General features: G+C 37.4%; 2 protein-coding genes across 7 annotated transcripts; both read left to right on the top strand.

The window, feature by feature from the left end:
- The first annotated feature begins 31620 nt into the window (after positions 1-31620).
- LOC127420851 (zinc finger protein 40-like) lies at positions 31621-120257 on the top strand. Of its 6 annotated transcripts, none has more exons than XM_051663414.1 (9): positions 31621-32523; positions 36126-36288; positions 98504-98557; positions 102217-107936; positions 108075-108202; positions 108299-108474; positions 112104-112205; positions 113962-114506; positions 117865-120257. In XM_051663414.1, exons 2-9 carry the CDS (start codon positions 36249-36251, stop codon positions 119017-119019), a joined length of 7920 nt encoding a protein of 2639 aa, XP_051519374.1. In that variant the 5' UTR covers positions 31621-32523; positions 36126-36248; the 3' UTR covers positions 119020-120257. The 6 variants fall into 6 exon arrangements, with proteins under 6 accessions (XP_051519374.1, XP_051519376.1, XP_051519373.1 ...); XM_051663416.1 differs by having other exon boundaries at positions 31621-32871; XM_051663413.1 differs by lacking the exons at positions 31621-32523; positions 36126-36288 and adding an exon at positions 79682-79760 and having other exon boundaries at positions 117868-120257.
- Positions 120258-122635: 2378 nt separating this feature from the next.
- Positions 122636-127323, top strand: edn1 (endothelin 1). Its single transcript, XM_051663504.1, has 5 exons — positions 122636-123485; positions 123960-124110; positions 124403-124546; positions 124821-124925; positions 126372-127323. The coding sequence occupies exons 1-5, from the start codon at positions 123425-123427 to the stop codon at positions 126508-126510; spliced, it is 600 nt and encodes a 199-aa protein (XP_051519464.1). The 5' UTR covers positions 122636-123424; the 3' UTR covers positions 126511-127323.
- Positions 127324-144179: the final 16856 nt, after the last annotated feature.

Genomic DNA, 144179 nt, shown 5'->3' with positions numbered 1-144179 from the left:
TCTGTGGATGCATCAGTAAATGGTGTTTACTGACAAAGGAAGTATTCCCAAGCCCATGTCATGATATCCATTACAGACGAATGCCGGTTTTTAAGACAGTGACGTCTGATGGATCAGAGATCACGTGCATTCAAAAGTGGTTTTCCAGCAGGACAGCGCCAAACCACCTACTGCCCAGACTACAAGTGCATGGTTGCTTAAGCAGAGAGTGCGGGTGCTAGATTGGCCTGCCTGCAGTCCTGATCTATCTTCAATTGAGAACGTGTGAAACATCATGAAGTGCAAAATACGGTAACGAAGTACAATTGCGCAGCTGAAGACCTGCATATTGGATGAATGGGGGAAGATTCTGCTTGCTAAACTTAAAAAAAACTTGTGTTTTTAGTGTCCAAATGCTTAATAAGAATGAGAAGAACTGGTGATGTTACACAGTGGTAAAAACTCTACTCTCCCAACTTTTTTTCCAGCATGTTGCAATCATCTGATTTAAAATGAGTGCATATTAAAAAATAAATAAATAAACTCACGAGGCAAAACATCAAATAATGTGCTGTGGTAGTGCTTTCAATACATCACAGGGTGAACAGAATTTACAAGTGACCCCTTTTTGTTTTTTTTAGGATTTTCCGTACTGTCTCAACTTTTTTGGAATTGGCGTTGTAGAAAGGAATAATTGTAGCAAAATCAATGCGTTTTCAAAGAAAAATTTATTCGTGGACATATGGCACATTCACGTCATATTGGAATTACAGTAAATGTGATTCATGTCTTCATGAAACATTCATGTCTTCGTAGAACATGTAATTACAAGTTGTAAAAGATCCAACTTGAGTGTTGTGACGTCATGAAACCAACCAAAATTGCAGCAGCCTCAACAGTTAAAGCTGGTTTATATATATATATATATATATATATATATATATATATATATATATATATATATATGTCTTTATGGACCTTGCTTTGTGCACTGGTGCGCAGTCATGTTGGAAGAGGAAGGGGCCATCCCCAAACTGTTCCCACAAAGTTGGGAGCATGGAATTGTCCAAAATCTCTTGGTATGCTGAAGCATTCAGAGTTCCTTTCACTGGAACTAAGGGGCCAAGCCCAGCACCTGAAAAACAACCCCACACCATAATCCCCCTCCACCAAACTTCACAGTTGGCACAATGCAGTCAGACAAGTACCGTTCTCCTGGCAACCGCCAAACCCAGACTCGTCCATCAGATTGCCAGATGGAGAAGCGTGATTCGTCACTCCAGAGAACGCGTCTCCACTGCTCTAGAGTCCAGTGGCGGCGTGCTTTACACCACTGCATCCGACGCTTTGCATTGACTTGGTGATTTATGGCTTGGATGCAGCTGCTCGGCCATGGAAACCCATTCCATGAAGCTCTCTACGCACTGTTCTTGAGCTAATCTGAAGGCCACATGAACTTTGGAGGTCTGTAGCGATTGACTCTGCAGAAAGTTGGCGACCTCTGCGCACTATGCGCCTCAGCATCCGCTGACCCCGCTCTGTCATTTTACGTGGCCTACCACTTCGTGGCTGAGTTGCTGTCATTCCCAATCGCTTCCGCTTTGTTATAATACCACTGACAGTTGACTGTGGAATATTTAGTAGCGAGGAAATTTCACGACTGGACTTGTTGCACAGGTGGCATCCTATCACAGTACCATGCTGGAATTCACTGAGCTCCTGAGAGCGGCCCATTCTTTCACAAATGTTTGTAGAAGCAGTCTGCATGCCTAGGTGCTTCATTTTATACACCTGTGGCCATGGAAGTGATTGGAACACCTGAATTCAATTATTTGGATGGGTGAGCGAATACTTTTGGCAATATAGTGTGTATATATATATATATATATATATATATATATATATATATATATATATATATATGGAATAAAATTTTATAATGACCACTATTACTGGAACACTTTCTTTGTTCTTAAATGTTTTACAAGTACATACAGAGATGAATTAATTTTGTGCTTATATAATTTGCTGTAATCAATAACAAAGCCACACATGGATTTATTTTGGTATTATAAGTATTGCCATTGAAACGAAAACTTTCCAAGGCCCAAGGACTTAAACTTGGAGCACAGTCTCTTTAGAGTTGTCATCTCGTAATTACAGTAATTCTGTCACGATGTGAATGCCGTATTACCATCTCTATGAAAGATATAAGCGATGCTATCTTTGAATTTGGCCAAACTTATCTTTAAGAATAGCCTTCGTGTTGGAGGTGCACCTACAGTATGATTACTTAAAATTATTACTAGGTAGGCAGCACACTAGATTTTGGAACAGATCCTCTGACCAACAAATCTTTTTTAAGCAAACTGATGTAGCTGAACAATTAATCATTTTCAGACAGATTCAAAAAGTCAAACATAAAACAAAATGTCAGCTAAATGCCCAACAACTGGGTCATTTTGTCTAAACCAGCCAAGTCACTCTCAGGCACTATTTTGGCCATGTGAGCACATCAAAGCACCCCAAAAATGAAAGTCCGCTAAAAACGGCCCAGGGTAAAGTATCCTGTGTTGTAGCCTCTACCCCGTTTGGATGCTCAGACCTTGTAAGACCTTTTAAGTGAGCACAATGCTCATTACTTTAACAGCAGAGCTACGGAAGTGCAACAAGATGGTACAATAGAGTCACACCAGAGGAATTTAATCAGCTAGTCTGGGAGTCAAAGTTCCCTGCTGGTTATCGCTCTGTTTTGTTATTGGGTTATTTTATTCCAGGATATTGTTGTACATTGTGCTGTACGGCTCTGCTGCATTCCAAATGCCTTTTGAATAAAGCATGTTTTTTTACTCATTCAAGATTGGTTGGATGGAGTCAGATAAGACGGTAGAGTGTTTCTAAGCAACATGCATGAAAACTGATACAGGAAGTGTTTCATAAGAGTTCTGCATGAAATCTAAGGTGATATTCTTTTATTGCACAGATATTGCTCTTTGATATCGCAGGAGACTTGGAGATTTCAGTTGTTGCATTGAAGTATAAACTTTGTGTCATATTTTTCTTTTAAATTTAAAAATGATTGACATACAGCAAGAGAAGCTAGAGAATTACTGTGGAAAGCATAGCTCAGATAATTAGTTTTTTGAAGAAATGTTTCATAGGTCTTCTTGAGGTTTCTGAGCACAGTTTGGGACATTGAGATCTCTTCCCAGATAGCACTGATCTTTTCTTCTGGAAAACATCAGCATCTAATTAACATCTGCTGAACATCTTACAAAGATCAGATTTACATACAATCAAAGTCATAGACGTCTTAAAGACATCTGCTGAATGTCTTATTGACATTCGAGACATACTTATTGACATACAGTACTGTGCAAAAGTTTTAGGCACTTGTGAAAAATGTTGCAGAGTGAGGATGTCTTCAAAAATAATGACATAAATAGTTTTCATTTATCAGTTAACATCATACAAAGTCCAGTAAACATAAAAAAGCTAAATCAATATTCGGTGTGACCACCTTTGCCTTCAAAACAGCCCCAATTCTCCTAGGTACACCTGGACACAGTTTTTCTTGGTTGTTGGCAGATAGGATGTTCCAAGCTTCTTGGAGAATTCATCACAGTTCTTCTATCAAGACCCAGTTAGGCTGTCTAAACTTCTTCAGTCTCTTCATGTAATCCCAGACTGACTCAATATTCAGTGGGGTGCTTTGTGGAGACCATGCTATCTGTTGCAGGGCTCCCTGTTCTTCTATTCTATTCTATTCTATTTGCAAAAGGAATGTTCGGGAGTTTAAAATGTTTATTTCCTATTGACACACTAAAGCTGAAGATATATATAACTATCTTAAGACAAATGTTTTTGTGAAGCATCTTATGTGCCAAAGACTTTTGCACAGTACTGTATGTCTTATGGTCATATTGCAGATGAGCAAACAACGTAATAAGTACGTCTTCCAAATGTAAACATGCACATCAAATAGATGTCTGGGTGAAGTCCGTGTTCTATCAGGGTTCTGAAATCTGATGAGCAGGAGACTCAAGCAAAATCACCATTAATCTAATTTCTTCAAGGTAAAACAATCAAGATATTTTTCCCTACAATATATGGGCCCATTCCTGTTTTTTTGTTGTTGTTCTTTTTTTGTGCTTAAATGAGTTCATTTGTCATTTATTATTCAGTGACATAGTAAACAAGTCTGGCATCTACAGCATATCCTGTTTTGTCCCCGTAGTCCGTTATTTCTGTATCTTCGGCAGAAATGCCAGTCTGTCATATTTGTGTATGTGTTTGACCTGGAAATGTTGGGAACAGCAGGAAATATCTGTAACGTGATCCACTTAAGAAAAGACAGTTTCCTTCAACCCCTCTGGAATTTCAAGAATTGAACAGTGGGTCAGAAAAACAGATATTTTATCAAGGAGCAACAGTAAAGTGAATGATTTCATATCAAAACAAAAACAAGACATGACTCTCTCTGGACAGCTTCTGAGTGCTGAACCAGTATATTCTGGTATGTCACATACACAATGTGCTGATAGTGGACAGGAGATGCTTTACTTTGACCAGTTTAAACCAGTTCACTTTATTTCACTATTTGTTAGTGTCATTAAAAGAAGATAATTAAAATAGAACATTTGAAAATTTGAAACAGCAAGCTATTTTCGTTGTTTGCTCAATACAAATAAAGTATCTTATGCCATATGCAGTGTCTGTTGCTGTCAGTGGATTTTATTAAGTTTGAAATCCATCCAACTACCTTCAAATAACATTAAGTAGATAATAAACCAGCAATAGTCTCAGATTCTTTCAAGTCATTAGATTTCCAAGATGACTTCATTGTTTAAGAAAGGTAAACCACACATGAAACAAGGTGAAAGACATGCCATGTAGAACAAATAACTGACTCGTTGTTTTAAAGGAGGAAAATATGCACAGAATATTGGGAGTGTGACTACTGTTTTCTATCATAATATGTTGTAGCCTAATAACTGCTAATATTTCCAAATCAATTGTATTCATTCTAAGCACTGCTGTTTTGCATGTGATGCAATATAGGATGTGTGTATATATATATATATATATATATATATATATATATATATATATATATATATATATACATATACACACACACACACACACACACACACACAGTTGTGCTCAAAAGTTTGCATACCCTGGCAGAAATTGTGAAATTTTGGCATTGATTTTGAAAATATGACTGATCATGCAAAAACAAACCTGTCTTTTATTTAAGGATAGTGATCATATGAAGCCATTTATCATCACATAGTTGTTTGGCTCCTTTTTAAATCATAATGAGAACAGAAATCACCCAAATGGCCCTGATCAAAAGTTTACATACCCTTGAATGTTTGGCCTTGTTACAGACACACAAGGTGACACACACAGGTTTAAATGGCAATTAAAGGTTAATTTCCCACACCTGTGGCTTTTTAAATTGCAATTAGTGTCTGTGTATAAATAGTCAGTGAGTTTGTTAGCTCTCACGTGGATGCACTGAGCAGACTAGATACTGAGCCATGGGGAGCAGAAAAGAACTGTCAAAAGACCTGCGTAACAAGGTAATGGAACTTTATAAAGATGGAAAAGGATATAAAAAGATATCCAAAGCCTTGAAAATGCCAGTCAACACTGTTCAATCACTTATTAAGAAGTGGAAAATTCAGGGATCTCTCGATACCAAGTCAAGGTCAGGTAGACCAAGAAAGATTTCAGCCACAACTGCCAGAAGAATTGTTCGGGATACAAAGAAAAACCCACAGGAAACCTCAGGAGAAATACAGGCTGCTCTGGAAAAAGACGGTGTGGTTGTTTCAAGGAGCACAATATGATGATACTTGAACAAAAATTAGCTGCATGTTCGAGTTGCCACAAAAAAAGCCTGGATACAATATGCCCGACAACACCTTGACACGCCTCACAGCTTCTGGCACACTGTAATTTGGAGTGACGAGACCAAAATAGAGCTTTATGGTCACAACCATAAGCGCTATGTTTGGAGAGGGGTCAACGAGGCCTATAGTGAAAAGAATACCATCCCCACTGTGAAGCATGGTGGTGGCTCACTGATGTTTTGGGGGTGTGTGAGCTCTAAAGGCACGGGGAATCTTGTGAAAATTGATGGCAAGATGAATGCAGCTTGTTATCAGAAAATACTGGCAGACAATTTGCATTCTTCTGCACGAAAGCTGTGCACGGGATGCTCTTGGACTTTCCAGCACGACAGTGACCCTAAGCACAAGGCCAAGTTGACCCTCCAGTGGTTACAGCAGAAAAAGGTGAAGGTTCTGGAGTGGCCATCACAGTCTCCTAACCTTAATATCATCGAGCCACTCTGGGGAGATCTCAAACGTGCGGTTCATGAAGACGACCAAAGATTTTGCATGACCTGGAGGCATTTTGCCAAGACGAATGGGCAGCTATACCACCTGCAAGAATTTGGGGCCTTATAGACAACTATTACAAAAGACTGCACGCTGTCATTGATGCTAAAGGGGGCAATACACAGTATTACGGACTAAGGGTATGCAGACTTTTGAACAGGGGTCATTTAATTTTTTTCTTTGTTGCCATGTTTTGTTTTATGATTGTGCCATTCTGTTATAACCTACAGTTGAATATAAATCCCATAAGAAATAAAAGAAACGTGTTTTGCCTGCTCACTCATGTTTTCTTTAAAAATGGTACATATATTACCAATTCTCCAAGGGTATGCAAACTTTTGAGCACAACTGTGTGTGTGTATATATATAACATTTAGAAACTCTGAATTTTCATATACATAATCATGTTCAATAAATAGAATCATAATTAATAAATAGATGGTTTTCTAAAGAACTACAGAATAAAAACTTAATAAAAAGAGAACGGACTTGCATTCTTATGAAGACCAGTCTTGTCAAGCTACCTTGAGAGAATGAACTCGGAAGGACAGGAGGACATAGAATGCATATATTGTGAGCTTTGAGATCTGCTGCGATCTTCCTGTTGCGCAATTAACCGTCACAGCACAACTGAATCCAGTGAGTACTACTGGCATTATCACACCAGTGAAGTTTTGACTAATGACACGTTGAAAGAAAAAAGTCTGGTAACACTCGTTTCCTCCATGTGTTTATTACTTTATTAAAATGATGCCCAAAAAAACAACAAATGTTGACTGGTATAATGACTCTCATGAGCCATCAGACTTTCGTGAGCTTACAGCAGGAAACTCTCGAGGGAAAACGCAATGATAAATGTCTTTCGTCTGCCACCGTAGTACTGGGTTCTTGCCCACAAGTCACCATCCAATGCATCCTCGATATTCGGTCTGATCAAGAACACATCTGGGTAATTTCCTGCGTTCTCATTACTTTAGTTATTGATGACTGGAATCAAAATTTCAGTCCTCATCGTGGACGAGAACGTAAGAACACAAAAGAACGCACATTAAGAAACAGCCATTATTACTTCTGTAGCCCCACCCAGCAGCAGTGAGGAATGAGATGGCAAGGAGAGAGCAGGTCAGTCAAGAGCAGAGAGCCAATCAGAACTGTGGGCGTTTACTGTCTTTAAGTCTTAAAGGAGAAGCAGCACCAAAACCAAGTGTTTCTGAGGGTCAGAATGAGGGTGGAAAATGATCATGTTTTACAAATGTATTACTGTTTTTTTGTGCAGAAAAACTACTAATATTATAAGTGAACCTCAAAGGAACATATTCAAATAATAAAAAAGGCAATTCATGACCCCTTTAATATTATTGTCCCATCTATTATAACCAGGGGTTAGATTGGGATTTTGAAGGTGAGGGAACCCTAAAATCGGGGGGTGATTCTGGTGCTGCCCACCCCCACCATCCCATTACCTCCCCCCCCCCACCACACCTTGTTTACATTGTAAACAGAGAGCCTGGACTGTAAAATAATGTATGTGATTGTAATTTCAGAGGCAGACTCTGATTTAGAAAAACACTGACCAGCAAATTTGGATGTCTTGCGCTGAAAAACTAATTTGAGAGCACACAAATTGGTCCCATTTTCATTCGTAATATGTGCTTTCGTGTCTTGAAAGCATCTAGGCCAAAGAGCTTCCTGCATACTTGAACTTGGGATTTTTTTTTTTTTAAGGAAACAATGTCTGCAACCACACCTGATCCCAACAGCTCCTACGATGATCTTTACTGATGAATCCCACCCTGGAATCTTTGAGTTCCATGTCTCTAGACAGAGGTATGCTACAGATCTGAAACGCAAGCGCCTGCAGACTGCAAAAGTCCACAGATCTGTCTGACTTCTGCCCCTCCCAATCGTACAATGCACTGGGAGTTTATGATGGTCAGTGTATCAAACTATTTTTAGCAAGCCTTCAATAATGGACTCGCTCCCTAGCACCATTGTTTCGTAGCGTGCTGTCGCCGGCCAAACACAAACAATTGAGTATCCTCGCCCCCTCAGCAGGCGCCGAACAAGGTGCCTCTCCTTTGTTCAACTCTCCAGGGGACTGAGTGGAGGAGACAACAGCGGGCAGTCGCGTGTGATGACAGGGGAGCTGTCATCTGCTGTCCCGGCGCCAGCTCTGACCTCTGACAGGAGAGCCATGGACACGTGTTTGAAGAAGAAGTTTTGGGGGCAAAGGGTGTTTGTGAGACAATTACAACTAGATAGTTAAAGTTTGTCTAGACAAACTTTGATGGCTTGCAAAGCCTGGTCTGAAAGTTTTAAAAAGTTTAAAAAGCCTTAAAGTTAGACAGGAGGACAGATGGACATACAGAAAGACAGAACAGACAGAGTAACCACAGGTGTAGGTCAGCACACTGACTATGAAAATTTTCCACGAACGTCTAACAGCCACAAAGTGAAATACTTTTTTGAACAATATATTTTCCACAAATATCCACAAGGGGGCGACTCTCTCTTTCTATGGATGTTAAAAAGAAAGAAAAGGGGTGATCACAGAGGTATTTTAGTGAGAAATTCTGTTTTAAAATGCAGTTTTTGAAGATGATGATTTTTAAAGCAAGTTTCTGTAAGATTTTAAACATTCTATCAGACAAAGTGTCTTTAAGTGTTAGTAAATTGCATTGTGCCATCTCAAGCTACATTTATTTTATTTATTTTTAATATATGTTGGGATATAGCTATGCCTTTCAAAAAGTAGCAGAGTTCAAGGTAACAGGGTTGACAGTTTTACAGTTATTTATACATTACTAGATTTATGCTCAAAGGTGTTTTTTAGAAAGAGAATTTCTACAAATAATATATATACTGTATATGTGTGTGTGTGTGTGTCCACTAAGACTTTAAAAAAAAAAAAAATAATAATATATTATTTTTATTATTATTATTATTATTATTTTTTTTTAAGTCTTAGTGGACACACACACACACACATATATATATATATATATAAATACTAGTTTTTACTAGAATTTGGAAACAGAGCTAGGGGCAGGCCATAGGCATCCCCATAAGAAAGATGGTGAAAAGTAACCCACTAGAAATAAAAGTAACTGGATTTTTGCTGATGTGTTAAGAAAATTACCTATAATAATACATTGTAAAAGTTGACATCAGCTATTCATTATTAAAGTCATTGTTTACACATACTATATGTTAACGAGGAACACAAAAGTCACAGATTTTGCAGAATGAGCCTGGAGGTCTTTGGCTGACACGGGCACAGCCAAGAACCACTTACACTTTCTTAAAGGAATAATTCACCCAAAAATGTAAATTCTCTCATCATTTACTCACCCTTATGCCATCACAGATGTGTATGACTTTCTATCATCTGCTGAATTCAAATGAAGATTTTTAGAAGAATTTCTCAGCTCTTTTGGTCCATACAGTGCAAGTGAATGGGTGCCAACATTTTTAAGCTCCAAAAATCAGATAGGTCAGCATAAAAGTAATCCATAAGACTCCAGTGGTTAAATCAATGTCTTCAGAAGTGATATGATAGGTGTGGGTGAGAAACAGATTCTCCTCCTTGCTCAGTCAATCTCCACTTTAACTTTCACATTGTTCGTCTTGTGTTTTTGGTGATTCGCATTCTTCATGCATATCTCCCCCTATCGGGCAGGGAGAACAATTTCTAGCAAAAAAAGGACTTAAATATTGATCTGTTTCTCACCCACACCTATCATATTACTTTTGAAGATATGGATTAAAACACTGGAGTTGAATGGATTACTTTTATGATGCCTTTGTGCTTTTTGGAGCATAAAAATTTTGGCACCCATTCACTTGCATTCTATGGAACAAAAGAGCAGAGATATTCTTCTAAAAATCTTAATTTGTGTTCTGAAGAATAAAGAAACTCATACACATCTGACCTCAGTAAATTTCACATACCGATGGGGGTCCTGGTGCATTTCAGTCATACCCTTTCGCGGCCCCCCCCCCAGTCCTCAGTGTGGCACACACCCTGCACTGCCTGTAGTTATGCCACTGCGCCTGCTAGAAATTCAGAATGTATTTCAATTGAAAACATTTTAAGTGCATTTTCTTTTAGATTGGTTGGTGCTTTCTCTCCAAAGTAACTTACAAGAAAGTGATGTTTTTGAGAAATAATGTTATTCTGTTCTTCTAGCATTTCTGTCTCAAAGGACTCTGTTCATGACCACATTATCAGCCTCTGAACTTCACGTCCTCATCAATTCTTAAAACACCAATCAGCCTTGACTTTTCCCCATGATTCTGTCCAACAGTTATGCAACCTTTTTAGTTCTCACAGAGCTTGTGAAATGCCAGACGTATGTTGGGCTGCAGCAGCTGCATTTTGCAAGGTTCAGGTCCCCAAACTCTCACAATGGGCCCGGCTCTATCAAGCCTCCCCAGACATCAGCCCATGGATCCCACCTTCCTGTTTGACCAGGCCCTGACATTTTGATTGAGCATTCAGGCTGTGCTAATGAGCTGTCAGCAACATTTCTCTGCAGGTTTGCCGTCTCTGCCACCCCTTTACTCCATGCCACAGAGGTGCCGTTTTTATCTAAGACATTCCGAGCAGTTCCACTAACCTTTCCAAGGCTGAGCCTTTGCAAAAGCCCTGATTAGCTGTGTTTTTTTTTCTTATGGAAGAATGGATCAGCATAACTGAGATTACATAAGATAGATGTGCCAGCCAAAGACCTCCATCACTTTGATATGAAATACAGGAAATCTAACAAAAATGCATCTGCAATCAGATTTTATTGTGTTGTCGACAAGATTTTTACAACTTCTGATTAAAAATGTGGGCCGCTACAATGCTTGGGTGTTGTTGTTGATCATCAGAGCATTGCTATGGTTAATGTGTTCAGAGTGGTTTAACTAACGAAAGTTTAACTAACTTCAACTAACTTGCTGAGCAAGATTCTCTTTGAACATGACAGTAATAAAAAACTGACTGTAGAAGAAAACAGTTTACACGAATATTGCTATAGCGCCTCTTGTGGTAATGCTAAGAATGCAGCACATACTTTGAAATGTCCTTTAAAATGCATTCTGAAACACATCGCACAAACTTTATCTTGCGTAGTTAGAAGTGTTTGCGTTCTTCGGGCCTTAGGCCACGTCATGTCATATGTTTTTGTCCGAAAGTGTACTGACTTTGCTACGTTTACGCCCATCATCCACACTAAATGGCATTTTCCACCACCGATAATTTTGAAAACGTTCTCCATTACCACAGGCTTTGGAAAACAATGGCGCAAGGAAGCAAAGTTTTTTATTTGTTTTTAAAAAAAATGTATTATTGAGGATGTTGGCCTTATGGTTAGGGGGTTGTTTGACTCTCTAACTCCAAGGCCACGTCCAAATAAATCAGATTTCACTTGAAAACTCAAAAATCCAAAGTGTGCAGTACAAGAGAGAGAAATTTGAAAATGTTTAATTGTCATTTGGGTTTTGAAAATGCAATTTTGCTACGTTTAAGGCATTTTCTTTCAACGAAAACAGAGTGTCTTGAATACACTCTCCATTACCGCATATTTGGAAAATGATGATGTTAGGAAACTAGAAACTGTATTTTCAAACGAAAACTGATTAGCGTGGATGTGGCCCAAGTATAAGCAATAGTAATTCCAAGCACCACTAACTGTCTATAAAACTATTGCTTTCAATACAATTGAAGTGTCAAAAGACTGATATGATTAAATATCATAGTCATTATCTTAGTTTTTACTGTATATCATATGGCTGGGTGTGGCTGTATTAGCCAGCGAGGCAGATGAGAAAGGAAACGGGGTGTCAACACGCTATGAGTAAACATGAAATAGAATTCACGTTTTGTCTAAAAATGATTTCACTGCATGGAGATGTCTAAACCAGCATTTCAAGTGTCTGTTCTTTGCTGTATCAAGCAGGATGAAAGCAAAGTAACAGGGTGTGAGTCACCAAAACATACCCTCAATCACCCCCGGCTGGGTAAAATACACACATGCTCACACTATGAGGTGCACATCTGGCACGGTTATTACCGAACACCAGGAGTGGGTGGCAGACGACCGCCATGTTTAATCCATCAATGCTGAATTAAATCAAGTGAAAACTTAAACCACTACACTTTCATTCCTTACACTGCATCTTTTGTTCTTTGCCAGGATCTACCTGTCATCCAGTTTTTTTCCCCTCAATAAAATATTAATCGTGTTTCCCATCAGTTTTTATGAACGAAAAATAATTTAAGTTCAATTTAATGCTGCGAGTTCAATTCTGTGCAAATGCTTTTTTTTATTTTTTATGAGAGCCCGATTTATTACAGATACGATTTTTGCAGTGAATTAAAATAAAATAAACATTACTGCAATATGCATTAAAACTGCACGGTTGCATGTTATGTAAAACTCTTTATTAATAATAAAAATGATATGACTGACAATAATCCATTATTAGATAAAATATTAAAGGCGCTATATGACTGACAACAAGTGTTTGAAATGGGTACTGCTTGGTATGAGTGGTGGTGGTGTAGCGGGCTAAAGCACATAACTGGTAATCCCCACAGCCGCTCACCATTGTGTCCTTGAGCAAGGCACTTAACTCCAGGTTGCTCTGGGGGGATTGTCCCTGTAATAAGTGCACTGTAAGTTGCTTTGGATAAAAGCGTCTGCCAAATGCATAAATGTATTGAAGAGTTGTCTGCCCTGCCCCAGACTCTAAGCTCATGCGGGTTGCCAGAATGAGGACACGCAACAGGAACAAGTGAAACTGAAAATGTTAAGTGACAAGCTTTACACTGTAAGTTGATAAGCTAATGTATATGTTTGCAATGTTTTTATTGTTTGCACATTATAAACAAGCTCGTGTGGATTTTTTTCGTGATCCAGCTCGTTTGCTGGCTTCCATGGCTGCTGTTGTTTTCCTGCAAACTTGTTCAAATCTGGCAACCCAGTGGTGTCGAAATACTATTGATGAATGGGCAGTGGGCGGGATCACACAGGCCAAAACATAAACAGAAATTCCGTCCCGGAATGGAAACTTCAAAGTAGAATATACCGGCTGTAGCATTGTTATCGGAGAAGCCAGTATTTCAACTTCTGTAATGACATATTATGGTCATTTTATGATTTAGTACAGTAAAAATATTACATATAGCACCTTTAAAGGAAAAATACAAGTATAGATATAATATGCAATAATCGTGTACAATAAAAGGAAGGAAGAAAAAATATCTTAGGTTATTTCACCAGATATTACGCTGATTTCCTTTAAATACAGACCGTACTGAACTGTAATGCTGCATCTGAACCGGGGTTGTAAACTCATGTGCAGTTCCATCGAATATACACAAGCTTATTTTACTTTAAGCCCACAGGGGCGCCAGAGCACAAACAAAGTGAAAAAGTGCTTGGGCAAGATGTTCATGACCTAGCAGTTTATCATTACCAATACATGCGATATTGAAATAGCATATTTGAACAGTTGCTGCTTTCTTTTGACAATCTGTGCTACATGTTTTGTGTGTCAGGAACACTGTAAAAAGTGGAAACCTGCAAGAGTTTAATAATGTACTTGGGTTGATTCAATGATATAAAATATTATTTTTGACTTGAATTAAACCAGTAATTTTAGATGTTGCCACATGAAACACATTTTTAGGTATACGTTTTTTTCAGTGCGTGATCATTGATTGATTTTTTTGACTTCCATATGTTTAAGCTAATCACATAATAAAGCAGTTTCAATTTTATGACTGTCTGAGTTTCTGTTTCAGTGTTATAATTGTTGTTGATATGAAGACTTTGGTTTCTCTTTTTTATCATGGTGGGATAAACTATAATCAAGATATCAAAGTTTACAAATCAGTTTTGTTGGCTAACTTCATAAACTGTTTCTTTGTGACTGTTCAATTGACAGTATATGTGCATCCCAAACCGCACACTTCTGCACTATTCAGCATAATTTTGTAGTGTAAATATTGTGTGTAGTATGTTAACCCTGTAAATGCAACTAAAAGAAGTGTACTATAAGTACCCGGATGATGCAATTCTTCAACCATCTAAACAGGGCTGGGAATCGATTCCAAAAATAATCGATTCAGAGGCGTTGGAAACTGAGAATCGACTCGAAATGTTGGAATCGACTCCAAAGCTGGAGTCGATTCCTTTCGGGACAACCAGTTGATATTTTCAGACTGTGTTTATTTCCTTGACCACTGAACTACTACACATATCAGAAGCCTAATACAATTTACAAAAGTCTTATAAAATGACTGCATCTTGAGTCTTTTGTAGTCTGCCAGCATCTGTAAATCTGCTCCGTTTGTTCATCTGTATGAAGCAATCACAGAAGCCCTTCAACACTTCTGCTTTCCAATATAGTCTGCCGGTATTTTCCTTTGGATTAAACTTATAATAAATTAACAAATTTGTGACAGTAAATTGGCATACGATAGCAACTTCCCCGATGTTACTACACAAGTCTGCAACAAGGAGATGGCAGAGTTCAGTTAGTGTCCTAGTTCACATTAATAAATAGGTAGATTAAATAGGTAGGTTAAAGTTTAAATGATCAATGTGCTGCACTTATAAAATCAATAATTTAATGCTTCCCTACTCGTTCTCAACATTTTTACAGTGTTTTAAAACCATATATATATATATATATATACACACACTGTATATACACAGATCAGCCACAACATTAAAACCACCTGCTTAATATTGTGTAGGTCCCCCTCGTGCCACCAAAACAGCACCCGCATCTCAGAATAGCATTCTGAGACGATATTCTTCTCACCGCAATTGTACAGAGTGGTTATCTGAGTTACCGTAGACTTTCTCAGTTTGAACCAGTCTGGCTATTCTCTGTTGACCTCTCTCATCAACAAGACATTTCCATCCACAGAACTGCCGCTCACTGGATGTTTTTGTTTTTGGCACCATTCGGAGTAAATTCTAGAGACTGTTGTGTGTGAAAATCCCAGGAGATCAGCAGTTACAGAAATACTCAAACCAGCCCATCTGACACCAATAATCATGGCACACTCCAAATCACTGAGATTTTTTCCCCATTCTGGTGGTTGATGTGAACATAAACTGAAGCTCCTGACCCGTACCGGCATGATTTTATGCACTGCACTGCTGCCACATGGTTGGCATTAGATAATTAGATAATCGCACAACACTTCATGCACTCTGTGCTCACGGTTTGTGGTATGTAGTGGGAGGGGAGGAGTTGCTAGTCTGACAAAACAATTGTAAATAATGGAGTATGTAGCAACTAGCGAAACTTCAGTGAAGACGAACCTTACAAGTTGATTGCTTTACCATCACCCTCACTGTGTGAATAGTTACATTGTTTGAGATACAAGTGTTGAAATGAAGTTGGCTAACGTGCAAACGCTAGTGTCCTCACATCGAATCCGTTTGAAACGTCACTTCTGTCAACTGTTAAACGGCGAATGCTTCCGTGTAGTAAGAAACCATTAAGTGTTCCAGTTGGATTGATACTGCACTTTGAATATTCATATATACACTACATGGCTGAGTGCATAGTGTATATTGTAAGTGCATAGTGTACAGTGTGTCATTTGGGACAGCTAGAGTGATGATTTCTAGATAGATGAGAGCAGATTAGGGTCAATTCTCATCAACATCAATATATTCTCTATTTTTGCTGTAATCCACTGTCATTTCCTACCCAGTTTTTCCCATTACCTTCAAGGCTCAGATACAGCACTTCTTGCTTACCATAAAAGCACCTTCATCGATTGGCATTGTGCTTCCAGTGGGGGTGTTTCACAGACAGTTGCCCAGAGATGATGCCCTTTCTTCAGGTATGTGGCAGCACTCTAGTCCCTTGAGCTGTAGAGCTAGAGGAGGATTATTACAGAAGGGGTGTGAAACATACATCATCTGATCCATGATCCACCGTTGCTCCTGAACCTGGATTCTCAATCTCTCAGCCCGACCTGAGACACACACCCACAAAAGTGCAGATAGGTTGGCTAATCTAATACACTGAGGTTTTCTTCCTCTAGCTGCCAGACTTTCAGCACAATTCCAATTTAATTTTGGTGATTTAAAAGAATACAATTAGTAGTACCTATTAAACGGAATGCTTAATGGGTTTCTTATGATTGAAGCAATATTGAGGAAGTTTTTCTTAAAGCTGATGTGGGCAATTTTTATTTCAAAAGTCTTTCTTGTATCCTAGCTTAATATGGTATAAGTAAGCCATTTGTAGGTTGATTTCACTTAAAAGCAGGGCTGAGTTGAGGGGGAATGTGAAGGGATGCCATCCTCCTTATTGCAAGAAATACCAAAAAGCATCACCCTTGTAAAACCACCATCCCCCTTACCATCCCATTAGAAATATTCATACATGTACAATATTTAATTGTCTACGTTTGATAAATAACAGACTATAAATAAGGGTGATTATTCGGTCAGAATTAGATTTCGACATGTGTGAGGTTGCCAGATTTCAATAGGTGAAATCCCCCAATTAAATCTTGACATTTGGACAGTTTGGAAATATTCTGCCAGGGTGATGCTTTAGTCACGCAATCTGGCAACCTTGAGCACACAAGCTCTCTTTCCACTACAAAAGGTGCCGGTTTTCTGAAAACACCGGCAAACAGGTATGTCGGACTTGGAGTTTAGTGATGGGTTGACCTGCCCTTCCTAGAGTTCACATGAAATTGATGCCACTTAAGGTAATGCAAGTTTTTAAAATTTCAAACACTATAAAAAATGGCCAAGAGAACAGTTCAAAGAATTCTTTTGTCTTTCTTTAAAAAAAAAAAAAAAACAAAAAGAGAACAAAAAGGTAAAATATTGCTATGATGAGTGTAATGTTTTTAATTCAAACAATTTTCAGGGTTTCGCCCATTAAACGCTTTTGTGTGTAGAACAACTTTTTTACACCACTGTTTAAGCATTCTTCATAGAAACAGCCCAAACTTCCTTTACTAGTTCAGTTATTGGAGTAGAATAAAATGTGTGTCTGTGACAGTGGGCGAATGATCTAGAGATAAAACCTTTTTCATGATCATAATGTGGATTCTTTTCACAGAATTAATCATAAAATACAATAACAGAGGGTAACAGGTGCATATTATGGCCATGTGTCCTAAGGGTCAGTGAAGTGATGCTCATTTTTGTCCATATCTATTAAATTAAAAATACATTAAAAAATAAATAAAATAAAAATAAATTACTGAAAAAAAGAAATGTTGACATGACTAGTGCAGAATAATCTTTTATTGTTATTTCTTAAAAAACAGTGAAACAATTGTGTTCTAAAATATAATTCATATTTAAAAACACATTTGTCCACCAAATCAAAGTCACTGGGTGAAATCAACATGGTGGCCATTTTGTTGTTTATGTTGACCATAAAAACCATTAAACAGATTGTTTTGCATGAACCAAAAGACTGAGTGTGAAGTTTTAAAAAACATCTGATATTCATTCTGACATTTTTATGAAAAGGCACATTTTGTTCAATTCATATGGTGTAACCCTGAAAAAACTTCTTGATATTCTTGACTCAGAAATTCATAATATTTATAAAAAAAAATATATATATTTTTTTTTTTACCTTGAAAAATGTTTTTGAAAACTTTTTTGGAAATTAATGAAGAAGTTGTTTTTACTCTCATGTATTCAAGGTGCAAAAAAGGTATTATTATACTTTTTACTTGATGGTTACGTCACACATTAATTTTTTTGTAGAAAAAGTTTTTCAACCATGAAATCATGAAACTAAATTTGACACAAAGATTACATTTCTGAGAATATGACAAGTGTTTGAAACTAGATTTTTTTTTCATTTTTTTTTTTTTCACTTTAACACCTTGGACAACCTTGTCAATGACCCATAAGTATTAGGACCCCCCCAAAAAACAAACAAACAAATACAAACAAACATCCCCTTGATTTTTTTTTTTTTTTACAAATTGACCACTGTGTGTGTGTGTGTGTGTGTGTCCCATCCCTCACACACAGGGATGGGAGCGTTACTTTTGAAATGCATTCCACTACAGAATACATGCTGTTAAATGTAATTTGTAACGTATTCTAAATACTTTGGATTACTTTTAGATTTTTTCATTTGTTTTGACTATAAAAACTCTGCCAGTACAGTAAGACAAAATACACATGTTAAAAATACATTCTCTGAAAAACCTAAATATCTTATGCAGTGTTGTTTCTAAAACAAGATAAATTAAACTGATCTTGTTTTAAGGATTTTTAGATATATTTACAGTAAAACAATACAAAAATTATCAAGAATAAGATTTTTTTCTCAAATATCAAAGGTCTTACTAGAAAAAAGAAATGATGATCCAATGTGAATTTCTTGATAAAGAAATATGATTATGCCTGGTAACATGTGCATGTAAAAGCTGACAATTTACACAAGGTTTATTTTTTCTATTTCTTCTGCTCCAAACTTACTTCAAATTTACTTCTCTGTCTGCTCGTATGAATGTAACATCATAAGAAAGTGTTTCACTGCTGTTCAAATGCACTTTGGATCACATCATTTATATGTATAAATGTTTTCCATCTGAAAGGACTAAATATTAAATGAAACTAATAACAATAAAATGCAAAGTAATCTCTTCAGTAATCAAAATACTTTTTGAATGTAACTGTATTCTAAATACCAGTGATTTAAATTGTAACTGTAGTGGAATACAGTTACTTATATTTTGTATTTTAAATATGTAATCCCATTACATGTATTCTGTTAGTTCTCAACCCATTTATATATATATATATATATATATATATATATACATACACAGTTGTGCTCAAATGTTTGCATACCCTTGGAGAATTGGTAATCTATGTACCATTTTTAAAGAAAACATGAGTGATCAGGCAAAACACATTTCTTTTATTTCTTATGGGATTCATATTCAACTGTAGGTTATAACAGAATGGCACAATCATAAAACAAAACATGGCAACAAAGAAAAAAATTAAATGACCCCTGTTCAAAATACCCTTAGTTCTTAATACTGTGTATTGCCCCCTTTAGCATCAATGACAGCGTGCAGGCTTTTGCAATAGTTGTCTATGAGGCCCCAAATTCTTGCAGGTGGTATAGCTGCCCATTCGTCTTGGCAAAATGCCTCCAGGTCATGCAAAGTCTTTGGTCGTCTTGCATGAACCACACGTTTGAGATGCGCAGCTTTCGTGCAGAAGAATGCAAATTGTCTGCCAGTATTTTCTGATAATATGCTGCATTCATCTTGCCATCAATTTTCACAAGATTCCCCATGCCTTTAGAGCTCACACACCCCCAAAACATCAGTGAGCCACCACCATGCTTCACAGTGGGGATGCTATTCTTTTCACTATAGGCCTTGTTGACCCCTCTCCAAACATAGCGCTTATGGTTGTGACCATAAAGCTCTATTTTGGTCTCATCACTCCAAATAACTGTGTGCCAGAAGCTTTGAGGTGTGTCAAGGTGTTGTCAGGCATACTGCAACCAGGCTTTTTTGTGGCATTGGCAACTCAACCATGCAGCTCATTTTTGTTCAAGTATCATCATATTGTGCTCCTTGAAACAACCACACCATCTTTTTCCAGAGCAGCCTGTATTTCTCCTGAGGTTACCTGTGGGTTTTTCTTTGTATCCCGAACAATTCTCCTGGCAGTTGTGGCTGAAATCTTTCTTGGTCTACCTGACCTTGGCTTGGTATCAAGAGATCCCCAAATTTTCCACTTCTTAATAAGTGATTGAACAGTACTGACTGGCATTTTCAAGGCTTTGGATGTCTTTTTATATCCTTTTCCATCTTTATAAAATTCCATTACCTTGTTACGCAGGTCTTTTGACAGTTCTTTTCTGCTCCCCATGGCTCAGTATCTAGCCTGTTCTGTGCATCCATGTGAGAGCTAACAAACTCATTGACTATTTATACACAGACACTAATTGCAATTTAAAAAGCCACAGGTGTGGGAAACTAATCTTTAATTGCCATTTAAACCTGTGTGTGTCACCTTGTGTGTCTGTAACAAGGCCAAACATTCAAGGGTATGTAAACTTTTGATCAGGGCCATTTGGGTGATTTCTGTTCTCATTATGATTTAAAAAGGAGCCAAACAACTATGTGATAATAAATGGCTTCATATGATCACTACCCTTAAATAATAAACAGTTTTTTGCATGATAAGTCATATTTTCAAAATCAATGCTAAAATGTCACAATTACTTCCAGAGTATTCAAATTTTTGAGCAGAACTGTATATGAGTGAATGGTTAAGTGCTCTTGGAAAAGATGTGTTTTTAGCTGTTTTTTGACGACAGAGAGTGAGTCTGCTTCACAGATGGAGTTGGAAAGTTCATTCCACCAACGTGGTACAGTGAAACCGAAAGTCCAGGAAAGTGTTTTGTTGCCTCTTTGTGCAGGCTTCTGGTGGGAACGTAACTCTGCAGAAATCATTTTAGGTATGCTGGAGCAGACCCAGTGACTGTTCTGTATGCCAGCATCAGAGCCTTGAATTGATAAGTGCATCAAATGGCAGCCAGTGAAGGGAGACAAGGAGGGGTGTAACACGCGCTCTCTTTGGTTCATTAAAGACTAGACGTGCTGCTGCATTCTGGATCATTTGATGTTGTGTATATATAGAAGAGAAGCCCAAGCACTGAGCCCTGAGGTACCCCAATAAATAGCTGATGTGACCTGGGCACCTCACCTCTCCAGGCTACCTTGAAGGACCTACAGGTACCTGAGAGATAGGAATTAAACCAGTCAAGCACAGTTCCTGTGATGCCCAGAGTAGAGAGGGTGGAGAATAGGATCTGATGGTTGACTGTGTCAAAGGCTGCAGAAAGGTCCAGTAGTATCAGGACGGATTATCTGGATCCAGCTCTCGCCTGTCTCAGTGACTCAGACGGGCAGTCTCAGTGGAGTGTCCAATTTTAAAGCCTGACTGATTGTCACCCAGCAGCTTGTTCGGCGAGAGATAGGCAGAGATCTGATTGAAACTTGCCCTTTCAAGTGTTTTCGCCATGTATTAGATGAGAGAGACTGGTCTGTATTGTTCTACTTGTGTGGGGTTAAGTGCAAGTTTTTTAAGCAGCGGGGTTACTCGAGCCTGCTTAATTGTAGTGGGAAAAATGCCTGTAAGTAGAGATGTGTTATTTTGTGTGTGTGAGTGCCGGTAGGGTGGACGGAGAGATGGCTTGGAGAAGGTGGGAAGGAATGGGGGTCATGATACGTTCATGAGATAATGTCATATGTAATATCATTATACACAGTCGGTGTGTTATATCTGTTCACCACAGAACTGCAGTTCAGCATGTTTGAGTCAGTTTGCAACACATATAAGATTTTCTCTCCACTCCATTCTCCTAAAATCTTATATTATAGTCTGATTTAACAAAGTCAGCTTTAAAAAAAAAAATTCTGTAATTCTAAATTGATTCAAAATAATCATGATTTTAGAACTTCAAATCGAATTTAGAACACCTGGAATTTCAAAATGGTCAAATTCTAGAATTGTTTGATTTTTAGAACTCCAAAACTTAAATGTGGACTAAGGCCACTTTCACACTGATACATTTTCATGTAACTTTACTGCATTTATGCCTCTCATACACTAGAGCGCGTTTTCCTTCACTGAAAACGAAGCGTTTCGAAAACGTTCTTCACTGTTGCATACTTTGGAAAATTAAAAAACACTTCTACTGTTAAAAACACATCTCGTGACACCTGAATTCTACTCTATTCATAGCATTTTTTAGCGCAAGGACACTGTTGTTGTGAACAGCTCCTATACAAATTGTCTGTTGCATGAAATAACCGGATGACCAGACCTACTGCATTTGCCTACTGCATTTGCCAAAATGTACAGTATACGCATCTGGCATGTTTTATAGCCACTTTTATGGTACTTTGGTGCTTTATTTTTTTTGGTCCATTTTTGAGCTTGACAGATGTGGTCACAGTAAACTGTTGTGTTCCTTTTGTGTTCCACAGAAGAAAAAAATTCATACTGGTTTTCAAACCACATAAGGGTGAGTTAATAATAAAATAATTTTCATATTATTGTGAACTCATTTACAGGCAACCTTCCCATGTGAGCAAATTCCAAAACACTCTCTCATAAAAGACATCAGAAATGCAATATTCCAATATGGAAATACACCGGTTCCAACCTGAACAACCTATGAGTCATGGTGTGAATCATTTTTTTCATAGTCACCTGTGGGCTACCTCAACAAATAGACTATAACACAAGTCAGACTGATGTCCGTAAAGGTGAAGAAGGGGCAATCAAGACTAATAAAAAAAAAAGTACACAGCTAAATAAAAAAAGACAGGTTAAATTGAACTTAATTGATTGAGTCCATATGGAAAGTTGCATGCATTTGGAACATCTGCACTCAGTCGTCCACTGTTAAATCTCGCTTAATGTAACAGTCCAGCAGATGGCTGAGAAACAGAGGTCAAATGCCAGATGAATGAAGTAGGCAGGAAATACTGCTGTCTGAAAAAGCACTTAGCACTGTTGCTTTCGGTCACATTACAGAGTGATGACAGACAAGGAAGGACCCCAGAGATCCAGGAGAGGACAGAAGATTTGAGGAGGAGGAAAGAGGACAGGAAAGTTAAATGACTTTGGCACAGTAATCAAAGCGAGGATTACTCAGCCACAAGATCATAAAAAGATTCACAGTGTTGTTATTGATGTCATAACATATCTTATTTGTACCCCGTACAGAAAAATACCATGGTACTACCAAGGTTTATATATATATATTTTTTTACATGGTACTGGTACCATTGTGATGGTAACACTTAAGTCAAAGTTTTATTTGTGTACAGTAGTACGTTAAAATATGAAGTAACATTTGAATATTACATTTATATTTAAATAGAAATAATAATATTTATATATGATAAAACATTTTTTTTTAAATAAATTATATGAAAGAAATATAGAAGTTGTAATACTTAAGTAAAATGTAAATATTACATTTATTTTTAAATAGGAATAATAAGATATGATAATAATAGTCAAACACAGCATGCAAGGAGTGCTACTTGGGTGTTTAATAATTCCTACTGGTGCTCTTTGGATAAGAGATATTCTGTTCAGATTCTCTAGTGGTCCAAGGCACTCAGTAGGGTTTAAATTTTTAAAAAGCCTTTATTAAGTCATGGTTATTGGATTAAAACATACCACAAACGGATGCTTTGCGGCTTACAAAGCCTTCATCAGGGTACTGTGTTTGACTATTGTTATCATATCATATTATTCCTATTTAAAAACTCAGAGTTTGTCCTGATTTAGGAAATCAGTTCCTACAGTCCCTGTACAAGCGGCTCATTGTTCCTAACAATGCAACATGCAGATGCAGTCCTTTTCTCAACACTATCCAAGTTATTAATAGATTAAACCTCTCTACAACCAGTGTGTAAGTTCTTGTGTACAATGTCCTGTATAAAGGGTAAAATACAGTGACAATGTTTCAGGCATTACAGGAAGAGATTTTTGTGCCTGTTTATTTTACAGTTCACTACTATATCATTAAATGATGTAGTGTTAATATATCAACTGACCTGGAACAACAAAAATCTGCTTTGTACTTTTGAATGGACTGTAACCACATTTGTAACACAGGTGGTAAATCAAAAGGCCACATATTGACTAAAATTGCTATATATATATATATATAATTAAACTTACCAGACCATGTGTCCTATTGTTGTCCAACATGAGCAGGAAGTGGGAAAGAGGTCCTCAGAGTTATAGCTGACCATAACATTGCCTGATTTATTCAGGATTATAAAAAAATGATGCAAAGTGAGGACACAACTTTGACAGGCATTTTTTTTTTTTTTTTTTATGGAAAATATAATTTAAAGTTTACTTTATGTATTGTTTGATATCTTTCAGTTTAACAGTTTAACATTGTTACCTCTTTGCTGAGGACAGGTTAAGCTACACGTGCTTCCGGGTATAGAACATGCATTTAAAAAAAATTCTAATGATTTTATTCAAATATTCAAATGCCCTGAATATACAATTTAGATTGAACATTTTCAGTGTTTTTATTATTATTATTAATTTCTTGATTTTTAACATAAAGAGGATTTTTGTATCTAGAGCATGTTTCGTCGCTTATCTCAAGAATCAGTAAACTATAAGGTAAGTTATCCTTTTTATTTCTAAGAAACATGCACATTTTACAGTAAAATTATATGTATTGTCTTATTAATAAAATGTTAAATTAAGTTATTAAATTTTACATGGAGTGGTGGTGGCGTAGTGGTCTAAAGCACAGACCTGGTAAGCAGAAGGTTGCTGGTTCAATCCCCAAAGCCTCTACCATTGTGTCTTTAAGAAAGGCACTTAACTCCAGGTTGCTCTGGGGGGATTGCCCCTGTAATAAATGTACTGTAAGTCACTTTGGATAAAAGCATCTGCTAAATGTAATTACCAGTTACTATTAACAGTTTTTCTTTTTCTGTGGCACTTTTACATTCTTTATCCTTTACATTTTTTTTTTTGATAACTGTGTAATAACTATGAGGTTAAGAACGTCACAAGGTTAAAGGTATATTTGCTTCCTTTACACACATTCTTGGTCTTATTAATTTTAATTTAATAATTAATTTTTTTAATTAAATTTATTTGTCACATGTTATACATTTGCACATATACAGTGAAACTCTTTTTCTTTCACATATCCCAGCTAAGCTGGGGTCAGAGTGCAGGGTCAGCCATGATACAGCACCCCTGGAGCAGATAAGGTCAAGGGCCTTGCTCAAGGGCCCAACAGTGGCATCTTGGTGGTGCTGGGGCTTGAATCCCCAATCTTCTGATCAGTAACCCAGAGCCTTAACCACTGAACCACCACTATTATTAATGGTATTATTCTTATAATTCATCTGTGCACATTATTCTAAAGATAAAATTCTTCTTTTCTCTTCGTAAGTCTTTCATCAAAATATAAAGATTTACTCTGCTTCCAAACCAGCTTTCCTTTTTTGTTGATGTAACTCTTATTTTTCAAACCCTTCACTTCAACCACCTTGCTCCATTCTCGTATGGACGTAAGTCCCACCCTAAATTTTTTTATCATTGAATATCCTGTTTTACTCAGAATTACGTCACATTATGGAAGTAAAATGTGTAGTGATTGCATTTCACATTGACATTATTATGCTTGTGTGACCTGCTATTACCACAGTCAATCATTTTGACTTGTCCCTCAGTCTGTACTAATCAACTGAACATGAAATACATGTAGGCCTACAGTCATAGACTTACAGTAAAAGAAACCTAGCTAGCATGCATGAGTGCAGCCCCGGTTACAGTTGTTTATATGTAATTTGGGAAATGGAAATTAGAAATAAATCATATGAATTAGAATGTCAGCTCCTTATTTTAATAATATTCTACCAACAGGCTATACACCAGTGTCACATGCAGCCCTGCTAGCTTCCACTGGTTAGCAAACGGTTAATTAGTTTATAATAACAGTCTAATTTAAGGATAGCCAATGTAAAGACAGTCCAAAGCTGTCATGCGGTTTTACAGTATGTTCTGTGAGCATTAGAATATTTAAATGGTGTGTAAGATGATACTGATTTCTATCTGTGACTGGATGAAGTGCTAGCTAGCATATGCAAATAGCTTATTATTTTTTATGTGGCATGGTTGAAATACGATTGCTCCCAAAGGAAGACTGTATAAACTCTAAAATGTGCAGAGGATCAGACTGCATGTCACGAAAGCAACAGCGCATTCGTTGAATGCTGTCAAACTCTAAGTTTGCATATACATGCAATTACTGAAGTCAGATGGTATCCATATGTTGATATGACAGATAATAAAGAAATAGCACTATCAATGTACTGCCTAGCCTTACAGCTAATCACTTTTATGTAGCGCAACAGTGCCCGCCTACTTTCCAGTCTTGGTTCCAGAAGTGTTTTTCCCCATTCATTTTTCCCATAGGGATTTTAATAAAAGCCTTCATAAAAAAGCTTTAAGCCGTAGACCAAACCAACCAGCTCCGAGGTGAATCACAACATTACAAACTTTGATTTTAAGCAAAAAGGTATTTGAAAATCGAACAAAAAGACAGGTAAAAGACTGTGTACTTAACGTCTTTAATGAGTGAATGAACTACAATCCCTTTGCGAATGACATAATCGAAATAAAAACTATGCAGATAACACTGTTTATTTTAAGATATTGATTATAAGCTTAGAATCAGCATATTTTAGTTTTATTGCCAAATACTCATATACAGTATTCAGAAATAAATCAGTAGTTTGAGAGTGTAGAAAGACCGACTGGTTCTGTCATTCAATGTGTCATGGGAGCTAGTGGTCACTCCAGAACTCTTTTGCTGTGGTTTGTTTCTCAGCGACTCTGTGATTGGTGGATTTCCCCACTTAGGATCATGGGTAGTGTAGTACTTCACCGGGAATTCTGCTATTAAACATTCTTTTATTTTTTTAAATGAAGTTGAAATAACACAGACTGATGACTTTAACAGGAGCATATACTATCAATAAACAACACTCAGAGCTTACGGTAGGTCTGTCTTTAAATGTTTATAAGTTATCGTTAATAATCAGTTCCCATTTGGTGCAAACTAATCGAATTGTATCTTGAGGAACAAGACTCTTTTGCTCAAAAGACACCAATGTTCAAGAAATAATTAATGTTAAATAAATTATCATTAAGATTAGTTTAAAATTAGTGTTAACTATTGGCAAGATTTTAGAAAGGCTGTATTACCTGCAACAGTAGCCTAAAGAAATTAAATTGCTAATTAGTTACTGGTTAACATTAACCAATAGCCCGCACTGCCTTAGTTATATCATCTTTAAAAGGAAAGACGTTTCAGAAGTGGAACAAGTTCGAACGATTTTGACGTAACATTTTAAAGAATGAATTGCACTGATGAATCGTGCACAGTAAGACCATGAATGTTTATTAAAAAATGTACGTTTATGTTGACTTTAAGGATTTGTGCAAGAGCTATAGACAAGGAGACACTTTGAACAACACAAAACATACCCAAAACAAATTCTAACCACTTTAGCTAGCTAATGATCTCACAAACAGGTTAACAAAAAGTTTGGAACCATGTTACAACATTTTCAGGCAAACTTATTTGAGAGAAGCAGCAGAGGCAGAAGATGATAGATGTCATTTTATGGCGGTTCAAAGTGAGTGAGTCACCCTGTCAAAATACGGAGAGTGTGCGGGCGGCATGCTGTCACTGATGCGTCTTTGAATTGAACATCACCCCTTTAAACTCAGACGGGTGCTGATTGCACAGGGACCTCAACGTGCAATATGACGTGCCTTTTGAAACAATTTGTACAGTTTGTTCTACCCTACAGAAATTAAACATTGAAATATACAGTGGATTCCACAGGTCTGAGACCGCTAGTGAAAATGCTGCTAATTTGCATTTTTTAATATTTTTTATTTAATACAAAATATTTACACTTCAAATGATATTATGATTTGTGCTTCAATGGCATTAAGAAAATCTGACCTTTTTTGCAAAAGAGTCGATGTCCATGTCTGGGCCCACCCAAATTAGACCCGGGCCCACCCAGGATATTAGAGATTATTCTTTGACTTCAAATATATATTTATAAAATAGTTTAAAAACGGCATGAATTCTGATTTCTGAAAATGTGAAAAAACTGTTTGAATGTGCCGCCTTTCTGTTGTTAAGGAAATTATGGTAAAAAAATAAATAAATAAATTGGGGTGAAAATTTGGCCCATCCATTTTTAATGAGGCCCACCCAAATGTAATTTCCTGGCTACGCCCTTACTTAGAAGTGCTTCTATAGCTTTTTAATAGGGCTAACATTTTCTGAAACACCACTATAGCCTATATATTTATAGAAAGAAAGAGAGAGAGAGAGAGAGAGAGAGAGAGAGAGAGAGAGAGAGAGAGAGAGAACAAATATATATAGCCTGAGTGGATAAATCTCTTGCATGATCCTATTCGCCCCCTATTCTTCGTCACCAGCACACGCATGCATCTCCCTGTGGGCTTGTTTCTGAAGGAAGCACAGAACAGATAGTCACCTCTTCCACCTTCATTTAAGAGCTTTTTCTATTCACATGGCTGAAATACCCCGACCTTTCTCATTAAGTGATGTGTCATTTGTGAACACAAACACCCGTTGACATATTGCGAGATGCTTTGGATGTGGGTTAAAAATAGCCAAGCAGCACTTTATGTGCTCATGGTTTGTTTGGTGATGTCTGGTAATGTGGCTTAACATGAATGTTGTAGGATGTTTGGTATCCTAAGAAATCGTGTATGTATGTATGCTGAACACTGATACTAAGTTGTTGCCAATCGTTTACATGTTCAAAGTAAATAATGACATTGAATATTGGTGCATAAATCAAAACATCAATCAATAAATCAGTTTCGTTTTTACAAGAACTTTGACAAAAGTTGTTTTTAATTTGATTCTTATTATTTTTCTATTTCTGTTGTTAATAATAGTCTTCTGTGTTGGAAAGATATTTTTAAGTTGTTTTGCTTTGGGCAGCGACAAGGGTCATTCCCTTTGGATTGACAACCGTATGGTTATGACAGAATGAACTGCAACTATAAATGACTAAGCAATACAAAGTTTAGTGATGATTAATTCATATAAGCATTATAGTATTTGCATATTAATCATATTGTTTACACACTGTATTGATATTATATTCACTGTCTTCTGCATTATTGTATGTGCTTCAAAAAAGGGTAAATGTCAGCACACTGATGTTATTGTTAATGCTCCAATTTTTTTTTTCAAAAACTTAAACGTGTCACAGGCCTTAATCAGCATGCCATTTTTTGTCAAGTGGCATGAAAACCATGAAACAGGAAATTATTTTACAGAGGACTCACTTGGAACCTTAATCACTGTGTGTTCAATCCAAAAAGTCTGTAAAATTTCAGATAATTTGATATTTTTTGACACGGCAAGGCTCGTTCAGGTTCACATGCCAACTATAAACTTAGAATATTCATGAAACATTGTAAAAAATATATTTTTATTTTATTTTTATTTTTTTATTCTGATTTAGTTGTTTCCAATCCAAGTATGTAAAGAAAATAGATTTTTACTTTTGATTTTATGGTTACACTTTATATCAGAGTAATTAAATTAAAACTTTTGTTGCAAATGTTATGAAGGTTTCTAAAAAAAAAAAAAAAAAAAAATTTAAAACAAAGATGAAAACAGATTGCATTTTAAGCTTACATTTATGCATTTGGCAGATGCTTTTATCCAAAGTGACTTACAGTGCAATTATCACAGGGACAATCTCCCTGGAGCAACCTGGAGTTAAGTGCCTTGCACAAGGACACAATGGTGTTGGCTGTGGGGATTGAACCAGCAACCTTCTGATTATCAGTTTTGTGCTTTAGTCCACTACACCACCACCACTCCATATGGTGTGCATATTTAAATATTTAGATTTCCCTTACATAAATGTGAAACATGTTATTTTTGCAAATAGTTGTTTTATGTGATGTCACCATTAGGTTGATAAGTGTCCCCTTTGGTCATGTTGGACCCTGATAACACTATCTCAGTTCTCCTTGTTCATGTGCAACTGGAGTACAGACATTCAGTGGAGAATTAAGGTTTTTTTAGTGATTGACCTAAAAGCAGTTGTTCATTATTTAAGCTCTGTTATTGTGTGACCTAACTTTGAGTCCATTAAATTAAAATTATTAAGTTGAAACAAAAACATTTAAATAGCAAATATGAGTTAAGTCTACTTGCAGTTGCAATCTAGTTACCGTATCTGAAAAAGTTAAGTGAAATTAATTACACAAGTTTTGGAGATGGTATTTCTCAATTCAATTGAATAAAGTCAACTTGTTAGGGTTTTTAATGGATGTGTGTGTTTATGTATCCACTTGTGGCCAAATGTTTGGAATAATGTCAGATTTTGCTCTTATGGAAAGATATTGGTACTTTTATTCACCAAAGTGGCATTCAACTGATCACAATGTATAGTCAGAACATTAATAACGTGAAAAATTAATATTGCAATTTGAATTTTTTTTTTTTTTAGAACTTCTTGAACTGCAAAGATTTCTCATCAAAAAATCCTCCACGTGCAGCAATGACAGCTTTGCAGATCCTTGGCATTCTAGCTGTCAGTTTGTCCAGATACTCAGGTGACATTTCACCCCACACTTCCTGTAGCACTTGCCATAGATGTGGCTGTCTTGTCTGGCACTTCTCACGCACCTTACAGTCTAGCTGATCCCACAGAAAACTCAATGGGGTTAAGATCCATAACACTCTTTTCCAATTATCTGTTGTTCAATGTCTGTGTTTCTTTGCCCACTCGAACCTTTTCTTTTTGTTTTTCTGTTTCAAAAGTGGCTTTTTCTTTGCAATTCTTCCCATAAGGCCTGCACCCCTGAGTCTTCTCTTTACTGTTGTACATGAAACTGGTGTTGAGCGGGTAGAATTCAATGAAGCTGTCAGCTGAGAACATGTGAGGTGTCTATTTCTCAAACTAGAGACTCTCTCTCTCTCTCTCTCTCTCTCTCTCTATATATATATACATACTGTATATGCAGTACATATGTACTGTATAGATATATACATATACAGTTATAGTTTATATATGTAGACATACTGTATATGTAAATATCTCAAATCCCACTCTTTGTTTGAGACATATTTTATAAAGTAAATGTGCAAACATGAACCACAGAACATCACATATACAATCAAATAAGTATATGCACAAATTCATGTTGTCTACATAATTGAGCAGGGACACCATTCACACCACATTAAAATTTGACAACATAACAGATCACAAAATACCTACATGATGTTAACCTCTTGTAAGGGTTCTGAAACTACATGAATATGCATAAGAGTAAGAGGTAAAGAAATAACGCCTCTATTTCAATCAATGACATGGCATTTTTTATAGTGTCATACCACTTAGATAATATTGTTCATATTCCTTGTTCAAAGTACACAGATATTTTCTGCAACATCTTAGTAAAAAAATAAATAAATAATAATAATAATAATAATAATAATAATTAATAATATATATATATATATATATATATATATATATATATATATATAATATTTTTATTATTAAAAGATTCTTATTTGTTATTTAGTTGACCATTATTCAAAACCCAAATGTTTTACAATTTACTGCAATTCACAAACAATCAACTGGCAAAGTAACAGTTACTGTACTTGAAAACATAAGAAAAACATGTACTTGGATTTTTTTTTCTCACTTCAATCACTTTCAAAATTCGCCTGCCTTTACACTGCAACAGCCCTCACATATATGTTAGAAAACAAGAGAATATAATGCAGTATGTGAGGGTACACAGTTTTAATATTATTCATTTACAACATACTGTCAAAAGGTCTAAGTGACAGTGACATTTATACACATTGTTTCGTAGAAACTTAAGTTCTAAAGCGCGCGCAATAAAATGCTTTCAGTCTTGCATGATTTTCAAAACATTCCATTCCGTGCATATTTGTTTAAAACCATTTTGCGCATAATGACACTACAAACACACGCTGTGCGCAGCATTCTCCCATTGTTCGCCTGGATCAGTGTGGGAAAGCCCAGCGCTGGTTGAGGGGCACAACGTGACCTAACAAACAAGGAACCTCCGGGAACACCGTCAATCCTGAACTATGCGCACACGGGGCCCCATCTGAGGGGTTCAACGATGAGCGGCGCTTTTGAAATGACGCACAAACGCGGTTTTTCGTATTCCGCTCGCGTAAACCGCACCAATCACATATGCATATAATTCCAGAACGCATTTCATGTAAAATGATAGTAATTCAAATTATGCTTAACACATTTTATTTAAGCGTATCATCGGCCGTCGCGACACTCCCTGAGCGCGTTGGCTCTGGATTGGGAGGCGGAGACGGGACCCCCGTTGACGTCAGTGGGCCTGTCTGTTTCCTGCAATAGAAAGTGAGAGAAGAGAGCGAGAGGAAAAAACAGACCTCAGACCGTTACAAGTTGAAACCCTTGACAACAGTTCACACAGCACCTGTAAGTAGCCTACTAAAAGCTGCGCGTTGAAGACGCGTTTCTCCATCAATAAGTGTTTTGGACGCATGTAGTAAAGCGTTATAATGCGTAAACGCATCTCCAAGTGCTGTTGTTTTGGAACCCAATGTTGCAAGCGAGATGTTAATGTGTTGATGAAACTTGCGAGCACGTCTGTGTGAGTTTTACGCTGATTTTAACGGGTGTCGGTCGGGTTTGTACCGAGCCGGCCCATGTTTTGTAAGTTGCCGAGAGCGCACGTCTCCAGAATCCTAATAAGCGGGGTGTAAATGTTTACCAAGCCCGCAACACTGCTGGAGAGAGTCGCTGAAGCCGCGATCGCTACGGCAGGTAAGCGTAAAACACCCACGGGATGCAAACGGTCGCGTTTTTATTTGGATGTGCTTTGCGTCTTCGGCTGGTTTAAAGCGCATTTTGGTGTCGAATCAAGGAAGTGTGACTTGCTGTGTCCTGTTGCAGAGGACTCACAGGGGTTTTCCCCGGCTCCGCCCTCTTCATGTGTTTTTTAAGGGCATTAATGCGCCATTCATCCGGTGCGCACCTGGATTTGCCACTGAAATGTGCCATAAAAGCGCAGCGGCTTTAGCCGCAGGCAAATGCGGTGGTGTTGTGCCAGTTAGGTTTGGACACATTGTGACTCATCGCATGCTGATCATAGCTGCCTATACAGCCTACTAATAGTAGAGGCTGTCAGATTGGTAATCTACGTATGTGACGCATGTGTGTACAGTGGTTTCAGTTGGCTCTGTTCAGGTTAGTTTCGGGGTGTATTGCGTGATTAAAAGAGTGTTACAGTCTGGGAGCATTCTGCATTCAAAGCATGCATTGTATCAGTATGTGTGTGTTCCATGAGAATCGAAACCATGACCTTGGTTTTACAAGTGCCATGCAGTACGCTGAACTAAAGTGACAGATTTGGCATAAATTGCACGCTTCTGCAGTAACATTATTGCGAGGGGAATGTTCACACACACACACACACACACACACACACACACACACACACACACACACACACACACACACACACACACACACACACACACACACACACACACACACACACACACAAAAACATCCTAGGAGAATATGAGACCTGGTGCATGCGCCGTGTGTGTGTGTGCTCGAATCGTCGGGGAGGTGATGTCATTGCCGTAGAGCTGCACACGGTGAGAAATCATACACACTCGTAGTAAGTGTTATGTAATGTAGTGTGTGTGTGGATACATGCGGGGATGCATGGGCGAGGCATGGCAGATTTGCGTTTGCATGTGGAACAATGGAGCTGAAAAATGTTTACAGAAAACAAAACCTTCTGAACATTGAAACAAAGAGCATCTTGAGTAAAAGGCGGGGGTTATTAGCTTGCACCGCCTATTTGTGCAATGCCAATAAATTCAACATTTCTATCTTGAGAGATGTTGTTTTAAAAGGTTGAAGTCTGGTGATATGTATCATAACCTGACAACATCATCTGCCTTGTGTGCATTGCATTAAACTGTTAGGAGCCATCATGCACCCCAACACCATGAAGAAAGCTTTAGTGTTTAATATAAACATTGATGGACAAATATGGCATCCACTTCCATTACTTAATCAGTTTAGGTTTCCAGCTATTGAATTGTCACCACCATTGAACAGAATATGTGATGGTGCTGACAAAATCATTATATTTTGCTTATCACAGATAAAGGATAAGTTCACCCCAAAATAAAAATTCTGTCATTATTTACTCACCCACATGTTTTTCAAACCCGTTTGACTTTCTTCTAGAATTAAGGCAGAATGACAGGCTTAGTCACTATTCAATTTCATTGCATCTTTTGTTTATACAATGAAAGTGAGTTTTAATTTTTGCATGAATTCTCCCTTTAACACAAAAGTACCATTTCATTTTATATACTCTTTATTTTGTGAAAATTACTATGCTACATTTACATGTACTACCCTAAACTCAATATTTAATACAGACAGAAATATATATTAAACTTAAATAAAAACATGCATCTTTAAAATAAACATTTATGATATTCGGACAGAAAATGTTAAAGAAAAAAATATGTCTCTTTGATAGAAAAATGATATAGAAATTGTTTGGGATTTTGAGATAATATTTCTTTGTGTTAAGTAGATCTTATTACTATCTGCAACACCAAACGGTTACTGCATTTAAAGGGATAGTTCATCCAAAAATTAAAACTTTATCATTTACTCACCCTCGTGTTGTTCCGAACCTGTATGACTTTCTTTATTCCATGGAACACAAAAGAAGTTAGAGAGTATGTTAGCCTCAGTCACTATTCACTTTATTGCATCTTTTTTCCATGCAAGAAAATGAAAGGTTACTGAGGCTGTCATTCTGCCTTTACCTCCGGGAAGAAAAAGTCAGATAGGTTTGAAACAGCATGAGTGTGAGTAAATGATGACAGAAATTTCATTTTTGGGTGAACTTTCCCTTTAAACACAGTTACCGTTTTGTGGTACATTTAATACAAACAAATATAAAAAAATCCCAAACATTTGCTTTACAATGGATTTGACATAGTATAGTTGTGAAACCGAAAATAGAAGTACATTTAGCTAAAATTATTCATAAATAAATAAATAAAAAAACTATAAATCTGGCTGACATTAATGTTTTCAGATTCATTTAAACATTTTCATAAATTTTCTGACAGTGTTGACAAAAAGTATTATTAAAACATTATAAAAGAGGTGTGTTTTTAAATTAACCCTTTTTGCAGAACATAATAGTAAATGTTTCTTTTAAAGATACATGTTTTTATTTCTGTTCTTCTTGTATAGCCTAATATATGTGAATTGCTCCATCATTTTGAGTCATTTTGACCCCCAAAACACATTGAAAAACATTTAAGCACAAGGCCTAGGTTAGAAAATAAAGTCTAAAAAGTCTAAGCTTTCCAGTAATTTAATTATCATGTTTCCACTCCAAACCATTGTCGAGATATAATAATTTTACTAAAATGTGTATCTGGGACAAAGTCGCTCTATTTTCAAAACTAAATGGCATGCAAAAACCGTAGGTCATGTTTTGTATTGTTCCATTTCTCAAGAATAAGTGCTTTGCAAACTTATCATTTGTCAGACCCCAGTAGCACCTTTGAAAGTCACCTGCAGGGTTTGCTATACAGTAGGAACGACGGTGTATTGTCATTCCTCTGTGTTTCCCACCAGATAGAGCAGCAGGTGTGCGTATCAAAACAGTGCACATCAATCATTCAGTGCAATGAGAACAACAGACCATTCAGATCAAAACTGCGATTATGGCACCACACCTCATTATCTATGTCAATCCACCTAAAACGGATAAGTTCTTGGGTGTTTTTTCAAGTATGGACACTTTTGGCCTGCTTTTAAACTCTAAACCTTTCACAGTCTCAATAGTTTAATTCGTGTATAACAGTGGATTCAGGCTACATGCATATATCCATTCATACTGACAGCACTAGTGACAATAAAAGTGCTAGAGAGGCACTTTGCAGGTGTTTCCAGCAGGTGAAATGGATTTTCTCCATTTCATATTCTGGTTTGCTTTTGGACTGTGTGTCTTTTCTCTGTTTCAGATGTGCCGAAGGTGTCCTTCCTGTGTGGAATAGTAGATCGCCTTTCCTCTATGTGATCGCCTGCATTCCATCCATCATCTTTCCAGACGGTGTTTCAATGAGCACGCAAATTAACCTCTGAAAATGCCACGTACGAAGCAGAACAACCCCAAAAACCTGAAAGGTAAGCTTGTCTTTCCTTTCTGTTTGACCAACAGCCTCATAATGTCCTGATAGTTTGAACTGATGAATCACGAGCCAAAATATATTTTGTTTTGCTCGTGGTGTTTGTTTATTTGGTCATGCTTTTCACATCGTTGCAAATTAAGTCTGTTGTTTTGGACTGAATTTAAGCTGTTTATACATCTCACCGTGTTTGCAAAGTGTCTCCGATTTTACACATTTCTTTGGAGTTTTTAGAAAATATTTGAACAAAAAATATTTTAGCCAATTGAAATGTGTAGGGTTCCCAGACAAACTAGTACATTTTTTTACGTGACCTGGAATGTTTTTAAAGTCTCTGTGTGTGTGTGTGTGTGTGTGTGTGTGTGTTAAATGATGCTATTATCTTTATTTTTTTCTACAAATTAGTCATTGGTCAAAAGACTCATATGACTGAACATGCTATGGTTTCAATTCGACATGTCTTTCAAAAGTGTTTCAATATTAAAGACCCCATGAAATGACTTGGCGAGCACAGTTTTCATTCCTGTGTTGACGTTTTTCTGTTGAAGCAGGAAGTTGGGGCTAGTCGTAGCATATTAATTGGACAAAAACTTGTATAACACAGTCATTCATATTTTTGGTCCGTTTTCTCAGAAGATGTAGAAGCTGTACATTTTAAATGCATAGGCTATATCTGCTGAAAGTTCATTTTGTAACCTTTTAGGAGTACACCAGCATATAGATGGCCTCAAAGCTAATGCAAATAGATATAAACTCCAATTTTGATTTCATGATATCTCTATGGAAAACACTGCAGTGGTTTTTGACACAATAGTTACAGCTTCTGTTACACTGCAGATAACAATTTGGTCAAAATGTGTCATCTATGTAGTTCAATTGATATTTATCACTTTCTTAGAATTAAAAAATGAACTTTTTATGAAGCAACCTAGATTTTTGAGTGTTTGTTTTTATTGAAGGTCCTTTGCGCAGTGTTTGCTTTCAGCATGCTTGGCCAAACACCATTAATTATTTAGTTTGATTACAGAACAGTACCCACTAGAGATATGCTGTGACTTTTTCCAATATTAGGATTATTAAATTATAACCGCAGTGAGAGTGACAAAAATAACACTTTAAGAAACGTGTTAACAAAGCAAAGTAGATTGTATAAGAGAAAACAAATGATTCTTTACTGGGCAAAAGTGACTTTATGACACACTGTTGGTTTTCTTCTCCAAAATACATCTGTTTTATTTGTTTATATAGGGCCATCTCTGTGGTCACGGTAAGACAGGAAATGTAGTAGGTATGGTGGGGCACGCCAGAATAGCACTTCCATGCGTGACGTTTCTGTGGAATCCCAGACGTTTCCTTTTTACGTAAACATCTCCACCCCAGAACACACCCACTCAAATTATTCATGCCGTTTCATTTCATTTAAGTTGACGGAGATGAAGATTCATACAGAACCTAAGTGTTATTGGGTAAATCTCATGAAACCTGTCATGTCCAGGTCATATTTCACCCCAAAATCAAAAGAAAGAAATAAGAAAATAGAGGAAAGTAAAGCTCCGCTGGGGTTCTAAATACAATTATTATTTACCTAGTTACTTATTTATTTTATACACAATTTACAAACAAATAAAAATGACTTAACTTGACTTAAAGCGTGTTTCAGGACCACTAAGATTTTTTGCATTGTAACATTATTTTCATGGCAATTAAGCACCCCCCCCATTCATGTGAAAGACCTTCATGTGAAAAAAAATAACAATATTCTGTATAACTTCAGTTGTTAAGTATTTATACATCATGCCAAAAATTTGTTGTTCTGCCTATAATTACTGCTGGTTTAAATAAAAAAATAAAAATAAAAATAATAATGAAAAATGCTGTATTACATAGAATCATAATTGAGAATAATGGGAATTACAAAAAAATACAAATCAGTAAAAAAAGTTAAATGTCAAGACAAATTACAGTATTGAGAATTGTGTGTGTGGGGGGGGGGTGCTTAATAGTTACGAAAAAATTATGTCACTATGCATAAAATCTTAATGGTCTGAAAACAGGCTTTTATTTGATTTGATTTTAATTTATTAATATACAGTACTTTGGGGTGAAATATGACCTGGACATGTTTTTGTGTAAAGGATAAAAAATATGTATCCTAATTAGCATGTGAAATGAAAATATAGTCAAATTTATATTTACTTTTGGATTTGATAGTCTGGTATAATGTGGCCTTGGGGAATGTGAATGAAACAGTTGTACAGTGTTTTGAAGGAAAACAAAATGCTGATAGACAAAGAAAAATACCAGAACAAGGAACTGACGATTCCTGGGTCGCAGTGTTTTTGATGCCATGGATACAGAATCGACCTCTGTCTATCAGCAGGACACACGCCCTACATAAAACATGTCATAATCCTGACAGACGGTCAGAGATTCAAAGCAGAAAGGTTTTATTATCTTCTGAGCATACCAGGTTACCAGGGTGTTAGGTAACGTGTTGAGTTTATTGCTATGTGAAAACTCGGTTAAGACGACAGCTCAGATTTTGTGTGTGTGTCTGTTGTTTGGCCATCTCGTGACTTCAGTTCGTGAGCTGTGCAGGAATGCTTTGGTGACGCAGTTTGTGGGTAAACGCTCAGGAAATGAGGAAAGTCTTCCCCCCCGTTGGGCTCAATTTTTACTTTTCTGAAACAGCTGGTTTCCAAGCACATGCTACCACTAGCATTACATTGCTGTCAACCCTTATGCCACCCATTTTATGTAAATATAATTTACATAATTATAAACAATTAAGGAACAGTTTCATAGATACTAATCAGGACACAAACACAAACATTTTTGTTTTGCATGTATTGCATTTAAATGTTAAGGTCTTCCTTCTTTACATGAGCTTAGACATGTTTCAGCAACAATTTACCATTGTACATTGGACTATTTACTGATAAATTAAAAGTGTACTATATATAAAACGTTAACGGAAGCCTTGTTTGAGTTGGAATATTTTCCTTTTTAAGAGTAGGATATATTGTTAAGTGTGTGTGTGTGTGTGTATATATATATATAATATGTATATATAAATTTGTGGAAAATCTGTATAGTAGTGAGTTTTTTGCTAGGAAACATACTGTGAAAGGAACACAAGGTGTTACATTTGCCTTTTCATAGATTGTGCCTTATTCACAAAAGTTAGAGCTATTTGTCTGCTGCAATTAATGTTGCACAGTTCGATATATTTTTGAGTGGAACTTTTGTTATTTTCTAGTGATCACTGTAGTAGTTCATCAAATGATGGAGAAGAGCATTATAACTGGGAATGTAATCAGATGTGCAAGGTAGTCGCAGACTGATCTTACTGTGAATTCGACGACAGTAGGTTGAAAGTTCTTCAGTTGAAATTGGTCTGTGCTCACTGAAATTTGAATCACTGCCCCCAGTGGCCGAAGCTAGAAGTGTTTTTAACATATTGGCACGCGTAAGCTCCATTTTCCTTGTGAAATGTCCTAGTGTGGCACCAAAAGCAAGTTGTAAGCTGAGTGGTTTTTAGTTGTAAATTATGTAATGAAGTGAAGAGGAATGCATATTTTATTAGCTCTGCCCCCAAACCCCAACCTGAAACCTCACAGTCAGTTAAAAAATGTATTTTAGTGAGAAAATGCAACCTTTGAATCGCACTCATTGATTATGTGAACACGATTACTTCCTGGTTTCCATACGGGAACAGAACCTGTGTCTCTGAGGCTGCTCTTGCAATGATCTATCAGTCAACACCACAGGAGAAGGTAAACACATTTGACTTCATGCAGAAACGTCTGATGGGAAATGCTGCTTGTCAGTAACTCGGCAGAATGGGGTCGATGTCAGGTTACTGGAACATTTGCTTTGTAAAAATCAACACGACCACACGGTAAGTCGACATTTTCTAGTGATCATGGTATGGCAGCAGTAATTCATCGAATGATGTAGATGAGTGTTATAACTGGTTACATAACCACATGCGCAACGTAGTCGAGCGATTCAAAACATGTGGTGATGCTGTGCAGTCCCAGTAAAGTATGCCAGATCGTGGTAGTCTGCTGGATCCTCTGCAACACTGTTCAAATTGCATTCAGCACATATTGTTTTGAATTGGGTGCTAAAACAGCACAGGAAAAACCTTGTAAAATATTGAATCAACATGCTCTCAGACTAATACTCTTCGCCCACGTGCAGGTGGTGCGGTGCGCTAACTGTGTCAGACTAGAAGCTTCTGCATTGTGGGAAATGAACACTCAAACAGAAAAGTCCTTTTTAGTGCAGCACAAGCGCTTTAATCATGCAAGACAGATGCTGATGTTTTATTGTCCTTTTGAAGCTGCAGGTGTAAATGTTTACCCAGAATGATTGTCTTGACTTTGTGACCCAGGAATCCTGTTAATAATCTACTCCTGGGTGTGTTGGCTGACCTCCCAAGAGTACAGGCTTGTGCAGGGTGGAATTGTGTAACCCGGACCGGCGCTAATAATCTCAGGTGACACATAGTTGACTTCTCACGGCCAGTGATGGATGGGCCCAAAGAGTCAGGGCTGTCACATTAAATTGTTTTTGTGGCAAAAAATCTAGTCCAGGCTGAATAATAATGATTGACTCCAAACAGGTTTCCCGAACATGTTTATTGCTTCTTCAACCCTTTATGTTATTTATTTATTTTATTTTGGTCTAGTGTTTCCCCAGTGCTGTAGTGGTCTGCCCTATCCCTCCTCAGCATCAGCGGTCAAAGGTCAGGCTGGGGTTAAGCGGGGGTCACAAACTCACTGTAGCCATTGCCCTTTGGTTGCTTATTGATGGCATAAAGATAACCCTTTCTTTTATTTATTTATTTTATTTTGGTCTAGTGTTATCCCAGTGCTGTAGTGGTCTGCCCTATCCCTCCTCAGCATCATAGGTCAAAAGGTCAGGCTGGGGTTAAGCGGGGGTCACAAACTCACTGTAGCCATTGCCCTTTGGTTGCTTATTTCAGCATGAATTCTATTCTCAGATCCTAGAGATTGACCCATAAATATCTCAAAAGTCTTACTGTCCCCCAGTCAAACAGTTGTCACATCTCTGTTCTTATGCATGTAATTGAGTAAATGTAACTTATTGTAGCTTTTAATGCCAAATGGCAAATATGCACTGAGAGGAAGACTGGAATGCATTATTGTCAGTGATATGGAATTTCTGGGCCAACACAATAACTGAGAATTCACAGCTCATTGTGGCCAATACTGATATTCTACAGTTTTGACCGCTTCAATATGGAACATGGATCCCCTCGAGTGTTTCGCTTCCCATGAGGGACGTCTTCATTTTAGCCAAAATAAAAAAAATCCTGGATTGTATGGGACAGTTGGAAATTCTAGATTGCCCCTAAGTAGCATACATATGTTTTTTGTTGCATTTTCGATTAAATTCTTCACAAAACATTACCAGAATATGTGAAATGGCATATCATTACTTACAGCAGATGATCCTGATTAAAATGAGTCCCAACGCAATGCAACATAGATGTTGAAATTGGCCTCACAGAGCAACATGAGGGCATGCGTACTTGGCACAAATAAACCGTAACAAATTATCGGTGGAAAAATCAGTGGTTATTGACCCTTTGCTAAACTCCGCCCCACTTGGCTATCATTGCTCTGACAAGCTCTGCAGAACTCCCCATTGGAATGAATGGGAGATTGCTGTGAATGGCCCAGTATTTGTCAAAATGTTCTCATAAACAGAATGGATGATATTATTATGTGGCCTGGAATGAAGAGTGACATTGTAAAGCATATTTATCTGACATTTTCTGTGAAACAAATTGTTAAATTACACAGTAATTTGATTGTAAACTGTGGAGACTGTGAATCAGAATTGAGGCAAACCATCATCACTTAAAGAGAAAAGTGTCACTTGATAGCGATTACAAACCTCATAACATTGGTGTAAGTGAAAAGAACTGCTTATAATTAAGCAATATCACACAAGCAAGAGTGCGATATGGCCCTACATCAGCACTGCTGTGATTTGTAGGTATTCACAGCAGTGCTGATTTAGGGCCATATAGCACGATTGCGAGTGTGATATTGCTTATATACAACAGTTCAATGAACAAGTAAATAAAAAAGTGAAAACAATAGGAAAAACTGAGTACTGTCATAAAAAAAACGTTGTAAAATACATTAATCGAAAAGATTCATTCCTATAAATGTATTCATGCAGTGGATGAAAATTCAGAAATGACAATGCAAGTTTTTTTTTTTTTTGGTCAGTTTTAAAGCCTTATATTCAGAGCTTTGTCCTTCGTTTCCATTCTTCTTCTCTGTGGTTTATGGCAAATGGCAAATTGCCAGCTAAAAAGAGCACTGCGCCACCTAGAGTACTGGGGATTATTTAGGGTTAGTGAATTGAACAACATAGACTTAAACATAGACTTAAAAAATTAACTCTGTAAAGATTTGGACTCTATGCATTTACAGATTCTGTGATAACAAAGATGAACTCTGTTAAGATGTGACTTTAGATTAAAATTATCTCTAAAGCTGTGATGGAGTTTTGTTGCTGATTCCAAGATGGCTCTGATTTTTACCTGTTGTGTCATGCTTATGAGGACAAACCAGTATTTCCGCACTCTACAGTTATGTGAAACCAATTCTGTTCTTTCTCTCCCTCATTCTTCCTTCCCTGCAGCTGGGATCACCCTCCGTTTTAGCAACAGTAACTAAAAACAGTAACTGCTCAGCAACAGGTTTAGCCATGCCTGTTTGGCTCCCTGCTAACTTAGTAGAAAACTTTTTAGAGAGAGAGAGACAGCAAAATAAATAAATAAATACAAATAATTAATGGGAGAGGTTGATTTCCTTTTTCAATGTAGTGACATACAGAACATTTGTGAATATGTATGTTTTCAAAACCCCAGTAACCCTTTCTCTAATCAACGAGGCTTCTAAAATAGTCAGAACATGTTTGTATAATGAGGAAAAAAGGTATAATTCTGCTTGTCTTTTTTTCTTGATGGAATGATTATTTTCCCTCATCCATGGAAACACTGACTGTTTCCAGTAATTAAGCTATAAATTTAACAGTTTTGCTTTTAAAATGTGTATTTTTTCCTGCCTGGGAAGAAAGGGGGTCTAGCACATGTTCGTTTTAGGTTGCAGAGCATGTTTCTTTGTTTGTTCGCTGTGGGCTTTTCCAGGCATGAAAACATCAGACGGGCCCTGTACACTCATTGGTCAACAACTTTGCTTGTGTTACATTCATCTACTTTGCAAGCGAGTGACGTGACGCAATGGAAATAGATTGCTACCATCATAATTATCAAGCTTTTGATGTTAGGCACTGTGCAGTGTACACAGTTTTTCATTATAATTGGAGCAAACAAATTTCATTACATCATTCTGTAATGCACTGAAAATAGTGATGGAAATGTGCATACTTTTAGGTATTTGTTGCATACTGTTGTCGCTTGGTAGTAATCATCAGCAATTTGGCTGAATCCATTTACTTAATTCATTATTACTTCTGCATAACACTTACTTTATGTCTACGTAAATTGAGCGTCATCCATGAAACACGAACGGGACTCATTTTTGTGTAAATCGTTGGTAAAGCCATTTTAATACAAATTCTTGCATTCATGAAAGTTTTCATATTTTCAAAATGTTACAACGAAATTTAAACTTGCTCCTGACCGTGTGTAAATTATGACTAAAAGACATCCGAATGTGTTGTGTTCTTTCAGGCAAACTAAAATAATTCAAAAAAATACCAAATCATTGATTGAGTGAATGTAACCTTATTATTTGTGATTAATTGTAAATGAGCATGCACATGCACCCTATTTACGAATGTTTGGGTTTCACTAACATACGGACCACTAACTAAGAAATTTGCGTCATACGCAGTGTTTATGAATCTGACGGAAAGTTTTCATTAAGGTCCATTTTATGCCCAATTACTCCCAGTTTACACATATATTTGCAAAAGTTTAATGAATTAGGCCCATTGTTTGTAAAAATGTTCTTATGTAAAATGTTGTATTAAATTCTACGTGACAGTTCATGTAACAATTTGTGTTAATTGTTCGTAAACCATTCTTATGTACATTTTGCATCAAATCTAATGCAATATTTTATGTAAGGATTTTAGCATAAATCATTCTTAAAACCATTCGTACATACAGTAAATTGTCACATAGAATCAAATGCGACAATTTATGTAAGAATGGTCAAACAATGGCATTTCGGCAGAAACTACAGTTACCATGGTAATTATTTTGAAAGGAAAGTTAACCTCACTTCTGAGTGTTTGTCCAGTTCTGTGAGGCTTGAAGCCATCTTGCAAACCCTCACATTGTTTCCTCTCACAAGGGGTTCGTTTCTAAAAACAGCCAGTGTAAAATTCATGCTCTCTGCCCCCTTCATTCCACCCCCTCAGCGTGCCTGGACACTTTCATTCTTTTTTTGAGATATCAGAAAAGATATGCGCAAAAGATATCAAACCCTGATGGCATACCAGCTGGAAACCCTTATAAGGGTGTTGCATGGAGCATGCATGTGTGTGCGTGTGTGTGTGTGTGTGTGTGTGTGTGTGTGTGTGTGAGACTACACTGGCAAAGCCTAATGGTTTACACAAGTGAGGCTCGATCTAGTTGTTGCTAAGGCAACAGGAGCAGCATGAGTCTGTGTGTGCAGGTGCCGTTTCTTGTGTCTGACTGCTAGAGGAAGGAGGGGGAGAGAGAGAGACATGCTTTTTCTTTTTTTAAGAAGGTGGATTGACTCGAACGATTGATTATCTGCGGGAGAGAGGATGATGAGAGAGGATAAGAAAAGGTTGAGAGAGAGAGGCAGAAGGGTCGTTTGATAGAGAGGCAGCCTTGAACGGGACCCAGCGGGAGTCAGGTAACCCGGATGACTTTCACACAGAGAGAGAAAGGCAAGAAAGAAAGACATAGACAAAAAGACAAAAAAACAAAACAAAAAAAAAGAGGTAAGAATGCAATAATACAGTTATTATATAAATAATAAAATTAGCCAAAGAAATGCAGAGGTGTGTAGACGCAATCCCTTAAAGGGATAGTTTACCCTAAAAAGAACATTTCTTTGCTTACTCTCACGTCATTCCAAACACGAATGACCGTCTTTGTTACTTGAAGCATAATCTGTACGATGAAATGAATGAAAGGAAACTGGATCTGTTCAGCTCCAAATGCAATAAAAAAACACCATAAAAAGTATCCTAAAGGTAGTGCATACTACTTGTGTGCCGAATTCCAAGTCTTCTTAAGCCATTCAGTCACTTTGTGAAAGACAGACTGAAACTTTTATGGTGTTTTTTTTTTTTTTTTTTTTGGAGCTCGACAGCATCTATCCACATTCAAAAGCATAACGTCTCCTTTTGAGTTCTATGGAAGATAGAAAGTGAGATAGGCTTGGAACAACATGCATTGGTATATTTGTCTGAACTACACCATTAAGGGCTTAATTATATGTGTGTGTGCTTATGTTTGTGTGTGTGTGTGTGCTAAGATCTCTCAGCCAGAAAATTTGAAAAACTGTCCTTCCTGGTTCTCTCTTATGTATGTGTGTGTGTTTGTGTATTTTGATGGAGCATGTTTTTAAAGGCATACAAAAGCAGATTCCCGGGCCAGCACAACATCAGATTCACCCGGTTCATTTTGGAAATTCCTGCTGTTGTGATGGGAATCTGGCTTTCTTTCTCCATCCAGATGTCTGCAGTCCCTCATGTCCTTCCAGAGCTCATTCCAGACAGTTCAAAGACTGTCTCAAGCATGCCAAGAAACGGGCTAGGTGTATTTCAGAATAACAATAATATCTTACGACATCAAAGCACTTACTATAGATCTTATTCATGCTAGCGCCATCTTTGATTTTTAATGGGAATAACAACACGGCTGTGAGGGATAGACTTACAGTCTCTTCAATGGGCTGTACTGCAGTTTAAAGTGTTTTTGGATCATTCTGTGGACAAAACATTGAAAACATATCTTTCTGAGAACATTCAGTTGACAAAAAACTCCAGACAACATGAATTGTGGAAAATCAGATGTGTTCTAGGAGCTTTATACAGCTTTATACCGTGCGTGTCATTGAAGAGATGGGAAGTCTATCCCTAACAGCCTCATTGTCATTCCCATTAAAAATCAAAGATAGTGCTACCGTGAATATGGTCTATAGCGCACTACTTGTAAGGCGATACATTTTAACATTTGCATTACATAACCAACTGCATTTACAAGTTTGTTTGAGTGTGATCAAATTATGTGTTCGGTTATTTTATTTGAAAGCCACATTTAATCTGCAAAGTTTAAAACTGTAGCTTTAGCGCAGTGAATGATTGACAGGTGAGAGGGCGGTCCTTCACTGCTGTCCGGGACACATCAGGACGGATTAGAGTTTACACCTCAAATGAGATGTGGTCACATGCAGTTTCACTACTTCAAAAGTGGTTTTAGTGATCCGATCACAAAACGTTTTTTTTTTTTAGCATTGATCACATGTGATTTGCTCACCCAGAGACCGATCTTAATACTAGGTGTAAACGGGGTATAAAACATGAGTCTTTCCCTTTAAAACTGATTCACACAGAGCAACCCTTGACCTCCGTTACAATCTGTCCACCAGCAGGAAACCTCTCTCTCTCTCTCTCCCATTTTCTGCATCTCTCTCTCTCAGCCTTGGCTCTGTCCTTGTCCTTGAAAGCTTCGAGAGCTTTCTAGCATTTGCTTTCACTCACATCAGCTCAGAATCCTACAGAAGAGCTCAGATACTTTCACTGACTGATTCAGAAACATGCAGCTTTTTTCATTTGTATAAATATGAAAGTGTCTCTGCAACAGAATGATAAAAATATGAATAGATGCACGTTTTTAACACTGTTATCACCACACATCTTTCCTTCTTTCTTACACACACATACATAGGCAATGATTTTTAGTAATAATAAAAATAGGCGTTATGATGTTTTAGATATGTTTTTGCATTGTCAGACTGTGGGCCTTATCTGGAAATAGTGAGAGGGTGGAAACTTGTCCATTCATAAGGAAACTGCCCTTTCTATGAGCTTGAGGCTTTAAATCAAAACATTGCATTACTATGGGCTGCTGCACACTAGGTACAAAAGTTCACACAGCGACAATGCACTGTTTTTGTTGTTCTTGTGTAGGATAATTCTTTGTTTCTATAGGTTTATTATGTTGGGTCATGTAACTTAAATCAACATGCTACATAGATGGCTAGCTTTATTTATTGTTATTTATCTTTATGTTTAACAAAATGGGATGTATTTAGAGACTTTTTCACACCAAGAGTGACATGGAAAAGTGTAATGAATCGTCAATGTACATTTTTTATTTTATTGTTTTATTTTATTTTATTTTATTGTTTATCTTTGCCAGTTTGGGACACTGCATTGCTCTTGGTGTGAATTGGCCTTTACTTTTAGGACATGATGAACTGTAGTCTGTTTGCCTAAAGAAACCCTTTTAAAGGTGCTGTCAGCAATTTCAGTTTTGTTAACTAGACCGCATCATGCCTTCAACCCCATGCATTCTCTCCAAATCCTGCCCCCGTTTTGTTTTTTTGTTTTTTTGATTTCCGGTGATAAAATTGGTAACATTATCTATTAAACATCATAATTAAAGCCTTTTTTTATAGGCCTAAAATGCAAATGATCAAACATCTACTTTAATATTTATACCAATACTGATACCTCTATTAATGTTTATTTATTTTTAATTTTTTTTGGCAATTTCTGAGTTTAAAATTGGTAACATTATACATTTAACATTTATATTTAAAGCCATAGGCCTAAAATGCAAATGATCAGACATCTACTTTTTGTTTATAATTTATTAACAACAGAACATTTTCAATCTTTTTACAGCTTTACAGTTTGTTACAAATGAGCGCTGTGACTGAGCGCTGTCTACATGCATCGTTCAGTATTTCTGCATGTTAAGATGAATGGAAGAAGAAATCAGTCTAATTATATACAACTATTTGCTTGTATAGCTCATTTTTGTGCCACGTTGAACTTTATGAAATGCAATAATTTTCAAGGTAAATTAAAAAAAAATCTCTAAATAATGAAAACCTTTAGTATCAATATTTTAACGCGAGTATTGATCCTCTCCATTATTATCGATACTTTGGAATCGACCCCACCAATCAGACACGACTGCCTAAACACCTGATCTTAGGTCAGTATGATCACTTTAGATCCACCGTATGGGTGTTTGCATCATGAAGGAGAAATCTCAGAACATAAAGAGCCGCAGCGATCAAAACGTAGTAGAGAAAAGCCAAATAATCAAAAGAATGAGTGACTGAATGAGCCATTGGATTTGTGAAGTGCTTTTCAGACATGTGACACACTTTACATGTCAATGAGTTTCATTATTATGCAACGGAAGCCTCTGCCAGCAAGACCTCGTCCAATTAAACGACATCAACCGTCAATGAGGAGTCAAATGTTTAAGGGGGTAATGTTAGTATTGACTGTGTCACTGTATAGTGCATGGCTACACCACTTGTTAAAGTGTATTGTGGCATATTTCAGAGTGAAACTGAATGTTCAGAGGGAAACAATGTAAGTCAGGCCCAGTTAAATCTAATAATAATTTTCACAATATTGTAAAATCAAAAGATATCATCTGACTTGGCTCATTCGAAAAGGTTAACTTTTCGTGCATGACTACTGTGTGCATTTTCCATTTCCCATTTTGATTTGTAACTAGTAGCACCTAATAAACAAGCCAAAAAAATAAATAAATAAATTCTAGAGCAAATAGAAACTGATTTTTCTTTTCCTAAAAATTGATGTCCACATATGTGGACAGTGGGACTAAGTTGTTAATTTTAAGTAATAAGTAATTTTTTTCTTCAAATAGTTTATTATGTGTCCAGGTGTTGGTTATTCATGTTTTTGAGACGTTATAGACATTACAGCTGATTTTCTATAAAGCTGAATTAATCATTCTGATTTAAAGTTATGGCCAGCATCATCCAATCACTGCCAACCATGTTAAAATAAAATGTGCATTATAAAATTCTGAATCTATGTACTGATTATCATTGTCCCATGTCAACCAAACATGTTGAGTGGTCCAAACATCATCTGCAGCCTGAAACTGAGGCTACATCTACATTAATCCGGATACATTTGAAAACGGCATTTTCGTTTCAAAACGCTCTCCGTCCACACTAGCGTTTTCAAGCGTTTTCCAAAAGTTGCTCATCCACACTGAAATGTCTGAAAACGCTTACGTCCCTGTACTGCGCATGAGTAAAACGTAAGACGCTTCGACATGCATCATTTCCGTCAGGCGTTTATTTACTTTCCGCCTCTTTGAAACGTCGCGGCAATGTACGGTCTGAAACGCAACTGTCCTCGCGTTCCGCCGCTGAACAACAACTGCGAGTAAACATCCCGTCTCCTTTGAAGAAATGTAAGCTGAAGTATGTACAAACTGACATTAATCTTTAACAACGCAATCAAACTGGAGAGTAGCCAAAACAACTGCGATACAACGTCGTCCACCATCTTGTTTTGGACTGAATGGGTCACATGACTGCATCACATGACTAAAAATGCATCATCGTTTTCAAAAGCATCCGTTTTCACAGTCCACACTACAACGCGAAACGGCGTTTTCAAAGCTCGGTTTTCGCAGACAAAAACGTCGTCTCAGTGTGGACGGAAAGCCAAAACGGAGAGAAAAAGATGCATTTTCAAAAGAAAACGTATTAGTGCGGACAAGGCCTGAACTTTTGGTCGGATTTTAGGAGTGAATGCACTTAGCTGCATAGAAAGCTATAAGATGCTTCCTTGCTCCCTATATAGTGAATGACTTAACCTCCAGTGTGCTGTCTGTCTGCACTGGTCTGAGAACAGTTCGAAATTCCATATAAAGCCTCTGAAAGCAAAAGTTTTCAGCTTTTGGATGAATACATTTATTCTCGATGTTAAAATACATAGTAAATATATAGGAATGCATTTACTAATGTTAATGACTAGAACAGTATTGTATAGTGATAACAAAATAAAATATAACAAAATTTGTATGGAATTTTTTAAAGCGGCATATCAAACGAAACTAGTGACGCTACTTAAAACAACTTAGAGGTTTCTTACCAGAGGCACTTTTGTTGGCTCTGTGCCCTTAGGAGCGCTCCACAAAAATCAACGTCATGCTGTTGTGTCACGTGACGAGATGCGCCAGAAGTTTAACCCTTAAATGATAGTGTAGAGTCTTGTGAACCGCAATCAGTCTGTTTTAATTTATTTAAATTATGCGTTGTGTCGCACAAGGTTAAGAAAGGAGATGTCCGTGAATACATTTGGTTACTCATTCTACATTTAATTATGCAATAAAAAAGACTGATGTACAGTACGTCACTAACCTGTAATACACTTCCCTTGTCTCGTTTCAAAAGTTTTCTTTGTTCTGTGGTAGACTAAAGTTATTTTAGTATTAAAGTCATTGGGTTAGGTTAAAGGTTTGAGTAAGGGGCTAGATTTTGTGGTTAAATTTAGTTTTGGGTCGGGGATAAAACATAGGAAAAATCGTAATAATTCCGTTGTTTGTTGGTTTGTTTATTTTTCTCTATGGGAATAAGTCATATGCTTTTGTATGAGCTAATTCGTACGATTTCTTACGATTTCACCATCTCGTACTATTAATATGACTTGAAGTGAGACCGGTTTGGACGGGGCTTCATTTTAAAGTGGGGGCGGATATTATTGGTTAATATTATTTTCCACACCCACTCGGCTTTGATTACAGATTATCAGCAGAAGAAAGAAGTATTTTCAGAGGCAGAGAATGTTATTGCATTTTGATGAAAGATTATGAAAAAAAGGAATTTTTTTTCCTCCAGAATAATGTGTGTTGACGAATTGTGTGCTATATTCCATAGTTCCTTCATTCATTGAAAATCAGAAAGTATCAGGGAATTGTAAAATTTTGATTTCCAAGCCTGAAAAATTAGTCACATTTCTGTAGTGAATATACATTTTCTAGTTATGCTCAGCTCTAAAATATTCCATTGTCTTGAAACTGCTCTTTGTGAATGCAATTTATATGAAATTATTTAAAAAATCCTTTAAGCATAAACAACTGGAAATATAATTGAAAATTCATTAGTTACAAAGTGGAAATCCCAACGTTTTAACAGAGAAGCAGGGTTGTGATGTGTGTGAGGATTACATCATATAATTGAGCTTTTTTATAATGAAAAATTTGTGATTTGAGAGGAACAGATGATTTAGATCAAAGAGGTTGTGAAAAAGTATTGATTTTCTGCAGAGAAACTGACCGACAGGACGTGCTTGGCAATAACTCTCATTCAGGGATGAAATGATTCATAAAGCGCAGAATGAAGAGAGATTGATTGGTTAACGAGTTATGAAGAGGGATGAGATGATGTGAGTGTAGAATGAGAAACGAGAAAAAGAGAGCAGAAAATGTATATATTAACAGTAGGAATGTGTTAAACTGTTCTGCCATGAACATACACCGAGAGAGAGAGAGAGAGAGAGAGAGAGAGCGCGAGTTCTGATGAATGAAAATATGAACAAATAAAAGACAGGCAAAGGAAATGATTGGCAGAGAGGGATAATTGCAGAAGAGCTGAAGTGGGAGACGTGACTGCGGTGTGTGTGTTCTCATTTACCTTCTGGATGAGCTTCATCATCTTGTGTAACATGTGGGCTGCTTCTTCAGCAGCTGTTTCCATGGGAATTCTGCGAGAGGGAGGGATGACGGGATATCGAGCATTCCTACGAATCTCCTCTCCGAGTCTTCCCTCCATTTCCACTTTCATAGATGCAAATTAGTAAATAAGATTTCAAAGAAACCAATTAGCCTGAAACCAAGCTTTTCCACACTGAAACGTCTGAAAACGCTTACGTCCCTGTACTGCGCATGAGTAAAACGTAAGACGCTTCGACATGCGTCATTTCCGTCAGGCGTTTATTTACTTTCCGCCTCTTTGAAACGTCGCGGCAATGTACGGTCTGAAACGCAACTGTCCTCGCGTTCCGCCACTGAACAACAACTGCGAGTAAACATTCCGTCTCCTTTTGAAGAAATGTAAGCTGAAGTATGTACAAACTGACATTAATCTTTAACAACACAATCAAACTGGAGAGTAGCCAAAACAACTGCGATACAACGTCGTCCACCATCTTGTTTTGGACTGAATGGGTCACATGACTGTGTCACATGACTAAAAATGCATCATCGTTTTCAAAAGCATCCCTTTTCACAGTTCACACTACAATGCGAAACGGCGTTTTCAAATGTATCCACTTTGGAGTGCGTTTTCAAAAAGCTCGGTTTTCGCAGACAAAACAGCCGAAAAAGTACGTCGAAATAAGTCGAAAGTATCACAGACGCACCACAAAATGTTGTGGTTGCTTCAGTAGTCACATATTTGCTTTTATGACACTATTGTTAAGGTTTAAGGTAGGGAGGTCGGTTTTGTTGATTTAAAACTCACTAAAGCATTAGCCTTAAAAACCTCATTTGTTTTGGAGAAAGTTTTGAAGAACTCGCTTTTAGCGCCACTCAGTGGACATTTCACCTCGAAACTGCCGCGATACGTGTAAGGCACCGCATAATGTAATTTTTTGTGATATTGTCGCCGCAGTCACCTAATTGTAATCATGTGTTCCTTATTAAATGCATGTATAATTTAACGAGTGCTAGTAGGTTGTCGTTTCGGAAATGTGGTTATTAAAATATATTTGTATACTGCACGATTGTATACAAAGTCATTCAGGTATACCACATATTAAATTTACATACTGTGCTAAAAATACACAATGCATGCTGCAAAATTTTATGAGTAGTACGGCAGTATGGCATTCCAAATATTCCCTATTTTCCACATTGGCATCAATAGTATTTTTGTAAAAAAAAAAAAAAAAAAAAAAATTAAACAGTCAAAATAGTCTCTTCAAAGCAGAGATGAGGACACTGGCCCAGAGACAAAGCCAAAGCAGTGGGGTGTGAGAGATATTTTCTATCAAAAGATTAGGGTAATATATTTCATAGTTCATTAGTCGAGGGCACTTGGATATTAATATTACAAGATAAGATCAACATTTGTTTCCAACCTGGGTAACAGCAGTCCAGTTTTTGTGTTCAAATAGTTTTACATTCAGATACCCATGTAGGGGACATAGGAGTACTTTTGTCTGAGAAAATATAGTTTGCTGTATGGGGGTTCAGGGGTAACCCCTAAGAGAACATTTAGAAAATGTAAAAGTCTGAATGGACCATTTTTATATTTTCCTAAAGTGAGAATCTAATAACAATAATCTAACAATTTACATCTTAAAAATACTGTTTGCTGAAGTTAAGTAGAAATGGGCTGACTATGAAATAATGGGAACGCTCTCCCCAGAAGCAGAGAACTCTGCTATCCAAGCTAGCGAATCATTTTTATTCATTATAACTAAGAATCAGAGATGATGATATCTCTGATTAATTTTCACAAAAATAAAACAAAAAAAACGTTTGTCATGAAAGGCACGTAACATGCTGATTAATAAAGCTAAATTTACACGAAAAAAGACATTAGTCTAAAAGGGTGACACGTGAACATGTCCTGCCACAAACCTGCTTTAGCTGAGTTGTCCGAGTTATTTATCAAACAGATGAAGATAGTTTTACTTGGCTTAGTTCTCATTTTCTGCAGTGTGTTAGCAAAAGATGCCTATCTCCATTTACATTGCTGCTCACCGTGTCTCCGCTGCTGGAACTCTATGTAGCCTTACCAGGCTTTATGCGATGCCTCGTGTATATCGCGAGGGAGAGGCAACATGCACAGAGCAGGAAATGAAGCGTGTTAGTATGGAGACAATATGATGCCTTATATATTTGCAAAAAAAAAAAAAGTATTGCAAAAGACAAAGCTGTGCTTAATTGCAAAAAACTTTGTATGTTAAAAACGAAACCCAAGAATTGAGATCTTTTTTTTTTTTTTTTAAATAGAAGCTTATAAAAAACCTAGTTAAGATGAAAATAGCAGACTGTAACATCAAACCACACATGCCAGTGATATTAGATAAACATCTACATGAAGCACAAATGCACTGTAACCAAGGTTTGCACCCTAAAAATTAGCTTTTTTTTCAGCTTTTAACATTAAGTGATATTATTCTTGGTTAGAAATGAGAGAAAACGAGACAAACATTAAATCACAGTGACATTTTTCTGCTGATCCGTCCGCTTGTTTTGAAGTTAGCAGTCATCATGGTGCATGTAAACTGCTCATGCTCCTTGACCTTGTGAATAAGCTACACCCCACGTGATGACGTCAGACACGAAACTCTGCCCCATGTCAAAACAGTGCCACATAGTGAAGTGCAAAGGGAAAGAGGTACCGCAAACATTAAAAGGAGCATCGCAGGGGCCTGGGTAGCTCAGCGAGTAAAGACGGTGACTACCACCCCTGGAGTCGCAAGTTCGATTCCAAGGTGTGCTGAGTGACTCCAGTCAGGTCTCCTAAGCAACCAAATTGGCCCGGTAGCTAGGGAGGGTAGAGTCACATGGGGTAACCTCCTCGTGGTTGCGATTAGTGGTTCTCGCTCTCACTGTGGTGTGTGGTAAGTTGTGCGTAGATCATGGAGAGTAGCATGAGCCTCCCGTGCTGTGAGTCTCCGCGGTGTCATGCACAATGAGCCATGTGATAAGATGCACAGATTGACTGTCTCAGACGTGGAGGCAACTGAGACTTGTCCTCCACCACCCGAATAAAGGTAAGTAACCGCACCACCACGAGGACCTACAAACTGGGGAGAAAAGGGGATACAAAATACATTAAAAAAAGGAGCATCACAAAGAAAAAAATATTTTCCGCAAAGTGAAACAAGAAAAAGATGTATGCCAAAAGTCTGTTGCAGATTAAAAAAAGAGATCTCAATTCTTGGGTTTCATTTACAACATACATTGTTTTTTGCAACTAAACACTACTTTGTTTTTTCGCAAATATATAAGGCATCATATTGACTCCATATGTTCGGCGCTTGAGAAAAAGATGATATAGCGCTGATCGCCTCTGAGTGCTTGTGGTGTGTATAGCTCCGTTGTTTTGACACACTGCTCACTAAAACTGTAGACACATTAAGATAGGACAACCGTTGTCATATCTCGCCATCCGGATGGATCCAAGCTGCGGTCAGATAATTTGTGACTGCTGGTCTTTAGTGAATATGTGAGTTCTTGTTTATAAGAATACGGTTGTGAAAGTGTGTGTGCTCTAAGCGTGGGAACTGCTGGCCTTAGACTAAACTACGCCTGAGGTGTGTGTGTGTGTGTGTGTGTGTGTGTGTGTATTCAATGAAAATGGGACAGTCGTCCTCTCTGTGTGAGTGTGTGGATGGTTTTCTTAGCTATTGTTTGGTGACAAAACCTCCCTTTTTCACGATTAATAGAAACATGCTTTTTTTTTTATTCTAAAAATGAATGTTTTCTTTCATGGTAGAGGTTTCATATAGGGATAGTAATTATAAATAACTTTATATGTGTGTGGGTTACGCAACAGGAGAACAGGGCAACATGTGATGATCATTACTGATCATGTGACAGACAGTTTGTCTGTGGATTTGTTTTGTGTTTGTTTGTTTTTTCCAAGAAAAAAAAAATATATAACAATATTCCTGTGTTTGTGTTTTATGTTGTGCAAGATTTGTGGCCTGCCAATTATCGGATTTCAAATGGCAGATGCCGATATCTACATAGTATGGCCGAAATTACGCCGATAAATATTTTTCATATTAACTACAATTTAACTATAGCAAATGAGACATGAAGTGTTGAAAATAAATGGATGCTTATTTAACACAATATTTAGTCAAAATTCTCATCCAGAATCTGAATGTGAATAAAAACATATTTGTCGATTAATCGGAAATTTGGCAATGTCGATGATTTCAAAATGTCAAAACAGAAATCAAAAATTTTGGTCAAATTTTATTTTATTTTTATATTTATAAAAAATTTATAAAATTTGTATGTAAATTACGAAATATCTGCAGATTAATGGGATATCAGCTGATGTTGCTAATCTCAAAATGTCAACACATTATTTTATGGAATAAAACACATATATCTTCTGGGTTCAATACAAGTTAAGATCAGTCAAAAGCATTTGTGGCATAATGCTGATTACAAAAAATAAAATAAAATTAGACTTGCCCCTTGTTTGTTAAAAAATATTGTTCCCACTTACCACCACGAGTTCGCAAGTTCGAATCCCAGGGCATGCTGAGTGACTCCAGCCAGGTCTCCTAAGCAACCAAATTGGCCTGGTTGCTAGGGAGGGAGGGTAGAGTCACATGGGGTAACCTCCTCGTGGTCGCTCTCGGTGGGGCGCATAGTGAGTTGTGCGTGGATGGCGTGAAGCCACCACATGCACTATGTCTCCGCGGTAACGCGTTCAACAAGCCACGTGATAAAATGCGCGGGTTGACGGTCTCAGATGCGGAGGCAACTGAGATTCGTCCTCCGCCACCCGGATTGAGGCGAGTCACTACGCCACCAAGAGGATTTAGAGCGCATTGGGAATTGGGCATTCCAAATTGGGGAGAAAAAGGGGAGAAAAAAAGAAAAAGAAAAAAGAAAAGAAAAGTGAATGTGGCCAATCCATAAACATTAAAATACACAAATTAAAATAACATTAATACACACTGTTTTATATATATATATATATATATATATTACACCCTGTAATCCAAATACAGGGTTGTAATATTGGTTATATCTTTACACAGAGAAGGTTAGTGAGTGATTTTATCACACTAAAAATATGTTAACATGTATAATATTTAGGTCTCATGGCTATACTTTTTCCTTCTTTTTCAAAATTAGGCTACTTCTTGTGAAAATCAACATTATGCCACAAATGCTGTTAATTGAGCTTAATTTGTATTGAACCAGGAATGTTACTTTAAGATTATCGGCCAAAAACCAATTAAATGGTCAATGTCAATAATATTAAAATGAAAAGGCTGTCATCACCACAACTTTGCTGGGCTTTATTTGTTTTTGTACGTTTAAGAGCAAGTTTATGTTTTAATATTTTTGTGTGGGCGGCCGTGCCATGTATTAATTGGTGTGTGTGGCAGTAATGTGGGCGGCAGCTTTCGGCAAGTGGGTTAGGAGCTAATTTGATGCTGACAAATTCTCGGCTTCCACCGCTGTGTGTTGGCTCGGCGCACTCAGCCGAAGGAATTAAGCAGCCAGCTTTTTATAGACCTTCCGTCGTGCTTTGTGTCTCGCTCTCTCATTCGCTAAGAGGGGAAGTCCGTGTGGTGGTAGCCAGGGCTTTCTCAGATTTAGCACAGGGATTAAAAACACTGAAAAAGTAGTTGGCAATAAAAGCATAGAAGGAGGAGACAAGAGAGATAGAGAAAGAGAGAGAGAGGGAAGGTGGGAATGAACAAGGGAGGCAGGATTGTAAACGGCAGCTTTTGCACAAGCGAGTGAGATATCAGCACACAGCTGGCTTTTCAGACAGACTGAAAGCGAAAGAGAAAGAAGAGTTTCTAGGTGAGGTGTGTCTGCTGTGTTGTGGTTGGAGGTTGTGTGGTTATTGTGTATGTGTTTGAGAGAGGACACACTCTGAGTGGACGTCCAGGTGTTCCCCTGCAGCATTTCTCAACGCTTCAGGGAAATCTGGCTCATCTGTTGTCCTGAAACAGACTGCTCAGGTTCTGTGTGCAGGTGTGTGATCTATTTCTAAATGTATTCACATGTTGACTTCTTTTCTTCTTCTGTTTTTATAAGAACTGAAAGTCTTCTAGGCTAGAATACTTTGAGATTTTTAGTGTTGCACCGATTGGTCAGCTGTTCGCTTGTCTTGTACGATTGGCCAGCTTGTGTATTTTTGAATGTTTTGTACAGTTGGTCAGTTGTACGTGTGTGTGTGTGTGTGTGTGTGTGTATATATATATATATATATATATATATATATATATATATACACACACACACTACCAGTCAAAATGTTTGAAACACTTACTCATTCTTTATTATAATTTATTTTCACATTTTAGAATAATAGTAAAGTCATGAAAACTATGAACCAACATAAATGGAACTATGGGAATTATGTTGTGACTAAACAAAATCCAAAATAAATCATAACTGTGTTATATTTTAGCATCTTCAAAGTAGTCACCCTTTGCCTAGAATTTGCAGACATGTACTCTTGACATTTTCTCAACCAACTTCTTGAGGTATCACCCTGGGATGCTTTTTAAACAGTATTGAAGGAGTTCCCATCTATGTTGGGTACATATTGGCTGCTTTTCTTTATTGTTTGGTCCAAGTCATATTTTTTTTAAATTACATTTTAGTTTTGTAATTAAATAAATTAATATGGTGGCACAATTATATTTTTGTCTACAAAACTAATTTCAAACATTTAAGCATACGCCTTCAGATCAAAAGATTTTTAAGATCATGAAAAACATTTCAGTCGTGTTTCAAAACTTTTGACCGGTAGTATGTGTGTGTGTGTGTGTGTGTGTGTGTGTGTGTGTGTGTGTGTGTGTGTATATATATATATATATATATATATAATACACACACACACATTAGCCTACCTGATTGGCCAGCTATACGTTTACATTAATAAAAGCATTGCACAGTTGGTCAGCTTTATTTTCTACTTATTATTATTCTACTTATAACTTATTTTTTTACATGATTTACTGGCTTTACATTGGTATCTTTGAATGTGTTGTTTGATTGGCCATTTTAATATATTCATCTGTATTTATTGAAAATGTTGTCTAATTGGCCAGCTTTACATGTCTCTTTGCTCTTTTTTTAAAGTTTTGTGCAATTAACCAGCTTTACAAATTTATTTGAAATTTTGAAATTGTAGTGCGTTAGGCTAGCCTTACAGATTTATTGGTATTTTTTTAACGTTTTTGCGCAATTGGCTAGCTTAAATGTTGCCTGATTGGCCAGCTTTATGAATTAATTTGTTTATTTATTTTTTTATGTAGTGCAATTGGCTAGTAATGTATGTTTTTTTTTAAATTTTGTGTGATTGGCTAGCTTTATGTTTGTATTCATAAAAGTGTTGCCTGATTGTATGTACTGGGGGCCAAAAATGTTGAATAATGTACAGATTTTGCTTTTTCAGAAGGAAATTGGTACTTTAATTCACCAAAATGGCATTCAACTGATCACAAAGTATAGTCAGGACATTACTGATGTAGAAAACAGCACCATCACTATTTGAAAGAAGTCATTTTTGACCAAATCTAGACAGGCCCCATTTCCAGCAGCCATCACTCCAACACCTTATCCTTGAGTAATCACGATAAATTGCTAATTTGGTACTAGAAAATCACTTGCCATTATATCAAACAGTTGAAAGCTATTTGGTTTGTTAAATGAAGCTTAACGTTGTCTTTGTGTTTGTTTTTGAGTTGCCACAGTATGCAATAGACTGGCATGTCTTAAGGTCAATATTAGGTCAAAAATGGCAAAAAAAATATAGTAGAGGTACACCGATATATTAGTTTTACAGATTAAATGGTGCTGATAGTTGCTTTTTGGAACTATTGTTATCAACAAAAATCTATGGCGATAGTTTCCAATAGTTTTTTCATCATTTAAATTTTTTTTAAATAAGAGTCCACGGTGTGTTTTGGGCTTTGTAAGGGGGTTCAGTGGAAAGGAGGAGGCGAGAACCGGCTAACAACTTAATAATTTATTAACCAAAAACCCAACCAAAAACACACAACTAAAAACACAGCACAGCTGTCTGTAATTCTCTCTCTCCCGAACTGTCGTCCCCGGCCGCCTTTGTCCCTCGCGCACCCCATCAGGCTGATTGGGGACCGGGTGTGTCTCATTCCAGCCCGGCCCCGCCCTCCTCAGCTCTACACTCCTCCCGGCGTTGCCTCAGGCCGGGGAGCCCCCGGCATGACGTACATCCCCCCCCACCCTTCCTCTCCGGGTGGGGGTGGGGGGGCGTGCCTTATGCCCCGACTGCCGGCGGGTCCTCCCCGCCTTCCTCGACCTGGGAGGAGACAGGAGGGGAAAAAAAACAACACAAAATGGCGAGGGAAAGGCCAACACGGAGCGGCAGAGAGAGAGAGAGAGGAGAGAGAGAAAAAGAAACTCACCGGTTCTCTGATGCGCCGTCGCATGGTCCTCGATCACTACTCCACCCTCTCAGGCGGACTGCAGCCGCTCTTTCCCGGGCGGACCGGAGTCAGACCTCCGACCCCCAGCGGACAGAACTCCCTTCTGCGTTCCCGGCGTCCCGTGGGGACTCTCCTCTGCCCCTGGCAGCGGCCCTACCACTCCAGGCGGTCGGGGAGTCGCTTCCCTCCTCCCCCCGTGGACGGCGGTCTTCTCTCGACCCCTCTGCGTTCCCGGGGGACGGCAGGGCACTCCTCCGCCCCTGGCAGCGGCTCCCTCGCTCCAGGCGGTCGGGGAGTCCCGTCCCCACTCGCCTCGCGGACGGTGGCCGTTCCCCACGTCCGGGTAGTCGGGCCACTCCGTGCCCCGTCGGACGGCAGCGGCGCTCCCCTGGGTGGACGGCAGTGTCGAGGACTCTGCGACGGGAATCCCTCCTCCTTCCCGGGTTTCGGCACCAGTGTAAGGGGGTTCAGTGGAAAGGAGGAGGCGAGAACTGGCTAACAACTTAAATAATAATTTATTAACCAAAAACCCAACCAAAAACACACAACTAAAAACACAGCACAGCTGTCTGTAATTCTCTCTCTCCCGAACTGTCGTCCCTGGCCGCCTTTATCCCTCGCGCGCCCCATCAGGCTGATTGGGGACCGGGTGTGTCTCATTCCAGCCCGGCCCCGCCCTCCTCAGCTCTACAGGCTTGTTTACACTTAAAAGTCCCACGTTATGCACCAAATCTTAATTTTTCTGGTTATTTTGGGGATTTTGGTTGAACATTTAAATTGATCTGGTATTTTATTCATTTAGGACTCTTTGTCTGTGTCCATCATAGTAAGGAAAATAAGACATGTTTTTGACATTATATGAATCAGTTTTAAAAACTATTGACTGATTAATCGGTTATCGGCATTTACACCGCCTTAGTTATCGGTATTGGCAAAATCCACTATCGGTCGACCTCTAATATATTGCTAGATTGGCCAGCTTTACGTTTGCAATTTTGAAAGCAATGCACAATTAGTCTGCTTGTAAGTTTGAATTTTTAGAAGTCTTGTCCAGTTGGCCAGTTTTCCTTTCATATTTTTTAATTGTTATACTTTTTAACCACTAGTCAGTAGAGTTGTACAATCACTTCCATATTTTTAAAAGTGTTTTTATTTTTTTAATGTGTTGCATGATTGGCCAGAAGAACATTCGATTTTTATAAAAGTGTTGCATGATTGTGGCAGTGTATTTATTGTGAATGTCAGTCAAGATGTTGTGATTACTGTAGGTCAGCTTATGGTTGATTAGCACTGCAAGGTCATCAATCTCTCCTGTCTGGTCTTATGGTTAAGAGTCTTAATAAGACGGCCTACTTTACCACTGATCAGTGCCTGTATAACGCTCTTTTTCTTTTTTTCTTTTTTTTTTACTGTATTTTTGTGAATACCACATCAGTTTTTCTCATTTTCCAGACTCATGATAACCTTTAGCGGTTAGGAATTTCACCTCGGTCAGATTTGAAGTTTTCGAGGGGGTCGCAGGGGGTGATTCTTACGTTCTTTGGGCAGGCAGGGTTGCAGCCCTCTCTCCTCTCCTGCCCCCTGTGGGCTGCATAACTGATGAATTGGGTGGAGAGAATCCACCCAGAATGGATGAGCCCACAGCGGTTATGTAACAGGCAGAGTCAGGCATGGAGGTAATGCTAAACACACACAGACACAGACACACACACAAACATACACACACACACAAGGAACGAACCTGGCTTGACAGTTCTGCTTTACGTTAACACTAGAAAGACAAATTACCCCCATTAGCGGGTGAGAGTATTGTTAACACTGTCGCAAGACATTTCACGCATGTGTGAATGTTTGTGAGTACAAGAGATTGTTTATGGACTGGGAGGTCGATGGCGATGTATTCTGATGGGCCGTAGCCAAAGCAGTGAGACAGATTTATTTAATATCATCATATGGATAAATCAGAGGCAGAAACAGAGTGCAGACAGACAGAGAGAGAGACAGAGCTCTGAGCATGAATAAAGTTAATCAAGTAGTATTTGTTTGAGAGGAAGACAGAGAGACAAAAAGAACATTTTCAGAGAGAAAACATATACCTTAGCCTTTAGAAATATGATCTGGTCACATGCATATCTGACTGCCTCCAAAACATTTTTGACCTTGTTCACACCTGTATTTAGCGCTGCTTGTGATCGGATCTTGCAAGATGGAGCGTAATACTAGGTGCACAGGGCTAATAAAACTGAGAAATTGAAAAAGAAGTATAGAAAATGGAGAGAGAGAGAGAGAGAGAGAGAGAGAGAGAGAGAGAGAGAGAGAGAGAGAGAGAGAAACTGATACAATGAGGGCACAGAAGAGAGAAAAATAATGTGAAATGAAAAGATGGAGGTAAAGATGGAGAACAGTTTTTGTAGATTTTCTGTATCGCTTGTCTCACAGTGTGTTTTGCTGCTTTAGATTATATAATGCTGCCTCCTGCCAGGCTGTAATCGGCACTGGAAAACACAGAAAACAGCTCACACACATATACAAGACTAAGGCCCCTGCACACTTCCTACCAAACTGAAGAGCGAATGGGTGCGATGTCATTTAGTGACATCACAAAATTTCGCCAAAACGAAAAACTTTGTACCGACTGCTAAACACCTTCTTACTGCCATTGGTCCATGTCATCAGTAGGTGTGACCTGGAACTCCACCTACTTTGAGGCTGACCGATAATTCCCTTTCAGTTAGTTAAGATCAGTCAACACGAACACACCGGCGTGCAGAGTTATTAGCGAGCTGGTGTAAACTTACCTAAATCGGTACAATCATTTGTGTAGAGACATTTTCCAAAAACATTAGGGATGGAACGATACCATTTTTTCTCTTCCGATACCTGAAATGTGAGCGCAGCATAGTTCTAGCGGGAAGACTAGCAGCTGTACATCATCGCACCATTAGCTAGGTAACTCCTAGCCAATCACATGTAAACCATTGCTTTATAAGTCTGCTCACAATCTATCACATTGCTGCTTCAGTGTGCTAACACGGCAACCTCCACCACCCCACCACCACCAGTTGAGTCCCGTCCTGTACGGGGGTAGGCTCCTCGCCCCTGCCTCTATCTGTGGCAGGATATGACGTTTCTGAGTACAACTTCTTCGGACCGCCAGACGGGGCTTACGCCAAAGAGAGACGTTACATTTCTGCTTTATATTCATCAAATAAATGTCATCTTAAATTTCACTCAAATCTGTGAGTCTTCCTGATCGGCCGATACCGATCCCGATCCGATACCAGTGTTGTTTTTTTCTTAATGAGTTTAGACCATCTATAATTCACTGTGGAACTGATTGGTACTCTTTGTGTGAATAAACAAAAACCTCTAACAATACATTATTTCATTATAAAATAGGAAAAACAAAAAGACAACTACATAAGAGCATGTGCAAACTTTATGTTTAACTAGTCTGCAGGATGCAGAAGCAAAAATAACAGTAATTCCAGTGAAAGTCTTCAGTAGAAAAGAAGTCAGTTCTCTTTACACATTTTAACTTGTATCTGGACTTGTAAATGATTTCAGATCTCTCTCTATTTATTTATTTATTTCATTTTAGTTTTATTAGTATATCTATTCATTTTTCAATCATACAGTAATTTTTGTCCGGTGCCATTCTCAATACATGTTATAGTCGGACCGAACTATTGGTCATCTACATCTGAGATGGAGTTTGTGTGGAGCGACCACATATTGCGCTGAGCAGCGCATCACAAGCCTCTTTGCGTGTTTATGTGTATGTGTCAGCAGAGCGGCGCTTGTTCAGTAAAGCGTGGTGCCAGAGACTACTTAGCTGTGCATGTTGACAATTCTGTAAGAGCTGTGAGAGCCTGTATAAAATGCACAAATTATATGGACTACTTTAATGGTGATTTGAAGGTTATTTATGTCATTCTTTGAGCTTGACAGTAACGTCATTGACCAACATGTGGTATCGGATTTGGATAGGGCTTATCAGCCCGATACCCGATCTGGGTAAAAACGTCAGTATTGGACCCGATACCAATCCAGGTATCGGATCAGTTCCATCCCTAAAAAACATGTCATGTGATTTATTGTTTAATTAGCCTACAAAAACAAAATCAAAATCTACTCAAATTCTCTTAAGTGCCCATTCACTCTTTTGTTTTTTTATATGCTGCTTCACTCATGTGCCATCTGCAGCCCAAAAGCGTCATTCCACACATCGGCTGAAAATAAGATATACAGTATATCATAATTCTTTTGTCTGTATTCTACTCATTAATACTCAGTGGTATCAGTGTCATCATAAATTACAATAGTAGAGTGTAATCAGCACCTATTATGGCTGTGTATAGCATGTTAGTGCCATAAAAGCACAAGGTAAACATTACAAATTACACTGTCTACTGCATAAACTTAACTGTATAAGGCTTATTACTTTAAATCATCATCGAGGGGTTAAAACAGTGTATTCATGTGTATTCTACTCTTAGAATGAGACATGAAGGCATTGATAACACATTTTAATGATGTAGTTTTCAGCGGCCTCATATTTACTGTAAATGTAGGCCTTAATGCCTTGCACAGCAGCGTGGCGGGTGTCTGTGGTGAATTTTTCATATTTCAGTTGTAAGATTTATTTTTTTAACTTGCTCTGCCTCTGAAACAACTTTCTTTTTCAGCTGATGTCACAAATCCCTCCTATGGTGCTAACCCTATCCCTCCCCTCCAACCACCTGGCTGTATTCTGGAATGTAACGCCCACTTTTCACAATCCAGTCAATTCACTAATGATAAAATCTAGTCCTGCCCTACATTTTTCTTCATTAAATATACAGTTTAACTCAGAAATATGTCACATTGCAGAAGAAAAGTGAATCGAGAAAGGCGTTTCATGTGAACTTAAATGTAATTAATTTAGCTAGATGCAAATGCTTATAAGCAAAACGCAAACTATGTGGAACAAAAGGGTTTATTAGTAATTAGTAATTTATTAGTGATTAATATTCTAATGTATACTATCTTAACATATGTATTGAAAATATGTACTTTTCCAACACCAGCAAAGTAAGATTGTCCAACTTTGCATTTTTATTTTTTGTAGGGTTGAACAATTGGTATTTTTTTTAATTGTTATCCAATTTACCAGCTTTACGCTTGTATTTTTGCAAATGTTGCTGGATTGACCAGCTTTACAGTATGTGTTTCTCTGTTCTTTTTAAAGTGTTGCACGATTGGATGGCTTTACATATTTAATTTACATGTTTTTGAAACCACCTTACATTATTCCTCATTGAATATCCTGATGGGTCACATTACAGAAGTAAAATGTGTCACAAAAGACATTTCATGTTGACTTTAAGGTAATGAATTTAGCTAGATGCTAATGCTTATAAGCAAAACGCAACGATGCAGTTTTAATTGTAATTAGTAATTTATTAGTGATTAATATATATTAATATACTCTTTTAACATGCTTATTGAAAAGTATATTCTTTCCCATCACCAGCGAAGAAAGATTAGCCAGTATACAGTTTGTATTTTTTAAAATGTTGCCTGATTGGCTAGCTTCATGTACGTTTCGTATGTTTAAAGTGCAGCACGGTTGACGATTTTAAATGTATTTAAAAACCATTGTAAAATTTTGTCTGATTGGCCAGTTTTACATTTGCAGTTTTAAAATCATGCAAAAAATTTTTGCACAGTATAAATGTTTTTTTTTTTTTTTTTTTTTTTTTTTTTTCATTTTTCCTCATAGAACATCCTGATGGGTCACATTATGGAAGTAAAATGGGTCGTGAAATGCATTTCATTTTGACTTTAAGATAACGAATTTTGCTAGATGCTAATGCTTATCACCAAAATGCAAACTATGTACAACCAAGGGATAAGGGTCCATCAAGATGCAGTTTTATATTTAATTATTATATAATGCATACCAATATATACTAAAATAAAATATCTACATATTGAAAAGTAAGTACTTTGCCATGACCAGCAAAATACGTATGTGCAAAGTAAGTTATGCAAAATGAGGACATTGTCAAAAACATAAAGTGAATTTATGTGATCAAGTTCCTCGTGTATTATATGTTAAACCAAAAATAAATAAATAAATAAATAAATCACATGATTACATTCCATAACATTCCATTTTTTATTTTATTTTTTTTATTTTTTTTATTATTAAAATTGTGGTTTGACCAAAACACAGGTGTCCTCATTAGAGCAGTGTCAGGAGACAACAGGAACTGAACCCAGGTCAGTATGAAGGTGATGATAGTGTGTACAGCTCTGGGGATTCTCTGAATCACAGGATAGATGAAACTTCAGATGAACTTGCCAGATGGACTCTTGCTTATTCACAAACAGACAGGAAGAGCCCAGAGGGGCAGAGAAACACCTGTCACTTTTCTCCTGAGGCACACACTTAAACACTTTTACAGGAAGTCAGATTATTAGCATTCTTTACTATTTTAACCAAGAGGCAAACAACAATATTACTATTGCTCCTACATGCAATTTCCCATACTTTTTTTTTAAATTATCTTTCCATTTTTTTGGTCCTCTATAAGCTTCATACTTAAAAAAAAAAAAAAAAAAAAAAAAAAAAAACACATTTGCACTGTACATAACAGATTCGTATTTGCACTGTACATAACAGATTTGTATTTGCACTGTACATAACAGATTCGTATTTGCACTGTACATAACAGATTGTATTAGATTTGCACTACCCATGTGTATGTGTGTGTCTGTGTGTGTCTGTATGTATGTGTTTAATTAGTTTTATTTTGTATTATTATCTATGTCTTGCTGCTGTTTTGTATTGTTTTTGTATTGTTGTACACTGGAAGCTCCTGTCACCAAGACAAATTCCTAAGCTTATGTGTAAGCATACTTGGCAATAAAGCTGATTCTGATTCTGATTCTGAAGAAATTTAACATGAAAGTTTAGATATTGGTCATTTTAATTCTAACCACTGGTAGCGTCTTGTTATATAGAATTTTAATTGATCTTGTCTACCAGTCTATTTATTTATTGAACTATAGTGCATATTACAGTCTTTTTTTCTCTTTTTCAACTCAAAGTGTTTAAATTAAATTATATTTATAAAAGTTGTTATCCCAAATATAGAAATATAGACTTTATCTATATTTTTGAACTTTTCAAACTAGCATTTTATTTAAAACTTCAACGCTGCGGTTTTTGCTGTCTTGCACTATTTTCCTTCAACTACTTTGAAACATATGAGCTAATCAAATAATTTGGCTATGGGCATGCTAGCTACACACAGTGGCATAGACAAGGGTGGGCTGGAAATTAGACAGAGGCCAAATTAGACCATTCTTTCAAATTAGACAGTTCTTTCAGAAGTGTGAAAGAACTGTTTGAATGCTCCACTCTGTTGTTAAGAAAAATTTGGTGTATAAAAAATGTGCTAAGATGTGGCTCATCCTGGCTATGCCTTGACTATGCTGCTACAACCAGCATCTTAAAATGGTCACAATGGTTTTCATATAAATATTGCCTTTAAGAAATTTTTGCATAAATTACTTACTGTATCTTAGCTTTGTCTGCATATCAAACTGATTACTTCCCTTTTCTAGCATTTCGGTATTTCATAACATATGAAATCCAGGTGATCCAGCTGCACTTAAGACAGTGAGTTGATTCATTACATGAATGAATGCTAAAGTCACATCCTAATGAGCTCTGAGGGATTAGCATGTTCTCCCAAAACATGACTCATGTTGAATCCCCTCACTGTGCCCTCAGTTGCTCTATAACACACGGTGTTCCCTGCCATTTTAGCGCTCTTGGAATGCCGTGTTATAATTCCCCTGCTGTTGACTTGCCTAAATCTATTTAGCAGGGAAATCACAAATTCCCATTCACATTAGTGGTCGTTTGTGTGGGCTGGCATCATCGATGGGCACTATGTGGAGAGATGAATGTATTTTATGAGGGAGGAGGTGTTGGATGTGAACCTTAACACTAACCCTCACTTGCTTTGTTTATACAGATTTGAATATAGAGCCAAAATGGAAACAATACTTTAGGAGCAACTCTCCTGAATTACCAGGAATTTTCTGAAGGCAAAATTCTCGAGAATTTGGGAGCATGTGTTTGCAGTTCATGACTAAAATACTGTGGGTTATGTCAGTAATTTTTAAGGGGTGTAGCATCGCTGCTAAACAGAATGTCAGAACATTCTATAGGAAGATGCAGTGTTTGGAAAGCACTTCAAAACTGTAGCATGCCAAGCTTCAAGCTGGTCACAATTTGAACTGATTAAACAACAGTCAAGCTAGCTTTTTAGCTACAATACAAACTGCTAACAAAAAGTAGCTAACTATTAGATGGCTTTTTATGTACACTTCTAGCTTCTAACAAAAAGTAGATAACTACAGGCTAGCTTAGCTGCACTTCAAGCACTAACAAAGTAGCTAAGTATAAGCTAGCTTTTTAGCTACACTACAAGCTGTTAACAAAATATAGCTAACAACAAACTTTGTTTGTTTGGTCTACAATTCTTATATTTTTTTGTCTTGGATGTTGTCTGCCTTATTGTCTACGATAGACAAACACTTTTGGACATTGGTTCTGCAACACCAAAAACCGAACTTTAAATACCTCAATGCCGACCCGCTGAAAAAGAAGCTGACTACAGCAATGCCTGGCCACAGAAATGTAGCCGGAAAAGGGGAAGGAGAGCCGGCGTTCTCGTCAGACTTAGACGTCACGCAAATCGACCCCCGCTACCCAGCATTCTACTGGCAAATGTTCAGTCTCTAGACAACAAGATCTGCGAACTGAGAGAGCGGATCTCTTTCCAACGAGAGACGAGAGACTGCTGCATTATCTGCCTTACAGAAACTTGGATGACTGCGGAGATGACCAAAACAATATGGATATCCTAACCAGAAACCATGGATTGATAGCGATGTTTGTGCGTCACTTAATGCGCGGACCTCCGCTTTTAATTCCGGGAACGCGGATGAGCATAAAAAAGCCAGTTATGCCCTCTGGCAAAACTATCAGAGCAGCCAAACGCCAGTACAGGGACAAGAATGAAGGACAGTTCAACACTGACTCTAGAAGCATGTGGCAGGGAATTAATATCATCACAGACTTCAAAGGGAATAAAAACTCTGCCATGAACACCGCTGCCTCTCTCCTGGATGAGCTTAATACATTTTATGCTCGTTTTTAGGGAAATAACACCGCCCTCGCAAAGAGAGCTCTCACGGCCGAAGCTACAGAGGTTAGTTCACTCTCCATCACTGTAGCGGATGGGACCCGATCCTTCTGACGGGTGAATATCTGTAAAGCCACGGGTCCAGACGGTATTCCAGGCCACAGCATCAGAGCATGCGCGAACCAACTGGCTGGTGTTTTTACCTACATTTTCAACCTTTTCCTCTTCTTGTCTGTGGTCCCAACATGCTTTAAAATGTCCACCATTGTACGAAAGCAATCCAAAATCACTTGCTTAAATGACTGGTGTCCTGTTGCTCTGACCCTCATCATCAGCAAATGTTTTGAGAGAATAATCAGAGATTACATCTGCTCTGTGCTGCCTGCCTCACTGGACTCACTGCAGTTTGCTTACCGCAACAATCGCTCCACTGATGATGTCGTTGCACTTACCCTACACACTGCTCTCTCCCACCTGGAAAAAAGGAACACATATGTGAGAATGCTGTTTGTAGACTACAGCTCAGCATTCAACACCATAGTGCCCTCCAAGCTTGATGAGAAACTCCGGGCTCTGGGCTTAAACAGCTCACTGTGCAGCTGGATTCTGGACTTCCTGCCAAGCAGACGCCAGGTGGTTAGAATGGGCAGCAACATCTCCTCATCACTGACCCTCAACACTGGAGCCCCGTAGGGCTGTGTTCTCAGCCCACTCCTGTATTCCCTATACACACATGACTGTGGCAACACATAGCTCCAGTGCCATCATTAAGTTTGCTGATGATACGACGGTGGTAGGTCTGATCAATGACAATGATGAAACAGCCTACAGAGAGGAGGTGCACACTCTGACATGCTGGCGTCAGGACCACAAACTCTCCCTCAACGTCAGTAAGACCAAGGAGCTTGTGGTGGACTTCATGAGAAAAGACAGAGAACACAGCCCCATCGCCATCAATTGAGCACCAGTGGAGTGAGTCAGCAGCTCCTCAAGTTCCTCAGTGTCCACATTACTGAGGAACTCACATGGTCCATCCACACTGAGGCCATTGTGAAGAAGGCTCACCAGCGCCTCTTCTTCCTGAGACGGCTGAGGAAATTTGGAATGAACCACCTCACCCTCACATGGTTCTACACCAGCACTGTAGAGAGCATCCTGACTGGCTGCATCACCGCCTGGTATGGCAACAGCACCGCCCTCAACCGCAAAGCCCTGCAAAGGGTGGTGCGAACTGCCAGACACAAACACTGCTAGGGGTACAGTGTATTTTTATTGAATACAGTCTTCTTATTTTGTGTATACTGTATATTGTATATTATTAGGTGTATATTGTGTTGTGTAACAAGATGTGTAAACTGTGTTATGTGTAAATCAGATGTTTATTGTAACTGTCATGATTGCTATGTTGCTTGGAACTGCACCCAAGACTTTCACCCACTGTTGCACTTGTGTATATGGTTGAGTGACAATAAAGGGATTTGGTTTATTAGGTAAACTGCGAACTACTAACAAAAAGTATCTAACTATAAGCTAGCTTTTTAGCTACACCAGAGACTGTTTAGTAGAGATGGGCCACATCTATTAAAATGAATGGGAGAAATTGGAATGCCCAACAGTCAATGGATGTAGAAAAGTCGAAGTCAAGCCTTACAAGTTAAAGAGCCAATCACATTTTAGAAACAGACATTGCCTAACAATCAACTCGATAACGCTCATGCGCATTAGCTATACAAACTGGGAAAATGGTGTTATTTTGTAATCTGAGGTAAAGAAGCACAATTTATGATACCACTGTTGTCAGATTTTACTGCTGATTTGAAATATGTTCTTTGATTGTAATCTTGACCAACCATTTCGGAGATTCCGGTCTTTCCCCATTCAAGTAGACATGAACTGAACTTGTATGCCACTTGTTTACATAGAAAAATAGCTGCCCAACCTGCCCGAGAGCACTCCAAAGATGGTTGCCGAGTGACGTACCTGCTAAAAATACTTAGCTACATCACAAGCTACTAACAAAAAGTAGCTAACTACAAACTATTTTTTTAGCTACACTACAAATTACTAACAAAAAGTTGAAATAACGAGCTAGCTTTTTAGTTACACTAAAAAGAAGCTGACTACATTAATGCTATTCAGTGGGCAATATCTGTTTAAATATTATTAGACATTGTATTTCATTATTTAATCAGAGCATTTTATCTCTGTTTCAAAAACAGCAAGGGTTTTTGAATGAATGAATTTCAAAGAGGCTGACGGCATAAAACTTGAACAAATAAATTAAAGTGATGAACAGCAAGGTTTATATTTTTCCAGAAAAAGACATAAGAGACTCATGTTTTTGCTACTGAAAAATAGTTTTAAATTTTTAGTGTTGTTGCTCCCAACATTTGAAAATTAGTATTACTTCTGTGAACAAAAGGAATGGACTGTGGCTGTATACTTAATTCTCTGGAACATGTCAAGTTTTACAATTTGAATCTTTGTTGGAGCCGTGGTTTAGTGGTTAGTGCGAGTGCTCTAGGCACGTTGAATCTTGGTGTTCATACGGGAGACATAAGCTGCTTTTCCACCATCGGGCCGAACAGTTCTCATCGCAAAAACATACTGTTCTGTGCCAATCTGGGCCAGCTGGCACGTTAAGTTTTCTTTTTCCACTGTGGTATGTAACAGATCTGTCTATTGGCAATGCCGGTGAGAGGTAAACATTGGAGAGAATGTGGCACACTATGGAGAATGATCGCATATTCCAGTTTTTACGACTGCTGTTTTCCCTGGTTTTACTCTGCTAACCAACAGCTAAGACAAGGACCATTTCGCAAAAAGAAAAGTAAAGAGAAAAGGTGCAAGGTTTACAATAATTTGCTGAGGGCTTGTGTTTACCACCGGAGCGAACATGCAGAAAGGTTAAATTTCCCAGACTAGCTAAAAAGGATAGTATTATATGATCAGAATCAGAATTAGCTTTATTGCCAAGTATGCTTACACATACAAGAAATTTGTCTTGGTGACAGGTACGTGGTAATAGTATATGAGAATATATTGATGTAATTGGAGTTTAAATGAGCTAGTAATCTACTTCCCTGAAGAAAAAGGCGTGTAGAAAAATAAATGTAGGCTACAAAACTAGTTAAACCATCATAATAAAATCATGAAGGTACACTAAACGAGTCACCACGTACTAAACCCATTCTACCAGCACGGTTGAGCATGGTTTAGTACGGTTGGCTAACTGTGTCAAAGATTCCAGGCCGAGAATGCTTTATAATCGTGCCGTGCCAAACCGTGCTTAATTTGGAGTACTATTGCAACCGTTCCATACCGCGCTCAGAACCGTTCGACCCAATGGTGGAAAAGTGGATTTAGGTTCGATTCCAGCCTACATCGTGCCCTGATCCCATTCTACTGTTTGTCAATAAAAGTGGTAAAAGACAAAATCATAAAATAAAACTGAAAAGGATTCTGTAGTGAAAGCCATTGTATGTGTATTCATGGTGTTAAACAGTCTGTCTGAGACATTCAGTTTAGGTAAATGGCAACCCAGCTCTCAAAAGAATGCATTGCCCTTTTCTTCCTTTCATACGGTAATATTAATTTTTGATGAGAGCTGGATTCTTTTGCTTTGCTGGAAGTATGGTTGAAAAAAAAAAAAAAACTCAGCGGCATAAAGGGACGGAATTGAATGTGCTTTTGTGTTGGTGTAATACAGTCGCAATGACCGCTGCATTCGAGACGAATTCTACGATTCTCTCGCAGAGCAGCTTTGAAATGAAACTGTGATAGAAGAGAGTTTTGTGCCTCCAATGTGAGGTCTTTTCTTTTTCTTATTATTCAAACTGTCCTTTTGTCACATTCAGATCGGTTTCAGATTCATATGCAAAGAGACTCTTAAAACCAGGCTGAGTTCAGTCGGAGTATGTGTGAGTGAGAGAGATCTTGATTTACTTTCAAAGGGTTTCAGAGTGTAAAACAGGTGTGCAAAATGAAATGTATCTCTTTTTTTGTCATTTCTGCTGTTATCAAACTTTTATGAAGCTCTATTGACTTTGCAAATTACCCTTGCTAAGGCAAGAATCATTATTACTAGTGTTCATAATTTTTTTAAACCACAGTCACTTCAACAAATGCATTATGTCTTTAATCGTACAGGTTTGATATATGTTTATGAAGGCCCTCTATTGTTAAAGATTTGCTTTCGTGACATTTAAGGTGTTGGTTCACAACATCTAACAGTGACTACCTAACGCCTATGTGACTTTTACAGGATTTTTAACTAACCAATGAGGGTCTTTGGTTAAACTGCCAAAATTCCCCTGATACAAAAACATTAGCAGCTTATAAAATGAGAACATGGGGGATTTCCTAGTGTGTATGTTTTTTTTTTTTCGTGACTTTAAATTCAGTCACATGTAGATAAAATACACTTGTGTGGTTTAAATAATAATGATATTTATATGAATATGAACTCTTAAAAAATTATTCAATGGTTCTTTGAAGGATTTTAGGTTGAGAAAATAACCTTTTTAGCTTGATAGGGTTCTCGAGTTTTCTAACGTAAAGTTTCTGCTATGGTATCGGGTTGTAAAAAGCATTTCTAACTGTAATCTTTGTTTTTAGGTGTTTATAAACGTGCACATACATGCACAAATGTTTCCAGCACAATCATGGCTGAGTTTCTTGTTTCCAAAACCAAACTACAATCTGCAATCTTGTTATCATGACTTTTTAGATCTCAGATTAGGCTGTGTCGTTTTCCAAACCATACACTGATTGAAGTGACACTTATTTCCTTTGGCAGGCGTTGTGGAGTTTCATCAGTGCTGTCCAGCGCTGAATACCGTTCACGAAAGCTCCATAAAGATGACATTTTGTGTCACTGGAGTGGTTGTTTTTTTTATCATTTATCTTTAAATCTGAAAGTTCCTGGTTGAATCTCATGGAACTTTTCAAAAGCATATTTCTTGGTCATATTTCACCCCAGTCTCAAAAGAAAGAAATAAGAAATTATATTTTGTTTAAAGAAAATAAAGCCTATTTTAAGACCATTTAGCATTTATTTTTAGTTTTTTTCAGTGTGACTATTTTAATGACAATTAAATGTGCTTTAAATCATTTTATTTTTCTAAATCAGCATCTAATTCAGTGTATAATTTTCGCAGAAGATTGCAAATCAGCTGCAATTGTTTATAGCAGCCACTTAGCACAGGCCTCCCCCAATATCAATACTGTAATGCGAAAAAAATAATTATCTTATTTAAATGTGAAAAATATTTATACATCATGGAATCATTTTTTTATACTGCCTTTATTTATAAATTATCATTTATAATGTATGATAAAATTATGTTGAAAAAAATTATTACAGTATTACAGTAATTTGACTAATAAGAATCACCATTGATGTCCGGACACATTACGGTAATATGATTTCAGGGGGTGAATGTGCATAATTGTGCAAATTTAAAGAAAATTCCCAATTCAACACAAGTTAAGCTCAATCAGCAGCATTTGTGGCATAGTGTTGATTGTCGCAGAATTAATTTCAATTCATCCTTTGTTTATAAAAAAAAAAAACTGCAGTTACCGTAAGACACGTTAAAACACAGACTTTTTCAAAAGTATACTAATCAAGTCAAGTAAAGTCAAGTGAGCTTTATTGTCATTCCTCTATTTGTAGAGACATACAAGGGAACAAAATGTCATGCCTCACAGGACCACAGTGCTACATATATAAACATTACACACAGACCTATCTAACTTATATACTTTACACATACTTTAGATAAACTTTCAACATGTACTTTACAGACAATGAACACATAGTGCAGCAGTACAGAAAACAGTGCAAAGAAAATATTCAGGCCAAACAGTACAGGACATTAAGGGCATGAGGACTTTAATATATAATATACACAGGAAATGTATATAGATGTAAACATATGGGTTTCCCTGGTGAGTCTGGGTAGCAGCGAAGATGTTAAAGTGACCAGTGTGTATAAAACTGAGAGAGAGAGAGAGGAGAACACCCTCACAGTATTGCACATAAGAATTGTAAACAGTCCTTAAAAAAGGAACAGTCCTTGTAGAAGAATAGCAGCAAGAGGTTACATGTCTATTGAAGTGAGGTGGGGGTGTTGAAATGTTTCTGATTCAAGACAACCAAACCCTGTAATCCCGGCATTGGATATAGCTTTACACAGAAAAGGTAAAAGCGATTTTGTCACACTAAAATCATGTTAACACATATTGTTTACGTGTTGTGGCTATACTTTGAAGCAGTGTATATTTGAATGTTTATGTTCTGTCTTACTGTAACTGCAATTTTTGCTTTTTAGAAGGACAAGTAGAATTATTATTATTATTTTTTTTTTTTTTGGTAATCAACATTATGCTAGAAATGCTGTTGATTGAGCTTAACATGGATTGAATCCAGAAAATGTCTTTTGTGGTAAAAAAAAAATAATAATAAAAGAATAATAATAATAATAATAATAATAATATATATAATTTTTTTTTTTTTTTTTTACAGTAAAATCTAACTTCATGTTGCTACTTTTGATTTTGGAGAGAAATATGACCCTCCAGTCCTTTTCAAGCGCATTTTGTATCACAATATTTTATATGACTGGGAGTCATCTGTCGAATTCCTCTTTTAAATAATGTTTTCATTGAAATCCTAATGATGATTAGTATTTTAGTCATGAGAATTCCTCGCAGTAGGATCAGCCCAGGGCTTAGAGGGTTAAACCCGCCCGAGAGAAAGAGAAAGCTCAAGAGCAGAAGTCCATGAGAGAGGAATTCATAAAAGAGGGATTGTGTGGGATCGCAAGAGGCAGAATAGAACAGGATCGGCCACACTGAGCCCGAGCACTTATCATGACATCATCTGTTTGTTTGGTCAGGAATGGCTTGGCCTGCCTTGACAGGGATTCCCCGCTCACTCCATAGAGACACCATGTGACTGTGTGTGTGTGTGTGTGTGTGTGTGTGTGTGTGTGTGTGTGTCTGTGTCTGTTTGGGAGAATGCCTGCAGTGCACTGTTACATTTATACAAATGCCTCCTGTTTTGTGGAGTAAAGGGTGTGGTTGGTTTAACTAGGGAAGCAAGAGTGTATTTAGAGGAAGAAAACGCACACACTCGGAAGTTGGGTGAATCTCATGAAACCTGCCAAAAACATGTCCAGGTCATGTTCCACGCCAAATTCAAAATAAAGCAATAAGAAGTTCTATTTTGCGTAAAGAAAATAAAAGCTATATTTAAAGAAACGTTTCAGGTTTAATACAAGTTAAGCTTAATTGACAGAATTTGTGGCATAATGTTGATAACCACAAATTACAGGTTACCATCCCTTGTTTATTAAAACAATTAAAAACTTTGTCACAGTAAGGCGCTAAAGATTAAAATACACACTGTTTCAAAAGTGTAGCCACAAGAAGTAAACATGTTTTGTTTACATGTTAACATGATTTTAGTGATAAAATCGCTAAGTAACCTTATCTGTGAACAGTTTTATCCAATATTAAAAATGTGTTGCCCTGACAACACAGCCCCGGTGTAGATGATGTCCTATATGCAATTTTATCACACTAAAATTATTTAGAACAGAGATTTTGTGACACTAAAATCATGTTAACAAGTATAACCCTTATGTTGTGATTGTTTTTTTTTGTTTTGTTTTTTTTCCTTAATCCAATTGGAATAAAATTTATTGACTTTGTTCAAATATAGTATCTGAAAACATAAAATATTGGACCATTTTATTAACATTTTTCTGGTTTTATTTCACTTTATTACACTTTTCGTGTTCACGGTCAAAAATGACCGGCCATTGGAAATGAATGGATTAGTCTACAAAATACACAAATATTAAGTGCTCTGGAGCATCCCAATCCTTTAGATGAGCACACACGTGGATATGTGTTTGCACATACAAAGTCCTCGGATATGTGCACACAAACAACACTCTCTCTCTCTCTCTCTCTCTCTCACACACACACACACACACACACACACACACACACACACACACACACACACACACGTTAGTGCGGTTATCCTTATGAGGACTCTCCATAGACATAATGATTTTTATACTGTACGAACTATAGATTCTATCCCCTAATGTTGTGAGCACCCTTTTGTGCATCGTCTTTCTATGTCCACTCTGAGGAATATTTCAAGATCAACTTATCATATTATGTTGCATTTGACCTCGTTTGAACCTGGATAGTCTGTTGTAAGTTATGATATGTCATTATCTATGTAATATGTAAGTTTCAGGAATTAATAAAGAAAAAAAGTGACAAAAAGCCACTCCTGTTATTGTATTTATATGTGTCAGTGGGGATTTCATTCAGTAATTCTCACTGCAGTTTGGCCTCTGAGGAAACAAATTTGCTCATTGTATTTTACTAATTGAGACCTTTCCAATGATATATAACACATGGCTATCTCATCCTTTTTATGGTTTTACCAACTACCAAGCAAGAATATAATTGTTGTGATAACAAATTTGCAAATGATGAGAACGAAACAGTTCTTATATGTCAGCAAATTAAAAAGCATTATTTATGAACTGGTAGGATCAGCTATATGCATTATGAAGTCCAGCTTCTAAGCTTTAAAATGACACCTATTTTGTTCAGATCAAGCAAGTCATTATTAATTTATTATATGCAGGGAGTGCCCCAAATTGGCCCAGTATAAGCTCAGTACAATTAATCCTTCTATCAATATATATATATATATATATATATATATATATATATATATATATATATATATATAATTTGAAATATGTTTAAAAATTGAGTACATAATTACTAAAAAAAGAAGTTGATCTAATGCAATATCTTGTGATAATATATGCAATATGAGAGATTTATAAACAATCTTAGTGGGCAGGTCGTTTTTGACTGGGAACAAAAAATGTATTCGCACAAAATGAACACAACACAAGGATTAATGTTTACATCTTGTGGCTTTTGAAACAGTGTGTATTTTTCATTTGTGGGCTGGCACCTTTCACTTCCACTGCAAGTGTCTTACCGTAACCGTGATTTTTGCTTTTGCGAATGATGAGGTTTTTTTTTTTTTGTGGTAATCAACAATATGCTACAAATGCTGTCGATTCAGCTTAACTTGTATTGAACCAGAACATTCCTTTAAAACCATTATGATTTTTTTGCATTATGTTCATGACAATTAAAGAAATTTCACGCAAAATTCTCATTACCGTAAGGCAAAAAAAAAAAAAAACTAATTACTGTAATGCGAACATAATGATATCTGTACTAATATCTGTAATTAATTTGTACTTTGTACTTATAATTATTTACAAAATTAATACATCATGGTACTTTGTTATATTTCCTTTCATGTATGCTGATATAAATAATAATAAAAAATCATTATATTACAGTAATTTCCTACTTTAAAACAGTGTAAAAAAAAAATTGAAATTTTATTGGGGAAAAGGTTACCTTTGTCAACAACTGGCTACATACATGTGTCTTTTTTAACATCCATGGGTTAAATACAAAGTAAGGAGAATCTAATGGGAGTCATCATTGAGAATAATGGGAATTACAAAAAACTTAAAAGTAAAACGTCAGGATATATCACCATAATGAGAATTTGGTGGGAAATGTGTTTTAACAAAAACACAAACACAGAACGTCATGTACAAAATATTAGCACAGGACAAAAAGAAATAGTGAACATTGTGTCCTCAATGAACAGAGACATGGCTGTGTGTGTGTGTGCGTGCGTGCGTGCGTGCTTGCATGTGTGCTGCCTGCTGTTAAGTGCCAAAGTGCAATGGGTGAATGTGATGTTATGGGAGGTGACAGGGAACAGCTATTCTGCTGTCAGTCAGACAGACGGCTGCCCCAACTGTAAATGGACAGCTACACACACACACACACACACACACACAGATGCACGCTGTTCCAGATTGCTCTGGATACGATTTATTATTGTGACACAATGAGGAAATGAATACTCACTTCACTGAAATGTCACACATTCAGACATGTCAGCTGTGGCCAAAGAGAACAGGTTTGTCAACCTTTAGTCTCTCTCTCTCTTTTTTTTTTTAATTCTTAAACTTATCAAAGGGTTGCATTAGTGATATTCTTAATTGCAAACCATATTTATTTAGAAAATATTTATTATCATCTGAATACATTTCCACCAGATACAGTTTTAAAACACTTCTCTTAAGTTGTTTTCCTTTTTGTGGGTTTGGCAGAAGATATACTGTGTGTGTGTGTGTATATACATATATATACATATATATATACACACACACACTACCGGTCAAAAGTTTTGAAACACTTACTCATTCTTTATTATAATTTATTTTTCACATTATAGAATAATAGTAAAGTCATCAAAACTATGGAATAACATAAATGGATCTATGGGAATTATGTTGTGACTAAACAAAATCCAAAATAAATTAAACTGTGTTATATTTTAGCATCTTCAAAGTAGTCACCCTTTGCCTAGAATTTGCAGACATGTACTCTTGACAATTTCTCAACCAACTTCTTGAGGTATCACCCTGGGATGCTTTTTAAACAGTATTGAAGGAGTTCCCATCTATGTTGGGCACTTATTGGCTGCTTTTCTTTATTGTTTGGTCCAAGTCATCAATTTCAATGATTTTTTTTAAAATAATTTTATTTTATAATGTGACCAATTTGATCATATTTATATACAGTAGGAATATGATATAATAATAATAATTATGATGATGATAATAATAATAATAATAATAAAATATTGCAATATTAACAGTCAAAATGAGAATAGGTCAAAATGTTAAAATACAGTATTCTTAATATTTTAATATCTATGTAATATTTTTCTTGTGCACCAATCACTTTTAGATTTAGATTTACTCATTGAACACACACTTTTAAGGACCTTACAGATTATGCCAAAACATTATTTGCTGGGTCTCAGCAGGACATTGCTAAAACAAAAATTATCCTTGTTGAAGTTTGGGATTTTGGTGCAGATATTTGGTTTGTAAATGTATTGTATTATGGCCCTTTGGAACCTTATTTTATAGAAGTTCAGCTTCGTCCATCTTCTCTATTTCTTTAAAAACAGTCCTTTAGATGGGAACTCAGTGGTGTGAGACTCTAATGCACTGGTTTGTTTCGTTTCCTCTTTTTGGGAGGTGAAAACTTTGAGCACACACATTTTGCGCAAAGACGCTCGACGGCCGAGGCTTCCCGTCTCCAGTGGCGTGATGATTTCTTGCACAAGAGCATTGGTGAACTTTTCAGAATTGATTTGAGACATGCAACACACAAACCGTCATCTGTAGTATATATCCTCATTTGCAACTGAGGGAATCCACTAGGCAACAGAGCAAGTTTAAAGACCTGTCTGTGTTTGCGTAAAGATGCACAATGCATAAAAGTGACTCTAGCGTCTTCTGTGGTCCCTCTGTTAAGACTGTTTAGCATTAGTGTTCATTAATTATTTAACACAACAATTCTCTCAGGTAGTTCAGCCATTGATGTATAATTAAAGCTGTGAATGAGGTTTGTGTGTGTGAGAGAGAGAGGGGGAGGGGGAGGGGGAGAGGGAGGGGGAGAGTGCACATGAATCACTCCACCCAGCTGGATCCAGCGGGAACGTTCATTGAGAAAAAAACGCAGGGAAATTTATGAAGGGAATCGGTGTAAAAAATTTCAGCATGATGCTGAGTGAACTATCCTCCAAGCAATGACAGAGCGAAAGATTTATTCATATTCAGTCTGTTATCAAAGGCTTTTGAAAACACACAATTATTTTGCCTTTATAAGAATTTTATTATGGCTCATTATTCCATAATAACTAATAAATTAACATAATAACTAACTAAAAAAGGCCTAAGAAATGATAATCATAATAATAATTAATGTGCATAACAAATAATAATAGTAATAATAAATATTAAAATGTTATATAATTTATTATTATTATTATTAATAATAATAATAAATACTTTTTATTATATTTTTGTTGTTGATTCTTAAAATATGTGATATAATAATAATAATAATAATAATAATACATATAATTATTTTTCTCATATTATGGCTCATTATTGTACATAATAACTAACAAATAATAATAATAAGAAAATGCAAAATAATTTTTAATTTAATAATGATAATTATAGTAATAAAAAAATACAGAAAATAATAGTTTAAATTAATTGTTGCTGTTGTTGTTTATTCTTAAATATTTAATATAATAATAATAATAAAAATGACTTTCATTGGTTTTGTATCATAATTGTTATGCACAATTATTATTGTGTTTATTATGGCTCATTTTCTCTACATAAATAATAGGCCTTAGAAATGATAATTAATATTTGTTATGCTTAATAATAATAATAATAATAATAATAATAATAAATATTAAAATGTTATATAATTTATTATTATTATTAATAATAAATAATTTATTATAATTTTTGTTGTTGATTCTTAAAATATGTGATATAATAATAATAATAATAATAATAATAATACATATGATTATTTTTCTCATATTACGGCTCATTATTGTACATAATAACTAACAAATAATAATAATAAGCAAATGCAAAATAATTGTAATTTAATAATGATAATTATAGTAATAATAAAATACAGAAAATAATAGTTTAAGTTAATTGTTGTTGCTGTTGTTGTTTATTCTTAAATATTTAATATAATAATAATAATAATAAAAATGACTTTCATTGGTTTTGTATCATAATTGTTATGCACAATTATTATTGTTTATGGCTCATTTTCTCTACATAACTAATAGGCCTTAGAAATGATAATTAATATTTGTTAAGCTTAATAATAATAATAATAAAATACACAAATAATTTTAATTAATATTAATAATTGTATTATTATTATTATTATTATTACTATTATTGTTGTTGATGATGAGGATTAAAGTATGTAAAAATACTAATTATTATTATTCTTTTAATAATATTTTATTATTACTATTATTAGGCATAATTATTATTATATGTGTCTCATTACTAAGGCAAGCATCACTTTTGCTTACACTTGGGGTTATGGTTTTGTTCAAATCTCTATACGCCTATAGTGTTCAAATTCAGCATGCAGCTTGTTTTGCACCATTTGTGCAATGGACACACAAATTCGGCAACGAGTTTCGCATGTCACATTTTCTGAAGAAAAAGTACAAATCTAGTTAAATATCATGTGCTTTGCTATCTGATAGTCACACTGTGTGCATTCTTGGATTATAGGAGAACAAATATAACTGTAGTCTAGGAGGCGTGTGCTTGTTTGTCCTGGAGATGTACTGGATCAATTTTTCACCAACGTGCCCACGCAGACTTCACCATCAGCATCAGCTCTGTCTTTTGCTGCATCCACCCACCCACCAGTTCCTGTGGGGGCAGTCTTGCACCACACGTGTGTGTATGTGTGTATGTGTTTGAGGAGCAGAAAACAAATATTACTGATCTGAAAGCGTTCTTGTTGGGTAAGAAATATAAGGTGATTTGCACACTGTTTCAAGTGAACAACAGTGATCTGATGCACAGGATCATGGTTTGTGATGTGTGGTTGGGCCATTCAGGTCATGATCCATAAATGAGTTGATTAATTTTCCTTTGCACCTTTAGAAGTGCCATCACCACTGCACATGGTTTTTGTTCTTATTTTAAAAGCCTAGTAAACAATTAGTTCACCCAAAACTGAAAATCCTGTAATTTGCTCACCCTCATGTTGTTCCAAAGCCTTTTTACTTTACTTGCTCGATTTACACTTCCTAGTGAAAACCTACAAATTATATTTCCTCACCCGCAAAAATAAGGACTTTGCTAATTCTGTTGCATTGTGCTTCACGGAAACTTGGCTGAATGAAGCCATTCCGGACAGCGCATTACATCTACCGGGCTTCCAGCTGTTCAGAGCGGATCGCACCACGAAGTTAATGGGGAAAAAGTGAGGTGGTGGAATGTATTTTTACATCAACGAAGGTTGGTGTACAGATGTAATAACGCTAAAGAAGATGTGCTGTCCTAATTTAGAGGCGAACTTCAGAAACAGTAATTCAAGGGAGTTTTCCTTGTGTATTCTTGTAAGCGCAGCGCTGCAACAGCTGGCTGATCACATCACAGACACAGAGCAACAATACCCGGGCTCACTTATTATTATTCTTGGAGATTTTAACAAGGCAAATCTCACACGTGAATTCCCAAATACAGACATGCCCCACCAGAGACAGAAATACACTGGATCATTACTACACAACAATAAAGGATGGATTTCGCTCTGTCCCTCGAGCAGCTTTGGGACTCTCTGATCACTATCTGGTTCATCTTCTTCCGATCTACAGGCAAAAACTAAAATCATTTAAACCTGTAGTAATGACTGTACAGAGATGGACCAATGAGGCAGAGCTGGAACTACAAGCCTGCTTTGACTGCACTGATTGGAGTGTTTTTGAGGCTGCAGCCACAGACCTGGATGAGCTCACAGGTACTGTGACATCATATATCAGTTTCTGTGAGGATATGTGCATACTTATTTAACATACAACAAAGACAAACCATGGTTTACAGCAAAACTCAGGCAGCTTCATCAGGCCAAAGAGGATGCTTCCAGAAATGGGGATAAAATCTTCTACAATCAGGCCAAAAACAGACTGACAAAGGAGATTAGAGTGGCTAAAAGAAGCTATTCTGAAAAGCTGTAAAAACAGTTTTGAGCTAACAACTCTGCAACAGTGTGGAGAGGCCTGAAAGACTGTACCAACTATAAGACACCATCCCCCAACACTGTAGGGAATCAACAACTGGCTGATGACCTGAATGTGCTTTACTGTAGATTTGAAAAGCCCAGTCACACACCGCACACCCGCTCCAACCTTCACATCACACAAACATTTACACCTCCTGCAACCACCCTCCTCCCCTCTCCTGCTACTCAACCTGCACTTAAGATCTGTGAAGAGGATGTGTGCCGGGTCTTCTGGAAACAGAAGACAAGAAAAGCACAGGGCCAAGACAGTGTTTCACCTACTTGTCTAAAATCCTGTGCTGACCAGCTGGCTCCCATCTTCACACAGATCTTCCACAGATCACTGGAGAAGTGTGAAGTACCCTGCTGCTTCAAATGCTCCACAATCATCCGTCCCAAAGAAACCCAAAATCACAGGACTTAATGACTACAGACCCATCGCTCTGACGTCTGTGGTCATGAAGTAATTTGAGAGACTGGTGTTGGACCACCTGAAGGACATCACTAAGCCCTTCCTGGATTGAGCAAACAGGTCTGTGGATTATGCAGTCAATATGGGACTGCATTACATATTTCAACATCTAGACAGACCAGGGACTTATGCAAGGATGCTATTTGTTGACTTCAGTTCGGCTTTTAACACCATCAACCTCGCTCTCCTATGGACTAAATTAACCCAGCTCTCTGTTCCTGCCTCTATCTGTCAGTGGATCACCAGCTTTTTGACGGACAGGCAGCAGCTAGTGAGAATGAGGAAATTCACCTCCAGCACATGTACAATCAGCACTGGTGCCCCCCAGGGATGTATGCTCTCTGTACACAAATGACTGCACTGCCAAGGACCCCTCTGTCAAGCTCCTGAAGTTCGCAGACGGCACTACAGTCATCGGCCTCATCCAAGATGACGATGAGTCTGCATACAGAAGTTGAACAGCTGGACTTAAAGTGGGAGACCCACATAGACTCGATTTTGAAAAAGGCCCAACAGAGGTTGTACTTCCTTCGTCAGCTGAGGAAGTTCAACCTGCCACAGATGCTGCTGATACAGTTCTACTCAGCAGTCATTAAGTTTGTCCTCTGCACTTCTATAACTGTCTGGTTTGGTCCAGCTACCAAGTCAGACATCAGAAGACTTCAAAGGATAGTTCGGACTGCTGAGAGGATTATTGGCGCTCTCCTTCACACCCTGCTAGAACTGTACACATCCAGAGTGATGAAAAGGGATGTTAAAATCACTCTTGACCTCATTCACCCAGCACAATTCCTTTAGCTCTGCATTTTAAACCGTTTGAAACTGTTTCTTTTTATGTTTCTCTCCTTCTCCGTCTCTCTCCCTCTTTTTGATTCCAGCCATCTCTTCATTGCCATGCATTATTAAGAACATCCTCAGGCTCAGAATAATACTGCTTATCAATAGTGTGCTGTTCTCCACCACTGACTGAAGAATCATCAACACACACTCACAATAACTCATCATTCCTCCCTAAAAGTGCTGCTGTTATTAGGAGAAAACACCTAGAAAGATAACCTTTTAAAAGGTTTTTGGAGCACACATGCAAAGTGAGTTTTAGGGGTTGTTGACTCTTTAAAATTAATTTTCATTATTTTTTACAGGGAGCAGTCTGTTGAGGTTCGTCTCACGCAACATAAGTTGCCATTTGGCATGACTATCACAGCTAAACGTAAATTATCTAAAACACTTTTTAAACAAAACACTTCTACTTTTTTGTATCAAAATCTGTATCAATACCCAGCCCTAGTTGCCATGGTCACCTCTTAAGGCAAACGCGACTTCTGTGCGCTAGCGTCTATTTGGCAGCTGGAAAATATGTTTACTGAACTGTTTGCAAATACAGTTGAAATGAGGAGGAAAGGTTACTAATTATAAAACAGTGAAAAAAAGAGGAGGTTTGGACAGTAACTTATGATACAGCTAGTAAAGATTGAAGATTGTGTAAGTGACTCTCAGACACTGCAGAATCTTGCAGTGAAGTGTGTGTGTTTATGTTTGTTTGTTTGTGTTGGTCTGTGGGCTCTGACAGTAATAAGGAGGGGAAGGTTACTGACTCGGCTTCTGGTAAGTGGCTTCCTTGTTTGTCTCCTGCATGCTGATTGGAGGTTTAGGCCCATCGGCGTTTCTTGTAAGGAAACCTCGCAAACCCTTTGAACTCTTGTTATGGGCCTTTCAGGACTGGAGGATGGTCATTTACATGGTTTTCCATTGTAGACCTTGAGTTCAGCTGTTGTTTATCATCCACTAGTGTTCCTTATGTTTTCTGTTGTAGGTTGTTTAGCCAGTTAGACTGCTCCCTAACAAATTTACCTTGATCTTTTGAAAGTGGAGTTCATTTTACTATAAACTTACGGTTGATTTCTGAACTAAAAACTTCCTTGGCAGTCCTAAAAGACTGTTTATTGAAACTTGGCTTTTTCCAAACTTTTGCAAGATTCTGGCACCAAACAGGGAAATACACAGTGGTGGCTCATGCATTTTAAGTATAGGCCTTCAGTGCAATTCATGCCACAAGCAAGCCTAATCTTAACTACAGCATGATTGTCTAGTGAAATATATTATTAAATAAAGAGTTGGATACATCTCTCGAACTGACATTCAAAAATCATAATTTTTATATGAATCTACCAAGAAGGTCTATAATACCTGGAAAAAGCTATCTGATAATATTTGTGATTTAAATGTTGCTTGCAATACATTTCACTAAATGTGCAAGACATTCTAATTTACACTGAAAACTCTTGATGTTGCTATAACAAAGCAAAAAGCACTTACCAGTTTACTTGAAGTGAAAGTCAGCCCTCCTTTCCTGTTTAATTAATTACAGAACGTCTCGATTTATTAATCTATAAGGATCTCTTTCTCAATGCGATAACGGCAGTGATGACAGACGTCTCCATCTTGATCTCGCGCTCTTCGCTTTCGAATTACGTACATTACTTAAAGCGTGATTGCGTCACTCAAGGCCAGATAGAAGGCCTTGACTGGGACTTATCTAAAATACTACACCCACCAAGAACAAATAAATCAATCTGACTAGCTGATGAATCTGACAATCTGACATTAGAATTGTGAAACAGCCATCAAACTTTGCTTGTAAACGTCAAGGAATAAATTCTGATTAGATAAACTTTTCGTTTTGCCCTATTCATTTATAGATGAATTAGTTGTGGAAAGCGATTAACAATACATAGACAAAAGGTGAATGACAATAAAAGGATGAAAAAAATATTTATTTATTAGGCATGTTATGCCAGCAGAGAAGGCTTTGCTGGCCCTGAGAATTCGCCACTCGAAATACATAACCACCTACATTTAAAAATCAACAAACCTTGGTCTGCCCAGTCACGGTGAAGTAATAAACGTAGGATTCAGATTATTCCAAAAACCAACGAAAAGGGTAAAATGTGGGAAAATCTGCCAGATCTTGTCCTGTTCCTTGCTGTGTGTAGTACCTTCTGCTCTGCATATTCTTCTGACGAATTTTAAATGTTTGAAACAAAGAGTGTTGGGAAAGTTACTCAAAAATGGAGAAATGTTCATGGGGAAAGGAATCACAATACTGATTACTTTACTTTAAGTTACTTTCTAAAACACTTTTCACAGAAAGGTTTTTGTTTTTCCGCTCAGTAAATTCAAAATAATGTCTATATTTCCTCCTTGGTCGTTGCTGTCATCATACACTCCACACCACACGTTTCTCTATTACTGTGACTTTTAGTGACTCTTCAGCTGTAACAAAAAGGCAAACAGACGTATGTATAAACATAATTCATCACTGAAAATGCTAACCGACCGAGAATGCTGTTTAAGACAATTGATTCAGTGCTAAATCCCTTACCAGCCCCTTCTCTTGTTCCATCTAGGGAAACCTGTGAGAACTTTTTAAAAAATGTTGATATTAAAGTCTTGGAGATCAAGGCTTCCATTTAAGCCATCAACATATGATCCCCCTTTGATGTGTTCACCAACAGATTTGCTAACTTGTTTTCATCCAGTTACCTCTGCTCAGCTAGCTGATATGGTTTCAAAGGCTAAATGCTCCAGCTGTGAGTCCGATGTCATTTCAACTCGTCTTTTCAAGGAAGTGTTTGTGACCTTGTGCCTGGCTGTAACAGCCATTATTAACAGTTCTCTAGCAAATGGAGTTGTACCTGTTAGTTTTAAACATGCTGTGGTTCAGCCTCTGCTTAAGAAACCCCATCTTGACCCATCTATCCTTAGCAATTTCAGACCTATCTCCAAATTGCCTTTTATTTCAAAGCTTTTAGAGAGAGTTGTGTATCGTCAGTTGAGTTCTTATATCAGTATGTCCAATATTTTAGATACTTTTCAGTCGGGTTTTAGATCAATGCACAGTACGGAAACCGCACTGTTGAAGGTCAGCAATGATCTGTTGCAAGTTCTCGATACTGGTTCATATGCGGTGCTTGTCTTGTTGGATTTAAGCACTACATTTGATACAATCGATCATAGTATTCTGTTACATCGGTTGGAAAAGCTGGTGGGTATTCAGGGTGTTGCCCTACAGTGGCTGGCCTCTTACCTCAAAGATAGAACCTTCTCAGTGAGCATTGGGAAGTTTTCTTCTTCCCAATTGTGCCCCAAGGGTCCATTTTAGGCCCTCTTCTCTTTTCACTTTATATGCTCCCCTTGGGTGCCATTTTTAAGAAGTATAAGATCTCCTACCACTGCTCTGCTGACGATACACAATTTTACCTACCAGCTAAAACTGATAGTAGTTATCCTTTGGACGCGCTTTGCGACTGTTTTGAGGAGATCAAATGTTGGATGGCTAATAATTTTTTGCAATTAAACGAAAGCAAAAACGAAATTCTGATTTTAGGCCCCTCCAGGTCTCCATCTGTTTTTAATTTAGGTTCTCTTTCTGCCAGTGTTCAACCTCATGTAAGAAATCTTGGGGTTACATTTGATTCGTCACTAAATTTTGAGAAAAAAATCAGTACAGTGGTAAAGGGCAGTTTCTTTCATCTGAGATGCGAAATTAAAACAGTTTCTACCCCCGAAAGATTTGGAGACTGTAATCCATGCACTCATAACATCACACCTGGACTACTGTAATTCCCTATATTGTGGCCTGCCTCAGATTGCGATCTCTCGCCTGCAAAGTGTCCAAAATGCTGCAGCGAGACTTCTTACCGGAACAAAAAGGAGGGATCACATTTCTCCCATTTTAGCGACTTTATATTGGCTTCCTATAAAGTTTAGAATTGATTTTAAAATTGCTGTTTTTGTGACCAAGGCTTTATCTGGTGTCGCACCAAAATACATTAGTGACCTTCTGATTCCTTACTCTCCCCAAAGAGCACTTAGGTCTAGTAATCAGCTTCTCTTAACCGTCCCACGTTGTCACTGTAAAACTAAGGGTGGTCGGGCCTTCTCTGCTGCAGCACCTAAACTTTGGAACAGTCTGCCCGTAAATGTGAGGTTTGCTCCTTCACTAGCCAGTTTTAAATCAGCTCTTAAATCTTATTTGTTCTTTCTGGTTTTTGATTAAGATTAGTTTAAGTGTTTTATGTTGATGTTTTCTGATTGTATTTTATTTAATGTGTATATATTTTGTACGCTGCATGTTTTCCTTTAATGCTTTCTTTTTATATGTTCAACGTTTTATTGTACAGCAATTTGGCGCAACTCTGTTGCTTTTAAATGTGCTATAGAAATAAATTTTGACTTGACTTGACTTTGATAATTCATGTCTGAAATGTATATAAATAAATAATATAAATAAATATTTACTTTATATTAATATTAATAAAAAACAATATTATTTTATGTTAATTATTATTTGAAGTAATATCATTTTTTAGAAATATGTGTAACCCATGTACTTAAAAGCAATTAACATAATATAAAGTCAGTAATTGTAATTTGATTACACAATAATCAAATGTAATGTTACACTACTTTTTTTACTTAAAGTAATTTGATTATTACTTTGTAACCAGATTACACGCAACACTGGAAACAAGCGGCTATAGTAGTTAAATCTTTAGGAATCCTTTTCACAGACTGTGATGCATTTCAGCCTTAATTTACTTTTTGTTTAATTTCAAATTATTACATTATATACATTTGTATCACAAAAAGTCAACACTGCCGTGATGGGGTTTCAAATACAGCTTCTGAGTTACAGTAAATTCACCATATTTTGTTTCTTCTAACAGCTGTAATCTATCTCTCCCTTTTTTTTTCTCACTCTTTTGGAAAGTCGTGGAAACATAACAGTGGACTTTTTCTTTTGCTGTTGGAGCCAATAGGAATGCAAAAATAATATTTGTCCTGTTCTCCAATTCACTGCAGTGTTGTATATAAAGTGTCCATTCGTCATACTTAAGTAAATGTAAAGATACCTTCATGAAAACTGACTCAAGTAAAACTTAAAGTAGCATTTTCATGAGAAAACTACTTAAGTAAAAGTATTACATTTAGTATTAAGTATTAAATTTACTTAAGTATCAAAAGTACAAGTAAATCACATAAATTACTGAAACAGCTCATTTAACCCATATCAGTTTATTTGATTGGCGGTGCTCATCATTTACTCATCCTCATGCCATCCCAGATGTGTATGACTTTTTTTTTTTTCTGATGCTGAACACAAACTTAGATTTTTAGCTCTGTAGGTCCATAAAATGCAAGTGAATGATGACCAGAAATTTGAAGCTCCAAAAAGGAGATAAAGGCAACATTAAAGTAATCCATATGACTCCAGTGGTTTAATCTATGTCTTCTGAAGAGATCCAGTTGGTTTAGGGTGAGAACAGACCAAAAATTAACCCCTTTTTCACTGTACATGTTGCCATTTTAGTCTTCAGGCACGATCGTGATTTCAAGCTCGATTACACTTCCTAGTGCTTGACGCATGTGCAGAGTGCTAGATGGCTCTGTAGGAATGTAATCGAGCTTGAAATCATGATATAGCCTTAACACTGCAATGGCAAAATGTACAGTGATAAAGGGGATCATTTTAAAATATAAATATTTTACTTAAATACTGAATATAAATATATGCTAAAAATGAAATAAAACTGAATATTTAAATAAAATATAAAAAATCATATGTATACATTATTAATGAAATATACAATAAATATAATTATATAAAATATTTAAGAAATATTCAAATATATAATAATGAAATATAATATAACACACTAAAAACAGTATATAACATTTTATATAAATATAAGATATTGATTGTAAGTAATGCATATTAAATATAAATACTTATTTTTAATTATTTACATAAAAATATTTAAATCTCAAATATTTTGATTTTTTTTCCTGGCACATATAAATAAATTTTTTTTTTTTTTTTTTGTCAGGGCAAGTACAAATATGAACTACTGTCATGACCGGGCCAACAGAAAAAAATCCTTACTCTAGAGGTCAGGCGTGTTTTAATTGGCTTATCTTTTGTTTGTGTGTTGCTCTTTCTGTGTTGTTTTCATCTTGGTTTGTGTGCATGACAGGAGACGTAAAGGTTTATAGGTTGCATAATATTCTTTAGCCAATGTGATTCCCACAGTATGACATTAAAGCAGATGCTGTCTGGTTTGATCACACCTTGGTCATGTGCAACACGGCAAAAACACACATGGTTGTGTGTGTGTTGAGTGTGTGTACATTTCACACTCATTTAGCGATCCACTGTTGCCTAATATCAGGTTCCGGCACAGTGTCCTCACTTTCTTCTTGTGTGTGTGTGTGAGTGTAGTTAACAAGCAGTCAACCCGAGTATGCCATAAATCCTACACTATCAGGAAAATTACTTTAACCTTTTGACACCCACTCTGTTATTTGTCAAAACACGTGGTGTGTAAAACTAATAGCTGCGTAACACTGCGGCAACCACTGCTGACTACATCTGCTACACATAGGAAAACTGGATGATGCTGTAAACAGTGAAGACTTTGCCATTGTAGATTAGATAAAATGATAATAGATTGTCCTCCAAAAATATCTCATCTATTATTTTGTTTAGACAAATCATGTTACAGATCTTTTTCAATCTCTCTCTCTCTCTCTCTCTCTCTCTCGCTTTCTCTCTCTCTCTTCCGCTCTGTTTATATAATAGTCATTTATGTTTATATAAACGTCATAAAACTAGAATTTTGATTGTAGGTTGAATGACATCATGCAAATATGGCAGCACCTAGGAAGATGTATGCAATTAACGAAAACACTTTTAATGCGAATTAACTTTCTATGTGAATGAACTTCTCTGTTGATAATCATACATCTGCATAACAAATGCTAGCATTGCCGTTTTGTTTCCTTATACATGACCTTTTGCACAATGTTTAACAACGCGCTGTATGTTTGGAAGCCAGAGATATCCAGTAGGAATATCCCACACCTGACTTTGAAAGGAACGAAGCATACTTTAAAACAAAACTAAATCTACAGGTGTGCTCCAAGATACACTATATTGCCAAAAGTATTCGCTCACCCATCCAAATAATTGAATTCAGGTGTTCCAATCACTTCCATGGCCACAGGTGTATAAAATGAAGCACCTAGGCATGCAGACTGCTTCTACAAACATTTGTGAAAGAATGGGCCGCTCTCAGGAGCTCAGTGAATTCCAGCGTGGTACTGTGATAGGATGCCACCTGTGCAACAAGTCCAGTCGTGAATATTCCACAGTCAACTGTCAGTGGTATTATAACAAAGTGGAAGCGATTGGGAATGACAGCAACTCAGCCACGAAGTGGTAGGCCATGTAAAATGACAGAGCGAGGTCAGCGGATGCTGAAGCGTAAGTGCTCAGAGGTCGCCAACTTTCTGCAGAGTCAATCGCTACAGACCTCCAAAGTTCATGTGGCCCTTCAGATTAGCTCAAGAACAGTGCGTAGAGAGCTTCATGGAATGGGTTTCCATGGCCGAGCAGCTGCATCCAAGCCATACATCACCAAGTGCAATGCAAAGCGTCGGATGTAGTGGTGTAAAGCATGCCGCCACTGGACTCTAGAGCAGTGGAGACGCGTTCTCTGGAGTGACGAATCACGCTTCTCCATCTGGCAATCTGATGGACGAGTCTGGGTTTGGCAGTTGCCAGGAGAACGGTACTTGTCTGACTGTATTGTACCAACTGTGAAGTTTGGTGGAGGGGGGATTATGGTGTAGGGTTGTTTTTCAGGAGCTGGGCTTGGCCCCTTAGTTCCAGTGAAAGGAACTCTGAATGCTTCAGCATACCAAGAGATTTTGGACAATTCCATTCTCCCAACTTTGTGGGAACAGTTTGGGGATGGCCCCTTCCTGTTCCAACATGACTGCGCACCAGTGCACAAAGCAAGGTCCATAAAGACATGGATGAGCGAGTTTGGTGTGGAAGAACTTGACTGGCCTGCACAGAGTCCTGACCTCAACCCGATAGAGCACCTTTGGGATGAATTAGAGCGAAGACTGCGAGCCAGGCCTTCTCATCCAACATCAGTGTCTGACCTCACAAATGCGCTTCTGGAAGAATGGTCACAAATTCCCATAAACACACTCCTAAACCTTGTGGAAAGCCTTCCCAGAAGAGTTGAAGCTGTTATAGCTGCAAAGGGTGGGCCGACATCATATTAAACCCTATGGATTAAGAATGGGATGTCACTTAAGTTCATATGCGTCTAAAGGCAGATGAGCGAATACTTTTGGCAATATAGTGTATCTTGTTTACTTGTGTCTCCAGCTCTTGAAAATCTTTTATAGACTCAATGTCATAAACCTCACAAAAAACTTGCGCACCCTGACTCCTGGAAATTGCATAGAACCAGCCATTCAGATTGGAACAAGTGGATTTTGCTAGCTCTTGCCATTTTTTCATGAAATGAAGCTAGTTTTCTAATTATGCTACTCTTTGGTACAGGTACACTCAGTTAAACTCTCATTTAAAATTTGTTCATGTGCATAAATGCCACCCACTCATGTACTATTATTTATATCCCCATGCTGCTCATATCGCTACGGCCATTATAACCGGAGCTTGGATCACATTAAATCTTCATTAGACTCTGTGTCATTAGCACACATACACTAACATCTAATGAAATCTCCTGGACCATTCAAGGTGAACAAAATGTGTTCCTTCAAGGAAACAAGTTGCTTAGGAATTCCCAGTTGTTATGGCAGCATTAACTAAGGGAATTCTCAGACTGTTATTGTCCTTGTTTGACACCCCTGTGTGGGCAGTTGTGTTATCAATATTTCTTGCTAATTGTTAAACTGTGTCTGGGGTTTGGAGTTGGTTTAGTCCACAGTCTTGAATTTTGTGTTTGGAAGGAAAATATTGGAGGAAAGAAGGTGTGTGGGAGAGTTTGATAGAGGGTTAGAAGGGAAAAGATTGGAGAAGGATTGAGATAGGGATGGAAATCAACATGGCCCTCGTGATAGAATGTTATATCGATATTTGGGTTGCGATTCAATATTTTTAAGATGTTTAGTGGAATTCGATCCAAAACTATGACATATTGCAATCTTTTACTCAATTCTCTTTCATCTTCATTGGACTTCGGTGCTTTGCACAACAAGTGCTGAACTGTTTTACTTCTGAAATGTTCAGTTCTTCTTTCACTTTGTCATGAGGTGTATTTCCTGTCAGGGTGTCGGATTGTAATTTTTTTTTTTTTTTTTTTTTGGTTGAGGTTAAAGCATGTCTTTTGAAACCAGAGTCATGTCTCTAAAGACCTACGCATGAAACATCTTCATTGCAGTCTAACACTGTGACTAAACTGGGCCTCAAACCTGTTGAAAAGGCTCTTGCCTATTGAAAACCATCTTAAACCAGCATAAGACTGTTGCTGCTAGTCTTACAGTAGCTGGTTTAAGATGGTCTAGCTAGTCTCCCAAATGCCCCAAATCCTTCTAAAACCAATCCTAAACCTAAACCTAACCATCAGTAGAGTAAGAATTAAATTTATTGTAACCTCCGTTGTGTCTCAGAGATCAGTAGTGCCTTAGGGAAAGGTGAAAACATTTGAATTGATGCAAAAATGTCTGATGAGGGATATCATTTGTCAGTAATTCGGAAGAATGGGGTTGATTTCAGTGTACATGAACATTTGGAAGCAGCATGTCAATTTCTTCTGTAATCATGTTGGTTAATCTCATTGGTAAGACAGAAACCCAACACAATTAACTTGGGAAAGGATTTTCCTATAAGAGGCCTCATCAACAACTTGCAATCAACTTTTCTTGCATTGAGGCCATTGTGCATTTTTTTTGTTTGTTTTTTTTGTTGTTTTTTTTGTGTGTGTACGGTTAAGAAAATGGAACCTACATCTATACCCTTCTGCACTCAACCAAGCTTTAGTTCACCCCGAAATATTTTGATTTTATTTGAGAGTTCTGTTTTTATCTGTATTGTAATAATGACTCATTTACAAGCAAGACTTTTGTAAAGTCTAAACACCATCTCTTCCAAGCAATTCTAGGACAGTCGTAGTCGGACAGTTGGCGTAGGGGGGTTCTATTTGTGGTTCATTAAATAATGGTTGCCATCTGATCCCTGGCATCCATATGATTGCTCAGAATGGTGAGAGTACGAAGACTAATTCTGGATGTGTGGTTAGACCGAGGCCCGATCGGTTCAAGCCTATAAATGGCCGTGTTGACTCAGCATCCTGAAATCCCCAAATGATAGTACAGAATGTGATGGTGTTATAATTGGTGATGGCTGTGATGCAGTGCAGCTTAGGTGGTTTAAAGGCAGGAGAACAAGTGAAGAGTGATGTGATGCAATGGAAGACACTAGAGCGGGAACAAGAGGAGTGTCCATCCTTAGGGTTTAGATTAGCTTTCTGAAGAAATAGAGCAAGTGCAAGCCCTCATGGATGCACGGACAATGCTGACCTTGGCCAATGCGCTCCTTCCTTCTCTCTCTCTCTCTCTCTCACTCTCTCTCTCTGCCTAATGGTTCAGATGACCTGTCCTCTTCTTTGATGCCTTTATATAAATGTGCCTTAATGCCAAAATGGTAAGGAAACCTCCATTGGGAATCTTGCACTGTTTATTGTCCACTAGTTTTATCCACAGCCGACACACCCATGGACCGCTCACAGTCCATCTACTGACCATCTGATATATATTGCACACAAAATTGCAAGCTCCCTATGGAAAAAATGAATGGAAAAAATACTTTGAAACCAAGATGGATGAAAAAGTGGGCAGGCATTGTTGTTCTGTATTAGCCAATAATGTTTAGCGCAATCATGTTGATATGGTTTTTGGTGTATGTATCAGTTTATTTCCACTTTTAATGTTATTGAAAGGTTGTTTTAGATTTTACCTTTGACAGGGTTTAGTTTTATCTTCAGCAAATCTTTCCTGATGCAAAACTTTCTGATGCTTTAATATCAGCTGTTTATCTTGCTCTTTCAATAAACAGTTTTTGTTGTGCATTACATGGATACATGTCTGTTTGTCCCTGTTACTGTGTTTTCATCAGGCCTTGTGTGGTGAGTGATACTGGATGTGGGTTGAAGGGAACTTGGTAAGATTGGTTTATGTAACAGATTGTGTTTGCAGAGAGAGAGGCAGGAGTGGGTGAGATTGAGTGGGTTAATCAAGGGTGTGTCTTCATCTCGCTCATTATGGCATAACATGAAATGACCTGAGTCACCGGGCATCCCCCTCTCTCTCTCACAACTCCACCCAGTGAAAGACTGCAGTCGGTTCTTGCTATTCAATCCCGCTACGCTGATCTAGTGTGTGATGAACAGTTGCCATGAGTTTCACTGCTCTGCAGCGAGCGAGGATTCTTTCCGACACTTGTTATGGTTTTCGCCACACAGTGAGGCATTTGTTTTCAAAGCAAACCAGTGTGTACTCATGCTTTGTAACGGGGTTTTGTGGTCGAAACTCACCACGCCAGTGTGTTCTGGTTTTGGCTGCTCTGTTGGTGTGTGTGCTTGCCGGTCTTATATAATAATCTGTAATAACATTCCAATATTGGGTATATTCTCAGTGTGCATGTATCCCTCCCACACAGAGAAGAGGAATATGAATTATGAAACGTCTGCTGTCCCTGTGAGAAGCGGTAGAAAGTGATGCAGGTTCTGTTCAGGGCAATACCCTAGAAAACACAGATTCCACATTATAAATTAGGCTATATTATATTAGTACATGTCTCTTGAATACTTGAGTTTGATTGGTCGATGGTGGCATTTTGTGGTAAATTATTTTTGTAGCCTATAGCGTAATGACAGTACATAGTATAACTGTATAATTTACGAATTATTTGTAAACTTAAATCAATATTTTATGTCCATTTATTTATTTAGTGAATAATAAATGATGTTTTTGCATTTTTATGTGCTATTTTTAATCGTTTTTTCTATGTTTCTATTATTTGTATTTATTTATTTTTTGTTCAAGAACGTGTTCGGTGTGAACGATCCCTAACGGTCAGTAGGCCATATAAGATACATGACCTGATAACCTTGGTGTGGTTAATTTGATTCAATTTTTTTATTTTTTTATTTTATATTTACATTCATTTTGAGATGATTTAGGATGCACTAATATGGAAATATACTTGGCCGATTATTATTATTATTTTTATGTTATGGCTGATATTATAAATAAATACTGTTTTGTCTGGTGTTTATTAATAAGCAGATACATTCAAACTAAATTAAAACATCATGTACTAGAAAACATGGTAAGTGGATAAAATATTTGTAACCTGTAATACTGTTACAATAAGAACTGTTCTTAAAAATAAGAACTGATATTATTTGTTTACAATATCAACCAACTCAATTCAGGCCAATGCATATAATAATAAAGAAATTTAAAAAATAAACATTGATTGAGATGGTTGCTGATGTCATGCATCCCAGGTATTGGTAATATATCATTATAATGATATAGTATATTGTCTTATTTCATCTTAGAAATACTTACTAATTGAGGCTTATATTTTGCTAATTACTGCTTATTAATTTTGGATTATCTTGTGTCTAAATGAAACTCTCTCTCTGTTTCAGACAAAATAGAGGAGGCACAGAAGGAACTCAAAGACCCCAAAACTGCACATAAAGGTATGATTCATCATTTAAAATAAAGCTTCTACCACTGTTTTTTTCAAATGCTCAACAGGAAGTGTCTCCCTCCTTCTCCGTCTCTGTACCAGAACATGCAGTACCTGAGCTAATTTCTCTCTCTTGCTCTGAAAGGTACGAGCACATCTGTGGCTTTAATGGTGAATTGCTTTTATTTTGTTTTGGGATTCAGCGTGGTTGGAATGAACGAGGCAGTCTGGGTGTTTTAATGAGTAAAGTCACTCACCTGAACTGCTCAACTAGGAATAGTTTGCCCAAATATAAAAATTCTGTTGTCATTTACTCACCCTCATGGTATTTCAGAAGATATGTTGGTGTCCTTGCAACTCCTGGAGGTTCTGGCACCTCTGCCACCTTTAACCTGTGGCCACTGCAAACAAGGACAGCACTACTGAGCTTCTACTATGTAATTAAACTTGCCACACTGTATACCTCAGCAGCTGACAAGTCTTGAGTTTAACCGCAAAAACACAGGCACATTCATTTAAAAGCCATGTTCCATGTTTAACCAGCATTCATGGAAAAATAGCACAGATGTTGCATAATACACTGGAAAAAAGAAAAGGTTCAGTGTTAGATTATGTAAAGGCAAAAAGTGAATTAGCTGTTGTAGTCTTGGTTTATTTGAGTGCTAAATGGACAAGGTACCATGGTAATGACATGATTTTTGGGACAATGTACTATGATAATACCATGAAATTCTTTGAAGTACCTAGGAGTACAATGTAAATATATGTAATGAGGTAATAATTCAGCACCATGGTGTTTGGGTAGTTGCTGACATGAAATACTTTTGGGTCCTGTGATGTGACATGCTATACTCCATCTGAAACTATTTTGAACACTATTTCTCATTCTTTTATAATTACTATGCATGCAGATTTTATGACCTCAGCTTAATTGACTAAATGGAATACCTGAGCTTATAAAAATGCATTTGTAGCACAGCAGGGTGAACTAGAGAATGCAAAACTGTGATTTAAGAGTGGAAAACATCAGAGAAATGGTGACCAGTCATTACACAAAATATATTTGTCCTAGATTTTTACCTAAAAACTTGTAGTTGATTAAAATACAAGTTCTTGGAGATGGAAATTAATTAACCAAATATATCACTATGGTATTATCACCTTGTACTAAATGTTAATAATCCATTGAAGCCAACCATGTGTTCAGTTTTGACCTGAATTTTCACTGTGTTCATGAAGAGCTACTGTGGCACCAGAATATAACTTATCTAAGAATACATCAACCCCTTCTCTATATAACAGGCAGTGATGTCACCTGTCATGTTCATCTTAATCCCTGAATCCGTTAAAGGCAGTTAATTAGCTCAGAGCTCGGATGTCCTCATATCCTCTTTCTAATTTCTCTAGAATCTTTTAAGGAAGTTTGTCTGTTAATAACAGTATTTAAGTTACAAAATACAAATATAAAGTTAAATTGAAGTCTTTTTCTTTCTGGGGAATTCCTTTGGCATCCAGGAAATGATGACTGTGTTGATCTTTTGCTAACTACTTCTCTCCAGCAACCAGTGCCAAGCAAGGAAGGGAAGCCCTAATAAATGCAGGGTTGCCACAGATGTTTGGGCTTGGTTACATGTTTTGTAACCATTTGGCATGAGACACACAAAGAACCTTCAGTGTAACTTTAAGACCAAAGAGAGTCCAAACACAGCAAATGTGGTCAACTTTGCCCATCTTTGTGAACAAGTTGCAGTTTTGTCCACCCCATTTCCACCGCTATATTGAGCGATTTGATTTCTGCCAGATGTTGACTTCGGTGTTCAGGTATTATTGCCCTCATATATTGAGTATGTGGACCACTTTTAATAAGGGATGGATTTAAAGGCACAGTTAAAATGAAAACGATGTTGTTATTTACTCATTTGCATGTTCCAAAGCTGTATGCTTTTATTTTTCCAAAGAACATAAAAGTGGACATTTTTGTAAAATGTTTTCATACAACAACAACCTCTAAAAAGGACAAAAACACAATGAGAGTTTAATAAAAGTAGTCCATATGACCATACGTGTTATATTCCAAGCCATATGATAATGTTTGTTGATGCAGCATTTTTGAATCTGGATGCGATAATTATCAGTGAATAACAATATAACAACTTATATTGTGGTCTGTTCCTCACACAAAGCTATTGTATGGCTTTGAAAGACTTGTAAATTAGAGCATGATTTGTATGGACTACTTTTTTAGTTCTTTTTGCCCTCTTTAGAGCTTGACAGGCATGGTCATTATGAACTGTCATTGTATTGAATGAGCTCCATAAAGGTTCTTCAGAAAACTCTACTTTTGTGTTCTATGGAAAAAACAACACGATGGAAACATTTTTGGGTGAACTATTCAATTAATTAAATACCACAAGCTCATTCATCCATGTAAACATCAACACGTACCATTTTTCCTGCCAATGAATTGTGAGATTGTAGCAGAACAGAACAAGGTAAGGCTCATCCTAACTAACAGTTGCAGTGGTGAATGAGATGTAGGAAGAAATAGAAAGGGAGGGCTTGAAGAAAGAGAGGGAGAGATGATGACAGAGGGTTGAGAAACAGAGAGTGGTTATAATGATGCGTGGGCCACAGTAGCAGCTCGGGAGATCTTCTAGATTCCAAAACAGTCTCATTTATGTGCTGGCTGTCAAAAGCATTGGTACAGTTTACAGATTAACTGGTTTTGCTAAAAGGAAGATAATTTCATTCCAAAATGGAGCATTTTGTCCACGTTTAAATGCATCAAACAGTGTTGTATAGGTAGGTTTTGCTTGGTCTAATATTAGCATTTATTTTATTTATTTATTTTTTGCTGCTGTTGATCTGTCAGAATGTATTTTTGGGTAGTTTGTAGTTGTTAAATGTGGTGTATGACGATGATGAGGTTGTTGTGGAAGGTGTAATTTATGTTTGATTCTGGTTGATTGGTTTGATGGGTTTTGCTCACAAACTTTGTATGATGAATAGTATTCTGCTTAGAAAGAAGTGAAAACAAAGGCAGAAAAATAGACACGGTTGCTTGTTTGAAATATATGTCAGAAAAATGTATGTTAATTTGTGGATTGAAGGATTACATAAACATAACCTGCATTCAGTTAAGGAATTGATTCTTTTGTAGTCGGGCACAGTAATACAGATTAGTTTAGTTTTAGTTTTGAAGCAATTTTTCTGTGCCTTTTTGACTGATGTGAGGTCTAAATTGTATCTTATTGTGCACTAAACTTTCAAAAGAGTGAAAAATAAAACATTAATAAATAATAGCAATAATATGTCAATTATTAATTAATAAGAAGCCAAATTGTCAGTTGTTGCATTTCATATTTTGGTTATAATAACAATTATAAAAGTAATGTTATTAAGGATAGAGGTTATTTAATTATTATAAAATTTTATTTGAAAGTTGCCATTATTTAACCTTGAATGATTGTTTGATGCTTTATAAATATGTTTTGGTTGATTATATGCCAGTAACCTTATGGTAGGTCATTAAATGTAGTCTCTTTATATAAGCACAATATAATTAATTTTATTATCAGAAAATATCTCAAAAGGTAACAGATGTACTGGAAATACTAAGCTTGAATGTAGTTTGGATTGTTCATTAAAATCTTTCACTTTTTCCTACAGAGCTCAATGAAAGTACAGGCAGACATTCCGAAGGCATCAAAGGACTGAAAAGGAAAAAAATTGTGGCACAAAACCAACTAAAGAAAATACCCAAATCTCCCATCAAGAAGCAATCACAAACCAAGAAACCTATTTCACCGAACATCTCTTCAACCAAGAAAGCCACACCCTCTTCTTCTTTCTCCAGCAGTCCATCACATGGTCTGCCTGAACCTCAAGATGCTGAAGATGTCCCACAGGAGGCATCAGTATCTAGAGAAGTAAAAGTGGAGCACAAGGATTCACCCATCTCAGTGCTGCAGGCTCTTAGCCACAAAACTGCTGCAGAGCAACCTTGTGTTGAAGGACCTGCTCTGAAAGAAAGCTGGTGTGACAAAAGCAGCAAAGACTCATCTCCCTCTCACACAAGTGCTCCTCTTGAGGTACTGCTCAAGGCTATGGAGCCAGATTTCAACACACTGACAGAAAGGAAGAACAGTAGTCCAATAGGACATCTTGGAAAATCAGTTTCCATTCCTGTCACTTATTCCGACTACGCTGTGGCTATGCCTGCTGTTAATTATAATGTCTGTTCAAAACCTGCATTTGTGCCACCATTCAGCACAGCCAAACAACAGTTCTACTGCAGCGTTGCATCAACAGGGCAATGCACAACACAGCAGTATGTTAACATGTCAGGAAATCATCAGCAGGAAAAACTAGGATTCCAGAAAAGCTACAGTGTGGGTCCTTCATTTACCTTGAACCATGCACCTGTTCCTTCAGTTTCTACTGTTTTACCTCAGAGCCAACCCCCTGTTGTACAGACATGCCAGTCTCTGTCAGCCACAGTCCCCAATTCGATCCAAGTCCCTGTCACACCAGGTTTCAGCCCTGTTCAGATGACAACTTTAAACTTTGGCACGAGTCAGGTACCTGATATCTCAGCTAAAGAGCAGAAACTGAAAAAGCAAGGCAAATATGTCTGTGAATACTGCAAAAGAGCTTGTGCCAAGCCAAGTGTGCTTCTAAAACACATACGGTCCCACACAGGAGAGAGACCATACCCATGTGTGACATGTGGCTTTTCATTTAAGACAAAGAGTAATCTATACAAACATAAGAAATCTCACGCACATGCCATCAAATTAGGTCTTGTAAAAGACTCTGGAAGTGGATCCTTCTCTCAAGAGTCTGACAAAGGCCTTGCCACACATTCTGACGCAGAGGACAGTGTGGACAGTTATGAGGAAAGTGCAGCTGACCCAGATTCTTCACAGAGCAGCCTAACAGCTTTATCTGAGAGCAGTTTGCAGAGTGCAGGCATAGTACCAGGCAGCCAAGGAGAGCCTGAGCATTCGGTGGTGTTTGAAACTCTGAAACCATTTGCCACTCAGAGGGGATATGAGCCAAAAGTCACTGCTGCTCTCCCTAAAGTGGTTGTCCACCCTGTGAATGTTTCGCCGTTGAGGGCAGACAGCCCGAGAGTGATAGATTCTGCACCTGAACATGCCACAGCCCAGAGGCAAAGGGATTTCCAGCCAGCAAACTTAAGGTCCAATGTAATGGTTCTATCCTCACTGAAAGAAATAGATTGCACAAGTCCCCTTCAGGACTCAGTAAGTGAGGATGAAGATCAGCATTGTAAATTACCTCTTGGAGGCAGCCATGCCCAGCTGCAGAGACAACAAGCAACTGATTACTCTCAACAACCACAAGGCAAGTGTCTTCTAAGTCCCCGGAGTCTTGGAAGCACTGACTCTGGCTACTTTTCACGTTCTGAGAGTGCTGATCAAGCTATGAGTCCCCCAAGTCCTTTTGTTAAGATAACCCCACCATCAGAAACAGACATTACAAAAACTCCACAAGTTCCTCCTTCCCCAGTCATGGCAACTGTCATGCATGTAGCACCTATTGAGAAGCCTCGAGTTTCCCCAGGACAAATGTGTCCTCCATTGGAAGCCAAAGCTTTGTCTCTTGAGGAGCGTATCTCAAAGCTGATCTCAGATAACGAGGCTGTTGTAGATGACAAGCAACTCGACAGTGTCAAACCCAGACGGACTTCCCTTTCTCGTAGGGGTAGCATTGATTCCCCTAAATCTTACATATTCAAAGACTCTTTTCAGTTTGATCTAAAACCACCAGTTAGAAGATCTAGTTCCAACTCAGACATACCAAAATCTCCTTTCACACCTACAGACAAATCCAAGGCAGTATTTCTCCTTTCTGTTCCACCTCAGTATCCAGCCATGGACTGTTTACCCATTACGAGAAGTAATTCCATGCCTACAACAGCTGGCCAGTCAGCTCTCTTCCCCAATATAACACCTCAGCCCCACCCACTAAGAATTTGTCATTCATTTGATGACAAGATTAGCTCACTGAATGATGATGTGTTTTCTTCAGCTCCTTCTACTCCCAGTCCTGCTGTACATCCTCGTACATTAGTCAGGCAGATAGCAGTTGAGGATTTATCGACAAATGATGGTCACATTCTTATTTCTGTTAATTCCATGGATGAGAGCCATCATGGACCAAGTATTACACATGAGCTACGAAGTAAGTCCTTTGAGCACGCAACTGAAAGAAACCGAAAACCCCAACAAAGCAAGGGGACAATGTACGAATGTGAGACCTGCCGCAACCGCTACAGAAAACTGGAAAACTTTGAAAATCACAAGAAGTTTTATTGTTCTGAACTGCATGGTCCAAAGAACAAGCCTATGCATGCCAGAGAGATTGAGCCAGAAGTGTTTGGGCGTGGCATTCAGCAGCCACTTTTGAACAGAAATGCTGTAATTACAGGCATTGTAGAGCAACCAGTGATGGTGAGAAAAAGAAGGAAAATTAAAAGTGTTGGAGACGATGATGACCAATCTCCAACTGAGACCACTCCTCCATGTTCAAGAAGTTTTGACTCCTGCCAAATATCCACAAGTTCGTTAGGACGACCTTATACACATCATGCCCAGTCAATAAGTAACTCTGCTATTATAGGTCAAATACAAATAATTGGAAGAGTTGCTGAACCACAAGAGTCAAGACTATCTCCAATACGAGAGACTCAGATCAACACACCAAATAAAGAACGAGAAGACCTCCAGAGACAAGGAAGTGGAACTTCAGTCATTCGACATACCAACTCCCTCAGCCGACCAAATTCTTTTGAAACTTCTGAGTCTATAGACAGATCTTCTCCAGTAGATCCTGGGGAAAAGGAAGTAAAATGCTCTGCAAAAGGTCACACAGAGGCTGAAGTGAGTTCATCTTCACAAAGTTACCATAATAGAATGTCAACACCCAAGTGTGCTAGCCAAGAAGTGGAGCATCATGGTAAGCAAACATTTGCCATTGCTAGTGATAGTTGCACACCTGCGCAGCAATCCCGACTTGTGCGTCAGAACAACATTCAAGTCCCTGAAATCTTGGTAACAGAGGAACCCGACAGAGATCATGAAAGTCAAGTTGTAGAATCAACAGAGAAACCTGTGGAAACCTTCAACTGGCCACAGAGGAGTGAGAGCTTGTCAAAACTACCAACTGAGAAACTGCCCCCTAAGAAGAAGCGCATAAGACTTGCTCAAATGGAACACTCCTCTGGTGAATCTAGCTTTGAATCAAGTCTCTCTCGTAGCCTCAGTAGAGAAAGTAGCTTGTCAAGGTGCTCTAGTATTTCAGCTTCTTTTGACAGAGATGATCCACCAAGATCTGATAGTCCATCCAGGGCAGATAGTGTTGGGAAGCCACCAGAGGCTCAAGGACTTCCTGTAGCAAACAACACTCTTGGAGTGCCAGGCATGATGAGACGAGCTACCTCCGAGCAGATCAGCTGCACTCAGCCATCAGTGGAAATTTCTTGTGACTACCGTAGCAAATCCTTTGACTGCAGCACCATGTCACCCAGTAGGCCTCTATCACCAATGCAGACCGCCATGCCAAAAACTACACACTGTCCTCCAACTACCCAGGTGCCTCTTATTGAAAGAAGAAGAGGGCCTTTGGTACGCCAAATGTCCTTGAAGATTGCACCAGACCCTCAACTTGCAGCGAAACAGACTGTCTCTATCCAAAGAGGCCCCTTCATCAATAAATTTTTTGGGTCCCAACCTAGAACAACAAATGTGAATACATCTTCACTTGTTCAGTCCTTTGTCCTGCATTCTGGAGAGGCCTCACTACATAAAAATGAGCAAATGGTTCAAAGCATCAACCTTGGAAGCCAATCCCAACAACCCCAAGTTCATGGCCTTCCACATCCATGGCATCAGAATTCAAGGGTTGTGGCATGCCAGGTGCAACCTCTGGTCCAAATGGTGGCTGGTCAGACAGACATTAAGAGGACCTCTGATGAGAAAAATAAGAAAATCTTTGTACCTAAATACCAGCTGCATTGCCCAGTACTCAAAACAGGCCAACCATATTCTTTAGCAGATGTGCAAGTCACACAGATTACTTTGCCTGTGATTACAATACCAATCACTAATGAAATTAAGGCCTCACAGTCAAATGATTGCATGCAAAACGTATATGTAGCACAACCTGGTTATCAGGCTGTAACCAATAAGCCCCCAGTTGTACTGCCTGTTGGTGCACAAGGTAATACAGCCTCTCAAATTACACCAGTTTCTACACCTGTACCACAGATACTTATCACCCATGAGCACACATTAGCACCTGCTTCTGTGGCTTCTAAGGTCAGCTTCCCCATAGTGCATGTTGTGAACAATGATTCAAAGATTGAACCAGACATCCAAACTCACAGACAACCTGGATCATTTGCCATCCAGAGGAACAACATCAAAACCACTGACCAAAACCAAACCACTGAGCAGAGCATACTATCCCTTGTTTCACTTCATTGCCCTCAAAAACTAGCTTCCATAAATCTATGCCCACAAGAGGCCACTGCCTCAAGCAAGCGGATGCTCTCCCCTGCCAACAGCCTGGACATTGCAATGGAAAAGACACAGAAACGGGCTAAAGATGAGCATGGTGCTGCATGTCTCACTGATGGTAGATCTCTAAATTACTTGAACTCAAAGATGTCAGAAATTACCAGGCAAAGGAAATTAATGCTGGTCAGACAGGTCTGCACGACAGAGCTGGTGGACAGCCCAATTGAGACAGATGCCCCAGAACAATTACCAGAGACCTCACAAGCAGAAAAAGACACCCAAACACAAGTCCCTCAAACAGCAACACCTGAGATCAACGAACAGGAGATGGAGAGCCGAACGCCTATTACAACAGTACAGTCTGTTCAAGGTTTTACCACACGTTCTTCACCTGGACATCAAAGCTACACCATACCAGAGAATTCATCTCTGAAGCCACAAGAGAAACCAGAGGGACATCGTTGGTCTCCATCCAAATCTCCTCTTAGGCCTCCAATGTTTCAGGGACAAGTAAAGTTAGCTTCTTCTGTGTCCGTTGTCAACACAAGAGACAGTCATCGGCTGTCTTTCCCCAGTCTTAAAACAGCTACTTCCTTTACCTGGTGTTTTCTCATGAAGAGGAAATCCCTCCACATTCAGCAGACAGACCAGAGGATCTCTGCTTACTCTGCCTGGGTGGTAAACCCCAACAATCCCAATCCACTGGGCCTTCCCACCAAAGTGGTGATGTCCTTGTTTGACTCCAAACAGACATCCAAGAAAATACACTACACCCAAGCCAAAACAACAACTTTGAAATCTGACATCTTGACCTACTCTGGAAAGTTGAAGGACATCTTGCCAAAAGTAAGTGCTTTTTCACTTGGTTGATGCTGCTTTAACAGTTAGCAACCATTTTACTCATACCAACCGGAAAAGGGAAGTTATAACCTTTTTAAATGCATTGGTTTTAAGGAGTATTTATGTATTTTTAATTGTTTTCAGGTTTTGATCCAGCAAAGATCTGTGCCAACTGAGAATAGTGGCAAACTGAAACCAGAGACTCCAGTTAATGAGTCAGACAGAGAGTCTTCGAAATCGGAACCCCACCGTGTGAAGATCTTTGATGGAGGGTTTGTAATTCTTAACACTAATCTTTTCTAGCCCCCATTTCTCAAATATTTAACAGAACATTGTGTTTTGATGTGCTGTTTGTGGTATATTTTCAGTTATAAATCAAATGAGGAGTATGTGTACGTTCGTGGGCGTGGAAGAGGAAAATACATCTGTGAGGAGTGTGGAATTCGCTGCAAGAAACCTAGCATGCTGCGAAAACACATTCGTACCCACTCTGACATCCGTCCGTTTCACTGTACACACTGCAATTTCTCCTTCAAGACTAAAGGTGGGTTCAGTCCCCAGAACACTGGTTTGAAAATCAGCAGCTGTGATGTTTTGATTTACTTCCTTACTTGGTAGATCTTTAGTTATTAAAATTCTATTCTCTCATTGACTTTTACAACTGAGGAACTGCGTTTTGAGGTTCAAAAAGATTCTAAAATACAAACTTTGTCTTAATCCATAAATAACAACATAAAGAAAAGTTCAATCAAAAATGAAATCTCTTTTATCATTTACTCACCCTCATGTTCCAAACTCATATGACTTCCTATCCTCCATGGAATATAGGAGATTTTAGGCAAGATGTTAACCTCAGTAACCATTCACTTTCATTGAATGGAAAAAAAGATGCAATGAAAGTGAATGAAGACTGAAAGAAACATAACTTATAATTTACTATAATTTATGATTAAAAGTATAGTAAACTAAAGTTTTCTTCATATCTACCATCATAAATACTCAAACAATCACAAAGGTAATGCCTGTTTTACACAGCATGCTGAAGCAGGGCAGAAGCAGAGCGTAATCTTTTTGGCAATCATGCAAATGAATTACTGTATTTACTTTGGAAGCAGAAGCAGCGGTGCAGCGGGAGTTTCGCAGCAGAGTCTGTCTTTGCTGCACTGCTCATGCTTAATTAAAATGACAGTGGACTATTGATGGACATCATGAAGATGAGTTGACATAAAAAAGTAGATATTGCACAGAATAAGCATACAGGTGCATCTCAATAAATTAGAATGTCGTGGAAAAGTTCATTTATTTCAGTAATTCAACTCAAATTGTGAAACTCGTGTATTAAATAAATTCAATGCACACAGACTGAAGTAGTTTAAGTCTTTGGTTCTTTTAATTGTGATGCTTTTGGCTCACATTTAACAAAAACCCACCAATTCACTATCTCAAAAAATTAGAATATGGTGACATGCCAATCAGCTAATCAACTCAAAACACCTGCAAAGGTTTCCTGAGCCTTCAAAATGGTCTCTCAGTTTGGTTCACTAGGCTACACAATCATGGGGAAGACTGCTGATCTGACAGTTGTCCAGAAGACAATCATTGACACCCTTCACAAGGAGGGTAAGCCACAAACATTCATTGCCAAAGAAGCTGGCTGTTCACAGAGTGCTGTATCCAAGCATGTTAACAGAAAGTTGAGTGGAAGGATAATTGTGGAAGAAAAAGATGCACAACCAACCAAGAGAACCGCAGCCTTATGATTGTCAAGCAAAATCGATTCAAGAATTTGGGTGAACTTCACAAGGAATGGACTGAGGCTGGGGTCAAGGCATCAAGAGCCACCACACACAGACGTGTCAAGGAATTTGGCTACAGTTGTCATGTTCCTCTTGTTAAGCCACTCCTGAACCACAGACAACGTCAGAGGCGTCTTACCTGGGCTAAGGAGAAGAACTGGACTGTTGCCCAGTGGTCCAAAATCCTCTTTTCAGATGAGAGCAAGTTTTGTATTTCATTTGGAAACCAAGGTCCTAGAGTCTGGAGGAAGGGTGGAGAAGCTCATAGCCCAAGTTGCTTGAAGTCCACTGTTAAGTTTCCACAGTCTGTGATGATTTGGGGTGCAATGTCATCTGCTGGTGTTGGTCCATTGTGTTTTTTGAAAACCAAAGTCACTGCACCCGTTTACCAAGAAATTTTGGAGCACTTCATGCTTCCTTCTGCTGACCAGCTTTTTAAAGATGCTGATTTCATTTTCCAGCAGGATTTGGCACCTGCCCACACTGCCAAAAGCACCAAAAGTTGGTTAAATGACCATGGTGTTGGTGTGCTTGACTGGCCAGCAAACTCACCAGACCTGAACCCCATAGAGAATCTGTGGGGTATTGTCAAGAGGAAAATGAGAAACGAGAGACCAAAAAATGCAGATGAGCTGAAGGCCACTGTCAAAGAAACCTGGGCTTCCATACCACCTCAGCAGTGCCACAAACTGATCACCTCCATGCCATGCCGAATTGAGGCAGTAATTAAAGCAAAAGGAGCCCCTACCAAGTATTGAGTACATATACAGTAAATGAACATACTTTCCAGAAGGCCAACAATTCACTAAAAATGTTTTTTTTATTGGTCTTATGATGTATTCTAATTTTTTGAGATAGTGAATTGGTGGGTTTTTGTTAAATGTGAGCCAAAATCATCACAATTAAAAGAACCAAAGATTTAAACTACTTCAGTCTGTGTGCATTGAATTTATTTAATACACAAGTTTCACAATTTGAGTTAAATTACTGAAATAAATGAACTTTTCCACGACATTCTAATTTATTGAGATGCACCTGTATATTTGTAGTTTAGTGTGTTTTTGTATTAATTACAGTAGGAAAACAAAATAAAATAATAAAGAAATGACACAAAAACAAAATTAGTTTAATTATATAGCTTAAGCAAGCATACAGTTTTATCATCTAAAACTACAGTATACTACATATTATAGGCTTAAACAACAACAAAAAATAAAACTACCTATTATATACTATTTTATAGAGAGCAAGTTTAAAGGGTTAACCGCAATACCCACAGTGAGTACTAACAGGTAAACAAATGCACGTGACTTCTCGTGTGGTCGGTAAATTCAGAACTTATCACAGACTTGTGTTGACGATGGATGACACAAGACTGATTGTGCAGAAACAAAGTGCTCTTTTACCCTCAACTTACTTTTTATAAGAATTAAAAGAAAAAGATTGGAATGCAACTGACCTCAGTTGATGCAGATACTGAGTTAACATATTCTTGGAAGTGCATGCTTTTTGTGCGAGAAGTCCTCAACACGTAAAAGTTTTGTCTGGTGTTTGAACAAAGATATATCTCTATTCGGTGGTTGTGCATAATTAATTATTTCTGGCAATATTTTAAGCTATATTATTAAGAGTGATTGATTCAAACTGTCCTATGTTGTGCAACACAACATTCAAAGGCTCTTCGTCCTCCCACTTCAACTAAATGATGTATGAAATGAGCAGAGCTTGTTATGTTGGCTATCACTACATGAAATAATTCTACAAGACTGCATTAGATTACACCAGCATCATGTAAATAAGACTTCATGATGATCAAGTTTGTAATACTCACCCTTTATAATCATTTTATAACTTTATTTTCTGTGATAGTGCAGCAGTTTCTACAGCAGAAATGCTGCCGTGGAAAAGCACATGCGTTGTTTGATGGGAAAGTTGTTGTGACGCATTGCTTTGGTTCGGTAAATCAGGTGTAAGACTAAACTTACAAATGTTTTTGTATACTGTATGTACAAAAAGCAAATTTTCAGAATTAAATGTGTCAGGATTTTAAAACAGTTAGGTAATTTAGATCATTATCCAACCATCCATGAGGATTATTTCTGTACAAACAGTTTTTCTTACCTGCTTTTTTTGAAGACTGTGCCTGTTCTCTTGAAAAAATCCAATGTGATTCATCACAGTTGAACTTCCCACGCTGCAATGTAGAACAGCACGCAGTGTCAGACCAGCCCACGTTCCTTTAAGAACTTCTCTATCAGTTGCTCACCCATTACATAGAGCTAGTGCCCGAGAACATGTCAGGCTTATGTAAACCACTCCCATGCACTGCATCCGCCTCCCACCTAGGTAACCTTTTTCTTGCCCCTCATCCACACAGGGAACCTTACCAAGCACATGAAGTCCAAAGCCCACAGCAAAAAGTGTATGGAGATGGGAGTTGCTGTTGGCATCATTGAAGACCATGATACAGAAGAATCAGGTAGAAGTCTCTCATGATGCATGTTTTCAAAAACATTAGTCTTGATGGCAACATCAAATAGGGGAACCCAGTCAAAGAGGGCCCACAATTTACCAAACAATTGAAAAAAGGAAATATACCAATAGACTGTGGTTTTTAACAACAGAATCAGCATGCTCATTAATAGGTTTACTAATAATAGCATTGTCTGTTAAATGTGCATTGTCCCTGGCTGTGTTCTATTGCAACTATGATCAATGGCAAAGCCACGGTCTAATTAGAATTTCTAAATGCAGTGTTTTTTTCTTGTTAACTCTTGCCGCATGTGGGCGGTATACACAGTGTTTACTGCGAGAAAATTGCTGCATCTAATTTTAGCAAGAAAGAGAGAAGCTGTGAGCTTTCGCTGGTCTCAGTTATTGAGAGCATATTTGAGCATATTTGTTTTCCTCTCACAGTTCCACACAAGCTGTCAAGCGCAGACTGCACTTGTGGTGTTAATGTCCTCCCTTATATAATGTGAGGGACATTTCTAATCAGAGTGTTCATCTCTTTTTTTGCTATACAGGAGATGCAAATGCTATAACCCAGGAAGGATCATGCTGTATAAAATACAAACATTGATTTTAAATTGTATCAACTTGGTGTTATTTTATTAAACATTAAGTATAGGATCTGTCATCTTAAATCGATAGTTCACCCACAGATGAAAATGAATTTACACAAAAGTGATTTACATAACCTCCATTCTGTTCCAAACCCCTATGATTTTCTTTCTTCCATGGAACACAAAAATAGATTTTCAGCAAAATGTTGACCTCAGAAACCATTAACTTTCAAATTATAGAAAAACATACAATTAAAGTAAATGGTGACTAAGTTTGTGTCATAGTTCTTTAAAAAGAAAGTTAAGGGGAGCATTTACTAAGTGGTATCACAGTACTAAGGGGCAGATTCACTAAACAGTTGCGCCACTTTTGCGCGTAGTATTTCAGTGCAAAAACCTGCGTCTTATTCACTAACCACCCGCAATCTGTTTTAGCAGGCGCAATCAGCACTGAAATTGCACTGCGTCTCGAGTATTTAAAGGTGCAAACATGCCTCCTTTCTATGCAAATTAGGCTCATTGTAGATTGTGCTTCATTTACAAAAGTTGCCTGGCACGATTTAGATTGCGCTATTACCGCCAAATGAAAGTAGGCGGTAAAATGAATTTTAATTAAAAAAGACTTTTGTGAAAATTTTCAACCAATCATATCAGCAGTAAATAATCAAATAATCATCAAATAATGGAGAAGAGCGTTATAACCTGGCATATAACCAGATGCGCGGTGTCGTCAAGCGCACGTTTTGCATGTTTAAGAGATGATTCGGGTGTCTGGATCAAAGTGGTACGGGACAGTCCCAGCAGGGTTTGTCAAATACAGTGGTCTGCGTCATCCTCCGCTATATTGCGCTCAGAATCGGTTTGCAAGATTTGAATTGCACGTGCAAATTGCGCTCAGCAGCGATTTTGTGGATGTGTTTACATCGTTGCCTGATCTGCATAATTTTTTTAGTGAATCGGGCGCTAATCAGAGCAGAGCGCACGTGCAAAAAAACGCAGCTTTTACCGGCCGCAGTTCATTCTTAGTGAATCTGCTCCTAAGTGTTGAGTGGGTATAAGAGTCAACACAGTACAAAATATATAATATAGTGTTAGATACAGTAACTTTTACAGCTCGTATTGTCAATTTATTGTTCTTGTTGCTCATATTGTTCTTTTTTATTTCCATAGGTGATCGAGGAAGAGCAGGAAGTGCTGACAGACAAGACTCAGATGGTGATGATTCCGATGGCCCTGATGACGAAGACAACGACGGGGAGGAGGAAGATGAGGAGGACAGCCAGGCAGAGTCTGGCCTCTCTGCAACACCCTCCGTTTCTGCAAGCCCACAGCATCTTCCTGCTAACCAGGCAGACATGGCTCCCAGCTCTCTGCTGGCCCAGATGTCTATCAGCCCGAACCCTACCCCTGGTCCCCAACATCAGCTGCCTACTGCTTCCGACTCCCAGAACTCAGACAGTGAGTTTGTAGCTATGACGAGCCCCATCTCTTTGGTCAGACAGATGTCAATCTCTGCTTCCTGTTCCAGCCCCAGCCCAAGTCCCGCTCCTTTCACTTCCCACCCCGTCCCTGCCTCAGAATCCCATGCCTCTGACACTGACTCTGTGCACATGATGAGCCCGGTGTCACCTTGCAGGCAGATGTCCATTGACTACCCCGACTTTGATGTTCCCCCTAGTCCCCCAGTGCCAAGCAAGGGCGCCAAGCTCAGCCAGGTGAGACCCGTGTCCTCCCAGTCACTGTCTTTCTCGTCGTGCATCCCTGCTCCACTACACCTCACCCCATACCAGTTCCCAACCCCATATGCATTCCAATGTCTTGAGTCTCGCATGCCTGGCACATCAGCAAAGCTGCTTTGAATGCATGAAAAGGTGAATCAAATTGGTAGTTGCTGACTTCCTTTCATAACATTAGGGGTCTGTTCCAAAACCTAGTGTGCTGCCTTACAGCCTATATAGGCAGCATCTTGCTTCATAAGAGACCAATTTGGATTGGAATAATCTACACAGGCAGCAACTCCTCATGCCATACAAAAAGTGCTCCTCATGCACAGTGACTAGACTAGACTTGCAATTGATTTCAAAACAGGTGATGTGAGAAGAATAACGTACTCTAATAAGTATAGATCTGGGGTAGCCAACCCTGCTCCTGGAGAGCTAACTTACTGCAAAGTTTAGATCCAACCCTAATCAAACACACCTGAACTAGCTAATCAAGGTCTTCAGGATTACCTAAAAATTACACGCAGTTGTGTTGGTGCAGGGTCAGAGCTGAACTTTACGGGAAGGTAGCTCTCCTGGAGCAGGGTTGGCTACCCCTAGCATAGATATACAATGCACACCTACACATTTTGAATAAAATAGTCTGTTTTCTATTACAAACCGCAGTTCCTAAAATGTTGGGACAATATAGGAAATGTTTAAAAAACCAAAAGGTATTTGTAAATTCTATTAAACCTGTGCTATAATGAAAGCACTACAACAACATCATTATTTTATGTTTTACCTTTCGAATTTAGTTGTTTTTTTGAAAATAAACACTAATTTCAAATCAGATGATTGCAACACTCTCCAAAAAAGTTGGGACAGTCGAGTGTTTACCACTACCACAGTGGAAGGTCATCATTTCTTCTAATAACATTTATTAAGCTTTTTTGCTTCATGATGCACCCCACATTCTCAACTGGAGACAGTTTAGGCCTCAAGGCAAATCTTGCACCACCACTCTCAATTTTACATAGCCATGCACTTGTAATCCAGGCAGTATGTGGTTTGGCGTTGTCCTGCAGGAAAATGCAGGGACATCCCTGGAAAAACAGTGCCTATATGGCAGTATGGCTTACTGTATGTTGCTCCAAAATTTTTATATACTATATCTTTATTCATTAATGTTGCAGTAAACTGCAGTGATTACAGTCTTAAAAACTCTGCTTTTGGAGCAGGTTGCAATCATCTGATTTGAAATTAGTGTTAATTAAAATAAATAAATACATTTACAAGGTAAATCTTCAAATAATGTGCCATTGTAGTGCTTTGAATTTAATACATGGTGAATTTAATGTACAAATCACTACTTTTAGCTTTTATTAGCATTTTCCATACTGTCCCAATTTTTTGGGAATTGGGGTTGCATTTTAAAATATTTTTTATCATTAGTTTTCAGTATTGGATGAATTATAAGCAGGCCCATATGGAATCTGTACAAGAAAAACTCTGCACATTCCCCACCACTTGTTTGTTTGCATATTGTTTATGAAATATTTTGGCTAATTTCATGATTCCAGCTACCAGTAAGTGTGTAGTACTCTCAGATCCATTTAATACATGGTTAAATCCCTTCTGCACAATTCTGCATATTTTCTAGCAAAATCAATGCAGAAAAAATATTCCTTCTTGGCCTGATTATAAGTATTTTTAGGGGTTCAATCCCGAAGGGCTAGAAACCCTATTGTTTTTGTTAGGATTATTATTATTATGTTTTTTTATTATTATTATTATTCTGGGGAATGGTAGTACTCCGGCTGGCCAGCCATACGCATGGAATCGGCCCGATAAGTCCATAGGTGACGCTATAGTGAAAAAAAATAAAATAAAAAATCACATATTGGGCCATAAATCTTGAACCATAAGGGCTAGAAACAAAAGTATTTTTTTTCCAGTGATTCCTTGCGTCATGGCGAATCAGTTTGAACTAGTCCTAGGCTGTTCGCCTGATCGGATACAAACCAGTACAGAAAGATTCAGCAGAGTCCCAATATGAAAAGTTATCAAAGGAATTTTTTACTTTTGATTCATCGTCGCAATGGCACGCAAAAATGTGTGTAGCGCACACAGCCACTTTTACGAAAACAGTTATAACTCTTGAACGGAATGAGATATTGCCACCAAATTTGGTACATATACTGTATGTATGGGATCATTCTAAGGACACATAAAAAACATTGTGTATCTCTACCTCTTTGTGGTGCTATAATAATTAAAAATCTAAAAATGTCTGTAACAATGGAACCATTGGTCCAATCGACTTGATGAGGACAGTCAGATATCTAGAAAAACATGGCCACCATCGACAAAATCAACTTTTAGCAGCTATTTGAACTAGTCTTAGGCCGTTTGCCCTATCGGAACCAAACCAGTGCAGAAAGATTCTATGGAGTCCATAGGAACTTTCCATAAACCGTTGTAACAATACACCAAAACGTACGGCGTAGGCGTGGCCACTTTTCCTTAAAAGGTCAAAACTCTTGAAGAGAATGAGATATCTTCACCAAATTTAAAACACTTATGCAATAGGACAGTCTGAAGACACAAAGAAAATTGCCCACCTATGCCTCTTGGTGGCGCTGTAACAGTCAAGAATGTAAACGATACAATTTCTTTGTGCTTCCTAACCTTATGTTTCTGAAAATTAAGGCACTTTATCATTGTTTTAAGTGCTAACAGACTGTCTAATTAATAGAGCCCAACCAATATGGGATTTTGAGACCGATACCGATTTTAGAGGGGGAAAATTCACCGATTACCAATATAGTGGCCGATATAGTTAATTTTTGAGCTGGAAGAAAACAGACCTTTTCTATGTGGATTGTGCCCCAATTTTGCACCAATATGACTTTGCAAAGGTACTCAGAAGGCTGATTTCTTAAACAAATATTTTTATAAAAGAATATTTAAAATTATTATTATACATTGTCAACAAAGGATCTTAAAGGCTTGAACCCCGTTAATCGCTGCTTGCAGCTATATTTATAATTACGATTTCTCTTGTTTCTTCCACCATATTGGATTTTTTGTTTTTTTTACCAAGCTCTACACAGTGCATTTTAGGATTGCCTTTCCGGGGAAGGGTACATACGATGCTATTTTAGAATTTAACCTAAACTGGATATCTTATAAGGCAGCATAATTGAGGTACCCACCTTTTGGAACAGACTTCGCATCAGGAGTGTTCCTCTGATGCTTTAAAATGCTGTCTCCAGAGTCAGCTCACTAGGTTTTGGAACAGACCAAATGTCAGATATTTAAGTCTTTGCTTCCCAGTTTTGATCAAAATACTCATAACATTGTTCTTTAGCAGGATGGAGTATCCAGCACCTTTTCCCAGCATACAAGCGAGTGCAATGCCAACGTTGACCGTGGTACCCAGACCTCTTTTGACCCTCTTCAGGAACCCTTGCACTTTCCAAACACAGGTCTGATCCACGACCCAAGAACAGGGGCCGCTACTCACCTCTTCAGTCACTTGCCATTGCACTCCCAACCACCTCACCGCTCCCCATACAGCATGGTACCTGTGGGTGGCATCCAGCTTGTACCTGCCAGTTTGGCTGCCTACTCTACATTTGTTCCTATTCAGGCCGGGCCAGTCCAGCTAACCATCCCAGCACTCAGCGTAATCCACAGGCAGTCCAACAGCCCTCTCTCAGCCCTGAGCACCTCGCCCCGTTTGGAGGGCTCCCCAACACAGCCACTGGTAGTTCAGGAGCCAGTCAGTAATGTCCTGCCTTGTTTCCCTCTAGGCCAAGTGGCAGGACTCCAGACACTTGGTGTTCCACAGACCGCCCTGCAGCCGGTGGGCTTGGAGACCTTGAGCGTGGTGGGTCTGGCCAACTCCACCCAACTGGTGCCTCAGCAGAGTCTGCCACTAAATGCCACCCTTGGCGTACAGGTGTTGGCGGCCAGCCCTGAACCTCGGAGCAGCACAGATTCCCCAACACAAATCCCTGGCCTGCAGATTCTTAACATTGCCCTGCCAGCCCTCATACCATCCCTCAGCCCCCTCTCAGCTCTCAGCCCACTTCCAGCAACCCAGGACAAGCCACGTAGCCCTGAGGGTGTAGCATCTGCATCAGCACAGGTCACTGAATCACTGCCAGCACCTACACCCTCAGCCAGTCCTCCAACCGCCAATTCAGGAGGTGCTCCTACAAACATGAAGCCATCTTCAGAGGTGAAGCAAGTCTCTCAGAGCAGCCCTAGCACTGGATCTGTGGACACAGTGGTCATGGAGAAGACTACAGCCATGGTGGAGACACCGCAAACACCCCAACAACTTCCTTCTTTTTTCCACTCATCCACTACTGAGAAAGGCTCAGGTGTTCCACACAAGGCAACAGCAGGTGGGGATAGTGAAGCAAAAACTCGGCAACCTGTCACCAGACAACCAGTGACTGATGATTACAATGAAGCCTCCAGTGATGATGAGGACAGACTGGTCATAGCTACATGAGAGTCCCAATAAAAGCTTTTTCCTTTCTGCCTATGAATCTCTATCTCTGTCTTGGTCTGTCTCTTTCTGACTCTTTTGTAAAACTTTGTCACTTTATAAACTGAAACACTTCAGGAGGATTTGCAACTCTGCCTGCCTCCTCTAAAAGCACATTTTTTTCTGACATATTGTATGTGCAATCATAAATGACCAATTATTTTATTTTGTACTTTTCTGTCAGCACCAGATTTTTTTTTTTCTTTTCTTTTTGTACATGTTGTATAGATTATTGTGCCTTTTTGGAGTTTCTCATTTAGAAACCTGTACATAACATCTTATAAATCTAGTAGTTGCCAATTAAGTTTGATGCAATGGACGTTAAAGAAGAATGAGATTTGATTTATTTTCAAATGTTTTTATTTTAAAAGAAAATTCTATCATAAATTTATGGGGAAATTAATGTTTGACTGATATATATATATATATATATATATATATATATATATATATATATATATATATATATATATATATATATATATACACACACACACTACCGGTCAAAACTTTTGAAACACTTGTCTGAAATGTTTCTCATGATCTTAAAAATCTTTTGATCTGAAGGTGTATGCGTAAATGTTTGAAATGAGTTTTGTAGACAAAAATATAATTGTGCCACCATATTATTTCATTATAAAACTAAAATGTGATAAAAAAATAAAAATAAAAAAACGTTTTTGAAATTGATGACTTGGACTTTGGAAGAAAAGCAGCCAATAAGTGCCCAACATGAACTCCTTCAATACTGTTTAAAAAGCATCCCAGGGTGATACCTCAAGAAGTTGGTTGAGAAAATGTCAAGAGTACATGTCTGCAAATTCTAGGCAAAGGGTGACTACTTTGAAGATGCTAAAATATAACACAGTTATGATTTATTTTGGATTTTGTTTAGTCACAACATAATTCCCATAGTTCCATTTATGTTATTCCATGGTTTTGATGACTTTACTATTATTCTAAAATGTGAAGAAAAAAATTATAATTAAGAACGAGTGTGTTTCAAAAATTTTGACCGGTAGTGTATATATATATTTTGTTTCTGTGCACAAATGTTGTGGTCAAGTATTTATTATATTCCACCTGGTGCCCATTTTGAACTCCTTAAGTCCATAGGTATGAGTAAAATGGTGGCTTTACATTTGCTGTATCTATACTATCGGCAGTATCAGTAAAACCTTGTTTACAAGTGCACAAACGTCTATGAAGTGTCCTTGGGGTTTTTTTGTTTTTTTTTCCTCAGTGCAATTAGCATCTGAATTACTGTCTTTTTCTGCTTTAATCATTCCAGTAGAAATGGTTACTCACAGTTCTCTCAAAGACACTAGAATTATTCAGCCATTCAAAATACTAATGAAGGTCTTGAAGAACCCAGCAAATGACGCCACCAATCAGCTCTGTTACGGAGGTTTTAGTGACTACAACTTGTCCTAGTCTCAAGAGGCTCAGAGCAAAAGCCCTCATTACAGACCAAGAATGACTCATTCAGTTGACAGTATATGCTGCCCGCCATCCTTAAGGTCTGCCGAGACTGTAGCTAAACATCTCCATCTGCTGGATGGGAGTGTCACTGAAGGGAGTGCATGCAAGAAGGTGGGGTGGGTGAGGATGTTGCTTAGTTACCCAGCCCCTGGAAGAAGATGAGAGTGTGTGAGACTCTCTAGAAATTGCTTGGAACATTCAGTCCACCCAAACCCAGTGAATTTAGTGACAGTGAGAGTCCATTAGATATCACATATGCACAGAAGTCACTCGCAGCCTGTGGAAACTCTTGGCACCATAACTTGATTTTAGCATTGACCAACCCCTAAACGAATTTGACAAACTTGTCATTGGTAAATGTTCCTCAATGCATTTGCATCAGTGTTATTCTGTAGAACACAAGGCTAAGAGGCATTATTAGGACCTGTAAGTACAAGTGAGGTCATTTTTTTTGAACCCATGATTGCAGTTATAACACCCTTCCCTAAGGATAGTGCTAAAAAAAGCATATTTCCATAATGAGACTATCCTTAATGCATTCATCTGCTAAACTCCTAATAGAATGCTTTTATTGTTGTCCTAAATCTCTCAGACGGAACATGCATGAACAGGTTACACATATGCGATACCCTTGCTGTAATATTTAGTACATTTCATTCATTATTCTATTTTGGAGTGGGTGCAGTGCCCGATTGCAGGTATATAAAGCCTGGTTTATATTTTGGAAGAAGCCAAACTTTTTTATCCTGGATGAACTGAAGCATGTAGAATTTGTGTTGCAAATCATGTAAAAAAAAAAAAATAAATAATAAAAAAAAAGTATACTTACACACAGTCTCTGAGAGGTAACAACTCCTCAGCTGGCACGCACGGTTGTAAATAAAAAGCGTCACGTCCAAACCACACCCTCAAATAGTTTTAACCAATCATCAACGCTCTTCAACCAGCCGAGTTGTCTTGGGTCAAGAATTTCAGAGATGTACGTGAACAGGAGAAATCTCACCAAACCAAGGGCGTAGCCAGGAAATTACTTTTGGGTGGGCCTCAATAAAATGGATGGGCCACATTTTTACCCATATTTTTTTTCTCCAACTTATTCAGAAAAGTTCAAAGGTGGCAAATTCAAACAGTTCTTTCACACTTTCAGAAAGCAGAATTTATGTTTTTTTTTTTTTTTTACTATTTTATAAATATATATTTTAAGTAAAAAAATAAAAAAAATAATCTCTAATATTCTGGGTGGGCCTGGGTGTAATTTGAGTGACCCAGGCCCACCCTGGCCCACCCTTGGCTACGCCATTGCACCAAACCAACACCTTGGCAGAACAAAAACGTCACTGAATTTCGTAATCATTTGTAGGCGAACCAAGTCAAACCTGTTCGCCCAGTAAGTATAAATTAGCCTTAAGCTGGCATGAGTTTTCCATCGGGCAGGGACAGATAGCTGCCGGCAACTTTCTGATTTTATGCCAGTATAACTCAGCCCTGAGACCTTGAACCTGCTGTGATTCAGCTCAACTAATTATAAATGAGGTTCTAACTCTGTGACGCTTTAAAAACTTATTCTACAATCATGATACAAGCTTTCTGAAAACCAACGAATAGTGTTTAGTTGGTAATTAAACACATTTTAAATAGCTTATATATATATATATATACATATATATATATATATATATATACATACATACATACATAAAAATAAGCTATTTAAAATATATATGTATATATACAGTATGTATATATATATATATATATATATATATATATATATATATATATATATATATATATACACACACACACACACACACACACACACACACACACACACACACATATATATATATATATATATATATATATATATATATATATATATATATATATATATAATGGAATCAACCCATTGTTTTGGCCAGCAGAAATTGCAATTAATGAACTGTAGATGGAAAATTACACGTAAAACACGTGACAATTTGCCCTAGAGGAGGTTAGAATTAACAAGTGATTACAAAACCAGTGATAGAGAAAACACTTTAAAAAAAAAAAAAAAAAAAAAAAAAGGATATAGCCTTTGACAATTTCTCTGTGTGACCACTAGCCCCGGTCTTCTATATAGTAGGCTGCATTTCCATAGGTACTGGCTACAGGGTCGGAAATTAATTGTGCTTGTGGCAAAAATGTCACCATAATTTACAATAATGGTGCAAGAAGTGCTTAATTTTCTACTCTAGGCCTAGTTATGCATTTTATCCCTCGTTGATTTCAATGAACTGGTTAAATTGAAGTATTTATCCTAAAATAATTATGTACAGTATATTTTTATATAGTTAGGGGAAAAAACGGCCCCCATGAAGATTAAAAAAAAAAAAAAAAATATCTGAGAATCAAATGCAGTTGGCAAACATTGCCCCTTAATTATAAAGTCAATTTCTGACACTGGTATTCTATAGTGTAGAAGGCCCGTGGCATCACAAAAAAGAAAGAAATCATTGTTGGTGTCCAGAAGCCTCAGCGATGTCTGTACTCGCGCGCCCTCCACTGTGCTGCATTAAAACTGCCTTCACTTAAGAGACTTAGCTCACCATAAAAATTGGCACCGCTCGGCGTCTCCATCCCGCTGTACTCTTAGGAATACAAAGTTCTTATCTCGCTCCACACGTTGCTTGTCGGTCTGCATTAACAAACAGCATTGTGTTCGCGTGAGCGCGCGGGAGGGGGGCGGAGAGCTTGTGTATATAAGCGCTCCTGTACATGCATGTGCGCATGAGACTCAAGCGAGCGCGACTCAGTGATGCACGAGTGCATTTAAAAGTGCGAAACTTTGCTGTCGAATTTATTGGATTACCATCATTTCTGCCACATCAGGGACTTGGATAGTAAAATGGATTTGAGGATTATTTTCCCAGTGTTATCAATGCTGTCTTCTGGATTTTTTGACTTGGGTATGCATTAAAAAATATCCATATCTAAGACTTATAGGCTAGTAAAGATTTTGCATTTTGAATTAAATTAGCAATTAACCAAATTTGGAAGTAAAGGAGTTCACTTAAGTTTACTTAGTTTTTCAGAAACTGCAATGTAAATCAAAATGCAGCCTGACAAGCAAATTGAACAACTTTCCAAAGTTTTGCAAAGAACCAGGAATAATATAAAAGTATAATGAATAAGTATAGGCTATCGGTTATTGTTTAATTTAAACAATACATGAACAGATGCAAGAAAAAGTTGTAATATTCATGTAGTATGTCAAGCATAGCTGTCAGCTGTAATTGAGCGTGACAAATTCTGACTTTTCCAGTCCATCAAAAACAAAAAGTTGCGCAACTGAAGAGAGTATCGCAGTGCGTATTCTTATAGACTTCTAGATGTATCAACAAGGTTCTTAATTTAACATATAATTTTACTTTTTATGTTAGTGACCCCAGCATCTTTGAATCAAGTGGCAACATCAGGCACATCAATCTCTGCGCGTCACTCCAGGACTAAGCGATGCTCCTGCGCAAGTTTTCTGGATAAAGAGTGTGTCTACTTTTGCCACCTGGACATAATATGGGTCAACACACCAGAGTAAGTATTCATAATAAAACTTTATAATAGCTTTCATTTACAAACATTATATAATGCTTTTCAAATTGGTAATTTTTGTACAATGTGAAAAGTTCTATGACTTTAACTATTTGAATATACATTAAATGCTGCTCTTTTATAAAATGTAATAATGTTTATTACTATCTTTAAAGAAAGATACAAAGTGCTATCTGGTTCATTTGAATTATTTAGACTTAAGCAAATTTAGATTGTGTAATTGTCCCTAAGGGCAAACATTGTTTTCTAATGATTTATTTTTTATTTTCCCCAGGCGAATCGTGACCTATGGACTTGGAAACGCTCCACGCAAGAAGCGTTCAGTCACAGAACCTGTTGTGCCCAAACCACGCTGCAAATGTGCAGATAGCCAAGACAAAACATGCTCTTCATTCTGTCAACCGAACAATGCGTTACGGTAAGTACACACTGAATGCTAATGACACGACCGTCACCAGAATTCAAAGCCATAGATATGTTTAATCTTAAGTCCTATTTCAAGGACACCAGACTTACTGCTTGAAATATTTGGGACACACGTTTTGCCGGAGCACACAAGCTATGTGTGGCAAACCCAAAAATAATGTGTAGGCATAATAGCTGTCAGTGCTTGTTTGATAAACTTGCAGAAACAGGTTTCGGTTCTATTTACGGACTTTATTAAACATGTTCATGTGAACTTTCCTTTTCAGGTATAAGGCTGCGTCAGACAGGGCGATCCCTGCCGCCCTGGGCCACAATTGTGCCGAGAAGCAATGCAAACACAACCTGGCAGCCCATCAGATGATGATTAGAAGGTAAGAGAAACTGCATAGCCTGAAAAAACTGAAAACGGACACATTTGAGAAAAGACTGAATGTTTTAATTACAAGCTCAAATAAGATTGATGTATTTTCTGATTAACTGTTGGACCCCCTTATTTTTGGGCCCCCTTTGGCTGACAAGAGATCTGATGGGTCATAAGTTTTCCTGACAGAAATGAAGCACATAATCTTTAAAATTATAGGCAGTTTAACATAATTTGTGAAGTTGATTTATCAATTAAAATCGGTAGCCAGTTGAACAACTGCAACAAATACAGGTGTTTGTACAACCTTAAAGGAATAGTTCATCCAAAAATGAAAATGTTCTCATCATTAGATGTGCATGACTAAACACAAACAAAGATTTTTGGAAGAATATTTCAGCTCTGTAGGTCTATACAATGCAAGTGAATGTGAACAAAATTTTAAAGCTCCAAAAAGCATATAAAGGCAGCATAAAAGTAATCCATACGACTCCAGTGTTTTAATCCATATCTTCAGAAGCTACATGATAGGTGTGGGTGCGAAACAGATCAATAATTAAGTCCTTTTTTTACTCTCAATCTCCACTTTCACTTTTACATTCTTCTTTTGTTTTTGGCGATTCACATTCTTCATGCATATTTCCACCTACTGGGCAGGGAGGAGAATTGATAGTAAAAAAGGACTTCAGTATTGATCTGTTTCTCACCCACACCTATCATATCGCTTCTGAAGATATAGATTTAATCACTGGAGTCTTATGTTTACTTTTGTGCTGCCTTTATGTGCTTTTTGGAGCTTTGGTCACCATTCACTGACATTGTATGGACCTACAGAGCTGAGATATTCTGCTAAAAATCTTTGTTTGTGTTCTGCTAAAGAAAGAAAGTCGTACACATCTGGGATTGCATGAGGGTGAATAAATGAGAGAATTTTCTTTTTTGGGTGAACTATTCCTTAAACACTATATAGAGTTACAACTTACCTGGGCATGCAAGTACCCAAAATTTGTTTGAGTGTTTTGCAATTCTGTTTGTTGCTGCTAGTGGCACAGAAACTACATACTTCCCCTTTAAAGACCAAACCAAAATGCATCAAGCGAAAATTGGGGTGGGTTTAAGGATAAACTATTAACACTTAAGGGGTCTATGAAACTATCCTATAACTTGAGACTCCTGGTACAGATTTGGTCTCTATCTGGTCTGTTTCCTGGTGAAGTGATCAGAGGCGCAACAAAAATTATGACTTTTATGCACTTTCACACAAATAATGAATAAAATGGCAGATTATCAGTTCATAAACACTTCATTTTTGCCCTGTTCCTCACACAATGCTATCTTAACACACAAGAAAACACAGACACTCATGGAAACTAGAAGCGCTCTTAAGTTTTTTGAGTAAATTAAAGTTCTCCTTGAGTGTGCTGTGATATTGACCTCAATGTGATACTTGTTTTAGGGTGAAAAACAGAGAGCAGATCAGTGATGCCCCCTCCAGACTGAAAACCACCAAGAAGATTCGTCTTCTCCTGAAGAAATGGCGGGTGAGGCAGCACCACAGGGCCCGAGCATGGGCGGCCGAAAACGCTTCCTCCTAGAGACCGGCATCAGATTTAGTTGATCCACTTTATGCAAAAGGATTTAACTGAACAAGAACCAAGAACTCCTCTGCACATCATGTGGTATATTGGAATACCTGAAAATGCATTCATCTTTGATTCGGGTGTTTGCCATGTGGTCTCCATCCCAGGGGCATCAGCACCAGGGCACAAGTGAGGGGTGTGCATCTCAATGGGAACCATGGAGGATGAATCAGACCTCTGCAGGAGAGACTGTCTGAACCAAATCAAACCTCAAAGTCTCTACTAACCTCTGTCAAATGGTCTGATGTAGAACTAGAACTCTAAGCGCTAATAAGGGATAACTCTAAGGGATGATTAAGCTGAGAAGCCACTGCTACTTTGGTAGAAACAATTAAGATTAAAATGACCTGAAGACTTTGCATGGAAGACACTTCTTGCATGGGAGGACTATGCTGTAATTCAACGAATCAGACACTTGCAGACCACAGAAACCAAAGGCAAAATTCCCCATAATGGAACATGAACATTCAAAAACTACAAGCGATAGATACTGGTGAAAGAATAGTTCTGGTGTAATACTGAATCTAGTAGTTCTTATCTGTAATGTGACTGATTTACTTTATACAGTGTAAATGAAGCTCTGAAATTGCCTCTTTGCATATATTGTTCATACATGTTAAATATGTATCTTTAAATAAGCCATATTGGCTAAATAGATTGTTAACAATATTTCTATGAAATTATAAAATTTTACTGCCATTATTGTGGTATGGATTGTTAGGTAATAAATAACTTGCATAATTTAAATGACCTCAGTTGCTTGTCATTTTTCATTTGTTTTAAAAACCAATGAAATAGGACATTTAATTTGCTCTAACCATATTGCAGAGTTTAAACTTAGTTTCTCTGCATATATGTAGTCTGGATTTACTCCACTATTACCCCCCCCCCAAAAAGTACAATGTATCTTGGACATGTATCATTGCATTCTTTGAAGTACTGTGGAGTACCGTGTTAATACTATGTTATATAAATATATAGTAAGTATTTAATACCATGGTATTATCATGTTATACTATCACTGTACCACGATACCCCCACAGTATTTTTTTATTTTTTATAATAGCACCCATAACAGACTTTAATTCATATGGAGCTGTCCAGATTTTCACAGCCAATTTTATATGTTTTAAGATGACATAATTCATGAGAAAAAGCAACAAAATGACAAAAATAGTATGTAAAAAAAAATTAAAAAAAAAAAGGATAAAAGAGAAGTTCTTGTTTGATCTTAACAAGGGAATAGTGAAAACCACATTTCACAATTAAAAGCTAAAGTGTGTCATTTTTGGGCAACTATTGCAACAAAAAGCATAATTGCAGAAATAATCACTGTTTTCAACGTAATTCCAGAAAACTCTCCTCATCTTTTATTGGTTGTAGAAACAGATGACCCCAAATTCTCGCCATTGGTTCACTTGAACTGGATGGGCTGTTCAAAAAATGTTTTGATAGTGCCACAGTGTTTACATTTTTAGGTAAAATCAAGCTACAAATGGCTTACTTACATTTGACTCTCCATGTTAAGCTGGGATACGAGAATGTTAACATAAAAAAAATGACATAGGTCACCTTTAAAATTAAAATTGTTCTATTCTCAGCACCCTCACACTACCACAGGTACATCTGTATAAATTTCACAAACTGTAGCAAAAGAACGGCACACTTGGCATCGGGCACAAAATTCATCAATTTGCTTGTTTTTTTTTATTTTTTTTTTATTATTTTTTTTTACATTCCTCGAACCTTGGGGCAATGGTTTATATTTGTATTGTGTTGGAACTGTGGCACAGTGGTTAACCTTATGGGATCTAGTCTCAGTCTGGATCTGGGCTACAATGTCTATTCCTGTTAAATACAAGCAAAAATGCCCATAAATAAAACATCTTATAAATGTAAAATAAATTATATAAATAAATAAATCAAGATAAATATTCATGGTAAGTTCATACTGATCAAGTAAAAAAACCAATAAACTATAATAGTGTTCTGTGCTCCAAAGGTACACTGTTTGACAAAGGCCACGTCCACACTACTAATTTTCATATAAAACCCCATTGATTTTTGAAGTTTATGCCTCTAATCCACAATGAAATGACGTGTTTCGAAAACGCTCTCCATTATCGCATACTTTGGAAAACAATGATGGTAGGAGACTGAAAATGGAAAATGGTTTCATGTGGATGTGGCAAAAATAAATCAGTCTGATTATGTGACCGTGGCAAAATCTTTGCAAAATGAAATTACATGCTTCATTACACTTTTCGCTGAAGTTTCTCAATGAAATGTCCAGCGGGGGGCGCCAAAGGCGAGTGAAATGGTGTCATGATCATACAAGGTTTTTAAGGTGAATAATAGATGGAGGTCCAATAGTGTCCTAAAAGCAAATGAGAGGTAAACAAAACAGCCACCCTTAACCTTAACCAATACCTAAACCTAGCCGATAGTGTCCTAAAAGCAAATATGACATTAAAAGCACATTTCGTTGGTCCAAAGTCCAACTCTCATTCAGGTGAGCTACTGCACAAGCTAAACAATTTGGAATAAGTGTATAAATGCAGGGTGGTCTCTTAATAAAATGTGTCATTTTTCAAAACATGCTTTATAGTAAAAGTGTTTTGATATCATAACACAGCACTGTGTAAGAAAAAGTGCAAAAATAAAAAATAAAAATTTGGACATTTTTATGATTTGTAAAATTACTTCTCTTCATAACAAGACTCCTCCCACACTGCATTCTGGGATTACAGCACCCTTCGAAAAATGACATAAAAAGATATACCCTGCAGGAAATTAGATCTTCTTTATTAGCTGAACCTTATCCAGACTTTGTCCATTCAAAGAGAGAGAAATATTCTTGGATCGGCCTGTAAAAGTCAAGCACAAAGGCTATCTCTCCTCCTGAGCTGTGTATTTTTCGCATCTGGGTCTCTAGGGGCCGATGGAACTGCCGTGGGTCATAAGGGTTTGAATAGGCATTGAGCACAAATAACGGCCCATTACAGCACAAGGAATCTCCTCAAACCAACAGGCATTCAGCGCGTGGAGCAAACAATGGAAGATACTCTGGGAGGGGCGGACACGCCTCGGGTTCTGACGTCTCTGTTTGCTGCCAGGGTCACCACCCTGAGCTACTTTCACACATGCAAACAATGCATCCAATTTATACACGCACTGTATCACCTAATAGCACGAAACCTGGAAGCAAACATGAATTAAATTCCACGGACATCCCGCCGCTGTGTTCTTGAGTTCCTGAACTGTTTAACAGTGATGCTTGATGGCTGTTCCAGCTCAAGGTCTTCATTCATTATCTCAGAACCAACCAGCCCACGTCTACGGTGTTTTCCACATTCGTTACACACTTGTGATTTGAAAGCTGACTAAAGGGAATCTTTTAGTTTACTTGTACCAGTGCTTACACCTAGAAAAGCAAGCGCTACAGTCCTGGCTATGTTTTACATTTGTAATATTGTATAAACTGAACCCTCAAACCAACCCCAAACCTAAACCTGATCATCAGTGGAGTAAACAGGTAATGGTACATGGAAAAATGCATAATGTGTTTGATCCTAGGGTACCGGAAATCTCAAAACAACATGTCTCTTTCCATGTGATCACGTTCAATATAACAGCATATGAGTTTGGAACAACATAAGGGTTTGAAACAGTCTTTTTTTAGGTGAACTATCCCTTTATGAAATATACCTTTAGTACTTTAATTATAGTACTACGTAATAGGACAGAGAGGTAAAATGGATTTCACTGTGGGGAAAATAAAATATATACCAGTTCAATTTCATTTCCAATTTATATCGTCTATGGCCCAATGATAAATAAATGAATTATCGGAGTGCAAACTGAATTTAGACAAGCGAGTTGTCTCTCTAATGGCTCTATGGCTGTTGTTCCACCTGGCGTAGTGATTATACACATTTCTCAAAGCCAGTTGTAGAAATCTGCATATCTGTATATCCCTCAGCACATAGTCTTTTCCTCATCTACCCTTGTCAGCGGCAAACACACACAGACACACACACACACACACACACACACACACACACACACACACACACACACACACACACACACACCTCAAGTCATCTCTGTCAATGACAAAACAACCTCTGAAGGCTATTATGGAAGATCCTCAAAACATTCTCAGAATTCTTTTTTGACAGACGGCAATTTGAAGTGTTTAATGAGCCCAGATGAACACGCTTTGCATACAGATCTCGACTAATATCAAAGCTCGACAAATGCCAGTAATCACGATGGCTGGATGTTTTGACTACATAAATCTAAAGTCAAAGCTCTTAATAAAAGAAACACGTGATAACTAAGGTTGATATTTAAAACATGTATTTAACACGTGATAACTAAAGTTGATATTTAACCAAACATCTTTGGTTAAAGGAATTGCTCCCCCCCAAAAACTACTATGCAATGTATTTTCATGTCCCAAATAAATGTCAGCATATTGGATAAAATATTAGTCGCAGTTATTTAGGATTGAAATGCTATTAATTAGCCTGCTTTAATCACAATTTCATATTTAAGTAAAGTGGTTTTACATTTTTTTTTTTTTTTTGTTCTCTACAGGAAATCTCCTTTTTCCTCTTTTCGAGAACATTTTTTCATTTGTAATTAATTTATAGGTTTGTCCTCAATATCACTTTCTATCCTGTTTGTCTTTTGCAATATCCTTTTAACTAACAGTTCCTTGATGACATCATCCTCCATGAAGTGACAGCATTTTGGTGGGGAAACCAAATATAAGGCATGTAACGATACACAAATGTCACGATACGATACATAGCCTCACAATACGATACAATACGAGCACCCACAAATGTTTCACTCAAAATAATTCAAGGATTCAACATAAATGTCTTTTAAATCATAAATGCCACAAAAGCAGAGCTCTAAGTAACTTAAACAACAGCACTGCATTTATTTTGTTTGATTGTTGAGAAAAACTAATATGAACTCACAATTTTCATGTTTTTCTTGAGAAAATAAGTTTGTCTACACTCTGGTCATTTATAATTGTACAGCACTTTTCAAAATACACATAGTTTCAAAGCGGCTTTATAGAAAATCATGCCTTGTTGTCTGAAAGCCACCTTTGTTCAAGGTAAAGTGACTGTAACAAGGAAAATACCCAATGTTACTTAGTGGTGATAAAACCTCGAGAGGAACCTGACCTCTGGTTCTACAACACATGTACATAATCCAGTATTATTTAGCGGCTTGAGCAAAAAAATTATCGGCACACGTAATTGTTTTGCCCTCTTCTGCCTGTTTCACTTTGCAGGTAAACTTTACTGCCATTATTACCGGCTTATAACATGTGCGCAAGTGTTCTTCTCAAAGCTGTTTACATTTTGAAGTCAAAAGCAGATAATTATAAGTCTCATGTAATCGTGGGTTTTTTTAATATGCTGTTTTTTGATAGTTATGACTCATAACTTATGAGCATCTTGCTGTGCATGTCGTGCTCAGTGTCTGCTGGGAGAGGCGGCTGTTAAACCTTACTGCTGCTTTTTCTGCCTCGCAACTCTACAGATTTGCCCAGTGATGTCGGCGTGAATAAAATGACATGTTTTATGTACTGTAGCACCATGCAGGAGATGACACCGTTGTTTGGCAAATTCAGCAAGCTGTAATGCTATACAGTACAATCGACTTGCCGTTTGCCATCGATCTTCTCACTTATATACTGTAAGTGTGTTGCTCTGGTTTCCTGTGAGCGCTCAGTGCCGCCTCTCCAGGGAGGAGACTGTTCCGCAGCTCTCAATATTGCACTGCTTGGTTTTAATTACACTATGTGTTCGTTTACATATGTATCGTACGATACACATGGTACTGTATAGTGAGCGTTGTATCATACGATACAATACGATACGATATTTTTTAACACCCCTAATAATAATAATAATAATAATAATATATATATATATACACACACACACACACACACACACACACACACAAATGTATACATTTGTATGTTTGGATATATAGTTATAAATCCTGCAAATATGCATTTATCAATCTGAATATATTATTGCAAATCTAAAATACAGCTATAAATCCTGACTATACTGTTAACAGTGGCATAGCCAGAAACGAGGCTCTGAGTGTGCCAAGGAAAAAAAACTGGGTGTGCAAGAACTGAAGCAAAATGAAGTGACATATACCGTTGACAACCATTGCATTAAATTATTTTAGCGCTAAATGCATTTTTAGCCAAATGTTAAGTTTTATTTATTATAACAAATAATGCCAGTTTTATCAATGGATTAGGTAGGCCTGTTAATGTGTCCAAATATTAGGCTTAAAATATAGTGATGAAATCTGAAATTCAGTCATGATTCAATTTGATTATTTTGGAACGATTCATAATTATTTATTATTTACACAAATATAAATAGGGAGACACTTTGCACTATGTGGAAATTATATATACAGTATATAGCCAATATTTCTAAAGTGTAATCCTTATGAATGAAAATGTGCACGTTGTGATTTCAGACCGGATGGGCAGATGGTCTCGACTCTGTTTGCGGTCTTTGTTAATTGTTCGTGTCTGGAGCTTGTCAAGTGTAATATTAATTATGATACATAATTATATTCACTTTCCACTTCTTGAAATGTCTATGTTAATGCATCACATGATTCACACGTGATACTCATGTATTCATTTAAAGCCTAAACTTGAGTGCGATGTTAAATTCCTGACCTGAAGTGATGATTTCACGTCGGAGCTCGTCTATCCATCTCTTAAAGTTGACCACATTTATATCCACATCAGTGATTAAGGTTATTAATTTATTAAGACATTATTCCGACAAAAAAGTACAAATGCTCCATAAAGGTTTAAATGCTATTCATCTATTTGGAATATTCCTCCTTATGCAAAACGAAGAAACTGAAACTCCATCTTTTATTTCTTTTTCTTTAAACTGTGCTACCTCTGGTAAGGCGCTATATAACTTTAACATTATTATTATTATTATTATTATTATTATTACTAATTACTAACTAAATAATGTATTATCGTAAAAATTCCTGATAGACTTATGGGACTTTCACCTGTTTGTATGCTATATTAATTTTATTTTCATTTATTTTAATGTTTGAATTTGTATTTATTATTCACTGCAAAATGTGTGCTTGACATTTCACATTTTGCTGGACACCTCCTGCCTCCAGAATAATGTTGTTATACATGCACAGAAAAATGAAAATTCTGTTTCATGCAGATATTAATATCAGAAATACCAGGAGAAAACACAGTTAACAACATATTCCACAGTTAATGTAGCCTATAAATTCAGCTTTATCTTTTAAGAAAAAAAAATTATATATATATATATATATATATTTAAATAATAGTTGTATAATAATAATAATAATAATTATTATTATTATTATTAATATTATTAATATTATTATTAGGCTATTATTATGAAAAGGCATACACTGGCAGCCAAATGTTTGGAATAATGTACAGATTTTTATGTTTCGGAGTGAAATTGGTACTTTAATTCACCAAAGTGGTATTCAGCTGATCACAAAGTATAGTCAGGACATTACTGATGTAAAAAACATCACCATCACTATGTGAAAAAAGTCATTTTTGATCAAATCTAGACAGGCTCCATTTCCAGCAGCCATCACTCCAACACCTTATCCTTGAGTAATCATGCTAAATTGCTAATTTGGTACTAGAAAATCACTTGCTATTATATCAAACACAGCTGAAAGCAATTTGGTTCGTTAAATTATGCTTATCATTGTGTTTGCTTTTGAGTTGCCACAGTGTGCAATAGACTGGCATGTCTTAAGGTCAATATTAGGTCAAAAATGGCAAAAAAGAAACAGCTTTCTCTAGAAACTCGTCAGTCAATCATTGTTTTGAGGAATGAAGGCTATACAATGCTTGAAACTGCCAAAAAACTGAAGATATCATACAAAGGTGTACACTACAGTCTTCAAAGACAAAGGACAACTGGCTCTAACAAGGACAGAAAGAGATGTGGAAGACCAGATGTACAACTAAACAAGAGGATAAGTACATCAGAGTCTCTAGTTTGAGAAATAGACACCTCACATGTCCTCAGCTGACAGCTTCATTGAATTCTACCCGCTCAACACCAGTTTCATGTTCAACAGTAAAGAGAAGACTCAGGGGTGCAGGCCTTATGGGAAGAATTGCAAAGAAAAAGCCACTTTTGAAACAGAAAAACAAAAAGAAAAGGTTAGAGTGGGCAAAGAAACACAGACATTGGACAACAGATAATTGGAAAAGAGTGTTATGGATCTTAACCCCATTGAGCTTTTGTGGGATCAGCTAGACTGTAAGGTACGTGAGAAGTGCCCGACAAGACAGCCACATCTATGGCAAGTGCAACAGGAAGCGTGGGGTGAAATGTCACCTGAGTATCTGGACAAACTGACAGCTAGAATGTCAAGGATCTGCAAAGCTGTCATTGCTGCACGTGGAGGATTTTTTGATGAGAACTCTTTGAAGTCGTTTAAGAAGTTCTGAACATTTTTTTTTCCAAATTGTAATAGTAATTTTGCACATTATTAATGTCCTGACTATACACTGTGGTCAGTTGAATGCAACTTTGGTGAATAAAAGTACCAATTTCTTTCCATAAGAGCTGTATACAAGGAATAGTTTTTAATAGAAACTATAAATGTAAGAGTATCCTTTAAATATGGGCATTTCATTTAGTTTTGACGCACTTCTGGTTTAAGCCCCACACACACCCGGTTCTATCTGAATATATATAAGCCTACGTGATACAAAAATACACCAGGTTGTACATTCACTGGCTAAAAAAAAAAAAATGGATAAGAAATAAATGCGTGATGCATTGTGTTAAACAAAAGAACTCACATCAGTAAGATTCAAAGACTTTACTGAACATTATTTGCATTTAGGGAGAAGGTACAGGGTGCTTTGGTTTATTTGTGACTGCAAATATAAACAGAAAAATAATTCTTATGTTACATTAATTATTGAGCCAATATGAATACAGCATATTGTCTGACTAACATGTCTGACTTCATAAACTACCAAACAGACAATATGGAACGTTGATCATGTGTAATAGACACTTGCATATCATCTAATGGGAACATTTAGCTCCTGAACAATAATTAAATTATCAATGAAATCTGTCATGAACACAGGCAAATAAGTCTCATCTTACAGAATTAACAACTAAATAAACATCACCATGTGTACAGGACTGTGTTCTACAACTATTCCAAAATATGCGTAATATAGCGGTCAGGAATAGAACAACAAATCACTTATTTTGCTCAAATGGACACACACAGTTTAGTTGTAAAAAAAAAAAAAAAAAAAAAATGACACAAACTCGAGCTCGGAAGCAAAAATATTCTTAATTTAAAGTGCGTGCTTATTGCCTTCCACATCCTGGCACACCCGTGGCTACACCACTGGTTGTAAGTATGAACACACAAATATAAATCCAAATATAGTTATAAATATTCTCATATATAACTATATATTTGGGCCTACAATATGTGTATACAGCATGCTAATGCCATGTCAGCTTGTCAAAGACAAAATACATGTGTCAATTTTAAGAGATATGACGTGACGTACTGTTTAATTATCCATTGAAATATGCCAAGAGACAATTGTTGGCATTCATACAATCTCTGAAACACTTGTTTACCTAAACATTTCTTAACATTTCATTTGTAATGTGTTAAATCAATATTTGTATTAATGTGTGTGACAGGGACAAACACATGACACACCAGGATGCAAATCGCCTTGTCAAAAAATAAATAAATAAATGAATAAAAATACTGAACTAAACAGATTAGATATAACATGCATGCATGATTTTCACATCATCTTACTGTTTGTTCAGTGCGAGTCTCTTGACACTGTCAGACAGGAGAAGATTACGCACTCGTTCACCCTCAAGCAGAAAGTGAAAGTTAAGCTGTCTACAAGATAAAGTGCTGTAATTAAAGTTTCAGATTTTACTGTGCAGATGGCGAAAAACAGGGCGAATCTTACTGTGTTAGTGGGAAATAATAAAGTTAATCAAATATCAAAGGTATTTAGTGCATTAGTAACTAACAGTGCAACTGTAAAACATTTTTTTTATTTATTTATTTTTTATACACAGTGGACCCCAAAAGTATTTGGACACTTAACTTGTTTCACAAAAAGAAGTATGTTAGAGTAAAACAAGAGACATCTTTATTATTTAAAATAAAGACAAAAAAGTATTTGGACATTTTCTGTGAAAATCTGCTTGCCTACAGAGGAAAGAAAAAGAAAAAAAAAAGCATTGAACTGTGCAAAAATGTAAGTGATTTAACATATTTACTCTCAAGGCAAAAGGGAACTCAAGGTTATCAATGTTAGCCTAATTGCTTTCGCACATGACCAGAGCATAGAGCTTTAAATGATGTACAGTTTTGTTTTATAGGATATCCACAAAACTCTCAAAAACCATTGCTCATTCTCTTCATTTTTCTATCTCTCTCTTTGTTGGTTGTAATTGTTTTTCGATGATGCACCATCTTAAGACATCATTTGGTCCTCTTTAAAAAAAATAATAAAAAAAAGCAGTGTTGTATGGAATAATCAATAGTCAAACTAGTGTATAGGTAAAGTTACATTTAGTTGTAGAAACTCAGACCATTTTGCAAACAGGTTCAACCGATTCATTGAAAAGAACTGACTCAAAAGAACGATTCGTTCATGAATTGGACATCACCATCACCAAGCTACTTATGCAGCTTAAATTTGCACCTGTGTTATTTTCTGCGGTTTGTAGACGCAAAAGTATCTGTGGAACGTATAGAAGTATTAAATATTTTTACTGAATGTAGTAAAGAAAAAGTGAAGCAAAAAGAAACATTTACTCGAGTACAGTAACAAAGTATTTCAACTTCACTACTCTAAACCTGGCAAAAGAAAAACCTCCCAGGAATGTTGTAAACAATACTCTACAAAATCAAGAACACAATAGACCAGTATTGGAATGCGTGCAAATGGGCTGTGGTCATTAACTCTTAAGTCTCTCATATGATGCTGTATTCCCCTGCACTTGACATTTAACCACTCAAAAGAAGAAAACCATATATTGGTGCTGCAGGCGACCAGCATACTAAATGCATAGCTGAAAATAGAAAAGTGCTCAGAGCACATTCCAGCATACTGCATCATTGAAACATCGTCAAAGCATCCTGGCATGAAATGCAAAGGCCTCTAAGGATTCTAGGGTCCCCTACAGACATGACATACTACTTTGGTTGAACCATCTGTTTTTAGGTAGAATATGTCTTACTACAATACCTGGAGAAACTAATCTTAAAGGGATAGTTCACCCCAAAATGAAAATTCTCTCATCATTTACTCACCCTCATGCCATCTCAGATGTGTATGATTTTCTTTCTTCTGCTGAATGCAAATGAAGATTTTTAGAATAATATCTCAGCTCTGTTTGTCCACACAATGCTAGTGAATGGGGGCCAGAACTTTGAATCTTAAAAAAATCATATAAAGGCAGAATAAAAGTAATCCATAAGACTGTAGCGGTTAAATCGCTATTTTCTGAAGTGACATGATAGGTGTGGGTGAGAAACAAATCAATATTTAAGTCCTATTTTTCTATAAATCATCACATTTGACCAGCCCCGACCAGTAGGTGGTGATATGCACGAAGAGTGCGAATCGCAAAAAGGCAAAAGAAGAATAATGCAAAAGTGAAAGTGGAGATTCATGGTAAAAAAGGACTTTAATATTGATCTGATTCTCACCCACACTTATATCGCTTCTGAAGATATGGGTTTAACCACTGGAAGTCTTATGGATTACTTTTATGCTGACTTATGTGATTTTTGGAGATTCAAAATTCTGGCCACCATTTTTGGGTGAACTATCCTTTTAATGGCTGTTGATCGGCTGAAAGCAGGAAGTATGCAACCTGGTTGCTGCCATCTTTGCTCAGTCAGGTCTGGAGACTTTAGGTTTTATGAGCCAATCACTTGTGCTAAATAATTACCCTGAAGCCATAGGAAAATGACGACATGACAACAATGCTTTGTTGATGGCACCACAAGAATGCTAACAGTTTCGAGCCCTTCATTTGTGACTATCATGAGCTGTGACATCAAAGTTGTTCACTTGCAAAATATTTACTATAATATAAAGAAATTGCAATATATGTTACTTGCAAAAAAAATAAAATAAATAATAAATAAAAAAAATAAATGAATTTTGCATAGAGTTCAAGTTTGGTGACCTTTGATTAGACATTGCCTGTGAAATCGAAACGTGAAATTCTTTGCCTTAAGCAGCCAAACCTTGACCCCATGGATGGAAGAGTCTAGCTTGACCTTTGACCTTACATTAAGGTCTCAGATGGACTGTTGGTTAAATACTCTTAGAAAGAGGTATGAAAGTTGTTTTGCACAATGACTCCCACAGGTTTAACGGTAAAGACGTCTCATTTACGAACTGAATCACAGCTAGATGGCACTTAGGGAAGTAAAAGCCCAACATCATCCAGATAGACTCTGAGCTCCATTAGAATAGAGATCCAAAGATTTCCCAACTCGGAATAACATTCATTCCAAAGAACAAGACATTGTTTCCATGTTTAAGACTCCTGACAGCCTGATGATGTTCTGGTAAGACAAAAACACATTCCTTCAAGGATTTTTTCCAAAACAACCTCTTTTTTCCATACTCCCATCACTCTCATCTATTGTAACTGAAGCCCACTTGACATGGCATTCCACACTAATAGACTGAACAAAAACAAATAAGATGGGAAACACTATCCTGAGGGAAGGGTTTTCTCTTTATTAATGAAATTCACTGACCTCATTTTCAACAAACTTTTCAGGTTATTGATCCATATTGGGTTGGCACATTCAACTTTTCATTGTTTGGGTGGAACAAGCTGAGGAGAACTAATGGGAGGAAAAAGGTGTCTTTGAGTCATACAGGTTTGGAAAAACATAAGGGTAAGTGAATGATTTTTGGGTGAACTACCCCTTTAAATGTATACTACTGAGCCAATCTTGGATTCAGAAAGTGCCAGTTTTTGTGAATGGGGTTCTAGTGTCAACATAACCCATCAACATGTCGTTTCAGACACAATATGAACAGGTGGTGGTCTGGCACATCTTCTGTGGCTATTTTATTGCATAAGAGAACAGACAAAGTATAACAGGCTTTTATCTTACTATAATTATCTTATGAAGCCAATACATTAACATCACACCACATAATGTTCTGGGAAAAATGGCAAAAAGCACAAATATGATATTACTGGAAATCATTTTGTCACAAATGAACTAGTGCCCAAGTCACTTTGAAGCAAGCAAGGCAATACAATCTCATATGTGCCTGTTTGGTACACCCAAAGAAATAAAAAGTCTAAAAAATAAAAAAAATAAACAGGCTTTCAAAACATTCCTGTCCCTTTGGAACGACCCTACAAAGAAAACTGCCTTAAAATGCTATTTCTAGCCATTTTACATGCACGTTACCAGGCACGATCATATTTTTTTTTATCAAGAAAATTCATAATTTCTTTTTTTTCTAGTAAGACCTTTGATATTAGGGCAAAAATCATATTCTTGATAAACATTTTTGAATTGTTTTCCTGTAAAAATATCTGAAAATCCTTAAAACAAGATCAGTTTAATTTATCTTGTTTTAGAATCAACACTTCATAAGATATTTAGGTTTTTCAGAGAATGTATTTTTAACATGTGTATTTTGTCTTACTGTACTGGCAGAGTTTTTATAGTCAAAACAAGTGAAAAAATCTACCAGTGCTGAAGAAGTAATCCAAAGTATTTAGAATATGTTACTGACCTTGAGTAATCTAACGGAATACGTTACAAATGACATTTTACAGCAAGTATTCTGTAACCTGTAGTGGAATACATTTCAAAAGTAACCCTCCCAACCCTGGGAAAATTTTTCTCTTCAGGTTTATACATCTAACATTACTCTAGTGATGGGCAGAAAATACATGTGTTGGTACATCTTCGGACAAAAATCAATTATTTCAAACTTCAAAAGAGACACTTAACTTCAAATGTCCATGGGAAATTAAGAAGCAGAACAAAAATTGCAAAGTTTACATTTAATATTCAGTTATGGCATGTTTAAGGTGTTATGTAAGGGATAATGTTCAGTCAGGTGATCGGTTTTGTATCATCTTTATTTTGCAATAATGGGGGGCTGACTTTACATTACTCCGCCTATTACACAGCTATTTACAAAGTAAATACATAAATGGATATTAAATATGTATTTGAGTTGAAATTATTTTATTATGTGAGAGGAAAGAGTGTGTGGATTGATACAAGGACATGAGACTAGCTAGCACAGCTATTTAGGAATTAGGTTACCTGGTAAAACAGTTATTAAAAATATTCAGTTTAAGGGTCATTTTTGTCCACAGAAATAATTGATTGCCATTGAGCAATCAGAATCAAGTATTTCAGATAGTCCTGTAATAGTGTGGAAGACTAACCACTTGATTTGAGCATTAGGAACACACTCATCATCATGGCAGCATGGCTTCTCAGGATCTAGAATGATGATATGTGTGTTCCTAGGACAAACACAACAGCCTGTTCCATAATATTTTAATAACGGTCAATGGCATTGGCCCAAATGATGACGAGTGTGAGTGACATAAAATCATTCCTACAAAAAAGTTTTGCTATAAATCAAATAGAAAAATGTCAGTGTGACTGGCACAAGTCATGAAGGGGATTATAGGAAATGGTGTAGTGTCTGACATAGTGACATAAATAAAATTAAACTGGGTTTGTGTACAAGAGATTCATGGCAGTCATAACACAAAATAACAATAATATGAACAGGTCAAAGTGAATCTGAAGTGAACTGTCACTGTTGGTGGCTAAGGGCTCAGGGTTTTGCGTGTTTGGCATTGTCCAGTTTGAAGAAGTGTCTTTTTCCATTGATGGCCATTTAAAAGTAGTAGGCCAGTAGAGGAAATATAAAAATGGCCCATAAAAATGTATAATGGACTTTTGGTAAATGGTCAAATTGAATTTTTCCCTGTCTGCAGTCTTTTATTGTTCCACCCAATAATGAGCTTGAGGCTGCGCAGGTTCTTTTGGTGTCATCAGCCAATCCTGCAGCTACAGAGTAATTAGTCACATGACACATACGGCTAAGGTAAATAACCTGTCTTTGCAGAGAGTACCCAGGCGCAATGGCTGGTCAGTACGTACTGTACTTCCAGGTGGGTCACGCGCCTGTAGAGAAACTTTCAGTGAAATTAATGGGAAAGCTAACAGATAGATCAATCCAGGTATTATAGATCTGAGTTCTATAGTTATTACACCAATGAATTAAGGAGATAATCATAAAGTACATTACTGAAATGTGCACAATAAGACCAAGAACGTGTAAATAGGGTCAATTTTGATTTCATGTTTACTAAAGAACTAAAGCCTAATCTAAGACGAGCTACACTGAAAAAAAAGTGCTTTGAATTGACATGATTTAATCATGTACATCGGTTCCACATGAATCGACTAAGTTACATCAACATATTTTTTCCTCTTGTTTTATTTCATTCATTCTTTATCAGAAAACATAATTTGTTAATGTAATTTCAACATAATGGAATAAAGATCACCTAATTAAGTCACCCAATTAATTGTCCCTAACATGATTCATTTCTTCAGTTTTACATAATATTTTTGTGTCACATTACAGATTTATGTCAAAAGGTTATGCTAGATAGCTAAATTTTAATTAGCAACAGCATACATTAGCATGCTAAATGCTAAGTGGAATCTCTCTTTCAGTAAAGCAACATTCAACACCGTGTGTACCCATCCTCGACCTAAGCAAAAGCGTCACTCTACAATGGTTACCCAGCATAACAGGATCGGTTCTAAATCCCAAAATAACTGAACATTGAACACTATCAAGTCTTCCCCTTTTTTCATCTTGCTCAACTTTTTTACTCTTTCCATCAAGTCCCACAAAAAGCACACTGGGACCTACAAGTCCCCTGCCCAGTTTCAGTTATGTCAACAAAAATGATGCATGAAGTCCAAACACAAATTGATTAAGTAAACTACCTTTTTAAAAAAAAATGGAATGAAATTAAGACAAAATGTTCAAAAAAGTGTTGCATTAGCTCATTTTAATTAAGTACATTTAACAAGCAGCAAAAATAAATTTTTGCACTGTTTTCTGAATGTACAATATTAGTCCACATTCACCCTATATTATTTAACCTAGTAGAGTGCACACGGTGGCATTTTATTTTACAGTACGTGTACTTTCAGTGTACTTAGTGTACTTACCCAAGAAAGTACTGTGTAATATTAGGTAACTACATGTACTTAATATGGGTTAAGGTAAGGATTGGGGTTAGGTTTAGGATTAGTATCTAGTAATAACTGTAATTTTTGTAATTATTATATAGTACATAAATGTAGAACATTACCGTAAAATAAAGTGCTACCGTGCACATAATAGAGAATTACATAAATCAAAAGCAAAGAAATGTTTAGAAGAGAAACCATTTTGTTGTGTAGATCACAAATAATATGATTTAGTACATCAGACAATCTGAGTTTAACTTTGTGTGTGTGTGTGTGTGTGTGTGTGTAAGACTGTAGTTACAGTTAACAACAACTCCGTCCCTAAGAGTCTGTTTGATAGCGTGCTGTGAAAGAATGCAGGCTGTTTGGGACTCACACTGGGATGTTTTCCTTCAGATACTGATGTCACTGGCCTGAATCAGTTTCTCTGTCAGGTCACTGAGACATTTGTCTCGCGGCATGAAACAGGTCAAAACTGGGACCAAGAGTATGGAAAACATACAAAATACCTGTCTGACAATTACGTCACACTCTTTTTTTAAAGGAAGAATTACTTGCATTCTCAGTTGTTATTGAGTTAAAGGCAAGAAGGCCCTGTTAACCTAATTAGTTGACATAAAAAATGATTGAGAAAGCAGTTATATTACTATCTTATACATTTTTAAACTTAACATTCTTTTTATTTATTTATATATTTTTGGAGGACAGAGGATTTTTTATGTGCTCATATTTTAAAGTAGTGTTTTTTTAAGGTCAGCTTTACCAAACACTATAATGAATGTCAACAATAAAAAATGAAATCAGTGCACAAACATAACTTTCTATATTTATTTATTTATTTTAAAATTGTGTCTGTTTCTTTCTTCTCCCCTAACTTCTATACTATTCCAGCTATGATTAGAACTTATCAGAGCAATACTGGGAATATTGTTCGCTTTTGTATGATGAATTGCTTATGTTCCTAATTTTGTAAGTTGCTTTGGATAAAGCTGTCTGCTAAATGACTAAGCATAAATGTTGCAGTGAAAGTTTGCAGCTCCCCTAAACTGTGACCATTTCCTTGGCAGTGGTGTTTGTGATTGCAAGACTGAGGATTTTGCCTTATGAATGATAAAACAAACCCCATAGACTTACATTGACAGAGGTTCCCAAACTATACAGGGCCCTCCTTTGAATTAACATTATGTAGCAGCTGTAAAGTTTCCCTTTTTAAA

This window comes from Myxocyprinus asiaticus, chromosome 30, assembly GCF_019703515.2.
Source record: "Myxocyprinus asiaticus isolate MX2 ecotype Aquarium Trade chromosome 30, UBuf_Myxa_2, whole genome shotgun sequence".
Lineage (NCBI taxonomy): Eukaryota > Metazoa > Chordata > Actinopteri > Cypriniformes > Catostomidae > Myxocyprinus > Myxocyprinus asiaticus.
This window is presented reverse-complemented; position numbering and strand designations above follow the sequence as displayed.

Excerpts from the sequence above, each read along its gene's own strand:
- LOC127420851 (XM_051663412.1), top strand. The coding sequence starts at position 79,697 with ATGAATACTCACTTCACTGAAATGTCACACATTCAGACATGTCAGCTG. Across the intron at positions 108,475-112,103 it reads TTTCTCCTTCAAGACTAAAG|GGAACCTTACCAAGCACATG; the intron begins GTGGGTTCAGTC and ends TCATCCACACAG. Across the intron at positions 114,507-117,864 it reads AGGGCGCCAAGCTCAGCCAG|CAGGATGGAGTATCCAGCAC; the intron begins GTGAGACCCGTG and ends ATTGTTCTTTAG.
- edn1 (XM_051663504.1), top strand. The coding sequence starts at position 123,425 with ATGGATTTGAGGATTATTTTCCCAGTGTTATCAATGCTGTCTTCTGGA. Across the intron at positions 124,111-124,402 it reads ATATGGGTCAACACACCAGA|GCGAATCGTGACCTATGGAC; the intron begins GTAAGTATTCAT and ends TATTTTCCCCAG. Across the intron at positions 124,547-124,820 it reads CAACCGAACAATGCGTTACG|GTATAAGGCTGCGTCAGACA; the intron begins GTAAGTACACAC and ends TTTCCTTTTCAG.